This window comes from Prionailurus bengalensis, chromosome C1, assembly GCF_016509475.1.
Source record: "Prionailurus bengalensis isolate Pbe53 chromosome C1, Fcat_Pben_1.1_paternal_pri, whole genome shotgun sequence".
NCBI lineage: Eukaryota > Metazoa > Chordata > Mammalia > Carnivora > Felidae > Prionailurus > Prionailurus bengalensis.
In genome coordinates, this window is record NC_057345.1 from 55,703,378 (window position 1) to 55,822,774 (window position 119,397).

At 37.4% G+C, this 119,397-nt stretch overlaps 1 protein-coding gene, 1 non-coding gene and 1 pseudogene across 2 annotated transcripts; 2 read left to right on the forward strand and 1 right to left on the reverse strand.

Moving 5' to 3' along the window:
* The first annotated feature begins 18,073 nt into the window (after positions 1-18,073).
* On the forward strand, positions 18,074-82,071 carry IL23R (interleukin 23 receptor). Its single transcript, XM_043573344.1, has 11 exons — positions 18,074-18,193; positions 26,297-26,399; positions 28,984-29,280; positions 36,106-36,229; positions 49,261-49,421; positions 54,469-54,614; positions 60,388-60,544; positions 73,696-73,785; positions 76,440-76,545; positions 77,487-77,577; positions 81,120-82,071. The coding sequence occupies exons 1-11, from the start codon at positions 18,074-18,076 to the stop codon at positions 81,771-81,773; spliced, it is 2,049 nt and encodes a 682-aa protein (XP_043429279.1). The 3' UTR covers positions 81,774-82,071.
* On the forward strand, positions 45,671-45,773 carry LOC122482308. The gene has a single exon (XR_006297102.1). It is a non-coding gene; the product is annotated as a U6 spliceosomal RNA (small nuclear RNA).
* On the reverse strand, positions 57,921-58,270 carry LOC122481889 (annotated as a pseudogene).
* Positions 82,072-119,397: the final 37,326 nt, after the last annotated feature.

The window sequence follows — 119,397 nt, forward strand, 5'->3', positions numbered from 1 at the left end:
TATCAGGCTCTGTGCTGACAGTTCAGAGCCTGGAGTCTGCTTCAGATTCTGTGTCTCCCCCCTCTCTCTGCTCCTCTCCCACTCATGCTCTGTCTCTCAAAAACAATAAACATTAAAAAAAAAAATAAACAAAGCGTTCTACGATCTTATTTGCATCGTCCCAAAAGCAGACCAAGCAAAGACAAAGATTTCAGTACAAGGAATTTACTTAGCAAGTAATCCCAGGAAGTGTGATGAGGTAGTGAAGCAAGGGAAGAAGAAAATTTAATATGTTAATGAGTAGGTCACTGCTGCTGGCAACTGGGGCTCAGTTCCCCTGGGTAGCAATGAGAGCTGTTGGAATTGATGTAGAACACACAACAGAATTGTCCCTTATATGGGTGAGGAAGCTAGGGTGTTTATCTGTAACACTCATCCCTCATTGAATGATGGTTATTCTGTGTCATTATGTCCCTGGCACTTCCACCCTGCCCACAAATGGGCTGAGCTCACTTTTGAGACCACAGATGACTGAAATAAGATGTCTTTGGAATATAAAGGAATTCTCCATGAAGCTGCAGGTGACCTTTAGGAGTAGACTGAAGGAATATATAGGCAGGACATCAACAGAATTGACCATGGGGACCAATAAATAATATCATGTGTGTCTGTGCATGTGTGTACCTTCTATAAATAAAACACAGTTTCAGAAGATAAGTAGATTCAATAGAATAAAATGAAGAGAAAAATTATATTCTCTTACTTATATACATCTTCCTACCTCTTGGTGGCAGTTTACCAAAGTTTAGATGGAAGGAAGGAAGGGAGGAAGGGAGGAAGGGAGGAAGGGAGGAAGGGAGGAAGGAAGGGAAACAAAGTCTTGAAATGACACTGAATATCTCATAATAATGGCCCCAAAACAACTTCCCCAGAATATGCCCTTTTCCAGTTGGAGATTAAGCTACTGTTAACTATATTGTAAGAGTGCTTCCCTTCGCCCCCTAGCCCTGACCATTTTTATACCTATTATAGTCATGAAATTACTATTACAGTGCAGTGAAACTGTTGAATTAATACTTAAACCACTTTCTTACTTTGTATATCTCTTTACTCTTTACTGCTACTTAAGGCCTGATTTGTCTCTCTTTATATTGGCATTTTTTATAGAAACAAAAATATCTTTCTTTTCAGTAAGAGAGGAGCTGTTTTCCTAACCAAAATGCTGATCAAAAATTATTATAAATGCTGATAATTATAACCATTTTTCTGTATTCATTTCTTGTGTTATATTCATATTTCTTCTTACACTACCTAACAATGATGAATTAAAAACTCTATTAAGTACACTTAATCATAAGCTTGTATAAGGAGCACCTGGTTGGCTCAGTCGGTTAAGCATCTGACTCTTGTTTTCTGCTCAGATCATGATCTCACAAGTTTGTGAGATCAAGCCCAGAATCTGGCTCCCTCTGCTTCTCTTTCTCTCAGAATAAACATTTTTTAAAAAGCTTGTATAAAATAACATCATTATCTTTGAACTAAATGTAAAATTAAACATTGATAAATTATTATTAATGCTAAGAGGATTGATAAGCTCTCAAAAAAATAAAAAAATAAAAGGATTGATATGCTCTCAAACTCCCTTTTCTACTTCCTTTTGGTTTCCTCCTACTGATTAGATTGTTTCTACTGTGGGCTCTTCTTTCTCTCCTCATTTTAAAAAAATTATTTTAATGTTTATTTATTTTTGACAGAGAAAGAGAGACATGATACAAGCAGCTGAGGGGCAGAGAGAGAGGGAGACACAGATCCAAAGTAGGCTCCAGGCTCTGAGCTGTCAACACAGAGCCTGATGTAGGGCTCAAACCCACGAACTGTGAGATCATGACCTGAGCCGAAGTCAGACGCTTAACCAACTGAGCCACCTAGGCACACCACTGTCTCCTCATTTTTTAAATGTTGGTATTATCCAGGGTTTTATCTTCAAACTTCTATTTTCCTTCAACCTAGTCACCGCCCCTAAGCAATCTCACCCATATCTAAAGTGTTTCACCTCCTCCCACTTACTGACAATTCCTAGACTTATATTCCCAGCCCCAACTCTCTCTGAAGCTCTAGTTTTATTTTTGTGATTACCTATTAAACATCTCCACTGGAGGTCCCATCATTGAGAGTGACATATTAAAATCATTTTAATGTGAATAATAATATTACTAATTGAGTTCTTACCTTGTCCCAGGCACTGAGTCTTTTATGTGTGTCACCTTTTTAATACTCAAAACAAGTAAGTGCTATTGTTCAGATCATTTTACAAATGAAGAACAGAGACTTGTCCATAGATACATGGCTAGCAAGTAGAGGAAGTGGGATTTAAACTCAGGCAGTATGTTTTCAGAGCCCATACAACTAATCCACACTGTTAGTGATAATAGCACCAAATATCCATATGTGTCTAACAGTTTTCCCACCTGCCTTGCAATTAGGTTGGGGCCATCTATCTAGTTCTGGCCAATGAAATGTGAATGCAAGTAATGTATGTTTCTTCCAGGCCATGGCACTTAAAAAATGGTGTTCCTCTCGATCTCTTTGTTCCTCAGCTATGGCAACCTTAGAGGCCATGAATTCCAGATGGCATAGCTACATGATGGAAGAGATTCCATATGACTAAGGATAAAACTTCTGTGGTAAGCTCTGAAAATTTCTGGATTTGTTATGAGCACAGTGTATCCTAGCCTGTCCTGACTGATACAGGCAATATGCCAATAAATTCCTCCCTCTCCTTTACTCTCCACATCCACCCAATCAGCAAATCTCATTCCTCCCTAATTCTTCTTCCTCTCTGTTCTTTCCACACTGCCAGAGACTAAGTCCTCATTGTCTCTCTAGCTGGGACAGCCTCTAAGTAACCGATCTTCTTGCACCCATCCTTAGCCATCTCCCATGCATATTCCACTGTGCAGCCAGAGTGACCCTTCTAAAATAATATTATATTAATTCCCTGTTCTCACTTGAAATTTTTAAATGGTTTCCCATTCCCCAGCAGATAATATCCTAATTCCACAGCATGGGCTCTAGGATGCTTGAAAAACCTGATTAACACTTACCTCACTGGCCACTCCCCTCAGGCTCATATTCATCCCATTCAGGTTCTCAAAGGTACCTTATTCTGCTTTTCTAATATGCTGCTCCTCCTGGTAATGTCTCTCCTATGCATCTTTAGAAATACAACTTAGTTGTTGCATTTTAGGAAGAAATCCTCCCTGACACTTTGTTCCATCTCCTCTTTTCTGTGTTCCCAGGACCCACTCTTTTCTAGACCTTATGCACTGCATGTAGCTCTTTATTCCCATGTCAGAATTCATTTCACTGTCAGACTCATGTTAATATCTTCATTACCATGCACAGGGACTGGCACATATTAGATAACTGAATATCTGTTGAATGAATTAATGAATACACGAACGAGTGAATAATATTTGTAGCTATTATATTTGCCACATAACTTGTAGGGAAAGCAGGATCATTTAAAAAGGCACAAAACTACATTCTCTGGCTGAGGTAGCCAGTTTGCTGAAACAGCCCCCAGTGAACCATGCCTCCCAGTACTCATATCTTAGGTAAACCATTCCCATATTGAGTGGACTGGCCCTGTGGTCACTCTTAGTCAACAGAATGTGGAAAAAGTAGCACTGTGCAATTTATAAGAATGGGCTTAAAATATCTACAGTTGCTAATTTCTTTGCTTTGGAGACTCCCCTTTGGAAACCAGGCAACATGCTTTCAGCAGCCCAAGCCATGGAGAAGACACAAGGAGGAAAACTGAGGCACTCTGGTCAACAGTCCCAGCTGATTTCCCAAATGCTAGCCAGTGCAAGCTATGAGCCCCATGCATGACCCATTTTCATATTCCAGACCCATTGAGCCAAGATGACGACATGTCCCGTCAACATCATGTAGGACAGAAGAACCTCTCAGCCCAGTCAACAGCTTTGCTCCTATTCTGGCTTAATGTGATCATGTCTTCTATGCACATGATGACAAAAGTGACAATTCTGCTGCCTTCCAAGTCTTTGCCTCACCAGACTGGTTATCAGTGCCTGCCAATGTCTTTGCTAATGCTGCTGGTACTTGATGTTGAGAGTGTAGATGTCTACACTGGGATGTGGCCTCAGGTCACTACAGAAGTTTTGTCATGAATGCTGCTGACTTCTTGTACTTCAGTGTCCCACAAAGATCACTGTACAATGGCTCTTCTGATTGACTCACATTTTAAATGTACCCCTTTCATCCTAGGACTCAGGCTTGAATCTATGGGGGCTTGGCCAAAAACCAATCTGACTGATAGACAGAAATTGTGCTGCATTCATAATCATTTATCCTCCTTTACCTTGGCCATTGTCCTTAAGCCATAGTTCTGTGCCATGAAATTCCATTCCCTGGGATTGAAGTATTTCCAAAGAGGCACCAAGGTCCATCATGTAAACAGATCCAAGGATACGAGCGTCACCAGACATCAGAGATGTCCAGAGAAGGCTGAAACCAAGAGGTTCAGCATGCCCAGATTCTAGGGAATTAAGACTGAAGACATTTAATGTTTTTTGTTTATTTATTTAATCAGTGCAGAGTACCTCTCTTCACCTCAACTTCATTTACTAACAGCTACCCTTCTGCTTAGAGAAACGGCCCTTCCTTCTTTCTGATTAGCTGTGGTTGGACTTTCAATTATAGTAGAGGGATACTAGGCCACAGGGATAGGAACACAAAATGTTCTGGTCAATGATACTTCATTTCTCTAGGAAAAAGGATTATTCTAAAGGATGAGTAATGACCCAATGATAGGGCAATCAGAATCCTTCTTTGAGATTTTTTTCAGGAAGACACTCCTTCATTCTTGAGGTATAGAATAAAGTTGTAATCTGAGCCTCTCTGTGGACAATACTTGGAAAGAACAAAGTCTAGAAGAATTAAGCAGATGAGAGATGAATGGTATAAAAAAGAATGAGTCCTGATCATGTCAAGCTAGAAGTTTCTCTCCTTGAGATACCTGAAGTGACCTGCTCCTCACAAAAATTCCATTAATTCTATAATATGCCCCATTATTTTGTCATTAATTCTCATTTTTTTATGTAGGTAATTTGGGTTGGATTTCTATCAGGCATAGTAAAAAAAATTCTGACTATTGAAAATACAAGCATGCCAAAATGGTAAAAATATCTTTTTTTGTTTTAAATGATCTGTCTTACATTCATAATGGGAAAATGGGGAAAATGACTTAAAGTAAAAAGAGCTGAAGTTGCACATATTTAGAGTTATATAATTAGAAATCAATGTGCTTGTGTAACTTGTGGTTGCAATGATCCAATATGGTTAACAATTGTTCAAGAAAAGGAAATTAGATTTTCGGAGTTTTTTGTAATGGGAAAAATTTATGGAAAATATATGCTTTGTTGGAATAAAATGACAGTTTTAAAACTTACTCAGCTTTACTATTTTCTCTTGCAACTCCAATTTGAAATTTTTGTTTTAAAAAAAAAGAATGTCTCTATAATTTTGCTGACCAGAAAATATGAGATATATAATATGAAGTAATGAAACTCTTTGAAAATTCTTTACTACTGAATAGTACTATGCTCTGGATTTAATAAAGTTTTCTATTGATTTTAGAGTAAAACATGAACAAAGATTTAATTCTAGCAAATTGGATCATTCTTTTTTTTAACAACTGATCAGTATTAACTGAAGAAAGATATCTCAGCAAAATATAAAGGTTCTTATAAATAAGGCCATATGAAATGTGTAAAGTATAAAGGTGTCTAAAAAAGGCAAATTACTTAAATTCATTAGCCAAGATTTACTTTGTTAAATGAGAAAGTAAAAATTTGTACTATAAGTTGCCTTTTTAAATGTGTTTATAAGTGTGAACTCTTTGATTTCCCAATACTGGAAAGAAAAGGAGGCAGCATGCTAGTTAGTGTCTTTCTCTTATAGACAAAGAGATTAAATGAGGGCATGACCTACTCCTAAAAAAGCAGCAATTGGAAAAAGAGATACTAATTTGGAATCCTCAAGGACACTTTCTTTGGAGCTTAACTAAGAGACTTTATAGACAAAATGACATTGTCTCAGTTAAATACAGCTTTTATTGTTTCTCCTTTGAGATTCTATCTGTTAGATTCTTAGTACAGTACTTGTTACATCATGAGACTACTTCTCTTCCAATTGCTCTGTAAAATTTGGGGATTGACAATATTTACTACTTGGTTTTACTACATTTGTACCTATGTAATAATACCATATTGGATACCTATTGTTTGCCCAACATCCCATCTTTCTCTGAGAGCTGTTTCTCACATTTACCCCCTATGGTGGATTGAATTATTCAGTTTCATCCTTCCCTATCTGCTGCATCCCACTCTGACTATAGCTTCACTTTGGCCAGAAAGTGTTTCCCGGCCCTTATTGTCTAGCCATGGGATATACATTGACTGATGGCTTGTGGGTGAGGGTAGAAGTGTTAAGACGGTTCTGAGTCTAAACTTCAGAGGACTTCCACAAGCCCTGGCTAGCTTACTGTCCCCGGGGAGGTTGACCAATGTGTGGAATACCATGGTCACCACAGACCGAAGTAGAGCTGCACCAGCCAATCTGCACATCATAGAAATAATTGACAGTTGTTTTAAACCACTAGTTTGGGATGTTTGTTATACAGCATTAAAGTGATAATAGCTAGCTGATATACCTGTCACCCTACTCCATTCACTCCCCATCATATGGTTCCCACAGGACTTACCAAGTTATTATAAGATCTGACTCCTTGTAATATCTTCTTACAAGATCCTATCAACAGTTGGTCCAGAGGCTGACTGGGCTACTTAGAGTTCTTCTCAATGCTTTGAATTCGGAAGGAAAACATCAGGCACACTTTCTATGGCAGAAAGTCTAAGATGTAAACCTTGGGAGTTATCAGCCTGTAGAGAAAGCATACTTGTAATGAGAAAGGAAATGAGTCAGGAGGCAGAGAGCGACACCTAGAGGCTGTTTAGAGTCTCTGGTTGCAGTTCTTGTTAAGGCTCTGCTGCTTCCTTACCCTTTCTTAGGTTCTCTGAACCAATAAATTCTCCTTTGTTTCACTAAGCTAATTTGGTTGGGTTTAATTACAATCAAATGAGTATCAGCACATAAACATTTTTGTTTTTCTTTATTGTGGTAAAAAACATATAACATAAAATTTACCATCTTAACCATTTTTAAGTGTAGTACCTAACAAATTAGAGTGCAGTAGTGTTAGGATGTGCACATTGTTCTAGATCTCTAGAACATTTTTGTCTTGTGAAACTGAAATGCTACATACATGGAACAATGATTCCTCTTTTCCATCTCCTCTCTATCCCTGCCACTACCATTCTACTTTTGGTTTCTATAAGCTTAACTACCTTAGATATCGCATATAAGTGGAATCATTCAGTATGTCTTTTTGGGACCAGCTTATTTCATTTAGAATAATGTCCTCAAAGTTCAATCAAGTTGTAACACCTGACAGAATTTCCTTCTTTTTAGGCTGAAAAATGCCCCCATTACATGTATATACCACATTTTTCTTATTCATTGATCCATTGATGGACATTTAGATTGATTCTACCTATTGGCTATTGTGAATAATGCTGCGATGAACATAGGTATGCAAATATACACTTATTTTCTTAATGGAGTCAAGCTAATAATTATTTGTGCAATCTCTGCTTACCTACTTTGGAAGGAAAAAAAATTAAAGAAATAGGATGACAATAACAGTAGTCTGGGGACATGACCACCCACCAGTGAAACATACTCCTGAGCTTTCCCACCCGAAGGCCTTTGCTCATACTGTATCTTCTACCTGTCAATATCCAATTCTACCCATACTTTAGGGGCTATCTTAAATGCTGTGTCCTCTATGGTACTTCTAAAATGCAGCCAATGAAGAATCACTTTCTTTAGCACAAACCTTCATAAGGTGTTTCTGCCTCACTATGTCTCTTATCACATTTTACTTATCTCATTCTCCATTATTCTGTTTAAATCTTTCTGAAGGAAAAGAGCAACTTATTTACATTATCTATATTTTCCAAATTATCCTTTCAAGTGATAATAGGCACTGAATAAATATTTGTGAAATTGAGTGGTTCCCCATCCAAACCCTGGAGTTAAAAACTAGATCCCTTTTTTTGTACGAGTAAACCCATATTTATTCTAATCTACCTACTTTATACTGGAAGTTCACATGTCAATCATTACCCATCATTTGACTGAAATTAAAACCCTAAGTTAGAATTTAATGAATGACTGAATCACCTGGTTTTTTAAAGGTCAAAATAGTTGTTGCCAAAAGGCCAACATGTTGAATGTCATCATCCCTATTAAGGTTAAGGTCTATTTTAGCTTCAAGATTCTTTAGCTTTCTTTGTGATATAGGCAGGTAATTATTTTCCCAATCATAAATAAATGAATTTTCTGGTAACCATCTTACGGATACTTGGTAGAAAATTTGCCTTGGTTTATTTTTCTTGATATCTTTGCATAGGAATATTCTGGGCACAGTCCTTTTCAATCTCTAGTTTATATCTACTTTCTTGAATCTCAGTCATGTTAGTGGCTTTAAGTTCCATCTATGTGCAGATGACACTCAAAATCTTATATCTTAACTGTCTCTCTCTCTGAATTTTAGACTGGTGTGACCAACTGCCCACTGACCATCTCTGTCTGGATGCAAAATGGGGACTCTAAACTGATAATGTCCCAAAACAAATGCCTAATTCCCTTCCCCATTCCTCTGCAAAATATTTTCCTCTTCAAGTTTTACCTCATATCAATTAGTGGCTACTTTACCCAACCTTTCTAGTTGCTTTTTTCTCCCATACTTACAACACTGTTTATTTTAATATTTGTTTCCTGTTCTATGTAACATACATAACTTAAAAACACACCCATACACATTTCCTACAAGCTGCACCTTCATAATGAGAACCCATAAACATACAATGTCTATTTCCCTTCCTGTGGTTGGGTCTACTGTTCTTGCTTTCTTTTCTTGTTTCTTGTTTCTTGGAGTCAAATCATCATCATTCTGCTACGTAAAACCCTCCAATGACTTCTCATCTCAATCATCAGAAGAGCCCAGAGCCCTGTGGAGCCTTATGCTATGGCCCATCCCCCCTCACTGCAGTTATTTCTGACTTCATTTCCTTCTGTTTTCATCTCTCACTGTTGTCCCTCTTGCTTACCTTGCTCCTCCCACACTGGCCTCCTTCCTGGCCCTCAAAAGCACCCCAGAGCTTCTTTTTTCTCCCCTCTCCCCTGTCCCCAACTGTTCTTTCTGCCTGAATCACACTTCTTCAAATTACCTCTGCAGCAATTCCCTCATTTCTACTAGATCTTTGCTCAAATGATACATTCCAGCAAGATCTTTGAGCACATTGACCTCTGTCTGCCTTTCCTACTTAAATTCACCAAACGTTATCATCATCTAAAACTATACTTTTCTTATTTATTTTACTTGTTACCTGTCTCCTTACACTTGAATATAAGTAAGCTCCATGAGGACTAGATTTTCTTTTCTGTTTTGTTTACCGCTTTATTTTCAGTAGAATAGTTACTAGAACATAGGAAAAAATAAATATCTCTTCAACAAATGAATGTAAGGTCAGAACAAATATGTGTAGAACAAAATGATAAAGAATCATTTTTCTTTCCCTTGAATTATACCTATCAATGCATATAGAAGGCAAGAATGATTCCACAGTATATTTTACATTGTTTAATAAAAAACACTCTCATTCAGTTATTTTAAAGTATATCTGTGGGTAGAATGGCAGAGAAAATATGCTAGCCAAAGTATAGCAGTTTTAAAAAAAGGTTTTTTGGTTCTCTAAAAAAATTCAGTTTGCTATAGGGGATACACATAACAAGTTTATTTAATGCAGTGTGTATATTTCTGGTGATAAATGAGTAATTTTAGAGTGTGCACAGATAACCATTTACACTTAATATCAATGTGTTTATTTTTTTTTAATTTTTTTTCAACGTTTATTTATTTTTGGGACAGAGAGAGACAGAGCATGAATGGGGGAGGGGCAGAGAGAGAGGGAGACACAGAATCAGAAACAGGCTCCAGGCTCTGAGCCATCAGCCCAGAGCCTGACGCGGGGCTCGAACTCCTGAACCGCGAGATCGTGACCTGGCTGAAGTCGGACGCTTAACCGACTGCGCCACCCAGGCGCCCCATCAATGTGTTTATTTTAATATGTATTAGAAAAAATAAAACCAGAATATCAGAACTGTGATTTTTCTGGACATTACTTTTTTGGATAAGGCTAAAGCAAGTAGAAGTGTGGTAATCTGAATACTACATGAATCACAGAAGGGGGCTTCAGGTCTGCCCATGATTGCTGTGAATCTCCATGACTGAATTTTCTCCTGGAACTGTTCATGGAATGTATAACCTCAATGATGTTGTTCACTAGTATGTTTTATTACATACTGAATTTTCAAGCCCATTCTTGAATTCTTCTTAGCACTAAATTGAAATGTTACTTTAATCCATCCATGTCATTGTGAATGGCAAGATTTCATTCTTTTTGGTTGCTGAGTAATATTCCATTGTGTGTGTGTGTGTGTGTGTGTGTGTGTACACACACATCTTTATCCATTCATTAGTTGATGGACATTTGGGATCTTCCCATAATTTAGCTATTATTGATAATGATGCTACAAACATCGGGTGCATGTGCCCCTTCAAATCAGTATTTTTGTATGCTTTGGGTAAATACCTAGTAGTGCAATTGCTGGGTTGTAAGGTAGTTCTATGTGTGGAATTTAAGAAACAAAACAGATGACCATATGGGAAGGAAAAAAAAAGGAGGGAAACAAACCCTAACGGACTCTTAACTATAGAGAACAAATTGAGGGTTGGTGGAGAGAAGAGAGTGGGGGATGGGCTAGATGAGTGATGGGTATTAAGGAGAGCACTTATTTTGATGAGCACTGAGTATTATATGTAAGTGATGAATCACTAAATTCTACACCTGAAACCAATGTTACAATATATTTTAACTAACTAGAATTTAAATAAAAACTTGAAAAAGAAAAAAAATGAAATGTCACTTTGAGAAGCTGATAACTGGAGCATTAAAGTGGTTGCTCTGAAAGCATAATCTAGTTACTGTTTGGATGCACCAGCAAAGCAAACAAACACAAAAAACCTTGAGCACCTACTTGCAAAGTGAAGATAAGTATTTAAATGATGCTTTTCAAATGTTAACTGTATCATCCAAAGTCCTCTTGTCAGATTTTTCCTTTCAGGGAGATGAACAGAGGCAATGAAACCACTGAAAATCCTTAGATTTCATGTAGCTGGGTCCTCACTCTTTCATTTGAGTTGACAGGACTCTAAATCTTACTGGAGGAAACTTTAAATTTCAAAACTGTTTTCATGGATGGATTTGAACATTAAAATATCTTATCAATATCTTTGCTAATTTGAATAGCCTAAAGTCAGCCTTACAATGCAAGCCTCCATTAGAAATATATGGAAAGGCTGGGGCACCTGAGTGGCTCAGTCGGTTGAATGTCCGACGTCGGCTCAGGTCACGTTCTCACAGTTCGTGAGTTTGAGCCCCGCGTCAGGCTCTGTGCTGACAGCTTAGAGCCTGGAGCCTGCTTCTGATTCTGTGTCTCCCTTTCTCTGCCCCTTCCCCACTCATACTCTGTCTCCCTCTGTCTCTCAAAGATGCATAAACGTTAAAAAAAAAAAGAATTATATGCAAAGGCCAAGTGAAGGAGGGGTGTGCTTCTGCAAAACAGAGTGATGAATGTGTGCCTTGATCATGCTCAGTTCCATTGTTCTCTATCTGAAAAATTCTCTAAAAATATCTTGAACATCATGAAAGAATTCATAAATATTTTTCCCACCAATGGACAGTGAAAACTTTTTTTCTTCTAATAATGTTTTTTAAAATGATATAAATCTTCCATCAAAGCCAACATTAATAATAATAATAATTAATGATAGTAAGTTTCATTGTTAATAATTATTATTATAGCAACAAGCACCTATATTAAGAAAAAGAATAGATCACAAGTAAACAACCTAACTACATTTCAAGAAACTATAAAGAGAAGAACAAACTAAACACAAAGTTAGCAGAAGGAAAGAAATAACAAAGATCAAAGCAGAAGTAAATGAAGCAGAGACCAGAAAAACAATATAAAAGATCAAAAGTGAAACAAAGATCTGATTTTTAAAAAGATAAACAAAAATGGCAAACCTTTATCTAGACAAATAAAAAAGAAATGCAAATAAATGAAATCAGAAATGAAAGAGGAAACATTTTAACTGATACTGCAGAAATACAAAGGATCATGAAATTCTACTATGAACAGTTATATGCCAACAAATTAAATAATCTAGAAAAAACAGATAAGTTCCTAGAAACATACAACCTACCAGGGCTAAATCATGAAGAAATAGAAAATATGAATGACCTATAAGTAACAAGGAGGTTGAATCAGTAATCTAAAATCTTCTAACCAAGGGAAGTCCAGGACAAGATGGCTTCACTTGTGAATTCTACCAAACCTCTAAACAATTAATGCTGATCTTTCTCAAACTCTTCCAAAAAAGTGGAAAAAATTCATTTTATGAAGGCAGCATTATCATGATAACAAAGCCAGACAAGGACACAAGAAAAGAAAATTACAGGCCAATATCCCTAATGAACAGAGATGTACAAATCCTCAACAAAAAGCTAGCAAACTGAATTAAACTGCACATTAAAAAAATCATACACCATAATCAAGTGGGGCTTATCCTTGGAATGCAAAAATGGTTCAACACACACAAATTAATAAATGTGATACAGAATAAAGAATAAAAATCATATAATCATCTCAATATATGTAGAAAAAGCATTTGACAAAATTCAACATTCTTTCATGATAAAAACTCTCAACAAATTAGGTACAGAATAAATGTATCTCAACATAATAAAATCCACATGTAACAATCCCACAGGTAATATCATTTTCAACAATGAAAAGCTTTTCCTCTAAGATCGGGAACAAGACAAGGATGCCCATTCTTGTCACTTCTATTCAACAAGTCAGATCAATTGGGCAAGAAAAAGAAATCAAAGGTATCCACAGTGGAAAAGAAGAAGTAAAGTTGTCTCTGCAGATGACATGATATTATATATAGAAAACCTTAAAAGTGCCACCAAAAAATAATTAGAACTAACAAATTCAGTACACTTTTAGAGTACAAAATCAATATATAAAAATCAGTTGCATTTTATGTAGTAAAGTATCTAAAAGAGAAATTAAGGAAGATAATTCCATTTATAATAACATCAAAGACAATAAAATACTTAGGAATGAATTTAACCAAGAAGGTGAAAGATCTGTACACTAAAAACTAGAAGACACTGATAAAAGAAATTGAAGAAGTTTCAAACAAATGGAAAGATATCCTGTGTTCTTGGCTTAGAAGAATTAATATTGCAAAAATGTCCATACCGCCTGAAGCAATTTACAGAATCAGTGCAATCCCTATCAAACTTCCAATGGCATTTTTCACAGAAATAGAAAAAAAATCATAAACTTTTTATGGGACCACAGAGTACCACATAGGCAAAACAGTCTTGAGAAAGAACAAAGCTGAGGTCATCACACTTCCTGATTTCAAACTATATTATAAAGTTATAGTAATCAAAACTATATGGTACAGGCATTAAAAACAGATATACAGATCAATGGAACAGAATAAAGAGCCCAGAAATAAACCCACGCACATATTAATCTTTGACAAAGGTGCCAAGAACACACAATGGGAAAAGAATAGTCTCTAATAAATGGTGCTGGGGAAACTGGATATCTACATGCAAAAGAATGAAATTGGACCCCTATCTTGCACATTCACAAAAACTAACTTGAAATGAATTAAAGACTTAAATTTAAGACCCCAAACTCTAAAATTCCTGAAAGAAAACAGGGAAACAGCTCCTTGACCTTGATTTTGGCAAAGATTTTTTGGATATAATACCAAAATGCAAGCAACAAAAGCAAAAGTAAGCAAGTGGGGCTATATCAAACTGCAGAAAAGCTTCTGCACAGCAAAGAAAACAATCAACAAATGGAAAGGCAACCTATAGAATGGGAGAAAATATTTGCAAACCATACACTTGATAAGACTTAGTATCTAAAATATATAAGGAACTCCTACAACTCAATAGCAGAAAAACAAATAATCTGATTAAAAATTGGAGGAACTGAATAGATATTCTTCCAGAAAAGATATACAAATGGGCAGCAGGTACATGAAAAGGCACTCAACGTCACTAATCATCAAGGAAATGCAACTCAAACCCAAAATGAGATATCACCTCACACCTATTAGAAAGGCTTTTATAAAAAGACAACAGATAACAAATGTTGGCAAGGATCTGGAGAAAAGGGATCCCTTATATACCATTAGTGGGAATGTAAAATAGGGCAGTCATTATGGAAAGCATTATGAAGTATCCTCAAAAATTAAAAATTGAACTACAACATAATCCAGCAATCCTACTCCTGGGTATATATCCAGAGGAAATCACTATCTTGGAAAGATACTTACACATCCATGTTTATTGCAGCATTATATACCATAGGTAAGGTATGGAAACAAGCTAAGTGTCTGACAAGGTGAATAAAGAAGATATGATGCATACGTGTGCACCCACACACACACTGGAATATTATTCAGCAATGAGAAAGAAGGAAATTCTGTCCTTTGCCACGTGGATGAATCTAGAGAACATTATGCTAAATGAAATAAGCCAGAAAAAGAAAGACTAATACTGTATTGTATCATTTATGTGGGGAATCCAAAAAGTAGTCAGCCTCTACTACAAAGCTGTAATCATCAAGACAGCATGGTATTGGCACCAAAACAGACACATAGACCAATGGAATAGAATAGAAACCCCAGAACTAGACCCACAAACGTATGGCCAACTCATCTTTGACAAAGCAGGAAAGAACATCCAATGGAAAAAAGACAGCCTCTTTAACAAATGGTGCTGGGAGAACTGGACAGCAACATGCAGAAGGTTGAAACTAGACCACTTTCTCACACCATTCACAAAAATAAACTCAAAATGGATAAAGGACCTAAATGTGAGACAGGAAACCATCAAAACCTTAGAGGAGAAAGCAGGAAAAGACCTCTCTGACCTCAGCCGTAGCAATCTCTTACTCGACACATCCCCAAAGGCAAGGGAATTAAAAGCAAAAGTGAATTACTGGGACCTTATGAAGATAAAAAGCTTCTGCACAGCAAAGGAAACAACCAACAAAACTAAAAGGCAACCAACGGAATGGGAAAAGATATTCGCAAATGACATATCGGACAAAGGGCTAGTATCCAAAATCTATAAAGAGTTCACCAAACTCCACACCCGAAAAACAAATAACCCAGTGAAGAAATGGGCAGAAAACATGAATAGACACTTCTCTAAAGAAGACATCCGGATGGCCAACAGGCACATGAAAAGATGTTCAGCGTCGCTCCTTATCAGGGAAATACAAATCAAAACCACACTCAGGTATCACCTCACGCCAGTCAGAGTGGCCAAAATGAACAAATCAGGAGACTATAGATGCTGGAGAGGATGTGGAGAAACGGGAACCCTCTTGCACTGTTGGTGGGAATGCAAATTGGTGCAGCCGCTCTGGAAAGCGGTGTGGAGGTTCCTCAGAAAATTAAAAATAGACCTACCCTATGACCCAGCAATAGCACTGCTAGGAATTTATCCAAGGGATACAGGAGCACTGATGCATAGGGCCACTTGTACCCCAATGTTCATAGCAGCACTCTCAACAATAGCCAAATTATGGAAAGAGCCTAAATGTCCATCAACTGATGAATGGATAAAGAAATTGTGGTTTATATACACAATGGAATATTACGTGGCAATGAGAAAAAATGAAATATGGCCTTTTGTAGCAACGTGGATGGAACTGGAGAGTGTGATGCTAAGTGAAATAAGCCATACAGAGAAAGACAGATACCATATGGTTTCACTCTTATGTGGATCCTGAGAAACTTACCAGGAACCCATGGGGGAGGGGAAGGAAAAAAAAAAAAAAAAAAGAGGTTAGAATGGGAGAGAGCCAAAGCATAAGAGACTGTTAAAAACTGAGAACAAACTGAGGGTTGATGGGGGGTGGGAGGGAGGAGAGGGTGGGTGATGGGTATTGAGGAGGGCACCTTTTGGGATGGGCACTGGGTGTTGTATGGAAACCAATTTGTCAATAAATTTCAGAAAAAAAAAATAAATAAATAAATAAAATTTAAACATTAAAAAAAAAAAAAAGTAGTCAAACTCATAGAAACAGAGAGTAAAATAGTAGTTGCCAAGGACTGTGGGGTGGAGGAAATGGGGAGATATTAAAGGGTGCAAACTTTTAGTTATAAGATGAACAAGTTCTGAGGATTTAATGTACAGCATGGTGATTCAAGTTAATAATAATGTACTATACACTTGAAATTTGCTAAGAGAGTAGATCTGAAGTGTTCTCACCAAAAAAAAAAAAAAAAAAAAAAAGTATGTGAGGTTATGGATGTGTTAACTTGATTTGCGTAATCATTTAATACACACACACACACACACACACACACATATATATGTATACACAAATCATCATGTTATACACCTGAAATATATATAATTTTATTTGTCAATTTTACTTCAATTTAAAAAATTATTATTATTATTATTGCATTTTTCATTGGTATTCTTTTCTTTGAATCATTAAGGGCTTAAGGTCCAAGTCTTAAGGTATAGAAGAATTGATTTTTCCTCTATGGGAAGAAAAACTGTCCTCATTCCTGCCCCTTATAGTTAAATTTGCATAAATTAAATATGTACATCAGCAGACATATCAATAATTCCCTCCAACTGTCTCATATTTCAGAGTTGACTAGGAAGGAAACTCCCCTTTATATCCCTTCATTTAAACTTTTCCTTGTCATTATTGTGTTTAGTATTTTTTCAATGTTTTAAAATTATCATATATAACATATCCTAAAAACAGAGAGTTATAGAAAAGCAAAAGGAAGAAAAAAAAAACTTGATAATTGGATAATCAAAAAAACCACTATTGAGATTTTGATGTATTTTTTCCACCATGGTTTTGATTGGCTTGTATAGTTGAGCTCTAGTGCAGTGGTCTTCCAAATATTTTCCTTAAATACTCTTAAAAGAAGCTTTTAAAATTATGTACCCACTTGTATATTTTTAATTAACATCTAAAATGTTAAACATAAGTCTAAGTAAGTTTATTTCTTTTTAAATAAACAATAGAAATTATTAAACATTTTAGATGGTGAAGTAAGTTCAACTAAGCTGTAATAGGAACAAACATGCCATGAACTACCTTATGGAATAAAGTACATTAAGTCTGAACAAAATCAAGTAAAACTTTAACCATGAGTTTTATCCAATGTGTCTAGAAAAAATATGACAGTCCATCAAAAATTTCATTTACATTCAAGAAAATAACCATAAGTCCTCCATATTGCTTCTGATGCCTGGTAGTCAGACTATTCCAAAAGAGATCCAAATATCCCCAAATTGGCTAAAATTCAGAGTATCTCAACATGAGCTGAAATACAAGTATTTTGGTAAGCTTCACAGGCAAAGGCTAGAGAAGCCTTAAGTATTTAAAGCCCCTGACTAATTATCCATAGAGGTCTCCCTGAAACCAGTATTTACATTTATCTGTTTGTTTGATTCACTGCAGCTATTTATTCCCAGGGTAATTCAGCATGCTGAGATTTGGCATGGAGGGATACCATTCTTTATGAAATGAGAGGATGACTACTGTGAACCCAGGCTCATTCTCAGAGGAATCAAATTTAGGAAAGGGTACGTAATGGAAATTGAGACTCTGGAAAATGACCCCCTTAAAAGTATATATGCAATCTAAAAGCTTGAGATGTGCACTGGAAGTTTTAAAATCATCTCCACTTCTTAGCATTCTTAAGTCTCTAACACACTCATAAGGAAGTAAGGTAAAGATGACCTTTAATGCACACCTCACAGGAAATAGCAATGATTCAGCCTGTAGCACCCATTCCTCCAACACAGCTCAGTGTGCTATCAGGTGCTTGATGCTGAGAAGAATCAGGCAGCTGCAGGTAGGTACCATCCTCTGGATGAGTCATAAGATTTATGGTATTCGTTTCTCTTCAAAGAGTCTACATATCTCTTTATGAATAATGGGGTTATTAATTCAGTGGTTGAGAAAATTAATAAAATGACACCTCATTTATCTGGCATATGTGAATAATGAGCTCTTCCAGGTAAGACTACCCTCAAGATAATTAAAGCATAACTTCAAGGCCTTGAAGTTAGAAAAATAAGTTCGATATTTTTTATTAAAAGCTTTCTGAAATGAATAACACTTTCTGTTACCTTCTTAAAGACTGTAGAACTAAATTTGTACTTTTCATAATTACTCAGACTTGTGAGTGTTGAAAAGTAGGGCAGGCTGAGACAGTGAGGTGGACCCCACTGGTGAAGCAAAGTGGATGTGGTATGGTACACTTCCATTGGAGGATGATGGGGCAGCAGGAAAGGCAGTTGAAAGAGTTATGCTGATACCATAAAATCAAGTTCAGAAGCAAAGGTGTGAGATCAAACTTGAGGGACCAGGCAAGAATTTGAGCCCGAGTCCTTGACTCACATCAGGTAAACTTTATCCTACAGGAGCTGGCGTTCAGGCCTGAAGCTTGCAAAAATTTATTCTTTTGCATTTTAATTTTTAAATTCTGTCTTCTTTCCCACTTAAGGATCCTCGAAAGCTATTAACATCTTCTCTGCAGCCATAGCCTCAAGTACAGTGTATGCTGGTACCTAGAAGACACTCAAGAATATGCAGCCTCTTCACTGGGCCTATAACAACAGAAAGACAGGATGTCACAATAAATTAGCAAAATAAGTCTTCACTTCATATAGTCTACAGTATACTGGAAAGTACAGAAGAGTTCTTTATCCTAGGATCAAGCTCCTTAATATGGTATATACAGAAATACCTTCAGGCCATAAAGGGTGGCTCACTGCATATGACCATCTGCAATCACAGTGGGCTTTTCTGCTCTCATCCTCAATTTTCGGGCACCCATCCATGCAGCTGCCTCTCTCTTGGTTCTTTAAAGAAGAAATTGGGAGGAGGAAGCCACTTCCCTAGTCAAACATCTGTTAAACAATTAGACTTTTATTCTACAAAGAATTGGGGAGTTATTTCAAAGCTGTGGTTTGCTTTAGGAAAAACAAAAAAAGCCATCCTCTCTTGCCCCTTTTTGTGTTGCTTTTCTAAAGGCCCTCTTCTGTCATTTTGGTTCCATTTGTGCCTATCCAGGAAGGAGGGTGGATATGTGTCTTGTCCCAGTCGGGGAGTGAGAAGGGATCCTTTTCACCCTTTACCTATTGTAGTACAGTAAGCCCTCTCAAATGGGGGCATTTATTTTACACCCAGGTGTAGAGAGGACTGGGCTGTACCACTGCATCCTACATACCAAGAATTGGGTAGATATGTACAAAGATCTTCCCTTGAGCATACTCATATATCAGGGGACATGCTCTGGCTCTCATGGGCTGCTTCAAAAACCATCTCACCCAACCACCTACCATTTTCCACACCTTTCCATAATATTGATTTATTCCTTAAGTACAGAAGTGCTAGATCACCATACAACATCTTAAGCCTCCCAAATCAAGTCTACCTAATGGGATTTGCATATTTAGTCATACCTCCAAGGGAATGTCTCAGGAGCTTTACACACTGTAATATTCAGTCACTCACCCCTACTAAAGCTACCACAAAGAAATGCAGTCATCTAAGGAAAAATAGTGTACCCTCTATGCAAGCACAAACTCAGGACAAGTTTCCTACTCCCTTTCTCTAACCAGATTACCAGCCCTAAACCAGGCCTATTCAAATCGCTGGGGCTGCTATATCACTTCCCCATATACAGGTGGTAGGTTTTCCATCTCTATTCAGAGTCAAGAGTCACTAGGTTCCCATTTCAGGGGTCAACAGTTTACTCCTTGTTCTGCTCATTCCCACCCACATATGGCATCTGGGTCCTGAGGCAAGATAGAGCCCTCTAGCCTGCTCCCCAATGGGTAGACCAGTGTTGTAGGCAATAGCAATTCCCGGTCTTGACCCAGCTATACATCTTAAACTGGGAGATCCTAACTAATCTACTTCGAGGAGTTCCTTCTAGTAGCCAGTTAGTTTATGACAATGTGTGTTGCCTATGGACAGGGAAAATGGAGACATTTTCAATCCACAACAGGCAGGTAAATTTACAGAAAGGCACAATTATGTAAGCACTATAGTTCTAACCGTTTCCTTCTGTTCTACCTTTAAGTTCCCTAGGGAGAATTTTTTTTTAAGTTGGAAAAAAATCTAAAATGCTGCATTATGATGTATTTGCCTTGATGATGTGCTAACTCACAATATACTTACTAATTTAATATGGTATGTTTTCAGGATATGCATTTTATACTCAATCACTCTTTTCATTCCCCTCAGCCAACAAACGTTCCAAACTTTTACCAAATACCAGAGAAAACTTAAAATAGTGTGACTTTTAGGAAACAAACCACGTTTATTACTTATATACCTATAAGAGAGTGATAATATATCTTCCAAAATGGAATAATTTTGAAAATAAAATGGAATGTTATATATAATTACCCTGGGACAAGTGTAAATTAGACTGTCCTGGTATACCCAAATAGCAACCCTGCCTGTAGAGAAAAAGCCAAGACAATGGTCTTCATGCTTTCTGATTAGCAAATGAAGTCAAACCACTTACATATGGGATTTTATATAGTTGATCTTCATCGTTCCCTTATTCCAAATTTGGGAATTCATTTGCCAACTAAAATTTACTTGTAACCCCCAAATCAATACTTGCAGCATTTTTCAGTAATTTGCAGACATGTGCAGAGTGGTGAAAAATTTGAGTCACCCAATGTACAAGTCCCTAGCTAAGAAACTTGTTTCAAATCTCATACTGTAAACAAGTGTCCTTTTGGAGATCTGTTTAGTGCCACATTTTTTCCCATTTTGTACTTTCCGTTTGCGATTTCACTGTTTAAAATGGCTCCCAATTTTAAACACTGGCTGGTGTTTCTGAGCACAAGAAGGTTGCAATGTATATTACAAAGAAACTCCATGTGTTGGTGAGCTTTGTTCAGGCGTGAGTTATGATGTTATTGGCCCTGAGTTCAGTGTTAATGGAATCAGCAATATAGATTAAGTAAGGTGTCTTTAAACGGAAACACACATACAATAAGATTATGTATTAATCTGTTGATGAAAATGTAAGCAGGGAAAAACAAATGAAACATTAAAATAATTAATTGGGGTGGCGTAGTCGGTTAAGCGTCCGACTTCAGCCAGGTCACGATCTCGCGGTCCGTGAGTTCGAGCCCCGCATCAGGCTCTGGGCTGATGGCTTGGAGCCTGGAGCCTGTTTCCAATTCTGTGTCTCCCTCTCTCTCTGCCCCTTCCCCGTTCATGCTCTGTCTCTCTCTGTCCCAAAAATAAATAAAAAACGTTGAAAAAAAATTTAAAAAAAATAATAATAATTAATTGGGGAGCACCCAGGTGGCTCAGTCAGTTGAGGGTCCAACTCTTGATTTCAGCTCAGGTCATAACCCCAGGGTCATGGGATTGAGCACCACGTTGGGCTTCCTGCTAAGCATGTAGCCTGCTTGAGATTCTTTCTCTCTCTCTCTCTCTCTCTCTCTCACCCCCCCCAACTTATTCTCTCTCTCACTCTCTGAAATAAAGAAAAAGAAAAATATTTTTAAAAAAGAAAATAAAATAATTAATGAATCAGACTTAATCAAAATTAAAAGTTTCTGTTCTCAAATGACATTGGTAAGAAAATGAAAAGGTAGGGGCGCCTGGGTGGCGCAGTCGGTTAAGCGTCCGACTTCAGCCAGGTCACGATCTCGCGGTCCGTGAGTTCGAGCCCCGCGTCGGGCTCTGGGCTGATGGCTCAGAGCCTGGAGCCTGTTTCCGATTCTGTGTCTCCCTCTCTCTCTGCCCCTCCCCCGTTCATGCTCTGTCTCTCTCTGTCCCAAAAATAAATAAACGTTGAAAAAAAAAAAATTAAAAAAAAAAAAAAAAAAAAAGAAAATGAAAAGGTAAGAGACAGACCAGGACAAAATATTTGTACAATGTATATGTGATAAAGGACTGGTTTCCAAACATATAAAGAACTCTCAAAACTCAATAATAAGAAAAACAACAAACTAACGAAATGGATAAAAGATGTGACTGGACTGTTCACCAAAGAAGAGGCACCACCACCAACCCCCATTCTAAACAATAAATAAATCTTCATTTGCACAGAGCTCCCCATCAGTAGCATCTTCACTGTCCAAATTCCTGAAAGATTAGCCAATATCCTCTTTTTTATTTTTTATTCTAACTCATTTTAGTCTCCTTTCTACCTCCATTTCTTCTCTAAAACTCTTCTCAGGGAAGACTATTGTCAAATCCAACATTTCCTTTTAGTTCTTATCATATTTAATCTCTGACCATTGGACACGGGCCACACACTCCTTGTATCTCTTCTTCTTGTCCTTTGGTCAAGATTTCTTGGTTCTGTCCACCTGCTTCCTTCCCTTATGATTCTAGATGTGCTAAGTTTTCTTATTCTAATCTCAGTTTTAAAACTGCTGACATGCTGAAATCTTCCAAATTTAGATCTTCAGCTCAAACTTCTCTCCCAAGTTTACCAGTGTCTACGATGGCCTCTAGACAGTTTTCTCTGAATATGTTGTAAGCTCCTCCAAATCAACATGACCAGAATCAAACTCATCACTTCCCTATCACTCCTTTTGTGTGCTCAGTTAATGCCCTTATCTACTGGGTCAGCAAAAATCACCACGAGAGTCATTCTTCATGCTCCTGATTTCTTAGCTCCCAACAAGTGTTGTTTACTGCACAACTGCAGGGGTCGCCATTTTGTCCAATCTACCTCCACATAGCTCCCAATGATGTTTCTTCCTCTGAGTTCTTGCTGCCATTGCTTTGCTTTGTGCCCTCACCAGCTTCTGATTTTCAATAACTTAAATGGGCTCTTTATCTTCATTCAATGCTCCACACAATAATTAGAATTACCTTTTTTTTACATTTTTTTTAACGTTTATTTTTTGAGACACAGAGACGGAGCACGAGCTGGGAGGGGCAGAGAGACAGGGAGTCACAGAATCTGAAGAAGGCTCCAGGCTCTGAGCTGTCAGCAGAGAGCCTGTCACGGGGCTCTAACTCACAAACCACAAGATTAATACCTGAGCCGAAGTGGGACACTTAACCTACTGAGCCACCCAGGCGCCCCTAGAATTATCTCTTTAAAATCCAATCTGATTATGTTATTTCTCTGCTTACCAATCTTAGCTATCTCTGACTGACTTCAAGACAAAGGTTAAACCACTCAGCAGGAATACAAAACCCAGTAATCACATTCTGCCACTGGCCTTAATTTTCTAGCTCAAATCCTATTCCCTTCAACTAGCTTGTCCCAAAACATCTCTATTACTTGCACATTCTATTCTCATATGTGAAATGTTTTCCCACACCCTTTCCTTCACAGCTTGGCAAATTGTTCCTAATCATTGACATCCAGTTGACAGTCCTTTCTTTTGTGTGGTCTTCAAAGATACTCATTCTTATATTCCAATAATTCTCAACCCTGACTGCTCATTATAATCACTAATCACATGGTGGGGAGGTGTAAAAATATTGATGCCCAGCCTTCACCCACAGACATTCTAATCTTCCCTGTCTAAAATAAATCTGAGCATAGAAATGTTTTGAATGTTTCCCCAGAGTATTATATTATGCTAGGTACCAAAGATATAAAAATTTAAAAGGCAGGATGGAGTTTCTGGCTTCAAGAAATTCATTGAAACAAGTAACTGTCATTTACAATAAAAAGGAATACACAGAGTGAAAAGATACTCAAGTAGAAGCAACCAAGGACATGGGAGGAAAAAGCATGCCAAGAAAAGCCCTTGGTGAGGACTTCTATAAATGTACCAAATATTTGGTAATTTTTTATTTGCCTGTAGAATCCTGTGATAGTTCAAAACAACTGATCTACCATTTAATCACTTTAAACAATACAACAAAAGAGCTGTTCAGTAATTAATCACCATCATATCCTTAATACCCAGAACAATGGCTGACACATATTAGATACCCAAAAATGTTTGTTAAATAAATGAATGGTCAATGGTAGCATTTAAACTTTCTTAAGAAACTGGTTTATAATAAATATCAATGTTAATTGCAAATTAAAGCTAAGCATCGTATTTTTGGTGTCAAAGATTCTGACAGATAGAACCGAGACAGATCATTTTAAATTAAGCTGAGAAAAAAAAGTACTGACAAAGCAGTTCACTTTCAGTAATCTGGGTTTTCCCAAATAGTGACATTAGAGCCAGTCATTTTGAATTGGACAGTTTGAGTTCAAGAGTCTGAAATGTAGGTCAGGGCTTTGCTGACATTTCCATTTGCCTCACTGCTGAAAATCTGAAGTGATTTTTGACAGACAGTGGGGAAAGAGGACATGATGCAGGCAACAAGGTAGCAGCCTGGCTCTGAAGTGGAATTATGTGCTTCAAACAAGTTGAAAGGTAAACAAACCATGATCATCCAAATGCTTAAAAACAGCTATATTTTCTATGGAAATACATAGCACAGGTTGTTTTTCTCTTTCTTTTCTTTAAAAACATTTTTAATATTTATTTTTGAGAGAGAGAGAGAGAGAGAGAGAGAGAGAGAGAATGAGCTGGAGAGGGGCAGAGAGAAAGGGAGACATAGAATCTGAAGCAGACTCCAGGTTCTGAGCTATCAGCACCAGAGCCCTACGTGGGGCTCCAACCCACGAACTGAGAGATCATGAACTGAGCTGAAGTCGGACGCTAACCAACTGAGCCACTTAGGTGACCCTCTTTCTTTCTTTTTTAATGTTTACTTATTTTTGAGAGAAAGAGAGCACACACGAGAACACGAATGGGGGAGAAGCAGAAAGAGAGGGAGAAAGAGAATCCCCAAGCAGGCTCCTTGCTGTCAGCAAAGAACCAATGTGGGGCTCAATCCTAGATCATGACTTGAGCTGAAAGCAAGAGTCAGATACTTAACTGATTGAGCCACCCAGGGGCTCCGGTTGTTTTTTCTTGTAAGTTCTTGCGATATTTTATAGAGTGGTTACAGATGAAAGTTTATACTCAAATGTTGTCTGATACTATATCACTTTAAACAATTATTGTTGTATATATTCTATTGGGGTGAGTAGTTAACTTCTAACCAGGAACATTTTAGATTTTGTTTTGCTTATTATTTATAAAGAGAAGACCTCATATTGCTAGCAAATTATGAAAGGTGTTCCTATATTCATGGGGGTCATGGGGACCCCAGGTTTTAAGAATGTTATCAGATATTTTATGCTATATGATGAGTCATGATTTTGTTTTGCTGTCTTATATGAAAGGCTCAGGTTTTATTAAACATAAATATAACTGAATAATGTTGGTTATTAAATAATAATGTAAAGTAACATTTAAATAAAAATGTAAGTAACTGAGTAAATAATGCAACTAGTCATAAACTAATGGTAATATTGTTTGGAATTTATATAATGTGTGTCTTTTGAGCTGTCTACAGAGGAAAGGAATTTTATATAAATTTAATTGGTGATAGCACATATACCTTTGTCTCACTTCATCTTTCTTCATTTTGAATGCCTTTTTCTGGAACTTCTGAACTTTTTGGCTTTTCCTAAGTTTAACTCATCAAAGACTGATATTTCTGGAACTTCTAAGGCATAGAAATCTGGCCAGGAGTGAGAGCAGAGATTTCTGATGAGAGAGACTAGATTAGAAGAAAGTGTATTTTATTAAGGGTCAAAATGTCCTAGTAAGGTAAATCATAGTGACTTTTGAAGGGTATAAAAGACCATTCTTTTACTTTACTTTTCCATCTGTAACATACCTCCTTACATACCACTGGCTTTTCTTTGCCCTGTTTCCCTCCTCCCTTCCTTTCTCCCTTCCCTTCTTTTCTTCCTTCCTTCCCTCCTCCTTTCTTTTCTTCCTATTGAAATGTTCTCATCAAAGGCAATAATAACTGTTAGGAAAAAATGTAATGCCTTTATTATGGTTATTTTATTAAAATATTATAATTTAAAACTTTTTCATATTTTTTCTAGAGGGCAACAAAGAGCTATTTCCTGCTTTCAGGCATGAATCAGGTCACAATTCAATGGGATGTGGTAATAGCTATTTACATATTCTTCAACTGGTGTCATGGAGGTATAGTATTTTTAGTACCTATTGCTTTCTTTTATTTAAAAATATGTTGAGTGGTTATTGTTTTCAAGGCACTATTCTAGGGTCTCTGAAGAACCAAAAATTAGATTGGGAAAAACTATATGCACATAAATATTATATGGAATGAAATAAAAGAGTCCAACCGCCCCCCTAATGGCAGAATTCCTTTCCCTAATAAACAAACCTCTAACTCATATATGCACATTTCTATGAATAAGCATATTATTCTGAGTTGGTGTGTTCTATCTTTGAACTGTTACAATTGTTATATGATAATCCATCAAACATTTGAATTTAATTCAACTCCACAATTTATTTGTTGACAGGCACTATGTGTCAGGCACTGGGCTAACTAAGCCTTTTATTTCTCACAACTTCATGCAATGGTATTGGCTATTATTATTCCTATCTTATAATTCACACAAACATCTGGCATTATTACAGATACAAGCATAAGCAGCTTTGAGGAATCCAGGAAGGGGATTGTCAGAAATTCAGGCATAATAGCCTTGACATCTGAGAGTTTTTACTGGGGACTTGGTGTCCTGGGCAGGGGATAGAAATTCATTTGGTGGGAGACAAGCAACACTAAGGTAGGGTTCTAAACCTGGAAGGAAGCTTTGCAAACCATGCAAATTACTCAGAATAGTGACAAAAGCAACAATGTCTTCTGTAGGCTGGAACACAACTATATTGGTAGTTATACCAATATATTGATATATACCTCTATATATTGATATAGAGGTAGCCTTGTCATCAGAACTAGAACCCCTCCAGCAGGATTATCAGACACTGCCAGAATCAGGCCAACCACTATCCAAGATTTAGGAGATTGAAATATGCAAACGATAAGTAGGACTTCTGTTGATACATTCAAGTAATTAATAGAGTGTAGAGAAATAAGTCAGGCTCCTCTGACATGGCATTAGAGACCCTAGAGCTGTCCATTAGATATTATTTTATATATTTTGTTCAATCTATGAATAATTTTAATATCATCCAAACTACATTTTTTCCAAATTTTCTATTAACATGGTATGTTCCCCTTTTCAATAGCTCTGCTGAAATAATAATAATAAAGTTTAACATTCCTCTGACCAATCTACTAACCCCATTAAAAAGAGACATTAACATATAACTTATTCTTACATAATCTATGTTGACTCTCACTGATTACAGATTTTTTTTTTTTTAGGTACTGAAAATCATGGACTTACTAATTCATTCCTGAATGTAGCAAGCTCGGTGGTCCAAAGTTTCTGGGGTTATTCTTTATTCTGTTTTTGAAAACCAACATTTGTCCAAATCTGAAGTCTTCTGATATTTTTTACATTTTCTGTGTATTCTCAAACACTACTCACAGCAATTTCATGATAGTATTCACATATTTTTTTAAGGTGCTGGAGATGTAGTTTGTCTAAACCTGAATTGTTGACCTTATTTAAAGTAGTTAGATGTTTCCTTAAAACTTCCTTTTCTTATCTTTGGCTTCAATTTCCCATTAATAGTGATGGAATTATTTTTATCACTATTTTTAACATTTAAATATTTCCAATTTATACCTAAATGTTCGTTATGTAAATGGAAATATTCAATTACATTTATATTATGCAAGTTAATTCTTTAAGCATTGTAGTCCATAGCTAAGGACCTTTTAAAATCAAATAATTACCTTGATAAGATTGGTAAGATTCTAGGATGTTTTAATGCAAGTATTTCCACAAAAAGACAATAATAAATTTTCCTTAATGTGAGTTTAATTTAACTGATACTGCATTGCACTGTCATTTGAGTTTATGAAAATGACTTTTAATTATTGCTTGGGGTTATAAAAGTAATACATTCACTATATAATTTTTAAAACACAGAAATATGCAAGTAAAAATGAAAAAAGTAGACTAACACACACAGATTATCATTGTTAAAATCTTAGTGTATTTCTCCTCATTCACTCTATTTACTTCTGGTACTAAACCTATTATTAAGTGTGTTGTTTTGCAAGTTACTTTTTACCAAAATACATTCTGGACATTTTCCTATATTATTCCTATATATTAAATTAATGATGAATTTTAAGTGGTTATCAAGCAATAGATTTTTGTCATTATAAGAGTATGGTTTTACTCATTAAACTCAAAATTTTGTGATAAAAGTAGCCGTTATCTACAGAAGAATGACAGATTGATGGAGTGCCTAGAGAATGGGGTTTGGATTCTGCAATGCCAGGTGTTATTTCTAATCTTACCTTTGAAAAATGCCATAGCCTCATAATGTGTCAGTTCTCTACTTTAAATAAGGAGAGCTAATTATATTTGCTCTTTAGACAGAGTAGCTTAAAGGCAGACTCCAGTTTTGTATCCTGTTACTGAGCGTCCACAGAAGCCTGCTAAAAGTACATTATAATAAACTAATCAATGGAAAGATACAGTTGGTCCTAAACTTTTTTCCAATGGAAATCATTTAATTAATAGGAAAAGAATAAAATTTAAATGCAACAGCATATTCATCTGACTCTCTTGCTTTAATGTTTTACATGGAATTTTTTATTTTATCTATTTGTTTCCAGGAATTACAAATATAAACTGCTCTGGCCACATGTGGGTAGAACCAGCCACAGTTTTTAAGATGGGTATGAATGTCTCTATATATTGCCAAGCAGAAATTAAGAACTGCCAACCAAAGAAACTTTATTTTTATAAAAATGGCATCAAAGAAAGATTTCGAATCACAAGAATTAATAAAACAACAGCTCGGCTTTGGTATAACAACTTTCTGGAGCCACATGCCTCTATGTACTGCACTGCTGAATGTCCTGGATATTTTCAAGAGACATTGATATGTGGAAAAGACATTTCTTCTGGATGTAAGTGTTGGGGTGCATTCAAAATTCAAATGAAAGCTAATCTAGCAATTAACTAGTCTAAAATCTTGTCTAAAAATAGAGGCTAATTAATATAGTTTATTTCTTGTACTAGTTTAATATAAGAATTGCAAACTGAAATGTTTCTGGGGGCCAGGTTAGTGAAATAAAGGAGTTAAGGAGGCTGGTGAGATCCGTGCAGAGAGAAAAGCACATAGAGGTCTACTGGGGAATAGCCACTGCCCAGCTCCATCATTTATAAGGATCTGGTTTTCCTAAATCTTTTTTTTTTTAATGTCTATTTATTTTTGAGAGAGAAAGACAGACCATGATCAGGGAAGGGGCAGAGAGAGAGGGAGACACAGAATTTGAGGCAGGCTCCAGGCTCTGAACTGTCAGCACAGAGCCTGATGTGGGGCTCGAACTCACAAATGGCGAGATCATGACCTGAGCTGAAATAGGACCCTTACCCGACTGAACCACCCAGGTGCCCCTGAATCTTTGACTCTTTAAGGGAAGACAGACATGTGAATCTTCAGTGTGAACTCTACACTTCTACATGCTCCAGCAACTTTCAATGTTGCTGATGTATTCAAAAAACAAATTTTCAACACCAGCCTGTCCAAACACAGCATACATGAGGGGCAGCATCCTCAGATTTTTAAGTATTGCTCTTTTCATCTGCTTTACACTTATGTTTTTTGTTACTTGCTTTCCAAAATAATAGCCTCAACCTTGAAGCAGATTCCATAAAAAAAATTCTGAGACTAAGATTTACAAAACAAAAGCAGTTGCAAAACTAGCTTTGTGTGCCTGCTATACTCACCAGCTGTGTGACCTTGGGCAAGTTAACCAGTCTGAGCCTTGATTCCATGTCTGTAAAATAAGGCTAATTATTCTGGCTGTGGTAAGCAGCAAATTTTAATAAACTACTTAAAAGCATGTTATACATTTTAAAGTGCAACACCATTGTGCAGTGTGGAGTCTTTGTCATGCTCCCTTCCCCACACTTTTGAGAATCAAATCTGAGTTTTTATTTTTCCTCATCTCCAGATTTTAACTTGCAAGAGCAAGACCACCTGGTGTTCACGACTTGCACCTAGAGTGGACAGCTAGGATACAAGAGGCTTCCTTGTTCTGAATAAGGCCATTGTCCTACTTAACTCTGGGCACCTGATCTTGCACGATTTTCAAAAGAAAGAAGAGCTATGGAAGGTAGTAGAGGTGAACTGAGGAAGGAAAATACTAAGTTTTTTGGGGGTCAAACAATAAAGCTAGCAAACTCACACCTTAAATTGATAACACACTAAACATGCCCTAAATTATGGGAATTGAAGCCACAGGCAGACATCTTATCTGATATCTGAGGGCACCTTAGCTTGTCCACATCCTCAGGAAACATAAACAACACTTAATGCTTAAATATTTTACTATTTATCCTTTGGGGGTGTTGGTGGGGTGTTGAGAGAAGATACAATTTCTTTGGAGGGAAAATAAGCAATTTTCACAGTGATGGGGAAAGGTTAGCTTTTAATTTGAGCCAGAGGAAGAAAGGAGACAAAAGAAGTATGGCTTCCTTCTGTGGGTTCCAGTTTGGGTGACATATTGCCCCCAACAGCTCTGCCCCCAAACACAACCACCAGGCCACGTTTAGGGCCAGGGAATGGCCTGTGCCCCCTTCTAGGACAACATCATAGAAGAATTTAGATTCTCTGCCGCTGGCTGCTTAAAAAGAACATCACTCTTTCCATTTATTTACTTTGTGAGTTGTAACTTCTTACACAGACCTCTGGTTATGAGTGTGAAATTGTAACTGCCAGGTAAGAATTTACTCTAACTCTAGACCCAAGAACCCCTGGGTTCTTGAGCTCTGCATTCTTAGCAAACAAAACTTCCTATTTAAGTAGGTCAAAAAAGGTTTCTGAGGGTTTTTGTGGTACTCTAGAAATTACATTGCTTTCACTGGGTTACTTTGATCACAGAGTATTTGTCCTGTGAGCTTTACTATGTTAACTTACCATCACTGTTTTGAACAAAATGATTACATGTATTTTTTTAGACTAGAAACAAGTCATAAAAGAGAGAGAAAATAAATGAGTCAGTGCTTTTCCTGAAAAGAAATCCAAATATATTTAAAAGCTTCTGTACTTTAATATGTAATTTGTGAAATGTAAACATTATCACAATTTCTATTTTTAGCCATAATTTTAAACACTTTCTAGAATTCATCTATGATTAAATGCACACATATTGCGGGAAGTTTATCAGATTCACACCAATCATGAGATAAAATACTGTAAGATGTCTTTATTCATTTAAAAATACCACATTAAAAAAACATACATGGAACAGTCTGTTTCCACTTAATCATTTATTTAAAAGTTTAAATGTCTTTGACTTCTTTCAATTTTAACCATCTTTTTTTTTTTTTTAGATTATTTATATATTGAGAGAGAGAACAAACAGGGAAGGGGTAGATAGGAAGAGAGAGAGAGAGGGATAAAGAGAATCCCAAGCAAGCTCCATGGTGTCAGCACAGAGCCCTGTCAGAGTGGAGCCTGACTCGGGGTTTGATCTCACAAACCATAAGGTCATGACCTGAGCCAAAATCAAGAGCTCCCCAAATTTTAACCATCTTTGATCTCTACTTATTGGGATGAAAGCAGAGTTCTTATCCAACAAAAGTCCCTGAATATTTGTCTTTAACGTTGCTATCTAGTATCATTATTACAGGCACAATTAGGCTGACCTGTGCTCTCCTTGGGTAAGGAATTACAGAGTGATCTTTGCCAGAAGCATTGTGCCTCTGTTCACTGTAAATTCTTCTCATTATCATTTTATTAATCAAGCCAATCAAATTATGAGATAGCTTTACTGAGTGGTTGCTCTGCGCCAAAAATGTGTTAAATGGTAGAAATTCAAAGAAAAGGGACTCTGCCTTTAAGAAACTCTCAGTAGAAAATGATCGTTGGCTAGACTCTGAATTCACGAGAAATCCGGCCTGTGATTAATAAGTGCTCCAATAATAGGGGAGGGATGGGATTGCTAGGAAAAAGCAAAAACATAAGCCTCATACTTAAATGAGGGGGTTTTTACCCTTGACATTGGATAAAGGGGCAATGAGATTAATAATAACCCCATCTTATTCTCATAACCATAATCATACTCCCATCTTTACATAGCTTCATATTAACAAATATTCTGTTTATTTGCATATGTGTATATAAACTATTTGATATTTTGCAAAGTTAATTAACCACTAGACATTTACAAACCTGAGCACTCACTTCATATAGAATGCTGTGGAATAACAACCCAAAAGACCGACCGTTGTTTTTTATGATGGCCAAATCAATGATACTCTCTGGCTCATGTCTCAGGAGGAAAAATAACTTCAGCACAAATCACTGTAATCAGTGCAGGACCACAACCCAATCCATGTCCAAAATGACTTAAATTTACCCCCTTTATGACTCAAATAAAAAAATTTCTTTTCCCCTACTTGGAGTCCAGTTTGTCCCCATTGTAATTCAATGCTACAACTCACCAAAATGTTCTAAAGAACTTTAGTATGTTCTTACTGCTTGAAATAGTTTTTTAATTGTAAAATCAAATTTCATACAACGTAGAAAGTTTTTAAAAATTTAGACCAGCACAAAGGAAATACCCATCATCTCTATAATCCCATAATTTCACTACTAGCAATCCCTCTTTAGTAATTTGAAATAGATCTTTCAAGCTTCAGTCTCTCTGTCTCTTCCCATCTCTCCCCCTCTCTCTCTGCCTCTGTCTCCCTCTTCCAATCCCTCTCTCTCTGTCTATGCCTTTCTGTCTCTCTCACTACAGTGTTTCACAGCCTGCATTTTTCACTTTATCATATGGCAAGAATTTACTTAAACATATTTCTAGTGCTTTCCAGAGGCCAGATATTTAAACTATCTTCTACAACTTTGTTTTTCAATGTATTTTAGGAGTTTATTATAGTTTATTTAACCCTATTTTGGGGTATTAGGTTGTCTCCAACTTATTATTATAAACAATACTTTAAGAGGCACACACTCTTGGCCAAATATTTTTGTGTATCTTTGAACATTTCATTAAGGATGCATTCCTAGATGTAAAATTGCTGGGTTGCAAGATATTGCTCTTGATTTTAAAGATAGTAATATGTAAAGTGCTCTCCATAAAGGTTGTACCAGTTTGTACTCCCACCAACAGGAGTGTTAGAGGATTTCCCTGAAGTCCATTCCAACACTGTGGATTACCATTTTTTCAAAATCCTTGCCAATTTTATAGGTCTAAATGATATCTATTATTGTTTCAATTTGTAATGAGGAAAACTTTTTCATATATTTATTTTTTGATTTTACAAGTAATATTCTTAGTAGATGATGTGCAGGTGAAGTGTAAGTATATATTTGTATGTAGGATAAATATTTGGCTATAACTTCAGGTGCATAGATGTCCATATTTTTATTCTTCCTGAGCCCCCATTCTTCCATTTTTCTTGTCATTTGCTGAGTAGTCAAGTTTTGCAAGCAGTATTGTGAGTGTAGGGACAAGCCGAGAGAGCCACACCTGAAAAGTGACTACATGATAAACACTCCGTATTTCCATACTTCTTTTTTTGATCTTGACCTTGGTCATTTATTGTTGGATGATGTAACTGAAAATTGCAGATTTCATTCTATAGTTGTTGGGGTTTCAGAGACTTCAGAGACCATTAGGGCTCCAATAATGTCATTGGAATTCTCATCTTTTCCTATCTCTTCATGGATTTTTTTCCCCCGTGTTGTCTTAATTCTTTTTTTTTTTTAAGATTGTTTTTCTCCTAATTTTTATTTATTTTTGAGAGGGAGAGGGAGAGAGAGAGAAAGAGAGAGAGAGAGAGAGAGAGAGAGAGAGAGAGAGAGAGAGAGAGAATCCTAAGCAGGCCCTGTCCTGTCAGTGCAGAGCCTGATGCAGGGGTTTGAATTCACAAACTGTGAGATCAAGAGCCTGTCACTTAACTGACTGAGCCTCCCAGACACCCCTATGGTGTCTTCATTCTTAAATCCAAGATGGCCACCAGTGGCTCATGGCTCGCATGTTACTCAGAGACAGCAATTTCTAGGGGTAAGAAAATACCTCTTACAATGGCTCTCCAAAAAGCCCCTTGGAGAATGCTGATTGGTTCATCTTAAATCATGTGTTCATTCCAAAGGGACTCTTTAGTCAGCCTCAGTCAAGGATACACTTGTAGGTAAAGCCTAGTGAATAACAGCCCTTGAGGCAGGAGTGGAGTGGGGATGAGGTTGGGAGCGAGGAGGATTTCAGTTCTCAAAAGGTAAAGAAGCTAACAGATAAAAACTAAACAACATTCTCCATATTATGGTTACTTAGAAAAAGAGCTAAAGGGGATGCAGGGAGGAAGAGAATGTTGAAATAGAATTCTGTGAATACCAAAAAAATTTTAATTATTTTAGAGAAAGCACATGAGTGGGTGAGATGGGCAGAGGGAGACAGAATCTTTTTTTTTTTAAGTGTTTATTTATTTTTGATAGAGAGAGATTCAGAGTGTGAGTGGGGGAGGGGCAGAGAGAGAGGGAGACACAGATTTGGAAGCAGGCTCCAGGCTCTGAACTGTCCGCACAGAGCCTGATGTGGGTCTTAAATACATGAACCGCAAGATCATGACCTGAGCCAAAGTCAGATGCTTAACCCACTGAGCCACCCAGGCATTCCAGGAGAGAGACAGAAACTTAAGCAGCCTCCAGATTCAGCACTCAGCACAGAGCCTGACGTAGTATTTGATTCCACAACCCTGGGATCATGACCTGAACCGAAATCAATAGACAGACACTCAACGGACTGAGCCACCCAGGAGCCCCCCAAAAAACGTTTAGTCATTTTTTATTGTGGTAAAATATACATAATATGAAATATATTTTTTTAACTATTCTTAAGTGTATAGTTCTGAGGCATGAAGTACATTCACACTGTTCTGCAATCACCATCATTTTCCATCACTACCATTCATTTCCAGAACTATTTTCATCTTGCAAAACTGAAACTCTGTACCCATTAAGCAACTCTCATTTTCCCCATCCCCCACCCTGGCAACCATCATTCTACTTCCATCCATGTTGCGGCATGTATCAGAGTTCCCTTCCTTTTTGAGGCTGAGTAATAGTCCATTGTATGTATAAACACTAAACTTTTAAAGTGAGTAGTGGAATAGGTGCCAGAAGAGGAAACAGTCTGATGGGGTGAAAGAAAAAACACTTTTTTGGGATCCTTTCACAAGAGCCAAAGGCAAAGGTTTCAAGGGGATAAGGGACCAAAACAGCAAATGCTGCAGAAGTCAAGTTCAATGGTGATTGCACAGATATTTCGGAATTTGTTAATTAGAAAGTCATTAACGACCTTCACAACAGTGGTTTTGGTGGAATTGTGGGTCTGAATCTTGATTGCCTGGGGTTCAAGAGCAAATGGGAGATGAAGTAAAAGACCAGTATAATATAGGACCCTTAGTTTAGCTGTTAAAAAAAGGAGATAGTGGTAGCTGAGGAGAGAGAATTTGAGGAGTTATTATTATTTTTTTTTTTGATAGGAGAAACTTGATCATATTAGTATCCCCAGAAGAGTGGAGAATATAGTATACAAAGGAGAGTAGCAATGTTTGATGGCAAAGTAGGATGTTAGGTGAGGTGGTAGGGATGGAATGAGGGAAGTATTGAATGCCAGTTGGGCTGGTTTCCTAAATAAAATGGGAAGTTTATCAGCTAGCTACTTTATAAAGAACTTTACGTTTGTATGGTGGCTCCTAAGTGATACATTTTGTTGCAGATCCACCAGATGTTCCTGACAAGGTAACCTGTGTCATTTATGAATATTCAGGCAACATGACTTGTACCTGGAATTCTGGGAAGCCCACCTACATAGACACAATGTATGCGGTGTATGTGAAGAGGTAGGTTCCTTCAACAGTTTAACATGAGCAATTCCATTCCATTCCAATGTTCTGCCTCCAGCAGGGATCCAAAAAATGAGCCTTAAGCATTAAACGTATGCTGATTATCCCCAATTCCCTAATTATCATCAGTGAAGCTACCTGAACGCTTTTTGGGCCATTAATATTTTCACTCTGTGGGACAATGCGTTCTATAATCTTTCTGCCCTTTAATTCATTGGTACGTAACTGGGGTCAGGGACCTGATGCTGATATAGCACAGAATAGTTTTAAAAGGATCTTTGCTTCAACCCCTGCTCTATCCTCATTGTAGGGTTTAGGCAACTTGCTCAACCTCTCCAAATTGCCTTTCTTTATCTTTAAAATGGATCTAAAAAACAGAGCCTAATGCACAGGTTTATTCTAATTATTTAAGTGGAATTTGGCTTTTAAAGCATGCAGCACAGAGCCAGGTCCACCATTAGCACTAAATTCATGGACGCTACTAGTTATTAATAATGATCCCCAAATCTTAAATTTGGTGCCTGTACAGGCCAACCCTCTTTTCTGGTTTGTCCGAGACTAAGGGAGTCTCCAGGACACAGGACTTCGAGTTTTAAAACTGAAGTAATAACTGAGTGAAAGTGCTAATTTTCTACCTGCAGTCCAGGAGGGCTTTGAGGAAATGCTCTTGTTACATGCTTAACAATAGCTGTTACATGCTTAACAATAGCTGTTACATGCTTACCAATAGCCAGATTTTGGGAGCCAAGGTGACTATGCAGCCAAACCTCTTAAGTTTTTATGCTTAAAGATAAATTGTTGATCATAAAAGTTGTACTACTTCGTACTAAATTAAATTTGAATGCTTATTCAGAAATTGCAAAATAGGAAAAGGTTGATATGAAAAAATCCCTTTCCCCTCCCCAATGTACACAGCTGAAATCTTTCTTTGTTACATTTAAACTATATCCATGTATGCTAGTCTGTTTTTGAATCCTCTGCGATTGTTAAAGATGAAAATGAAATTAATTTTTAAAAAGTTATGGGCAAACAGGGTTAAGTTAGTCACCCATCATGTTTCCCATTTTATTCTTTTTTTTAAAGAATGCCTTCAGTGGTGTATTTGAAGTAAACTTTTTTTTGTCTGTTTGTAACTCTCAAAAAAAACTACTTATTTTTTAAAAAGCATTTATTGGGGGAGCGCCTGGGTGGCTCAGTCAGTTAAGCGTCCAACTTCAGCTCAGGTCATGATCTCATGGTTCACAAGTTTGAGCCCCGCATCAGGCTCTGTGCTGACAACTCAGAGCCTAGAGCCTTCTTCAGATTCTGTGTCTCCCTCTCTCTCTGCCCCTCCCCTGCTTGTGTTCTCTCTCTCTCTCTCTCTCTCTCTCTCTCTCTCTCTCTTAAGAACAAACATTAAAAATTTTTTTTAAAAAATAAAATAAAAAGCATTTATGGGACCTTTACTATTTGCTAAATACTGGGTCAAAACTTTATATGTGCTACTTCATTTAGTATCTTACACAACCTTGTGAGGTAAATATGATTATTTTTCCAGTTTTTGTAGACAAAGTAACTGAGCCTCAGTGGGGTTAGGCAATGCGTCCAGAGCCACACAGCTCCAGAGAGGGAGAGGTGGGATTTGAACTTGGGCTGGCCTGACTACCACTGCTGAAGTCGTGTTGGAACCAGATCACAGGGCATATTTGAGAGATGATAACCAGGTCTCATCACAATAGAACAGAATAATCTTCCAATCTTCTCTCTCTCCACGTGTAACATACTCAGAATAATTTTAATTAAGTAAAACATAAAAAGCAGCACTTCTTCATTCAAGAAATTCTATGTAAAAACCAGGCAGATTTTACGAATACATTGCTAAGTCTGGAGTAATGGGCTCCATGCCACAGGCAAGACACTCACTCACACCTGTCATTCTGAGCAGGGGTTAGACAGAGGCAATGTATCAAAAGGATGATGGAAACACTGAGTCACCTTATTTAAAGCATTAGCATTCTATGATTTTAGTATATTCACAGAGTTATGCGACCATCACCACAATTTCAGAACATTTTCTTATGCCAAAAGGAAACCGCGTATCCATTAGCAGTCACTCTATTTCCCTCAACTTTCCCATCCCGAGGGATCCTCTGGGGATTTGCCTACTTTGGACACTTCATATAAAAGGAGTCATACAATACGTGGTCTTTCCATGACTGGCTCTTCCACTTATCATAAGCCTTTCAACATTCATCCGTGGTGTAGCATGTATAAGCACTTCATTCCTTTTTATGACCAAATAATGTTCCATATATGAATATATCACATTGACTTTATCCATTCATTGGTTGATGGACATTTGGGTTATTCCTGCTTTTTGGTTATTATGAGTAATGCTTCCATGATATTCATGTACAAGATTGTGTGTAGACCTAAGTTTTCATTTCTCTTGAGCATACACTTAGGAATAGAATTGAGAGGTCATATGTTAACTCTGTTTAACCTTTTGAGGAACTGCATACTATTTTCTAAAACAACTGCACTATTTTACATTCACTCTGGGAGTGTATGAGGGTTCCAATTTCTCCACATTCTTGTCAACACTTATTATTTTTGTATTGCTTATTGCCAACCTAGTGGATATGGCTTAATTCATTTAAGTCCCACTTACTTGCCCTCTCAGGTTCTTGAGAATAAAATTGCACTATAAATTTGGAACAGGCATACCACAATTTGAGAAGATATATTTGTTGAACAAAAACTTGCCAACCACCACCTAATTTCCTAGTTAGTCTCATAAAAATGTTCTCCAAATATTTTGATTATTATAGATTTCTTTTAAAATCTATTAATGCATTCAGTGATATATGAATCACTTTTTCTGAGAAACACATCTACCTTACAAAGTGAGAAATACCTAGTAATTATGAGTATTGAGATTGTTCTCAATACTCAAGTCGCCATGAAAATACTAAAAATAGATTTATTAAAGATCATGCTTTTAGAGCTATCCACTGGAAAGAACAGGGGCTTTCGAGTTTTACTTTTGATTTCCAGTTCTAAGATTTATCAGTTAGGTGTCTTTTATGATGCAAATATCAGAAAACCTAACTGCAGTGACTTAAACATATGGGGCTTTATTTATATCAAGCCATAGTGGTAGGTATGACAGAGCTGGCATGATTACTTCAATGATATCCCAAAGGCTTTTTCCAACTTTTTCCTCTATAAGTTTTAATGTGTAGGCTTTACTCTCAGAAGCTGCACCCGTAGGCTTCACATCCAAATCCCAGGCAGGAAAAGTGGTGAAGGAAAAAGAACATCTCCACCTATAGACTTCCACTTGGATCTCATTGGCCAGGACTGAGTTACATGTCTACTCTATCTGGATGGGAACCTAGGAGAAGGACATTGTTGATAGAATTTAGTACTGTCATCTAACAATATCTGCCATAATTGCTAGCTGTGTGATCTTAGAAAAGTTATTTAGCTTGGCTGAGCCTTACTTTCCTGTGAAATGAGGATAAGCAATACTGTACTGGGTGTTACAAAATTTATAAGAACACAAACTATAAAAAAAGACTTGCAAAAAGGAAGCACTTAGAAACAACAAAAAGGCAGAGTATTAAGGTGACCCTCAAGGCTGACATACTAGTCTTGTTTGATTTGTTTTAAAATTAAAACCTGACTTATTTGGGTGCGGAGACTAATTAATATAAGTCCACTAAGAAATGGTCATTGGTGGGGTAGGGGCTGGGCACTGGTTGGCTCAGTCAGTTAAGCATCTGTCTCAGGTCATGATCTCACGGTTTGTGAGTTTGAGCCCCACATTAGGCTCCATGCTGTCAGCATGGAGTCTGCTTGAGATTCTCTCTCTGCCCCTCCCCTGCTTGCTCTCTCCTTCTCTCAAAGTAAATAAACATACTTAAAAAAAAAAAAAGATCATTGGGGTGCCTGGGTGTCTCAGTCAGTTAAGTGTCTGACTCGATTCCAGCTCAGGTCCTGATTTCATGGTTTGTGAGACTGAGCCGGGCTCTGCGCTGACCATGTGGAGCCTGCTTGGGATTCTCTCTTTCTCCCTCTCTGCCTCTACCCTACTTTTGCACTTGCACACACTCATGGGCTTTCTCTCTCTCTCTCTCAAAATAAATAAATAAACTTAAAAAATGATCATTTACAAGGTATTATAAACAATAATTTTACTCATTTTCAGGTAACAGTCATTTTAGACAGATGAATATCTAGAAAAAAGCTGTTAAATGTGCTCTGAAAGACTAATTTTTTAGCTGTTGTGCATGTGTCAGTAGGAAACTCACTCATTCATTCAAACTAGAAATGTAATCTCAAAATGGGCAAGAATTTTTGCTTATTTTGTTCACTGCTACATCACTTGAGTCTAGAATGGGGCCTGGCGCATTGTAACTGCTCAGTTGATAGTCACTGAGTGGTTATTCTGATACGTAGACATCGACATTTCCTGCTTTCTCCCATCACAGTCAAGTTAAATAATACTAATACAAAGTCTTACATTTTAGAAAAACTTTTTTCGCCTTTTCTGAAATCCAACAATAAATTACAGCCAAACGCAGACAAACCTAACCCAAATTCTGAATTGGCTGAGTCTAGATTAATAGAATTGTTTCATAGTTTAAAAAGAACATAAAAATGTGAATGATTAGCATAAAAATGAATGTTCTCCTCTAGCAAAATCAAAGAATGAGCTCCTATAAGCACAAACAGGAAAAGGAAATAAACATCCTATCTCACAATTAAAAACACACCAATGAGTTGAAAAAAAAAAAACAGAAGAGAAAGTTAATTTTTCTATCAAAACTGCCTTCCCCCTCACCCCCAGGAAAAAGTTGACTTATAATCAGTTTGTGGTTGAGGTAGTTTAAAAAGGTTATACTAGATCCTGGGTTTTTAGGGTATTTTCCATTTTGGCGGATAGGTAGAGATCAGCATTTGCAAGGTTTCACTTCCAACTCATGTGGTTCTGTATTCCAGTAAAACCACATTTACAGAAGAGGCATTTCACCTCAGCCCATGGACTTGTTCCACTAGTGGCAGAAAGGTGACATTCCCTGTATGGCAGCCTAGGGGCCATCAGGCTTCCATTCATATACCCTCCTCTGCTGTGGTTTGCTGTTTATCAATAAGTGGTGGTAGGAAAAACCAAAAAAGAAGAAACTCTGGTAATAAACATCTACCTACTATTGTCTATTACCCTCAACAGCTTCATGTAAATATGTTCTTTCTTGGAAACTCTTGCAGTGTCCTTGCAATGTCTTCTACTCAATAAATACTTGTTGCATGAAAAAGAATTCATCATGGCCCCTCATTTTATTCCACTCAAGTCAATCTAGCAAAGATTTATTTAGCATTTTGCTTCTTCTTGTTACTATGTTAAACTCTAGAGAGTTTTTGTAGATAGGCACCATCTCTGTGCATGACAAGCTCATGATCTCACTAGAATAACACAAATGATGGAATTTTCAGGCACTATGAAAGACCAGTAGGGCAATTATTTTTTGATAAGATATCATTGTAGACCCCCTAAGATCAATTGCTTATTCTGTCAATTCATAAGGCCTGCCTGTTTTTGCCACCTCTTCTTCTCCATATGCATATTCTTAATAACCAGAAAGAGGTCTTAAGTACGATTCCAAATATTTTTAAGGCTGTGATATTACATTTCTGTCATTCTTTTAGGACTCAATAAGCAGTCATATTTTTAAATCCATTTCCTCACCAATTCTGTATCTGTACTAGCAAAGCTAATTGTGGCTGGGGACAAATGCAAACTTACTGACTGATATGACTATATATTCATGACCACTAATCTCAACTGGGCCCTGACAGCTACCCAGTATCCTACCACATTTCACTGGCCCAGTCACTGCTCCACTAAGCCAGATAATTATTTCATTACTTTTTGTCTCATTTCTGGCTTCCAGAATGTTTTTTCTCTCCTTGTGCTCTGTCGATGACCTGCTTTCTACTTCATTGAGAAAATAGAAGCAATGAGAAATATGATAAGTTCCCCCATCTACTGACGCATTGACCTCCCTATCCATATACTTGGTCTTCCTTTTTACTACTGTGCATGAACTACTGTTTCCCTGAGGCCAACTCTCCACCTCTTGGGCTAGATCTTACCCCTCCTGCCTCCTACTCCCACAATGTTCCTCTCTTTCTTCTGCATCTTACCTTTTCTATCTTTACTGGATCATTCCATTGGCTTGCAGCATCTGCCCTCTTGAAAAATATAACTTTCCCTTGGTCTTTCCCCTCCACTACTCTATTTTTCTGCTCCTCTTTATGGCCAAACTTCTCAAGAATTGTCTGTACTCTTTTTTAAGTTTATTTATTTATTATTTTGAGACAGAAAGTGCAGGAGGGGCAGAGAGAGAATCCAAAGCAGGTTCCCCACTGTCAGCACAGAGCCTGATGCGAGGCTTGAACCTATGGAATGACAAGATCATGACCTGAGCAAAAACCAAGAGTTGACCACTTAACCAACTGAGCCACCCAGGCACCCCAAGAGTTGTATGCACTTTCTGTCTCTTTCTCTCTCATACTTTCTTTAAGCTAGTTTAGTCAAGTTTTCACTTTCCACTGAGACAGGTCTTAACAGTGTCACTAGTGACTTCCCCATTGCCAAATCAAATCGTTTATTCTCAGTCCTTATCTTCCTTATGAGGAGCATTTAATAGCTTTTCACTTCCTTCTTTTAGCTTAGAGGATACTACTCCTTTTTGATTTTCCTCCTACCTTCCTGGATGCTTTCTCTCAGTCTCTTGCTGATGTGTCTTCATTTCCAGTGAAGTAACAAGCCCCCAGAGTTTTATTCCTAGCATCTCCTATTATTTGTATCTACACTCATTACCTAAAAGATATAACACAAATTTATAGTGTAAAACTCCCTAATTTATCTAGTTTGAGTCCAGATATCTCCCCTGTCTGCAGTTACCATATATCTAATATCTTATTCAGCACTTCCTCTTAGACATCCAAAAGGTATCTCAAAGCTAATATTTTCAAAACCCAAACACTCCCAGTTTCCTTTCTCCGTACTTGCATTCCCCTTCTCAGTAAATGGCAACTCCCTCTTCATTCTACTTGGGCCCAAATCACTGGAGTTGTCCTAGATTACTCCCTACCATGCCCTTAACAAAATTAATCAGCCAAACCTATAGGATTTGACTTCTTCTCACTACCCAGTTTGCAACCCCAGGCCAAGCCATATCATCCCTCATCTGACTTAGTACAAGGACTTCCTAACTGGTGCCCTAGCCTCCACCTTTGCCCTCCTAGAGTCATTCACAAGTAGCCTTTTCACATGCACCTCAGATCATGTCACTCCTCTGCTCAAAACCTCCCATTTCAAAGCCAGAGTCCTCCAGAGGCTCTTTGTGACCTTACAGTACCTTCTATATCTCTCCCTCCTCCAGAACTCTCGGATCTCATCTTTAATCCCTTTCTATCTCCTTTACGTACACCAAGCCTCACTGACCTCCTTGCTGTTTTTGAACTGGACAAGTATGATCCTGCCTTACGGCCTTTGTATATCCCTAGAAAGTTCTTCCTCCAGAGAGGAGGAAAATCACCTTCTCAGACAGGCCTTCTGCATCTTCTTTTAAAATAAAAAATCCCCACTCCTGCATCTAGCACTTCCTAACCCCTTTTTGCTTTATTTTTCTTCTGAACATTTATCACCACAGGACATATTATATATTCATTTGTTTCCCCCAGAATGTGTGCTCCATGAAGGTCAGGACTTCATCTGTTTTGTTCATTGTTGTAGTCCCAATCTCCAAGGTAATACTTGGAACATAGTGGATATTAATTAAATATTTGTTGAATGAGTGGTTAACTAAATGGAAAACGCTATTAACCGTTATCACCATAAATTTGCAATGTTTTTTATTGAAAATCTATGAAATACAACTAGGGCTAGGTGCATAGTAAATTTCAGAGAAACATCAATCATGCTGACTCCCTTCAACAAATAATCTGTTATGTAATAAAAACACACCAAAAACAGAAATAGAAATAAGAAATTAAAAAGAAACTTTGTAATATAAGTTTTATGTAAAAATAGTCCCAAAGTATAGTCAGTCACTCATTATTACTAGATTCCTCATCTAAAACAGTGTTCATGGTCTAGGTGCTAATAGGAAGGTAGACTTTAAGCAGAATTAAATTACCTAATAACTATGGTTCATGTTGGTTTAAGAATGTATTTGCATTTTGACTGTGGTCTCAATTTTTGTGGTAAAAGAATTAGCCGCAAACCAATTAAGGACATGCATGTGGTTTTCTCTGACTGGAAAATATTCAAAGATGCCCTACTTGCTACTTACCCATAGTTGCCATTTTCTTATTTTTACATTTGAATTCTTACTGAGCATGAGGTTGGCATACCTTAAAAGCAATTCTCTGTAATTTATTTATATTCTGCCTTATTTCAGAAGAAATATAAAGGAACTATGTAAACACCTCTGAATTTAATGGAATGATTTGATTTCAGCTACAAGTAATATAAAAGACATTTCACTTGTTGAAATATAACAACTTTTAAGGTTTCATTTGTATTCTTTAGAATGTGTAAGTCATGTCACAAATACCTTTTGATTAATAATAATTATCTGTTTCGTAAACCCTTTATTATGCATGAAACCACCTGCTCCATGCTTCCTTATCTCACCAACTCACTTATCTGATTTTACTCATGATAACGATGTTATTCTTCCTATTGCACAGATGAGTAAACTGAAGTACATAGAGGTTAAGTAACTGGCTCGATTCCCACATTTTATCAAGGGGCAGAGCCAGGATTTGAACCTATAGATTTTTTTTTAAAACCCAAGCCCTCTGTTTTTCATCACTATGACATGTCCTTGTCCTCTCGTGGCATTCATAGTAGTTTCCCTGCTGCTGAGAGGAAAGACGCAGCACCGGAAAACATGCACTGAGGGTTAAAAACCTGGGCTGAACTAGGGTAGTTGGTGCCACCTGCATGCTATGGAGACCAGTCACCCCTACCTACGTTTCCCTGTCAGCCTTAGAGAGATTCTTTGACTGCCTGCTGAGATTATCCTGCTCTGGTAGTGATAGGTTTAAAATATAGATATTCTATAATTTTTGTATTATTTTGATTCATAAATGTATTTATTGCTTGGTAGTGTGAGGCTGGTTCCTCTTTTCCTCCCTGGAGTTCTGTGTCTCAGCAAGCATGCCACTCTGGATTCTAACAGATCATAGTGGCTGGCAAGTTATAATCTTGTCTGGGAGAAATTCGGGAGATGTTGAATAGACACACAATGGTAATAGGACATTAAGTGCAGCCTGTAGGGATGAAATGATTGTGAGTCTTAAACTCTTCCTTCCCCACAAATCCTATCAAGCCAGCCTCCCAGGACAGAAAAAAGTTGATGGTATTAAAGAAACCAAGCAGTGCTTGCCTCAGCAACACAAATACTATAATTGGAATAGTGCACAGAAGATGAACATGACCCCTAATCAAGGATGACAAATTTGTGAAGCATTTCTATTTGTTAAATCTAAGAATATAGGATACTTGTCTTTTCACCTGTGTTCAAATTCCAAGGTTATTTCCCTCCAAAGTAGTACATCTATATTAAGTTAGGTTCCACAATGCAATAAAATTAATGTAGGAATCTACAAGTAATACCAAACAGATAATAGAGATAAAGCCTAAACCATGGCCACAGCTATCAAAACAGGAACAAAAGATAAAATAAGAAAATTGGGGCACTTGGGTGGCTCAGTAGGTTAAGCATCCGATTTCACCTCAAGTCATGATCTCTCAGTTTGTAAGTTCGATCCCCACATCGGGCTCTCTGCTGTCAGCGAGGAGTCTGCTTTGGATCCTCTGTCAGCACCCCCATCCCCACTCCACTGCCCCTCTCCTGCTTGTGCACTCTTTCTCCCTCAAAAATAAACATTTTAAATAAGAAAGGAATAGTTAAATAAATGCTTCACCTTATTTGGTTGAAGGGTAACAGAGAAAAAGTTGTTAAAAATGGCAAACTGAGGACATCAGAAAGGCAACCTGCTGTTGACAACAATGAAGATACCAGCAAAAAGTGCTGATGTGCATGGAAAGATAATTCAGTTATACATATGCTATAGTTCTGTCTTAGGCAGATATCCAAATGCATCTCCCAGTGAGACTGCAGATATTCAGTAGCTGTGCACATGAAATAGTAATAGAAACCAAGGTGAGTGAGCTGAGGAAAAAGGCAAGCACCAAGAGGGTCAAGAGTTGACCCTCCCTGTGGTGGGGTTAGAGGAGTATGGAGAGCAATCCAAGTGGAGGGTTGGAGGAGAAAAGATGGCACTAAGCAGGTGTAAGAAAAAGATGTAGGTAGGCTCTCTCACCCAGAAGACAGAGTCCAGGTAGCCAAGGGAAGTTAAGAATTACAAGTAATCAAGAGGGACAGGGGCTACAAAGAGGATCCAGGACTTCACCTTGGAAAGGATGCCATTTTAGAAGAGTAGTTTCAGGGTGCCTGGGTGGATCAGTCAGTTGAGCCTCCAACTCTTGATTTTGGCTTAGGTTATGATCTAATGGTAGTAAGATTGAGCCCCAGGATGGGCTCTGCGCTGGGCATGGAGCCTGCTTGGGATTCTTTCTCCCTCTCTCTCTACCCCTCTCCCACTTGCACTCTCTTTCTCTAAAAAATAAAAAAGAAAAAAAAAAAAGAAGATTAGTTTCATGGGAAAACTGAAGGCATAAGACACAAAAAAAGGCTTAAAGAACAAGTGGAAATGGTAACTTGGATGTAGCTGCCAGAGATGTAGAAAATATGACTGAGAAGCTTAAGAAAAGGACATAAAAGGAGTTGGTAGTTCAGGGTTCAAAAAATGTAAACTTAGTGAAGTCTAGTGAAAACACTTTCATGTTATGAATAGATCCAGCTATAGATAATGGTGTGTAAGTGTCTGAGGTGGCTCAGTGTTTATCTCTGCAGATTTTCCTCATGAGTTCTAAACCGAGAGAAACCAAAAAGCCAGCAGGTGAAAATAGAAATATAATAATAGTTGTGTTTAAATATTTAAAAATATATATTTAAATATTTAAATAACTTTAAATGTTTAAAATATTTTATAATATTTATTACAAATGAAGCTTGTTAATGGAGAGCATGGTTTTGGTATGTAGCAATAGTAAACTTTCTAACATTGGTCTTCCCAGACTTACTGCTCTTGCCCTCAATCACAGCTGGTATTAGACAGCTGCACATCCCCACTTGGAGACCAACTCCTCTAAATCTTACAGCTTATCAGAGAAGACCAATAAAGGTCATTTCTGTGGTCTTCTGACTCCCAAGGGAAAACAAGAGAGAGGAAGGGACTGAGATGCATGTGGCCAGTTCTTCATGAGTAGAATCATGCTCACCTTCAAGAGGGATGAGTGAGCAAGGGAGGGACGAGATAGAACCAGGGAGGTTTAAGGACAGTCTCTCCTCACAGAAACAAGAAAAGAAAGGAATAAACATTTCTCAGTACTCCCACCACCACTTACCCCCTAAAAATATAGTGGAGTAGAAATTTTTAACTGATTAAGTAATCTGTCTGCCCAACACGGAGCTCCAACTCATGACCCCCAGATTAAGAGTGGCATGCTCTACCGCCTGCACCAGCTAGGAGCCCCGGAAAGTTTTAACAGATATAAAAAAGAGGCTCAAACTTGCTGACAGAAGCCAGTGAAGATTAATAAAATTTAGAATTTTAGCCTTAACAAATAATATTTGAAATTTCACCTTAGTGAAATTTAACTTTTTTATTAAATTGGCTGATTAGAGATTGTCACACATCCAATTATAAAAACTTAGATAAACATAATTTGAAGTGATGATTCAATAGCCCTATCTCTTGGGGCACCTGAGTGGCTCAGTTTGGTTAAACGTCCAACTCTTGATTTTGGGCTCCGGTCATGATTCCAGGGTTGTGGGGTTAAGTCCCACATTGGGCTCCATGCTGAGCGTAGAGCCTGCTTAAGATTCTCTCTCTCCCCTCCTCTGCCCTCTCCCCTGCTTGTACTTGCTCTCTTTCTCTCATATAAAAATTGAAAAAAAACAAAAAACAAAAAACCCTCTATCTCTCCAAATTCAGTTCTACCCTCTATCTTCTCCATCCCTTTTAGCAGCAAATGACCTCCTTTATAGTTAAGTGATGGGCCACCAGATCCAGTCAGTTCTGTTTTCAAAATCCACAGGAAGTCTTTCTGATCTGGTCTGCTCTACTTCAAGTTACTGCTTGCAAATTCATGCTCCAGCGTATGAACTTGCTGAACTTTCTGGAAAATGACACACCATTTCATTTATTTGTTTTGGAACATGCTGGGGTTTTTTCTGCCTGGAAGTCTGGTCTTTCCCTACCCCATCCAGATCTTAATCCTATCTTGACCCTTCATGCCATTCTTACCCGACTCTAGATCTGGTAGAAATGTCTGACTCAAAGCCCCATTACTGATCTCCTATGCAATGCTCCCTCCTAGAGGGTGTTCATTTATTTCAAGCTCTGTCCAGAGTCGACTTGCGCAGAAGGCACAGTAGGCACAGTGCCCAGGGCTCATGATACTTTCAGGAGTCCATGAAAATGTTTAATTTCATTTAATATCAGAAGAAAAAAAATAAACCTTAGGTCAAAGAAAATGTCTTAATATGTAACGTTAATATATTTGCTTTTATATTGACAGTTGTAAACCATAATCTACATGAACATATATATGTATCTCTGTAAAGATACACATATCCACACATATATATGCTTTTTTTTTTCTTGATGGAAGAATGGGTCCATGAAGGCAAAAGGGCTTAATATCCATGAGAGTCACAGTGTGGCCCTGGGTAGCCTTGAATCTATTTTTAAAAATTTTTCAAAATGAAATCAATTTTAATTGATTTTTAAGTAAATGTATTCTGAAAGCAGGCTAAAAAAGTAGCATCAAAAAATTGAGGAGTAACTAATTCAAACCAACATAACCAGTTATCATAATCTTTTTTTTTTTTTTTAAGTTTAGAGACAGAAGAAGAGCAACAATATCTTTCGTCAAGTTATATTAACATCTCAACTGATTCATTGCAAGGTGGCAAGAAATATTTGGTTTGGGTCCAAGCTGCAAATGCATTGGGCACAGAGAAGTCAAAACAACTGCAAATTAATCTGGATGATATAGGTAAAGAATGAGAAGTAGTATGTCTTTATGAATAAACAGCTAATTTGTGTTGACCTAGTCAAATGAAGTCAAGATGTGAAAGGTGTTCCCCTGAAGTTCCTGCAGATCATGATATGGAAAACAAGAATTACTCATAATGAACCAACCCAACACAACACAAAGATAAGTACTGCTACCATTTTGTTGTATATCCTTCCAGTCTTATTTCTACATTGGTGCATGTGGTTTTACACATATTTATTGAAAACTTCTTATATTCAAGCATTGTTTTAAGAGCTAGGGAGAATAAGATAAGCAAGGTATCCACTGCCTTATGTATCTTACAATCTACCAGGGAAGATGGAAAGAAACAAGGATTATAATAAACTGTGATGAGTCTTATGTTGTGAGTACAACATACCAAAGAATTCTGCTGTATACACTATTTGGAAGTTATAGGTTTTTTAAGTTTAAAAAAAAACATAAAAAATGGTGAATTATGTAAACATCTCTATATTTACCAGCCAGATTTTACAAATGTTAGCATTTTTTGCTTCAGATATTTTAGGCCTTGCTTTTTAAAACTTATAATATAAAATAAACATTCTCTTGATTTAATCTACAATATTATTTTTAATGTATGTCTTTAGTCCCTTATTGTTGGAGATTTAGGTTGTTTTCAAATTTTCACCATTATAAACTTTACTGCCATGAACAACCTTTTGGATAAATATTTTCAAAGTAGTTTTTTGCATTTTCCTTAAGATAAAGTCCAAAAAGTAATTGCCCCTGAGCTTTTTACAGCTACATCCCAGTCCTGAAGTCAAAATTTAGCCAAAGAGCACCAAGTGAATCACCCTCTATTTGGACATCCTAATGCCAGTTATTTCTGTTTTTATTAAGGATGCTTTCAGTAAGCTAACATCTATGGAGCACTTTTTTTCAGTGCTAACTACTTTTACATAAACTACCTTATTTAACCCTCATAACAACCCTATTTTGTAGAAGAGATTATGGTTTCTATTTGAGGGAACCAACGCTAGGTGGCATCAAAATTTGAGACTATGGAGCTAGGGAGCTCTAATTCCAATATCCTCAATTTCTATCTTCAGTCTTCATTTAAATGCACATTGTTATGTGTCAGACAACTTTCCTGCTGATTAATGATCTGGGGGATGTGACATCTTCTCTTGGGGTACAACATGGATATTCTTTGGGGATCACTGGGGTCTTTTACTGGAACTAATATATCAACTTCTCAATTCCTGTCTCAACTAAACTTAACTATCCCAACTAACAGGATTGGTCTAAAAGTCTGTCCTTAATGCTCTGAATATTGGATTTGAAAACAAACACTGCTGATGATGGTGATGTATTCCACTGTATTATATATTCGTGGAGTTATAGTTCTCTTGACCACGATGTACACATTTTTGTAAATTTATAGTTTGAGGTAGGCTGCCATAATATGCCCCCCCCCTTTTTTTGTAATATGCTCTTTTTTTAAAACAGGTTCCCCTCAGTGGATTAATGATGTTTAAAGGCTATCATGTATTGTATCATTTTGGCAATATCATTTTTTAGAACTAAATTATTATCAGTAGCATTACAGTTATTATTATCACTGTGAGCTGATGATCTTACTATCTTCACATCCATTTATTAAATGCCTACAATGTTCCAGACAATTAACATGCAAATCACACTTAATTCTGGAAACAATCATACATGGTACTACTGTGCCCATTTTACAAATGAAGAAAGAGATAAAACAATTTGCTCAAGTTCACATAACTAGTAAGGAGGAGAGCCAGATATCATCTCGCTGACTTGCAGTAGTTAATCACTGCCTCACCTCCCATAAAGGGAAAATCGCATCTGGCAGCCACCTCCAAATCGAATTCCCACACCGTGAACCAGGGAGTCTCTTGTATGGGATTGTTATTCTGCCCCCTTTAAAAAAGAAATCTCAAAACAGACTCTTAAAAATCAGGTAGAAAATACAGGTTGACTGTGTAGGAGGCTCCACCCAACAAAGCCACCAGATAATTAATGGATGAGCTATGCTCACTTGTGACACTTTAAGAATGAGGCACTGCAAGTTAGATAAATGAAACTTTCTATGAAACTGAGGACAGAGGGCTCTCCTGAGAACAATTTTCACATAACAGCTATGGGGTTGGGCTTTAATTAAGTTAGGGAGGCTGTGCTGAAAGGCAGAGTTAATAGTGCAGTAACACTGTGCCAAAGTGGCATGTGAGAGGGATACTTCAACTTCTCCTGTAGAGAAATAAATGCCAGTACAGAAAGTGCAGTGCCTTCCGGCTGCCATTTTTTAAAATTTATTTATTTATTTTTAGAGAATGCGTATGAGCAGGGGAGAGGCAGAGGGGGGGTGGAGAGAGAATCCCAAGCAGGTTCTGCACTGTGAGCACAGAGACCGACACAGGGCTTGATCCCCGAAATCAAGAGTTGGACACTTAACCAACTGAGCCACCCAGGCACTCCCTGGCTGCCATTTTAACATTAATTCTCACATAGGTAAATTTTTTACCTTTTTGAAAATAAAATAACCATTCTGAAAATTAATTCTTGTATAGGTAAATATATGTTGGAAAGATACTAAACAACTACAAATCTGGTTATTTCAATATAAGTTGAAACTAAACACATGGCATGTAGATGGATTTGACAGTTTTTAAAAATGTAAGATCTGATGGGAATGTTTGAAACCTAAGCAATGAGAGCAAACATTCAACTTTGAATGGTGTACCAAAGTACATATTCAAGTACTTATTATATAACAGGTTTATTTGAAAAAATATGAGATCATTCAAACCTAAAGGTTTAGCCCTCTATCGCATTGACCTGCCCTGTGCTAATGATGGGGTTTTTGGAGTGTGGAGATTCGGAGCTGATGGCCAAGAAAAAATTCTTGAAGACGTCTTTGGTGCAAAAAGTTGATCTTTATTAAAGCACGGGGATGAGACCTGTGGTCACAAAGAGCTGCACTGGGGTTGTAAAGAGTGACTGCTTATATACTGTGGAGTTGAGGGAGATAAAGTCATGAGGAAGTTTCTAAAAGGGATTTCCATGTGATAGGACTCAGATGACTGGAGGCCTAGCTACTGTCAAGCTAGGGTTATTTTTCCCTCTACCCAAGCATTATCATTAAAATGGTAGGGAGTTCCTAGAGATTAGGCTATTGATAAGATTGCCTTTTTGTAATTTACTAAGATATTTGTAAACTGATGGAGACTAGCAATTTAACCACTTGTTTGCTGTCCTTTCCTTTGTTCTTAGGCAGCCAAGAGTGCCTGAGGAATATCATACATATCCCACCTTGGGGGAGGGGGAGGGTTATTGTTAGCTTTGCCCTCAGCTTGCCTTATGCCCCCACATCACTAAGACTATCTTAAATCTGACTTGCTGTTCTATGTACATTTCTCATAGGACTAAAGACTTTTTCTTCCTCCCCACAGTATTTCTTTCTGCAGAAGGGTCTCCCAATGCTTGTGCTACTAAACTAATGACAGGCCAGACTCAGAGATGGGAGATAAGAGTGGGCGGGTAATTTAGCCTGAGAGTGCTTTAAATGGTCCCAAGTGGTCTCAGAGCCCTGGGAATCATTTCCCTGACTACAGAACCTATGAATACTGATATTTATTACAAGAAGTTTACACTAGCAAAAGGAAATCAACTGTGAAATTCAGATGATAAAATCTTTAATTAGACTCCTTTTGCTACTACTTCTTTCCTATGCTAGCTTTAGCCCAAGGATTATAAGACTGTCCTACTAAACATCAAATATTTAATTTTTATATTTCTCTATAAATCACACATCTGGGTATATAATTTTATTTTTTTATTTTTTTTTTAAATTTTTTTTTTTTTAACGTTTATTTGTTTTTGAGACAGAGAGAGACAGAGCATGAACGGGGGAGGGTCAGAGAGAGAGGGAGACACAGAATCTGAAACAGGCTCCAGGCTCTGAGCCATCAGCACAGAGCCCGACGCGGGGCTGGAACTCACGGACCATGAGATCATGACCTGAGCCGAAGTCGGACGCTCAACCGACTGAGCCACCCAGGCGCCCCAATATAATTTTAGATAATAAGTCATTAATAATAAAACAGTTATATTCCCAAAGAATAATTTATACGCCTAGGATAAATGAAAAGGAAACTAATCATAGAGAGTACTAAGCTACAATAATGGTCCTTAAAAACACACATACAAGGCTATTCAGTTCTTTGTTAAATAATTCGTCTAACAAAGTCATAGGTTTTCATTGTTCTGTTGTGCATATAGGAGAAATGAGAAGTACCAATGATTTTATTCTGTTCAGACACAGCAAGCATATAAGAATTAATACAGTTTAGAAATACAGAGATTCCAGTTACACCACTACTCTTAGTACAACAAAACAACTAGTAAGATAATCCATCAGAATGTTAGTTTCCTTTTGGAAGTTATTATCACAGAACATGACGATAATTGGTAAAGTCTTAGAGTCTTGTGAGACTTGCTTTGTTCAAATCATAGTTTCAATTATGGATTTATTTTAATAGAGAACAAACTAAATTAGCAATAGATTTAATTAAGATAATAAAAATATTATTGTGAAAGGTATCAATTTAATGTCTTATCAAATCAGATTCCCCTGATCTAAATTTAGAATGCAAAACTTCATTTTCCCCTAAATAGATGCAGGAAGAAAGAGATACCTTCTTTATCTCTTTTTTACTCTTTTTGTTAATAAGGCCAGGCTTCGGAATTTCATTAGTTTAGGATTATAAGGGAATAGGGGGTGGAGGAAAGGTGGACTACAAAAGTGCCATTTAAAAGAAATGGGAAACAGGTTAAATGGAATTTCATTTAACAGCAGCAGTTTTCTCTTACATAATAGGTTAAAAAAGAAAAATATCATTACTTATTAATTAGATCATGACATTGTTTTTTTAGTACTTTGAGTTTTAACATGTCTATATATGGATATAAAGATTATGGTTTCTCCCTAGGCAAGTTTTAAACTGCTGGGTTTTTATTTATTATTATTTTTTTTTAGTGATACCTTCTGCATCCATCATTTCCAGGGCTGAGGACATAAATACAACAGTACCCAAGACCGTGATTCACTGGAATAGTCAAACAACAATAGAAAAGGTTTCCTGTGAAATGAGATACAAGTCTAAAACAAACCAAACTTGGAAGGTAAGCTAACTTTCACTGTGCTTTAGCATGTAAGTAAATGAAAGAAAAGCTAACCCACAATGGACTTATGATGATCTACTTTACATGTTTTTATCTGTTTGATATTCAAACCACTATAGTTTGCTGGGTTTTTAAAAAGTAATCCCGATGCCCAATACGGGCTTGAACTCATGGCCCCAAGATTAAGAGTCATGTGTTCTACCCACTGGCACCCCTCAAACCACTCTAGTTTTAATATTTGTTACCATATGCTTTCAGAATGGAGAGATGTTTCCTGAAAATGTCCTCTTACCTTTATAAGTTGCTAAATAGACAAATGTCCAACTAAGAGAGATGCATCTGTTTGGCTCCTTGTAATTCAGTGACTCCTAGAGTAAAATTTACATCAGTGATGATGAATATAAAATGTAAGGTTTCCATGCTGAAATTTAATAAGCATCTAGGGTAACAACTGTTGAAAAAGAAAAACTTCAGATTTATGGGTGTCTCCTTTTAAATGAAAAATGCAACTCTAAATGGAAGATTTGTTACTACAATAGGCCTCAGTCTTATGTGAGCCTAAGGTAAAAAGTGAATATCTAAACAAACTAACCATCCTTAAATACCAATGGTAAGTTACCAACTGACTTAGGAGAGGCATAGGTACAAGGTTCGTTAATGAAATCACATGACATGACAGCACCTGTGAACATTATAATAAAAACTCAGTAATTTGAACAATGGGAGAACACTAGTATGACTGAGGGAAATTTTCCAATTTTGGTGTATTTGAAAAGAAATGCCATTTCATATTTTCAAGTACAACAAACTTCATTTAGTCAAAATAATTAAGGCATAGAGTCTCTGGCTTTGCATAATTAAGAGTTATGTATCATGCATGAATTTATCTGCTGTCAGGGAGTAAATGATATGTATTTGGTGATTAGCATGACTCCAAAGCCTCCTATTGTTTCATTATCCTGAACATCAGCTTTGCTGTAGAGCAATGTGTTTAAAGAGTGTCAAGAAGATGAGGGTAAAACTATACTGATTTTATGACATAATTTAAAGACTGTTCTCTAAAATAAATTCATGACACCAACTTGTTTATTTACCCCTGTTCATTTAAGTCAGAAATGTGATCTGAACTTTACAATTGTTTAGATTACACTTACATGTGAATCTGTGCATCGTTTGGTCAATTACCAAGTGAAGATCCTGCTGGACTTGTTGACTAAATAACTGTGACATTTGTGTACATAGCAACCCTATGCTTAAAGCCTGGGACAAGCAGGATACAAACAAAACACAACTCCACAGTCAATCCTTTTGCAAATGTGGAATTTAGGTAAATTTGAAAACCCAAATGAAATCCTTAGATTAGTCTTAGATTTTGAGTCAATAGGATTTTATTCCAATAGGACACCTGGTGCCCTTTGTTTAGTGTCCCGGTCATAGGATGATACTGATAATACAAAACTCCTTTATTTGGCATAATTAGGAGAGATTATAGGCTAGAAGAAGGTTTAGAAAATAGAAAGTAATTCTACCATCAATATCTCTGAACAGATTTTCAGAAACCAAGTGTTTTCTGGTTGAAATTCTTGTTCTCTGCTCCCCCTGCTGGTGCTACTCTACCATTGTGAGACTTGGTAACTCAGAAGCAGGCGGAAATGAAGGAGCTGAAAGAATATTTGTTATCTCATATAACCTTCATAACCATCCTTTGGGTTAGGCAAATATCTGCTCCGTTATAGAAATAAGGATGTAGAACTCGAAAGACGTCAAGCCAGGTTTTTCAAACTTACACTGCTAGGACTCTTTTAGACTCTATATCACTTTGGGCACCCAAAAAATATTTGAAAAATGAAAGAACAGCTTTCTATCCAAAGCCTGTATCCTATCCCTTCTATCATGCTCCCTCTGAATATAACCACTCACACAGAAAAAGATGAATTACCATTTCTATCCAGATGACCCAAGTCCAGTCAGAAAGAGCCAGAATAAGGCTTTTATTCTCAACTTTTGCTACATCATCAATTTATCTGGATCATGCATAAAGTGTGTCTTTGCCTCTTTGTAGGGAGATAGGAAGTCAGAGGCAAGAAGAGGAGGAGATACAAAGGACTACAGATTTGATCTTCCACCTCATCTCTGCCTCCAGGAGATATTACTTGAAGGAGGTTCTTTATTTCTTTAAAAAAATTTTTTTTAATGTTTTTATTTATTTTTGAGACAGAGAGAGACAGAGCATGAGCAGGGGAGGGGCAGAGAGAGGGGGAGACACAGAATCCAAAGCAGGCTCCAGGGTCTTAGCTGTCAGCACAGAGCCCAATGTGGGGCTCAAACTCATGGACTGTGAGATCATGACCTGAGCTGAAGTCGGACACTCAACCAACTGAGCCACCCAGGTGCCCCAGGAGGTTCTTTATTTCAAAGTGACAGGCAGCTATGCAGGAAAGCCATGTGACTAAGAGCACAGGCTCTAGAATTCAAAGCCTGGTTCTGCCACTCTCTAGTTATGCAACCTTGGGCAAGTTCGTTATCTTCTCTGTGCCTCATTATTCCCATACCTAAAGTAGGAATAAGACAAGCCCCTACCTCATATGGTTGTGGGGATGATCAGTGTAAGAAGCTAGCCTAGATCCTGGAATAGAGTTCAAGTTCAGTAAATGCTGGCTGTTGCTACTTTTCATCTTAACTTCCAGGAGAACCATGCAACAAGTTTGGTAGAGCAAAAGAAGACCCCCTGAAAAATCAAAATTAGAGAACTGAGGTTGCTTTTCATCCCCTTTTAGCTAAGTTATTTAGACTATGAAGTATCAAAGGGAACTAGCCAATCCTTCAGGTGATCCTACAAGGCTAACACCATGTGGAGAATATTTATCTATTTATTGGTTATCTTCATGGACTATCTCTTTGGCACCTCAAACTTGTGTTATAAATTGAGCTCACAACCTTTGTCAGCAATCCTTGCCCACTTCTGTGTACTCTATCTCAGGAGCATTACCATGTTGTATATCTATTTACCTGTTTACACCTCTATTTCCCTGTCCTTTAACTACAAGCCCCTGGAAGGCAGGATGTTCCATAATAATTTCTTGTACCTCCATTGATTTTTACAATGTGTAATTCATGTAGATAACATTTTGAAACATTAGCTATTAATATTGTTTGCCTTTAGTAGGTGCCCAACAATAGTGACAGTAAGGCAGGGAGGTCTTTGCTATAAGTTCAAGTAAATGGATTAATAGTGACTCATTTCTCTAATTAAGCTAGACTAGGGTATTGTTATTTTTTTAACATAACCTCAAGATTTTACTGTCTTCATAATAAGACAAAATGTGAAACACAGGACGGGATTACTTGTCCCTTTCTCTTATTATCCCCTCCTCGTTCAAAATGCTTGCATCTCTTGATAGTCAGAATTGTCTTAGATCTGCTGTTGGGATCAACACATTCAAGTCTCAGCACAACCTTCTTTGTAGTTTTTAGCCTTTCCCCCCAAAATCAGCTCTATCTGCCCACCAGAGCATAGCCACTTTACTTCCTGTCATAACACTGCTTCCCCTGGGCATCAGAGAATTCTTGCCCTTCTTGTACTGTGCCACTTTGTGGGGTTGGTGCTTGCTAAGCTTCTTACAAAAAATTCAGTGGGTGTCAGAAACATTCACCATGTTTTTAAGAGCACTATTAGCATGGAAAGTGGCAAACTTTTATTCAAGGGCCAGACAGTAAACATTTCAGCCTTTGCAGGCCATAAGGTCTCTGACCCAACTACTCAGCTTTGCATTTGTAGTGTGAAAGCAGCCATAGACAATATACAAATGAATGGGCATGATAAAACTTTAATTTTGGACACTGAAATTTGAATTTCATGTAATTTCCATGCATAACAAAATATTCTTTGGATTTTCTTATAACCATTTAAAAATGTAAAAACCATTCTTAGCTCATGGAGCCCATAAAACCAAGCATTCATTCTTTTCCAGGGAAGGCTAATAGAACAGTAGACAGATAGCAAAGGGTCAAACCCTTGACCTTGAATTTCAAAAGTGTAAATGTGGGGCACCTGGATGGCTCAGTGGGTTGAGTGTGGGACTCTTTTGATTTCAGCTCCGGTCATGATCTCACAGTTGTGAGTTCGAGCCCTGTATCGAACTCTGCACTGACAGCGTGTAGCCTGCCTGGGATTCTCTCTTCCTCTCTCTCTGCCCCTCCCTTGCTCACATGCACTCATGTGTGCCAGCGTATGCACTAAACAAACAATTTCTAAAAAAAAAAGTGTAAATGCTGCTATAAGGCAGAAGACTTAGAAGAACATGTGATTAGTCAGAACTAAGTTTCTCAATCATCACCCCACTCCCTCTCCCACCAAACACTAGGCAAAGATTAACTGGGCAGCAAAACAAGGAAGTTGGAGGGAGGAGGGAATTAGGAAGAGGAACCAAAAGAGTTTAGACAGTGGTCGGTCACCAAAAAGGGCCACTTCACCCACGGCCTTGTCCCAGGTAGGGAGTTGGAGGGAGTGGGGATTAGAGAACTGAATAGGTTGGAGACTCTCCTTCCCTCCACCCAATAATGCTCCCAGAAATTTAATGTAACCCTAAGAGGTACCTTACATTGATAGAGGTCAAGTTTGCATGCCCCCCACTTTCAGAATTGAGGCCCTAAATAGAAATGAACTGCTATAAGAAATAAAGTCCTATTTCTTGCACTTGAGATCAAACCCTCTACATAGGCACTCAATTAGGTCTACCTCTCTCAGTGTTTGTTTTAGCCTATGAAAATATCTTGAGGCATCATCTTGTGCTCACAAGACTCGAAGCAGTCACCTGGCTTGCCTCTGCCTCATGGCAGAAACAAGTCTCTTAACAGTTCTGTAAAATTCTTCCATTTTAGAATTCTGGCTGTGCTTTAGTGTATTTCTCTACTTTACAGGGACTTATCTATAAACGTAATGGCAAGAGACATACTAGAGAATAACAACTCCCTTCCAAGAGAAACAAATAGAAGCAAAGTGCATTTGAAAGTCAAACTTTTGCCACAAGTAAAATCTTTCCTGGATCCCAGGAGACCCCCAAATGTTCTGCCAATCATATTTACACAGCAGTAAATTCCAAGGGCCAAGAGTAGAGACACAGCTTATAGAAACTCTGAATGATACTTTATATGAAGCATGACAGATCCCAAGCAGATATTTTCATGAATTTTACATTTTCAGTACATTAAAGGTTTTAAAGATTTATGTTAAGATTGGGTTTTCATGGAAGAATCTCTTAGGAAGGTTGGTAGCTTGCTCGCTTTCTTTCTCTCTTTCTCTCTTTCTTTCTTTCTTTTTTAAACCTTGACATTTTCAACTTCCTCTTTCATGAGTATTTGGTAACTCTTTCCTCCTAGTTATTGCCTAAATGCATTTCTAGACACATTTTATGGTTACCTTTCAATCATGCTTCACTTTTTCCAGTCAATCCACTTATCAGAACATACTGAAGGTATGTAAATGCCTTGGTTTCTCTCTCCCAGCTGAACTAGGTTGTTAGGGGGGTCATTTTTCATTATGTTTTATAGCAGGTCATAGTGCCCCCGAAAATGATTTGTAAGTTTAGACCTCATGTCTTTGATTATTTATGGTCATGTTTTATATAAAGTGCCCTATTCTTCTTTGTTTTCCCAGGGCCTAGAAGCGTGCCTGGAACATAATAGGTGTTCCATACATGTCTGCCTAAATGGAATAATTATTTGTTTTAAAAGCACACTGTATTGTTTCATTGTTGTTATTCATTCATTTTAGGTTAAAGAATTTGACACCAATTTTACATATGAGCAACAGTCAGAATTCTACTTGGAACCAAACACTAAGTATATATTTCAAGTGAGATGCCAAGAAACAGGTAAAAGGTACTGGCAGTCCTGGAGTTCACCCTTTTTTCATAAAACAACTGAAACAGGTGAGTGTGTTTATATATTTAATCTCTTAGGCTTTTCTTTTGACCTCTGTCTCTTTTAAATATATTTATACTTTTTCTTCTTGACTTGTATCAAATTGACAAAACTATTGTATGGCAGGTGGTGACATTGAAATTGTCATTTTGCTTTGATTTTGTTAAGGCTGACTGTAATTTAGGTAATGGTTCTCAAACATTCTTGGACATAAAAGCCAATTAAAACCACCTAGTATGCATGTTCACTGTCCCTGCTCCCAGAGGCTCTGTGTTCACAGGTCTAAGGTACTAGGGGTGGGGGGTGCTCAAGAGTCAGCATTTCTTATAAGCAGCCTGGGATATCCTGAGGCATATAATGATCTAAGATCATTTTTTGAAACACATTATTAATAATTATGTTAAACTCAAACAACAACAACAACAAAAACAAACTTCTTACGCTGTTGGTGGGAATGCAGACTGGTGCAACCACTTTGGAAAACGGTATGGAAGTTCCTCAAAAAGTTAAAAATAGAACTACCCTATGGCCCAGCAATTGCACTACTAGGTATTTATCCAAGGATACAGGTGTGCTGTTTCGAAGGGACACATGCACCCCCATGTTTATAGCAGCACTATCAACAATAGCCCAAGTATGGAAAGAGCCCAAATGTCCATTGAGGGATAAATGGATAAAGAAGATGTGTTATATATATACAATGGAGTATTACTCAGTGATCAAAAAGAATGAAGTCTTCCATGTGCAACAACATGGATGGGTCTAGAGGGTATTATGCTAAGCAAAATCAGCCAATCAGAGAAAGACAATTATCATATGACTTTACCCATATGAGGAATTTAAGATACAAAACAGATAAACATAAGGGAAGGGAAGCAAAAATAATATAAAAACAAGGAGGGAGACAAAACATAGGAGACTCTTAAATACAGAAAACAAACTGAGGGTTGCTGGAGGGGTTGTGGAGGGGGGATGGGCTAAATGGGTAAGGGCATTAGGGAGGACACTTGTTGGGATGAGCACTGGGTATTATACGTAAGGGATGAATCACTGGAATCTACTTCTGAAATTGTTATAGCACTATATGCTAACTAACTTGGATGTAAATTAAAAAATAAACAAGTAAATTAAAAAAAAAAGATCTGGTGTATACACACACCACATACATATACACACAGTGAGATATTACTCAGCCATCAAAAAGAATGAAATCTTGCCATTTGCAACAAAATGAATGGAGCTAGAGTGTATTATGCTAAGTGAAATAAGTCAGAGAAAGAAAAATACTATATGATTTCAGTCATATGTGGAATTTAAGAAACAAAACAGATGAACGTACGGGAAGGGGAAAAAATAGAGAGACAAGGAAAAAAACTATAAGAGACTCTTAACAATAGAGGACAAACCAAGGGTGGACAGAGGGAGGTGGGTGGGGGATAGGCTAAATGGGTGATCGATATTAAGGAGGACAATTGTTATAAGGAGCATTAGGTATTATATGTAAGTGATGAGTCACTAAATTCTACTCTTGAAACAAATATTACACTATATTTTAACTAACTAGAATTTAAATAAAAATTTGAAAAGAAAAAATGGATTAAAGACCTAAATGTAAGACAGGAAACCATTAAAGTCCTAAAAGAAAACTTTGGCAGAAAGCTCTTGGACATCAGCTTTCACTATATTTTTTTGGATCTGCCTATTCAGGAAAAATAGAATATTAGCTATAAAAAAGCACAAAATCTTACCATTCACTACAACATGAATGTACTTAGGGAGTATTAAGTAAGTCAGAGAAAAAGAAATACCATATGATTTTACCTATATGTGGAACCTAATAAATCAACAACAAAAAAAGAGACATACTCATAAATACAAAAAGCAAATCGGTGGTTGCCAGAGGGGCCGGTGAAATATGTAAAGGAAATTAAGAGATACAAACTTCCAATTAAAAAGGCAACTGCACTTGGGGCACCTGAGTGGCTCAGTCGGTTACGCGTCCAACTTGGGCTCAGGTCGTGATCTCACAGTTCGTGGGTTCCAGACCCAGGTCTTGCTCTGTGCTGACAGCTCGGAGCCTGGAGCCTGCTTTAGATTCTGTCACCCTCTGTGTGCCCCTCCCCGGCTTGCACTCTGTCTCTTGCTCTGTCTCCAAAATAAATAAACATTTAGAAAAAAAAAAAAAGTAACTACACTTAAAAAAAAAAAAAGAGTTACATTAAACTCTTTAGGCCACTCTGATGAAATATATTTTAAGAGAGACACAAATCAAATCATATCAATAAATATTGATTACCTACTGTATGCAAAGCAATCATAAAGTTAAAATACTTAAACATGGGATTATTTAATTATCAGCATGATCTAGCTGACCTATTGTTTATCTTTAGATATATTCCTGCTCTTAATATTATTAGTTTAATTTTCTATCCATTACATGTCATTCAATAAAATCTTGGCCAAATAGGCTTCAATAGTAAGCAAAGTGAATCTATTACAATTATCTTAATACTCCATAATGACCACCATTAACCTCAAGATGTCTCCCTATTGTAGGTAGCTTATACCCAGACTGAATTTTTTCTTTTCAGAGCACTTAATTATAATCACAGGATTGTTAATACCATCTTTATTATAATAGAGGAGTTGGAACTGAGTTTTATGTTTTCAAAGCACTTTGGCAGACATTATAAATGTTGATTGCTGCCAAATAAGCAGAGGGAGAGAAATGGCAGACTAGCTAAACAGTTCTTTTGGCGCCCCCTAATGCCCAAATCTTAGAAATGCATTACCAAGGGAATAATTTGCAATGCAAGGGGATAATTTGAGTATCCGTTCTTTTTAAAAAGTTGGTTATTAATTTAATATTTTCTTTCTTACGTTTATATTGTTAAAAGTTCTTAGTACTTTAGGTGGCATCTTATAATAGTCAGAATTTAGTTGATAGCTCAATTTTTTTAATGAAATTTAGAAATGTCTAGCAAGATTATTCAAACTGATAACTAACATTTACTTACCATTTGCAAAGTACTACTATGTATAAGCTTGCTTGATCTTTACACCAGCCATATTTAGTAGTCTATTGGCACCATTTTACAAATGAGAAAACTGAGGCATGACTTGCTAAATAGCACATTGCTAGTGGCTGATAGCACCTAAACTAGAACAGAAGTTCATCGATTTCTTCCTTTAACCAGTTATATCAAAGTGGAGGAGCAGCTTACTAAAGTATTCTACAAGTATAGGACCACAAATGTTCTCCTTTAAAGCCAAAGGTCTTAAACATCAGATGGAAGAAAATAGAAACCACAGCAACCCTACAATAAGTATAAATGTAAAGTCTTGGTTTCCTAAGTGGGCAGTGGGGGGGGGGGGAGCACTTAAAAGGCAAAACTGCTTTTTAGAATTAAATATCCTTGAAAATTTGCATCTATCCAATTTAATACGTTAGCAGAGGAACCATAATTTTTCTTCTGGTACAAATTTCTTCCAAGACACATTAAATGACAAACAGTGAATATGAGTTAGGAAAGTGCTAATATTAAATGTTTTGGAAAATTTCTTTTTTTTTTTTTTTTTTTTGGTTTGCAAAAGCAATGCAAATTTATTGCAATATACAACCTAGGAATAACTGCTGTTTATATTTTAATGAATTTAACGCCAGTTTTTTCTTATGCACATATGTTTTATTACTGAAGTATAATTAACATACAATGATATATTAGTTTTAGGAGTGCAGCACTGATTCAATAATTCTGTACAGGATTCAGTGTTCACCACAATAAGTATAGTCACCATCTGTCATCATACAATGTTATTACATTATATACTATATTCCCTATGCTATACTTTTCATCTCCATGACTTATTTATTTTATAACTGGAAGTCTGTACCTCTTAATTCCTTTATCTCTTTCATCCACCCACCTCCCCTCTGGCAACCACCAGTTCTTTGTATTTAAGAGGCTTTGTTTGTTTATTTGTTTTATTTTTTATATTCTATATAAGTGAAATCATATGATATCTGTCCTTCCATGTCATTTTTCTTAATAAGTGGTGTTGTGGTATATTGTTTCATATCGTGATTTTCTTAGTTTACCTTGTTGAGTTAAAAGAAACTATTTAATGGCCACACAATGTATGGATGCACTATAATACATTTAATCATTTCCCTATTGCAACACTCTCTAGGTTATTTATTTTTTCCATTGTCAATAAACTTCTTAGAATAACTTTTTATATAAACTCTCCTTATGTATTTAGATTTTATTGGATCTAAGCTTAAGCACATTTTAAGATGTGTGATGCAAGTTGCCAAATTGCTTTTTAATAAATCTTTAATATTAATTGTTTTTTAAAAAGATATCTAAGAAAGGACATTCATTTAGTGATTCATGAAATATTCAATTAGCCTCTACCGTGCACCAGGCACTTGCTATGTACTAGCAGAATCTCAGTAAAGAAAGGAGACAAAGATCTCTGAATTTTAGAAAAGACAGTCAATAAAAACAATGATAAAAATATAAATTACATAGCACTATAAATATTTTATCTGCTTGTAAGAATCAAACCTCACAACTGAAGTTTGAATTGCTTCACAATCGAAAATATTAAAAGATACAGTTTCTATAATACTTTAGTTAACCAACTTGTTTGATAATGAGGCTTTTTGGCCAGCCAATTTTTCCCAGTAATTAAAGGTTTACTTATTTATGAAGAAAGACAGCCCAGCCAATAATGATCCCTCCATGCAGAAATTTGCTGTTTTACTCTCTAAATTCCGCATGTGTATATCACTGAATTGATTTATCTCAAAGCAATGTGTTTTCAAAATTATGCCTAGATAGTACTGCAGATCATGCAGTGGATATGGCTTATCCTTCAGACCCCAGCATCCTCCTGTATCACTTTTCTTGGTCTTTAAAAACCTAGTCCAAAAAACCCCAAACAAACCCATTTAATGTAAGAGTTAAATTATTCATTAGACTTATTCTCTTTTCCTTCCTTAGAGTATTTGGACTTTAATAGAAAAAAAGTCTTATACTAAAAAAAAAAAAAAAATCAACCTCAGAATATAATATTAGACTTTACCAAACACACAGGAGAAGTTTCTCTAGATTAGAAACTCATATTTTTCTACCTGGTATACATAATGTATACAAATAATATGAAATACTAATATATAATATATATTATATATTATATAGTATAATTTATATTATATATTATAAAATATATGTTATACATAATACATAAGTTATATATAAAATATATAAATATAAATAATATAAATAAATAATAGCTAACATTTATTGGATGTGTTGGGTATGTGGGAAGCATTTTGCATATGAATTGTCCTTTACTTATCACTAAAGCCCTATAAAATTATTATTCCAATCATACAGAAGAAGGAAATGAGGCTCAGGGAGATTAAGCAGTTTTGTTAAATGTTATAAAGCTGGGAACAGTAAAGCCAGGGCAGAACACATACTGTAAGTTTCTAGCACTGTAACTCTACCGGTCTCCTTCCTAAGACACCTAAGAGGGCCTTGTGTCAGCCTCCCCTCAGCCACCTAACCAAACCCTCCTCTACACATTAGCTAATAATAAAAGGATGCCAGCAAAAGTTCACTTTTAATGTAATGTTTGTTATGAAAATGCAACTACATGAGAAAGGAGGGACCCACTGATGCTATCAGCTAATTGTATATTGGCCTGAATACAAGATGTGGAAGCAGGTTTGGGTTATGGTAATGAAAATATAACTATAGGACTCCAGGGACCAAGAGAATAAAGAATAGGATGGGGCAGTCTGAGATGAAGACAAAGTATAGGTGAAAAGGTGTCTCTGTTAAAGACAGGACCACTACAGGGCAGTTCATAATGTGTTTTTCCAGCTGGTCCTGGTCCAGTAAAGTGTCTGGAAAACAGTGCTTCTTGAGTGGAGTCTGTGGACCATCTGCATTAGAAATGCTTGGGTACTAGTTTAAAATGCAAATTGCTGAGCCTCTAGCCAAGTGAAACTTCTGCAGTAAAGTGTAAGAACCACTGCTCTAGAGGTTAGACACACCCTTTAAGAGGGAGAAGTGTCATGAAAAATGGCATAGGGTGTGGGCAGGAAATGTGGACAGGAAGGGGGAGACCAAATTGCCCAAGCCATTGCCTTAGTAATAGGGGTTTGAGGGGGTCAGAAAAGGGTGGGTACATGAGAATTTCAGGACATTATCTACAGTACTATCTGGACATCTCTGCTTCTTCCTGACCACCGCTTCGCTTCATGAGTTGCTTAGCACCCTAGCCCCACCTTGGCAGCCTAGGATCCCCAGAAGCACAGGATGTAGAATTGTTGTGCCTCTGCCTAGCCCCTGCCCTGCCTCTGGATATGAGGCTTCAGCTGAGGCTCTGAGAACCACTGAGGGCTGCTGAAGCTGAAGCTTCTAGACCACCAACCTGCAAAGTCACTGTAAAAATTCCTGGGGTTTTTAAGCAGTACAGAAAGAGCCCCAAAGGAGAAAAGATAATTTGTGAGTATAGAAAACCAACACTAAAAATGTGAAAGTCAGTTCCCTAAATTCCATACTACTGATATACAAAAAGGTGAAAAGATGACTGCTAAGCAGAGTGTTGTTCTACTCTGCTGCAAACCAATCTCTTCGCAATGAAGGAAAGGCATAGGCTCTATAATCCCTTTAATGACAAGTCAGAGGCCTGAGGGAAGGGCAGTCACATTTCATAACGATTAATTAACTTGCTTGAATTGCTACCTGAAGTAGGAAGGTTTCCCAGAGAAATCATATTCTTTTTTTTGACAATTCTCCAGAGGAAGGCAAGTATGAGCAAGATATTAAATCACATTGTGTTTTGTTCTCACAAAACAGCATTGGTTGTTCCATTACCAATGACTCCTTAAAAATTCTCGTTAACTTTTCAGAATTTTTAGGGACTACAAGAGAAAAAAAGAAAACTAATGTTACATCAATGGAACTAAATATAAGTGATATTAAATAGAACACAGATTAGAAGCTACTACACAGAACTGTACTTTTCAAAAATTGCATTATTTGTATTTAGGGGTTTCTGATTCATTCATACTGAGATGGATTATAAATGTGTACATTTATGGTTACTAAACAGGTTTAAACAGACAGTGTTCCCTGAAATACTAATCAGTTTAGACTCTTAATATGGATTTATTTAATCTTCTTCATGTCTTATCCCTAATAAAGAACCAGAGTTCTGTAGAATAAAAAAAAAATGCATAAGAGCTTTATAAACTCTGAGGTTCACAATATCCACTAATAAAGAATACAGATTATGCTTTTCTATGAGGAAGTAATAACCTTCAGTATTAGTTTCTTATTGCTCTTTAAACAAGTTATTACAAACTTTAGCCAAATACTATGTGGCTTAAAACAATACACATTTATTATTTTTTAATTCTGGAGGTGAAAAATCCAAAATCAGTATCACTGGGGCTAATGTCAAGATATCAGCAAGGCCATGTTCTTTCTGGAGGCTCTAGGAGAGAATTAGTTTCATTGCCTTTTCCAGACTTTAGAGGCCACCTACGTTTGTTGGCTTGTGGCCCCACCTTTCATCTTCAAAGCCAGAAGCATAGCATCTTCCAATCTCTTTCTCTTTGACTCTGACCCTACTGCCTTCTTGTAAGGACTCCTGTGATTTCATTGTACCCATCGCTATAATCTAGGATAATTTCCCCATCTCAAATCCCTTTTGCTATATAAATTAATCTATTCAAAGTTTCCAGGAATTGGGACATGTACACTTTTGGGGGGTAGGGAAGTCACTATTTGTCCTACCACATTTCCTCACCTAGCTACCCCACCACCTATTATTGCAATTTTTACTAGTCATTGTGATTTGGTGCCAGCAAAAGCAATCAAATAAATTCTCTCAAGCAGAAATATTAGAAAGATAGCTAGAAATCAGTAGGCAAACAGTCACAAGTAGGATACAAAGGAGAGTAGAAGCCAGAACCACAGCCAAAATTGTAGTCCGGAAGACTCTGGTGAGGACCCCATAGCTGGCACTGTGGTCACTAACACTGCCTGTCTTTTGCCCTGCCTGGACTCCCCGTGGTGCTACTGTTACCAGACCTTGCATATAGCTGCTGCTATAAATAATTTCCTGGAACTGAGTAGTGTGCCAGTGGAGAGAGGAAAGCATCTGTTCAGGTAGGTTTAGGTCATCTGCTTATAGCTACTTGCTGGCAATGGGGAGAGGGAATCTTTGTTCCATTGAGGCTTCCACAGTGGGAAGCCTTTCCTCCTTCTTACCTGTTCTAGGATGCCCACAAGGAAATATGTCCTGGTGCTGAGCAAATAAAAAGTGGTAAATGTCTACTAGACTATTTAGACTCAGGAATAGGCACATGCTATGCTTGGGAGCAAAGTGGTACTTTTGAAAAATCTTAAACTACTGAGTAAGACTCAGAAGCTGCCCATTCCTGCATATAAGGTTTTGTTACACTTTGACATCAGATCCATGGCTCTGTGTATTCTATGTGACTTAGGAAAATTCCCTGAGTTGGCTGCTGCTTTTCACTTTTTCCTCTTCTTCATCTTTTTCTTTAACCATATGATCACCATACATATATTTCTCACTTTCTCCTCCCTCTACATACCAAGTACTTAGAGTTTAGGAATATTAGCATGAAGATAATCCTGTGGATACGTCTAGGCATACCTTCCTATTCTTACTACACAAGGATGACATTGTAACTCATAAAATGATTCATCATTTGACTTGTTTTTCCAGATGTGGTAACGAGTTTGTTCTGACATATCACTTTCCCTGCCCTGGGCTTCTGGTGCCTATTCAATAGGTCTGGCCATCATCTTCTGCTTTGACGACTGACTGGGAATAGTGTCAAATCTTTACCTTTAGCCCAATAATGTTGAATTCCAACCCTAGAACTAAAATGGCCTGGGAAGACAGCACATAAACACCATGGAACATCTAAGATTGTTAGAAGAAGGAGATTAGAGAGAACACAAAAGGAGATGTTTATGTTAAGAAAAACCATTTGAAAAACATACCCTTGGTCTCTTTTAATAGGTCTCCTCTTGTATCTAGAGCCTACTGAAAAAAAAAAAAGTCTATAAACGTCCCTGTGTCAGCTCTGGTCAAAACCTTTAAGATGTAGGCGTTGGGTAGTGTGGCTTTGACACCATGATTGGCAAAGGCAAAAGTAAATAAAGAAGACTTATAAATGTCCATACTTATTCATCGATTACTATTAATCTATTAGTAATTCCACTAATAGAAATCTAGACTTAGTAAATAAGCAGAGATATGGAAAAAAGATTTATGTATAATGATATTTATCCAAAAACTAATTATAATAATAAGAATTTTGAAACAATCTCAAAGCCCAATAATAGCAATAGCTAATGCTTATTAAGGTTTTAATTAGTGTAAAGCATAGTACCAAGTACTTGATATGAACTATCCCATTAGACCTCAGGGGTGAAGTACTATGTTATTATCCAGTTTTACAAATGAAGAAACTGGTCAGAGAGGGGTTCAGCAACTTACCCAGAGCCATGAAACTCCCGGAGCCAGGATTTGAATTGAGTTTTGTCTGAATCCAAAGACGGTGTTTGAAACCACCAAGCTATACAGTTTCTCAATAGGGGGATGATTGAATACCGTACAAACATGATGAAATATTAAATTGCTATGACAGTTTTGAACAGTTTTTAATAAAATGAGGAAATGTTCATGACACAATATTGAAAGAAAAGAAAAAACAAGACACGATATTTAGATCATAAAGAGAATGATCTCCACTAGGGTACAGATATACACAAAAGACTGTTAAAAAATACATTAAAAAAGTGATTGCTTCTAGTTTGTGAACAAGTATAAAATTGCACTTTCTTCTCCATACTCTTTTATACTTTTCAAGCACCCTACAATTAGCATGCCTTGCTTGTATAATCAAAGAAAATAGCTGGCTTTCAGATGGAAGTTACTGTAGGATGGAAGATTCTAGGGTCAGTGCTAAGTGGGTCAGCCCAACCACAGCCCATTGTGGTATGGGATGGAGTCCTACAAGGCCAGGCAGTTCTCATACACTGTGGCCAGCCCCTGGAGGAGCAGTGGCTAGGTCTCAGCATGGGAGCAGCTGTTTGCAGGACCAACTCACCTGCCCCACCCAGAGCCATCCTGCTGCAGAAGTGAGGTTCTTAATTAACGGAGCCAGTGACCAGCACAGACCACATGTCAGGACTGGATGGGAATTTTCACTCTTTGACCTCTACCTAGGTGACTTTGGGCAAGTCATCTATCCTTTTTACGCCTCTGTGTCCTATCCATGAAACGAGGACAACAGTATTTTCTAACTGATTTGGTTGTTGTAAGGATTAAATGACAGAAAACATGTTAAAGTCTAGTATATTACCTTGATCATAATCAGTACTCAGTGAGTGGTCACTTAAAAAGAATAATAAAACACACTAGGCAGACATAGAGGGAAAAGACTGAGGAGTCAAATTTCGTATCATCCCTCAGAAACAGATAAAATACATTATTACTAAAACCAAGAACTTTTGAGATTTGATGCAAATAGTCTAGCATCTGATGGGCCACAGAATGTAGTTATGTGCTTCAAGTTCTTTTCCAAGAATAGGAAACTACATTTTTTTGCTTAAAACTACTCTAAACTCCCTCTAATTTTCATTTAAACACACTGTCTTCAGCAAGACTAATTCTAAAGCCCAATACCAGTGTGTATAAGCTATATAAAAACTCTTACCAAATTAGAGATAAAGTGAGTTTCTGAGTATACCCAGGTATGTGTGGTGAGAAAAACAAGCAGAGACAGAATTGTCTCATTATGGACCTAGCACCACAGGTATTAAATTAATAATGAAAATATCATGAGATTTTTCTAGCACATTTGGTAATACGCTGATGATTAGAGCTGATAGAAACAATGTTTTTCAGTTATAAAGGTTCTGTGTGTGTGTACATCATTCTGTGTTTGTGAACCCTTTTCTGTGTTAAATGCCTGGAAATTATTTGAAATACTTGAAATACTACTGGCAAAGGATCAAGGGGATAGGATTAGGGATGGTTATTTTTCTCTCTCTTTTATTCTTCCTCTTAATTTTTTTTTCTCTATTAAGGTTACTGCTCTCATACTGATTAATATTAAGTACAATTTAAAAAGAAATGACCCAGCCACTTGGTGTCAGTATACCATGAAGAATATAGTCTAGAATGGATGGCTTCATTTCAGTCCTGTGCTTAAACATTTTGTCATTGGCTTGATTTCTTCTCTGACAATCTTATTTATAAATCGTCTCACTTCAGGTATTTGATTCCTTGTGAAATTACCCTCTGATAATTATTTTAAATGTCATTTTAAATGACTTTAATCTAATTTAAATGAATGCATCCAGTTGATTCGCAACTCTGATAACAAAAAGGCCCTAAAGGATGATTGTGTTTATTCTATTAGGGCTAATAAAGCCCTAGTTAGATATAAACATTATTTTTATGTGATACAAATTAATAACTGAAGTTTCATTGCTAAATAACTACCTGTAGTTTATACAGAATTAAATTAACCTGCATTAAAAGCCAACAGCACCACATATTACTTTTAAATAAAAATGCTACTTTTAAAATAATGTAAGTGAAAACAAAAATAATCTAGCAACATATGCTACAAACCCGTGATCTTGCCAAATTGAAAATTGTGTTACATCTTAATGTAATATTTTTAGTCTTAAAATTTCAAAATAATGTAGATGCAGAGTCCTGCTTGGGCTCCCTGGGAATGAACATAGCCTACAAAATACTAGTTTCGATAAATAAACCTGGCTGGTGACCACTGGGGCATAACCTTTCTCCCTCGGAGTCTGATGGAACCACATACTTGGGAACAAAAGAGACTTAGTGAAGCACTGAGAAACCAGAAAGAATTTCTGATTTGTTACAATTCACTGTTGCAACATTTTCCTCTTGCTATAGAGAAGACAGAATAAAAACACAGAAAAGTACTTTTGGCTCTTCTGATGTTTTCATCTTCTAGAATTCACTACCCATTGTTCTTAGAAAACTACTGAGCCTGTACCTGCACCCAGATTGACCTTTTTCAAAAATTTCCAAAGGCCATAGGAACCTTTTTATTGAAACTCCATGATATTTTTTCTCAAAGAGAGTTGTCTGGGCCACATAGCTTGTTATACAAGCCTGTGATATCACGGTGGCAGTTAAGCCTGCCTCAAGTTGTGATTTCTCCCAGGCCCCACAAGTAATTCCTCAAAAGGAAGAATTTGAACACTGAAATCAGAATAATTGAATACATAGGGCTTGAGGCACCCTTGGGAATCCAGGGCTTAGAACCATTTTCAGGAATGTCTTCTGTCAGTTAGCAGAATAGTGTCCTTGAAGTCACCTCTGGCAGCTTTTAATTGTCAGGAGAAAGGAGCCAGGTAAGAAAGCTCCAGGACTCCTTTGAGTCCAGACTGAAAGCAGGTTAGCTGCCAAGGCTGTTCACCACACCCTGGTCAGAAGCTCTCATTAGCCGTGACCTGACAGTCTTTATGACTAGACAGGGATGGCCAGGATCTTTGCCAGTGGGAAAGGAGCAGAGGGAAGTCATTAATAGCATTCCACCCCTGTGTTATAACCTCAAAGTGTCTGCTAATCAAAAATGAGCTTCTTACATGGAGCCAAGATAGTGTTCACCAACAGCATCTCAAAGATTGTGCAAAGGCAAAAGTGACACATCTTGGAGGCTCTTAAGGAAACTTAAAATTTATTGCATCATCTTTGGAAGGAATCAAGGAGAGACCAGTTATTGTGTTTTTTGTTTTTTGTTTTTGTCAGTGAATTAAATAAAGCTCCTTGGTATTTTTTGCCTAGAAGCCTCATGAAATTAGAGGATATACCTTGAGGTTTTATAAACTCAAGTTAGTTTTCATTGTCCTTTCAGTGTTTAGGATCTGACCAATTAAAAGGAGGGAAAAAGACACACATACTGAAAAGCTTTTGTTTTTATTCCACTTACAAGCCTATTAAAGTTTACTTTAATCATCTCCAAACAAGTGAAAATGGGTAATTCAGAAACTGAATAACCTGAATGCAACTGTAAGAAGTTCACTCTGTTTTCTTTTTGTTTAAGTCCCCCAGGTCACACTGAAATCATTCCAACATGATACTCAGAATTCTGGGCTTCTAATTGCTTCCATCTTTAAAGGACACGTTACCGCTGGTAAGAAAATACTACTTAGGTTTTTTGAGTAGTCTTTACCAATCATTCATTTGAACGCTTCAACTGAAAAATCATGTGCCAGGCATAAATTTCTTGCGAATAAGATATGCCATGAGCTTTCTGTATGGAAATTATCAATAAAGATCCAGGTAAAACTGAATTTAAGCAATGGTTTAGGTGGACTTTGCCAGCTTCTGCTATGGGTTGGATACATTTTCATTTCAATAGGTGCTGGGGCTCAAGACCCCAAAACTCCTAAAACAACAACAACAACAACAACATAATTTGAGTGTCTACCATGTGGTAGTTAGTTGTATACATTTGTTCAGTTTTCAAAACAACCAGGTAAGGTAAGTGTTATGTATCTATTTTACAGATGGGAAAACTGGAGCTCAGAGAGGCTGAGGAACTTGTCCAGGTTCACTATAAGTGACAGATCAAAATTCAAATCCTGTTTTTCAAATCCTGAAGCCTTTACTCTTTCTTTTGTACAAACTAGCTCCTGTTTTGTTAGTGTGATTCAACATTTTCCATTGATGAGCTTACCTAAATGTTTTAGGCATTAAAAAATTATGCCATCAGGTATGTGTAATGGACAAATATAACTCTAAATAGAAATTTCAAATTAAAAAACTTTAGGCATAACTATTTCCCCACTGACCACTGGTAAACCACTTATCTCCCTGCATAGAAATCTGGCAGGAATAAGGGCACCTGGGTGGCTCAGTCAGTTAAGCCTCTGACTTTGGCTCAGGTCATGATCTCATAGTTTGTGAGTTTGAGCCCTGCGTCAGACTCTGTGCTGACAGCTCAGAGCCTGGAGCCTGTTTTGGATTCTGTGTCTCCCTCCCTCCCTCTCTGCCCCTCCCCTGCTCACTCTGTCTCTCAACAAATGAATAAATATTTTTTAAAAATTAAAAAAAGAAGAAATCTGGCAGGTATAGTACCAGAATTTTTGCAGGTTACATTGACAGTCTTTGGACTTCCATTCATTTGTTTCACAAATATTCATTAAGTAACTACTGTGTGCCAGGCACTGTACTGGATGGGAAATCAGCAGTGAAAAAAATGAACAAAGCCCCTGTCTTCATGGAGCTTCCATTTTAGACAGTTGAGGAGAAAAACAAAGAGGAAAACAACAAGAAAAGAGTCAGGTGGCAGTTAAGTCTTGTAAAGAAACATGAAGCAAGGTGAGGCCACTCTGAATTTAAACATGCAAATCAATAAGCCAAGTGTTTTGGCTCAGTACATATCCTTAATTACAGATGCCTCCCCAGGCCTGCCCCTTGATATTTCTGTGGGAACTGGGGAGGTCAGGAGCTCATGGCGGCCCTATTAAGATAGGTGTTATAGTCTCTATTTTCCAGAAGAAGAAATTTGAGTTTCAGCAGGCTCATAATTATGCCATGAGGTTACAGAGCTGGTAAGGGCAGAGTCCAATTTGAACCCAGGTATCTCCAGTTGTCTCTTGATCACTCTGCTCTATCGTTAGACCCCTATGCCTGGCTGCCTGGCCCCATGTTATTAGGGGATTCTCTAGTCTTTCCCAGGCACTAACCCCCAAGGGTATGTGGCACCTACTACCTCCCATTAGTTGTGTGAAATCTTCAGCAATAGAATTCTAGTCCTAGGAAAACATTAATACCATATCCCCCTAGCTCTGGAGCAAGCTAAGCTACACTGGCCCAACCCCTGAACACCAGTTGGTTTAAGGACAGGGGCCAGATAGCCTGGAGACCCCTAAGCGTATGGCAGGTGCAGCTGGAAAATAACGAGGGCAGGGCCAGTGAAGTGTGTGCCACATGGTAAGTATCTGATAAATATTTGCCAAATGGAGTGAGGAAGTGGGGAAGGAGAGTGGAAAGGAGGCCAAAAACCCATCATCACTCAGAACAAACTCCACTGTGGCAGACAAGTCTCAATTACAGTCTGTATTTGAAAATTGAAAATAGGATTTTTTTTCATGTACTAGGGAGAAAATGTGATGAGCCTAGTAGGTAACATGTGTTGAATATATCATATTAATTATTTAAGGATTTTGGGTGATTAAGCTTCAAAATGTAAGGAAAGCATTGCTTTTATAATAAAATATGAGTGCAAGATATATATCAATTTGCATTTCTTATATATTGTTTTAGGTTGTTTCTGTTTCTCAGCAGAAAAAAACTCATGAACAATAAATTTTGAAGAATGGTGACAAGTTGCACATTAACTTCTTTCTTGCTCAAAATTTTAAAAAGAAAACCCAAAAAACCTCAGCTGTGATTGTGGCTACCTTTAGGCTCTGTTACCAGCAACTGGGAATTATTACTTGTGTCAGACAAAACAAATGAGATTCATCATTAAACCCTTTTATATAAAATATGCATGCACAAGCTCAGAAAAATGTCTAATGCTGACCACAATTGCCAGAGATGCACTTCTAGAAACCCATTGGTACCAGATACATGCAGCCCAATTTTCTCAAATAAAAGATATTGTGCAGTTTGGAAGGGCTGTCACTGTACACACAGCCTAAGGGAAAGGTTAATTTTGTTCTCCCCTTCCTTTTTTTCCTTTGAGATCAATGACTTTTGCTTGGCACAGAGAGAACAATGATTCAGACATCACATGGACACTAATGCTTAGCTAAAATTATTTTTCTCTCCTTTCAGACAACAGGCAACAAGACATTGGATTTTTATTGGGAATGATCTTCTTTGCTGTCATGTTGTCGATTCTTTCTTTGATTGGGATATTTAACAGATCTCTCCGAACTGGGTATGTTTTTGTAGAATTTCTGTTTTCTAATTTATACCAAACCTAGTCAATTCAGTTATTTACTAGGAAAACCCATCAACATTTTTAATCGGAGAAAGACAAAAATAAAATGAGCAGTGTTTAATGATTACCGACCCATGCCAAACTCTTTACACATGCCATTGGTTTAATCCTCACAATGACCCTGCTGGAAACCCGAAGGTCTATTTTACAGATCATTTCCTTTAGGCTTCCAGAGGTTACGTGGTCAGCCCAAGGTCACTGAGCACTAACCCAGGAGCCCAGAACCTGCTGATATCACAAGTCATGTTTTCTCCTTCACTACACAGCCTGTTCACAGTGCCCTCAAGTTTATCTACAGTGCCTGGATTCTTTTTTTCTTTCTTTCTTTTTTTTTTTTTCAAATGTTTATTTTGAGAGAAAGAGAGAGAGGGAGAGAGAGAGAGGGAGAACATGAGTGGGGGAGGAGCAGAGAGAGAGGGAGAGAGAGAGAGTCCCCAGCAGGCCCTGCCCTGCCAGTGCAGAGCCCAACACAGGGTTCAATCCCAGGCACCGTGAGACCATGACCTGAGACTTATCCAAGAGTCAGACACTCAACTGGCTGAGCCACCTAGGCACCCCTGCTTTGCCATATTTAACGTGCGTACAGTTTTACTTCAGGGTGGCTCTCCCACTTACCTTGAATCTAGTGTGAGTGTTTCAAAATGTTCTGCCTCATTAGAGAAAAGCAGAGCAATAGAGAGAGGAGGAAAATCTGAAAAGACATTGAAGCAACTTCCCACTTAACTTTCTAAAGTAAGAGATGGAAATCTGCATCAGGAAGTTTAATCTTTATTATGCATTCCCCTCCCATTCCAGTTGATTTCCTCATCTCCTATGTGATTGCCTGAATCAATCCTAAAGTAAAATGCTTCTTCTAATGTGTGATATTTGTTTCCTAGAATTAAAAGAAGAATCTTATTGCTAATACCAAAGTGGCTTCATGAAGATATTCCTAATATAGAAAACAGTAGTATCGTAAAAATGCTACAGGTAACCAAACACCATCAAATAAAAACTAAGTGGCGGCTAAGACCAAAAGAGTAATCCAACAATTAGAGTAGAATTTCTGTTCAAATAAATAAATGTGTGTACATTTTAGCATAATTGTATAAACACATGTCAAAACAGAATTATACATATTTCAAATTATACTTAAGAGAGATAAGGGAATAAAGTTAAGGGAAGGAAAGAGAGAAGGAAGAAAGAAACAATGCTATTCAAAAGAGAAAAGCAAAGAGGAAGCTTGTGGGCCAAGTGTCAGTCACGTGATGGCCAAAAGCTGATGGCTGACTTCAGCGACAGGAGGAGTGCAGAAAAACTCAACAAAATGAGGCTTAAAGACACAAAGGAGCTTCTGTTTTACATGAGCCTGGAGAAGCAGGTGAGATCTGCTTTACTGCTGAAGCTCAATGGATTTGAGAAAATAAATATGAGAGGAAAATAAATATGGTGGTCTCCCGGGGGCGAGGCCAAGTTTCCATCTCAAAAAGAATAGAAGGGTGTGCTGGGAAGACCCTGAGGTAATAGGGGACTATGCTAATTATGGAGGAGCTGCTGATTCTGGAGAAGGGGAAAGGTTCTGCTATATGTGCTCCTTCTATTTTCTGGCATCCCGGTTTCATCATTAAGGGGCTCCAAACCCAGTAAATGGGACAGACACATCATCCAAGCACGGCCTTGCAGTGATATAAGTACAATGACAGAAATGAAACGAAACATGATGGGGGTATAGAGGAAGCATACGAAAGATGAGAAGGAGTCACTTAGGAGAAACAAAACATTCAAAACAGAGAGGGCAGCATGAGCAAAAGCACAGAGGTGAGAAACACATGTTTCAATGAAGTGTCGCTTTATTGAAAGGCTTGATGTGAAGAGTGGGTGGTGTACTGCAGGAATGGTGAGTAGGATCAGATCATAGAACTCACACTTCATTCTGTTGACAAGGATGCTCAAACTTGTTTAAAAAATTTAATTTTAGCTTAGAAACCTTTTGTTCAAAAGATGTGAGGAAAACAAGAATTTATAAAACAAATAAAAGTGGCTTTGTTTGGAGCTCTGATGAGCCCATTAATCAACTCCTTACCCAACCCCAGAGATGTCCTTAAGATAGTAGTTCTCAGCCTTGGTGGCATATTGGAATCCTGATGTCTGGGCCACATTCCAAGATCTCTTGGGGAGGGAGGGCATGGGGAGACCTAGGCATCAGTATTGTCGAAAGCTTCCACAGTGATTCCACTATGCATCTGAGGTTGAGAACACTGTTAGGGATTGAAAACTACTGCTAAAGACAATGAGGAATCACTAAGAGCTTTTCCACTGGAATAGACAAGGTCCTAGTAGAGAGGCAGAGGAGGAGGGTCAGAGAATGAGCATCATGTGGTGTGAGCAAAGTGTCAAGAAGCAAGGAACCATGGGGCTGACTACTTTTTAGAGGATATATAACATAAAAAGTGAAATGAGTCCATGGAATTTGATGAGAGGGAGGTCACTGGTGGGTTGAGAAGTGATTAGTAAGTGAGGAAGTGGAGGCTGAGAATGAAGACATTCTTCTAAAGGGAAGTAGAGAAAGGGGCTATGCTGACATATGGTCAGCTCTCACATCTCGTACAATGAATGAACAACAGTAGCCTCAGAGGGACATGAGTCAGAAGTGTGTTTATACTAAATTAGTTAGGCTTAAGAGGGACTACTACAGAGAAAGAGGGAATATCGATCCAACAAGACTATAAAGAAGAGGGGAGGGGATGCTCTAAAGGGATGAGGTGAAAAGGTTCACTTTGGGCTGAAGGAGGGATTCCTGTCTCTGTATATTTGAAGGAGAGAAAGGGTTTGCAGGTGGCTGAGTTTGAAGGCTATAGTGTTACCTGCTAATAGTTAAGGGGTGATCTAGAACAACTAAACCCACACATATAATGAAGTACATAGGTAACAAGTCACTGAAGGACAAGCATATATCCACCACACTACAGACAATAAATACTATAATCTTAATATTCTTTCCACCTGGTAGTTCTATCTTGTTCCCCCACTAATTATTATCCTAGGGAATTAGGGATTTTCTGTGACTCAGAGAACTGTCCTTGACCTTGTTGTGGTCAGATCCTCTTCTTCCTTTATCATCCTCACTCTGGAATGGTCTTCCACACTGTTGCTCCTCTGTGTCCTTTACTGTGGTCTGACTCCCACCCATTTCACTCAGTTGCCAGCCTGAAGTGCAGAAAATGCCTCCTTCTTTGGAACACAGCTACCTTGTATTCTTCATTTCTTATAGCATGTCTAGTTTCTTTGACTTCATCTGACTTTTGACTACATGTTTGCCCTTTCCAACCCAAACCTGGTAAGCTCCCTAAGGAGGTTGAGCCTGAAGAAAATTTGAATGACATTTCATGCTGCTTTGTTCAAGGTCTTCTTTTTTGCCAAACTTCCTGCCCATTCTGGGCTCCTGGTATTAGAAGCAAACCTTCAGATGAAGTTTTGTTTTCTGCCGACAGACTAAAAGGTGGTATTTTGGTCAGCTCAGACTACTATGACAGAATAACATAGACTGGGTGGCTTAAACAACAAACATTTATTTCTTGCAGTCCTGGAGGCTGGTTAAGTCCAAGATTAGGATACTAGCAGGTTGAATTCCTGGTGAGATCTCCCTTACAGATGGTCAGCATCTTGCTGTATCCTCTCATGGCAGAAGGAGAGATCACAGTCTCATGTATCTTCTTATAAGGGCACTAATTATATTCACGAGAGTTCCACCCTCATGACCTAATTACCCGCCAAAGGTCTCACCTCTTAATATCATCACACTGGAGATTAGGGCTTCAACATATGAATTTTGGAGGGACACAAACATCTCAGTCCATAGCAACTGGCTATAATTTTATAATTTTATAACTGGCTATATTTTTTGGATGGGAGTTATTTGCCTTGGGAAGTCAGCCATCAGCTGCAAGGCCTCAAGTCATTTTCTCACCCAGAAGAGTCATCAGGCTTTTATATCAATAAAAACCTTCTTCACTGATCCACCTGTTCATGTCTGAATTGTATAGCTTTATACAATTATACCCCTTTATAACCCCAGCACAAAATATTTATTACTACTTTATTCAAAAATCAGAAACAAAACAGGATTCTTCTACCTTCCTTTCTTTTATTTAAGCAATGAGATATTTTCTTGTAGTAAGGCTCCGTGATATTAAGAAATATTCCAACACATTAAACTTCCAAACTTTAAAAGGCACTGAAATAATATGCAAGACACATCATTCTCTTTAAAAATTTTAAGCTAAGACATGTGCTTAAAACAGCAATTATCTCTATTATTCCTTTCCTTCAGTCTCCTCATGGGAGAATTTAATAAAGATCTGGAATTGAGCAGGATAACAAAAGGAGGAAATTGTATGGGAAAAGAAACAATATCAGAAGAGGGAGGGGAAAAGCAAAGCCAAGGGAAAGCAGAATTCCAGTTCTTCTTTAATTACCCAGTTAGCCCCTTTAAATGTCTTTTGTAAAATTAAACAAAAAATCTTTCTTCCTAGGAAAAAAGTGAATTTACAGATAATAATTCCAGTGAACAGGTCCTATATGTTGATCCAGTGGTTACAGAGATAGAAATCTTTCTCCCAGAAGAACACAAACCCACAGACTATAAGATGGAAAAGAATACAGAATCCCTGGAGACCAGAGATGGCCTGCAAAAGTCACTACTCACCAACACTACAGTTGTATATATTCCTGGCCTCAGCCCTGGGTATAAACCCCAGATTTCAACTTTTCTCACTGGGGGAAACCATCTCAGCAAAAATGATGAAACAGCTTCCTCAACTCTCAAACCACCAGCTGATTCCATAGACCTGGGGAAAAATGCCATGTTTAAAAAATATCCTAATTTTGCTTTCCCTGTCTCAAGCATGAATTCACTAAGCAACACACTATTTCTTGAAGAATTAAGCCTTATTCTGAATCAAGGAGAATGCAGTCCTCTGGACATGCAAAACTCAGTAGAGGGAGAAACTACCATGCTTTTGGAAAATGTTTCACCCAATGAAACTCTTCCAGAACAGACTCTGTTGCCTGATGAATTCGTCTCCTGTTTGGGGATCATGAATGAGGAGTTGCCATCCATTAATTCTTATTTTCCACAAAATATTTTGGAAAACCACTTCAATACCATTTCACTCTTGGAAAAGTAGAGCTGCATAGTCAAAGTTAATATGGGAAAGCTGTCTTGCAATCTAAAGTTGGATATCCTCCTCAATATAAATTTAATTCTGCCCTATTTTTCAAAATTAGAGAATTAAGATCCAAAGATGGAACATACTTCATACTCACAAAAGAAGCACCAATATTAGGTACACCTTCAAAAAGTATCAACTAAATCCTTTTTATTTTCCTCATTGTAAGGCACAGAACGGATCTCTCCATTACAAGAAGGTTAAATAATAGAAGATATGTGGCAGTGAAATAAATGTTGAAAATACTTCTTAAAAATTGAGATGTTAATGTTTGTTTGCAAGGGAGAAGAAAGTTTAATTTTCATTTTATGGCTTAAAATTTTCTTGAGTAGATAAAAACATAGTCCTCAACAACAAGATAGAAACAAGAATAGAAACAGAGAAGAAATTAATTAGCATGTTTGTTGTATTGTTTCTACTACTTTCCATTCAGGTAGTAGGGATTTGATCTTTCCTTATTTTGATTTTGGACTAATCAGGTTATAAAACAATGAAGTGAGGACATCATGAAACTGCTGTCTTCATTCAAGTTAAGAGTGATGCATTATTGTCCTGTGGTGTAGTTGGTATGTTAATTACACTCTGATACAACTGAAATAGCAGATGCAATATCAGCAAGGTGTAATTATTTCTTTTCTGATCAACTATGCATTAGATGATGTTGAAATTTGGGGATTCAGAGCAAACGGTCAAGAAAGAATTCTGAAACATCTTTGGTGCAAAAAGGTGGTTTTATTAAAGCACAGGGACAGGACCCGTGGGCAGAAAGAGCTGCACTGCAGTTGTGATGGGTGACTGATTGTATACCTTCAAGTTGGGAGGGGGTTAGGGATAGGGTAAGTCTCTAAGGAATTTTGGAAGCAAGGTTTCCAGGACCTTGAGGGAGCTAGCTCTTGTTGGGAAAAGGTCATTTATTACTGTCTAGTAAAATCTCGGTCATGAGACCCTTCAGATGTATATTAGTGGGCCATATGCCTGGAGGATGACTGCTAATGTATATCTAGGGGAGATGGAGATAAAGGAAGTTTCCAAAGGAATTTCTGTATGTTTGAAGTAAACTCATAGGATCCTGGAAGTCGGGATAACATTAAGCTAAGATTGCCTTTTGCCCTTAGCAAAATATTAACACCTAGGCTGTTGAGTTCCTAGAGGAAGGTCACTCTGCCTATCTCAAGGACTTGTCAATGGGCTGTGTTATAAGAAAATTTAACTATTTTCTTTTGCCTTTGTTCCCCACATAATTAGATATATGTCAGCAAAATATTGTTAAAACAGATATTTGCCCAAATCTGGGATGGCAATATTTGCCAAACATGCCATCGTCCCATATCCATATCTCCTGCAGACATCCTAACTGAGCACCACACACCTTTCTGCTAAGCCCTAAGGTGACCTCAGAATCCTCTCAATACAGTGCTTCTAATGGTTACACTCAATAAGGTATGGGACTAGAGATGACCTTTATCTGACAACCAGGTCAATACTGAAAGATAGGTGATCTTAAAATACGAGATGTATGTTTTCAGCTGAGAGATGGTACTCAGCAGACTTCTCTATTCTGATTAATTTTTATGGTCCAGGGAAAAAATTTTCTAATGAGCAGAATACTTTGAAAATAGGGTAGATTACCCACTGAATTTCTCTTTTCTAATCAGTTTCAACAGTAATATTTTATTATTCAGATTAGTTTATTACAACAAATTTGAGCAGTTAATCAAAAAAGGACCTACTGTGTGTTTAGCACATGGACAACCTATTTCATTTTTTTTTTAGCTTTTTTTCTTTTCAAAATAAAAAAACAAACAAACCTAAAAGCAGTTTTATTGTCATTATGCGCCCCCATGAGGAAGATGACCACATACCCTGGTTTATTCTGATTTATGGTCTGTTGCCCCAGTGCTAATTATGACCAGTGTACCCTTTCACTCTTAGAAGCATCCCATTTGGATGATAAATCATATGGCCATTCTATCTATGAAAACTATTTAATGTCCAGCATATAAGCCATTTGTCACAATTCACTTCTTTTTTTGCATTGACAATCTTTCTTATTTTATTTAGTATCATTTATTAAAGCCATTTTGCTCCAAAATGGAACATTACTATTCACACTGTAAAAAACCTATCCCTTGCTATGAATTTCTTTTTTGTTTATCCTAAAATATGTATATATTTGTTGTACTTTACATATTCTGAAAGGAGCATGTTTTAAACCATTAATGAAATGCTAATATTAAATTTCTTGACTTGTAACTGACCATATGCCTTTCCTTTATTCTTCTTTGAAGGGAGACTATAATGAAGAAAAAAGGCAGGTAGTATTTGGGATAGAGATAACAAAAAACTGAGACAAATCCCTGATGTTTACCAATATGATAAAGACATCTGTTAACATATGATGAGTATTTTCATAGTGTATTTCAGTATAATTGTAATGGTCTCACATCAAAAAAGCTTTTGTCAAGCTGAAAGGATTGCAGCATTATTTGATCTGTGTATGCTTCCATTTCAGTGAGTGTCTCCTTTAGAACTTCTTGTCCCCTGGAGTGTGAAGGAGCCTGTTTTCTCTTTCCAGGGTGTCTTTTCCACACCCACATCACTATTCAGCACAGAGAAGATACTTCTAGTTCCATCTTTGCCTGAAGATACTTCTAGTTCCATCTTTGCCTTTAGTCATTGTTGGTCCCAATAGACTAAAAACTGAGGCTATACCTATGATGGAGGCAATGTGTCTGCCACTGCCCCAACAAGGAAAATTTTAATGGTTTTATCATAATGCAACCTTGGTAAGTGAGCAAGGGTTTTCTTCCAATGGTGCTTTTATTCAACAAGTATTTACTAAAGTATCGAATGCCCCTACAATGTGCAGGGCACTTTGACCAATACAGACGTTAACAAAACAAGCCAAGTCCCTGCATCCTTGGGACTTATATTCTAGGGGGAAAAAAACCAGACAATATGCCCATCTGCCCAAAACCAGATGCCCTTTGAGGATCTTACATTTTTGGGGAAGAGGATGACAGTAGGGCTGGAGTCTTGGTCTCTTGTACAAGTTGCCCCTAACCCAAAGCCCCACCACCTCCCCTTTCTTAGCCAGAATCTTCTGTAGATTTTGGGGGGCAAGTGTACCTTTTTATCTTTCCATCTAGCCCTTGGGCTTATTATCAACTTTCTTTCTCTGAGTCTACAATGTTAAGTTGTTGCTTCCTAAATGGAGATGCCATGCTTATTAGTATGGGTTAAGGAGGAGGAAGAAGAGAGAAAGAGCCAGAAAAAGTCCCTCAAGATACCATCGGAAGGGAAGAAGGGGAGAGAAATACAAAATAAAGCAGATTAATCCTCAGTGATGCTGAAGCAAGATGGAACACCAGTTCCAGACAATACTAAAGCTGATTAAGGGACATCCAATTTCCCCTGTTCTCGTATCCTCCTCACACCCTACCTCCCTTTTCTTTTCTATTTCTTTTGATATTTATTTATATTTGAGAGAGAGACAGAGAGACAGAGAGACAAAGAGACAGAGAATGACCAGGGGAGAGGCAGAGAGAGAGAGGGAGACACTGAATCTAAAGCAGGCTCCAGGCTCCGAGCTGTCAGCACAGAGCCCAACTTGGGGCTCAAATCCACGAGCTGTAAGAGCATGACCTGAGGTGAAACTGGACACTTAACTGATTGAACCACCCAGGTGTCCTACCTCCCTCCCTTTTCTTATACAGAAACAATAAAGGGGAGGGGTACAGTTTGGGGGTGTTTTCTTGGTTTATGTGTGTATGTGTGTTTTATCATTTTTTTTTAATTAGGAATTTGTCTTTACCAGAGTTAGATATAAAATTGATGATATAAAAAGGCTTATGAGTTTTAGCATGTGGTTCTCATATAGTGTGGGTTGCTGCTTGCCCTCCTGGTTCCATCAGAGGGTTTTCTCACCTTTTTTTCTTTTCTTATATTTCAAGCCATCTTCCCTTTGACACAGAGGCAGCACATGACTTTGGCATAGAGCAGAGGTTTTCAAAAATACACTTTAGCAACTGATCCCCTTTCTCCAGATGAAATCTGTTGCAGAAGCCCAAAATATAAAATAGGTGAAAGCAAATCTGCTAAAACAGAAGATGAAGATCATTCCTGCACCCCCTGCCCCCGAATCTCCTCTACAGCAGCCTATGCATGTGGGATGAAAATCTGAGGCGACATTGTCTCTTCCAGACCTGGCAACCGGGTCCTGGCCCTCCTTGAGAAGCTTGTATCTTGGGGTTGTGCCAAACCCTCCAACTCTGGCCACATGACTGCCAACCCTGGTGAAGGGAACCAGAACTCCCTCAAACCTCCCTACTTCCTCAACAGCTGCAGTAAAAAGGAGCTCTCTCTCAGAGATTCTAATAGAGGCAGTACCATATGTAATATTAACTTGGTTCTTTCCAATTACTTCATCATAAATGTTTGGGTTTTGTTCAAGTGTATGCTTTTTCTGTGATCACTAGGAATAAAATATTGTGTTGTGACATAATGAGATTTTATAAACCCAAAGATTGTCAAATTGTGTTGTGGTTTACCTCTTTACAAAGTAATTATACCAACGACAGGAGGTGATGTTTCAATGCGTAATGTTATCCACTTGGTAGACACTATTGATTTAAAATAAAAGAAGTGATTAAAAACAATTTATGAATTTCTCTTGGGTAAAAGCATGAAACCAATATAAAATAATTGGATTCTGATTGTGTACCACGTTCTTAGAAGCTACAGATAAGGCAATATTACAAGAAACTCCAACAAAGGTTTGATAGAATGTTATTATGTCTCTTTCCCACTGCTAAAATTAGCACCACTAAATCCCAATTAATGTTTCATGTTAAAACTCCTTAGGCATTTTGCTAATTTCACTTTTCAACTTAATTTAGGATAAATTCTCTACATTATATCCAGAATTTCCATCAATTTTGTAAAGGCACATTTCCCTTATGCTTATGTGCAGGAAAACAACTTATTATCAAATTCTCATAAGTAGCATTTAGCAACAAATTAAGAACTTATTCTTAAGTGGTCTATTTTTGTTTGGGGTGATAAAAGGATTCTAGCCTAGCTTCATGAAAAGAAAAAAAAAACTATACTACACAAATATTAGAAACATAGTTCTTTCCTGTGATCATTGGTTAAAAATTCAAGCAAAATAAAATGCTGTTTCTAACCATAAAGGCATACCTAAAATTAGTGACTCTGTCAGAGGACAGGAAGGAAATCATAGTCAAACACTGGAGCCCAAGTGTGAGATACGGAAGTCAATGAACCTGACTGTTTTCTTTCTGTTCATATCCTGCTTGAGAACATTATTACAAGTGAGAGAGAAAGAATACAACAGTGACATTTTTAAAGTTAATTTTTAAGCTACACAGTAACTCATGAAAAAACACGTTAAAGAATCTAATACCAATGTAAATGGAATGAAAAGTGACAGTATCTCTTCACACCTCTGCTTCCCGTGACCCAACCCCTTCATCTAAAGTAGTAACTGTCAATAAGTTAATGTTTTTCTTTCCCATTTTTTTTAACCTAAATGGTTAACATATGGTATTGCTCTGTGACTTGCTATTTTCACTCAGTAATATATGTTGGAAATCTTCATGGGGTGTTATATATAGCTTTATCTTATTCTTTTCAGCAGTTGAATAGTATTCCATAGAATAAGTGTGTTTTAATATATTTTCCTATTCTGCTAATGGAGATTTATATTGTTTCCAGTTTTTTGTTTTGTTTTGTTTTACTATTAAACCCATTCATGTAATAAATCTTTTTCTATAGATCTTTACACACACGTGAGAATTTGTGGGGAGGGATAGATATACAGACACCTAAATGGACGCAGCAAGAATGGGAATTTGAGATACACCAGAGGAGAAAGAGTGGGGAATGTTGGTAGGTGTGTGGAGTAACAAGGTGGTAAGGAAACAGCACTAGAGAAGCTGCAAAGCGTGCATTGCTAGGTAGTGCAGGACCAGTCTGGTCCACCTAGCAAGCAGCACCGACCCTGAATTCCTATCCTGCTTCTGCTTTTGTTTCAATGTTCAGGACTTCCTAGTAAACATGCAAAATTTGATATTCACTGGATACTGAATGATGTGATATTTATCCTAAACGTCTTCTTAAATGAAGTTCAGCACTCATTTTACTTCAAGGAAGAAGGTTTATTTTGTCTTGGTTGCCGAAACTGAAAATCACTTGTATTTCATTAAATGAGGAGATTAGGATTTTAAGAAGCTGCCAGCTGCCATGTATTTGCAGGTTCATTTTTCCTATTTTAGTATTCATTTCACATTCCATTCAAAGTGCTACTTTGGAGATTGCATTTGATTGAATAAGAGGCAGCCTATGCAAAACCCTGTGAGGGACAGGAGGGAGCTTGCTAAAGCCCACAGCAATGCACAGAAGCAATTGTAATCCACAAAAAAAAAAAAAGACAAATCAAGAAGTGCTTTGGAAACACAATATATGATAGATTCAACCTATCTTCATCACTTCAATGAAATGTTCATTTTTTAAAGCCCTCTTTAAAACTCTTGCGGGTTTTTTTTTTCCATGCTGGTTTTTTTTGTTTTGTTTCACTAAGTAGTGGAAATCCTCATTTAGCAAAAAAATTGCAAAAAAAGCACAGAGAACAACAAATATAACTGCTGTTGCAAACAGGTGGACTGAACTCTCTTATCTTCCCTTTAAGAACTCGGGTTGGGGTGCCTGGGTGGCTCAGTCGGTTGGGCGGCTGACTTCAGCTCAGATCATGATCTCGCGGTCCGTGAGTTCGAGCCCCGCGTCGGGCTCTGTGCTGACAGCTCAGAGCCTGGAGCCTGTTTCGGATTCTGTGTCTCCCTCTCTCTGACCCTCCCCCATTCATGCTCTGTCTCTCTCTATCTCAAAAATAAATAAACGTTAAAAAATAAAAATAAAAAAAAAAAAGAACTCGGGTTAAGGTCAAACAATCAGGGTTTTTGAATTTCAAATCTATCACATGCCAACTGTGTGACCTTGGGCAATCACTGGAGTTTTAGGTGTTGTCGCCCCTCCTATTTTCTAGGACAGCGATACTGACCTTGGTGTACCCTGCTAAAAAAGACTTGATGAGTTGACCCTCTCTGCTTCCTGCAACACTTTCTTTCCTCCAAGAATACCACAAGCCCACGACCTCTTTCTCTGACCATTCACTGTCAGCCTCCTCTCCTGGTTTCCCCTAATGTCTCTGTCACATAAATGTTGGACAGCTCAGGCCTTAGTTTCTTCTTTCGTGATCTCATCAATTCTTGCAGCTTTAATTACTATCTACAGGTCATGAAAACACGGACTCCAATGAAACTCCATGAAAACATGAAACTCCAGACTCATTCAAATGTCTACCTGATACATCCATTTGCATGTCCTCATGGCCTGTAATTCCCGTAAGAGATGACCTCCCAAGTCTTCTGTTCTCACAGACATCCCCATCTCAGTAAATAGCATTGCCATTTTTCCAATGCTCACAAGTCTAGGTGTTATTCTTGACTTTGTTTTTGTTCTCACACTTCATGTGCACTTAATCAGGAAATCCTATTCACCCTACCTTCAAAATGTATCCAGAAATTAAATCACTTCTTACCAACTCAACTTGATCACCCTAGTTCAAACCACCATTATCCCTTGCCTGGGTTATTATAAAAGTCTCCTAAGGCCCATCTTCGAAAGCACAGCTTTATGTAACTAGATATTCCTGCTAAAACAACACTTGTCTGTTCAAAACCTGCCAACAGCTTCCTATCCCACAAACAACAGGAGTCTAAGTCACTATGGTGACCTATGAGGCCCTATCTGGTTTATCTCTGTCTGTCCCACTGACCACCTAGTAAGTACTTCAGGGCCTTTGCTGTTGCTATTCCTTCTTCCTGGAATGCTCTTCCCCGAGTCTATTGCATTGCTTACTAACACACTACCTTTAAGCCTTCCCTGATCACTCCATCTAAAATGGCAACCCCTCTCTCCTCCCTCATAATTCCTACTCTCCTCATCTACTTTTCCTTCATTATAGTACTCACCACCATCTAAAATCAAGTATGCCACATATTTCATACATTAATCTCTTCACTGTCACTTCCTACAATGTAAGATCCAGGAGGGCAGGAATTTCATCTGTTTTCTTTCCCCATAAATCTTGTGGTGTGTTGTTTGTTTGTTTGTTTGTTTTAGAGAGAGAGTGTGAGTTTGAGCAGGGGAGAAGGGCGGGGGGGGGTGGGGGTGGGGAGAGAGAGAGAGACAGAGACAGAAAGACAGAAAATCTTAAGCAGCCTCCATTCTTACCATGGAGCCTGATGTGGGGCTCAATCCCATGACTCTGGGATCATGACTTGAGCTGAAATCAAGAGTGGAACACTCAACGAACTGATCCACCGAAGCTCCCCTTTCCCCATAAATCTATAATGCTTAGAACAGTGCCTGCCACATAGTAGGTGCTCAACAAATGTTTGTTAGAAGAAAGAATGAATAATAAACAAAAGCCCAATCTATTAATTTCATCTGCTTCACATGAGAAGGAAATCAAAACGATGTGAAGGCATCCAAGAACTCTCAGACCTCCATGTGTTTTCTGAGGCTCTTCCATAATTCTACTATATTATCACCATCATTGTTGCTTCTCTCTAAACTGCCACTGTGTCATTGATGAGAAGGCAATAACACAAGGTAACATAAGCATTTTTCTTTTCGACTGTGCAGTTTTCTTTTATTCTTTAGGTCATTTCAACATGACAGTTTTTTCAACCACCTTTTTTACTTTTGACCAAAACTTTTATTTCAAAGAGATGCATGGGGCAGAGTTAACAACACCTTAGTGTGCAAACAAGATCTTTCATTTCTTCAGGAGGAAATATCTCTCGCCACCACACTAATTAGATAGCTCTCTGGCTGATAATCTAGGCCAGATAAATTGTGTGATGTATTGAAGAAAATGAACAAACAGGAGTATTCACCTTACAAAACATTAATTAAATAGCTTACTAATAAAAAAAAAACAGCTAAATTCTGAAAGACTGGGCATTCTCCTAGTTGGTAGGAACTTTGGCTTAAGGAAATATCACTAAATTCTACCTGAAATAGTCAAGTAGAGATAATGCATAGAATGTACTTATTCATTATTTGTTGTTGCAAATGCCATCTAATTTTGCTTCAATCTAGAAAACGTTCATCTTCTAAATGAAGCTGTGGTTTGGCTTGGTGATTTGGGCAGGGGCAATTCATACTCTCCTGACTCCTAGTCCAGGGTCCTTTCACAACATACACCAAACTAGCTGTTTAGAAATGGACCAGTGTTCTCACTTACCTAATTATTAGAATCATCTGGAGAACTTAAAAAAAAACCTAAACTGCCAAAGCCTGACCACCACTGCCAGCGACATTGATACTTTTTTTTAAAGGTTCATCAGGGGTATTTCATGCACTTCCAGGGTTGAGAACTATCCACCTAATTGTTCCTCCGTGTGCAAAGAAACTTTTTGCCTTTGTCCATTACCATATAGCAGCAATTCTCCCTCCACCTCTTCTTCTCAGAGACAATAGACGTGCACCTCACTACACCGCATCTACAAAAGTGCTTTCACCCATCCTCTCCTTAGTTCCATGAAACAAAAGAGGTACAACCTTTCTCTGTCAGGCTAATCTCTCTACCTGGCACTGGACTCTTCCCCTCATCTTGTGCCTCTTTAGGGACTCGCTATAGTTATCTGTTTATATATCATATTCATCTTGTTCCCATTTACCAGTTTCTGTGTCATAGTAAACGTGGCAGAGACTTCTAAAAGTCTATTCATTATCCATTCTCACATTCTTACTAACAGAACCTCTCTATTGGTGAAGCAACAATGCATCCCACTAAAAGACACATCCCACTAAAAGACACATTGCCACTAGGTGTGGCCATGTGACTCAGTTCTGTTCAACAAAATACAAATAGAAGCTGTTAGAAGGGTTTCCAGGAAGTTTTTTAAAAGGAGAGGCAGACAAATAGATAAATCTTTTCCCCTCACCCTCCTTCTTTTTCCTTCCGGACTGGAAAACAGACATGATAGCTAGAGCTCTAGCAACCATCTAGAACCATAAGGTTTCCTGGAGATGAAAGCCATGTGCTGAGGATAGTGGAGCAGAAATATGGAAGAAGGCCATGTCCCGGATGATCTTGAGGAGCTATCCTAGAGCACTTATCTCTACTTTTAGATGAGACTAATGCTTTTAAATCATTATTATTGGTGATCCTGCCATCTGTATCTGAATTAATCATAATGGATGAAATAGGCAATCACAAGTTATTTTTTCAAAGAATGGATGGAGTATGCCTCTATGGTGATCATATTGTCTCCCAAGTTCCCCTTTTCTGGGAACACCCCTCCACGTGTTCCTTCAGTGTCATCCTGCTCAGCTGGCTGCAGTTGATGGGTGTGAGGTATCCTCATCCAAAGTGGGCCAAAGGTCTGTTCCAGGACTTGTCTCTGGTCATAACAATTGGGATGGAGGTGCACACCTGACCTAAGCTGGACCCATTAAAGGCTCTCCCTAGGAGTTTTGGAAAAACAGAGACTCTCCAGTGACAGAATTTTAGATGCAAAGTTCAGAAGCTGTTGTCAGTCATGTTCTCCACCACGTGGCCAGAATAAAAGAAGTATGGTCCACAGACATAGAGCAAGAAGAATAAACCAATAAACAGAAAAGGGCAAAGAGGAGAGATGGAATGAGAACCTAAATGCATCTGAATCCCTGTTTTTTTTTTAATGTCTACTTATTTATTTTGCGAGAGAGGGAGAGAGAAAGGCAGAGAGAGAATCCCAAGTAGGCTCCATACGGTCAGCACAGAGCCCAAAGAAGGGCTTGATCTCACGAACCTTGAGATTATGACCTGAGCTGAAATCAAGAGTCAGACACCTAACCAACTGAGCCACCCAGGTGCCCCATGATTCCCTGGTTTAAATTGTTAGTAAGGTTCAATGACCTTCATGACTTATACAGTATACGAGAAACTTTTATCATAGTCTTTTTTTTGCTTAAGCTTTTTAGAGTTGTATTCCCATTATTTATGATTGAGAATCCTATTATCATCCTCTAGAATTAAAAAGAAAAAGAAAAAAGCTTTGTATTTTGCTCCTAGAATCTATATCATTTTCTTTCAATAATGATTAGCAATGATGGTGTTTGTTTTATCCTGTATACTAATTTACCTGATATTGAATAGAAACTACCTCACAAAGATATAATTAATGTTATTTCCAGTAAATTGTTCCTGGAGTTAAATCTCAAGCCATCCTCACTGTGTCTCCCTAAATCAATTTCTTTGCAATCACAGACAGAAGAATTGGTGATAAATGTAATTCAACTTAAAGAAAATACCATAGACTTAAAAAGCCTATGAAGGTCTACTGACCGCATTACCAACTCATTGCAGATTCTATTTGAAAGACTAAAGTTGAAATCAAGTTCTAATGTTTTTATTTTTATAAATGTTTATAATTGTCTTCTTTCCACCTCAACAATTATGCCTGGATAAAGATATTGCACATTCTCTGAGAAAAAGAAAATCGCTTTAAATTACATGACTGAGTTTCAGAATGTGAGTAAAGTGTGGCTAACCAAAATGTTCAAGTGAACCGATGCAAGTTTCCTTTTCTGTGCCTACATAAACAAAAATCTTTTGCACGGAACCATGTTTTATGTGGTATAACATGTAAAAGAGAAAGCACTTTATCTGTGTTTGCACGGGAATCAGGTAACTTTGTCATAAACTGGGGGAGAAATGACTTAAGTGTCACCTCCCACATCTCCTGGTGTGAACAGACTTAAGGGCTATTAGCTGCCATAACCATTAAACACATAAACTTGACAAACTAAATCTCAGTGCACAAATTGGAAAAAAAAAAAGCATCTGCTATGAATGAGTTCTACAAATTCATAGCGGGCTCTTCCCATATATTATTTCACTTCCCAATAACTTTACAGCTGAAGAGACTGAGTCACAGAGATACTGCATCTCTTACCTAGCTTCTGAACATGGGTCACTTCACTCCCACCAGGTGCCTCATTTAGCACTGTGTGCCCTACTCTGAATTCAAGGTAAGGGAGTTGCTGTTTAAATTGCTTCTTTAATATTTCGCATGCAAGGCTGGAATCTTCTTCTTGGTAATAATAATGTGTAAAGCACCAAAAATACAGCAGTTATACCAAGAATATTATAAGCAGCAGGTATGTGTAATAGAAAAATTACAAAATGCACACCTGTAAAATATTTTCAGATCTAAGTCATAATAATCATTTAAAATCTAGACTTGGGGCACCAAACTGTCTCAGTTGGTGAAGCATATGACTCTTGATCTTGGGGTTCCAAGTTCAAGCTCCATCTTGGATATAGAGATTACTTAAAAATAAAACCCAAATTAATTAATTAAAAAAATGAAATCTAGGTCTGACCACCAAATGTATCACATGATCCTGAATTGAGTCCTACACCAAGGGCAAGTAAGAGGAGAGATCTGATATCAAGATTATTATTATAACATTCAACAAAATCTTAATATGAGTGTAGATTATTTTTAGATTGCTGTATCAACGTTAAATTTCCTGCACTTGATACCTGTAACGTGAATACTTAAAAATGTATCTTTATCTATACAAAAGCACTCTGGAGTATAACTAAAAGGTACATAATATATGTAAGCAACCTCTCTTAGATGGCTTAGTAAAATAATTATATCCAACAAGCTTCCGGTTATGGAATGAACAAATCGTGGGAATAAAAGGTACAGAATAGGGAATGTAGTCAATGATGTTGTGATAGCGTTGTATGGTGATACATGTAGCTACACTTGTGGTGAGCACAGCACAATGTACAGAGAAGCTGAATTATTATATTGTATTCCTGAAACTAATGTAACATTCTGGGTCAACTATATTCAGATAATTTTTGTGGGTTTTTTTGGAAGAGAGAAATTGTATCAAGAGAAAAAGCAGAGGGGAAGGAGAAAGGGAGAAAAAGTGACAAAATGTTTTAAAATAATCTGGTAAAAGTTATATAGGAATTCTATATATGTACTGCTTTCATGATTTTTCTGTAAGTTTGAAATTATATCAAAATAATAAGGTTAATTAAAAAGGAACACTAGCTTTAGACCTAGAGTTCTGGGCACAGGCTCAGGTTTCCCATTACCCATGTGAGTGACATCTGTCCTTTCACAACACCTCTCTGGACCATGTAAAACACAAAAGTTCTGTTTTAAATGTGAATTGTCATCCCATTATAGGAAACAGCTCAGCCACTCCCTTACACTGGGTAGTTCTGACTTTTTCACTATTACTAACAGTGCTGCAGCTGCATATACATGGTTCTTTGGGCTCAGGTACAAGCTTATCCTAGAGTTAATCCACATGTATCAACTGGGATAAACTCAAGAGTATAAGACTGAGTGAAAAAAAAAAGCACACTGCAAAAGGATCCATTAATATGACTGCATTTATAAAAATGTTCAGACTTTAAAATATATCATAAAAATATACAAACATACACTGGGTTGATATATGCCAACTTCACCAGGCAGCTTACCTAGAGGGGAGGACAAAGGAAGTGAAAGTAATAGGGATTTAGTTGTGTCTATAATATTTTATTTCTCAGAGACAGAGAGAGAGAGGAGAGAGAGGGAGAGAGGGGGGAGAGGAAAGGAAGGAGGGACAAAGAGAAAGAGAGAGATAGACAGAGGGAGACAGAGTGTAATAAAAGGATTCAGCTAAAGAACTTCTCAGTCCCTTCCAACTCTAATGATCTATATTCAAGTTAGATTTGTTACCTTAACAAACATTATAAACTTTAGTCTCCTTATGAGTGTATGCAGACTTAACATAATTCAATGGGCACATATTGAGAAAATACTTCATTCAAGGCATTGAGCTACCTACCAGGTAGTGAGAGATAAATAAAACTTGGTTTGGAATTCTTTGAAGGAAAAAGGACTCTGACATTGTATTAAATGTTGGTTAATCATTTCCTTGAGATAATGGAACATAAGCTACAACTAAAGGAGAAAATGAATGGAGGTGGGGTGCAGGGGTAGGGCAGGTTTGGTTGGAAAAATGCTTTTAGCCAGTATTCCTGATGTAAAAACAGGAGTTTTTCATTCTCAGCATTGTTGGCTCAGTGAACTGCCCAAGGAAGTTACAGCCCAGAAGGAAAACATGTTATTACACATTGAAATTGGTCTTTCATTAATAGCTACAATGTTCTGAAATAGCAGAAAACATAAGCAAAGAAAAAATATTTCTGATCCAGGACTGATATCACTTAAAGTAAAATGAAGGGGAAATTTGGTAACTACCCACTGAATCTCTGCAACTTGATACACCAAATAGGATAGTTCATGCAAAAAAAAGTACATCTATTGGTGTGTACACACAATTACAGAAAACATATCTCTCCACCTCTGAAAGTCAACTTTTGTGACCTTATGTAGACATGAACAGGAGTTATCCATCAGTCTCTTTTGGTACTAAAGAGCAGAAAACCTGACTCAAATGAACTTACATGAAAATGGGAATTTATTGGATCAAGCAACTAAAAAGTTCAGGGATAGATTTAACTTCAAGTACACTTTGACCCAGGTGCTAAGGCAATGACATCAAGACTCCCCCTATCTCTTAGCTTGCCTTTCTACAATGTTAGTTTTGTTTTCAGGCTTCATGTGGTGGCCACAAGAACTCCAAACTCAGGTCCCTCTACTGCTAGCAGTCCCAGGGAAAAAGAGATGGTCTCAGCTGAGTGGTTACTACATAAATTCCAATAGCGTGTTGGGCATAACATGCATCACATGCTTATCTCTAAACAAATCAACCACTGTTGCCCCAGAATGCAATGTTCTTGCTGACCAGGCTAAGTCACATGTCCACCAGAGAAGTTGCAGGAGAGGGGGGAAGATAAGCTTCACTCTCAGCACATATAGGGGATGAGGTGTTCTCAGGGAACACTTCTCATACCTTAATGTGCATTAAGTTGCCAGGGGAACTTTTAAAATACAGATTTCAATTCAGTAGGTCTAGAGAAGCCCCAGAGAGTCTGCATCTATAACAATCCCAGCCATAGGAAACTCCCAAAGAGCATGCTAAATGGCTATTTTAGGATTGTAACTATAGTTAGTTGCAGGCTGGACCAGCTACATAAACTAAGGGGTCTGTGCAAAATGAAAATGTAGGGCTCCTTATTCAAAAATTATTAAGAATTTCAAGAAGACAGGGGTGCCTGGATGGCCCAGTTGGTTAAGCATTTGACTTCAGCTCAGGCCATGATCTCAAGGTTTTTGAGTTTGAGGCCTGTATCAGGCTCTCTGCTGTCAGTGCAGAGCCTGCTTCTGATCCTCGGTCTCTCTCTCTTTCTCTGCCCCTCCCTTGCGCGCTCTCTCTCTCTCTCTCTCTCTCTCTCTCAAAAGTAAATAAGCATTAAAAAAATAAGAAAAGAAAAGAATTTCAAGAATACAACAGCAGAGCATTAAATTAGCACAGGGATTTTCTCAGTGTGGAGTCTGTGTAACTGCACGGGTCACACATCCATGAAGCCAGCCTTAAATTGCAGACTTCTTTTTCCATGAGTTTGAGGCTAGAGCAAGATTGCTGTGAATAGTAAGGGAAAGGCTGAGGCAGACCTTGTGATCTTCTCTGCTTTTCTCCCAAACAGATGCAGCTTCATCTCAGCACAAATTTCAGATAACTGAAACTACCCTGAAAACCATGTTCCTGAAACCATATTAGCCTGCTTGTCGAACCCACATATCTCAGTCCACCTCTCATTAGCAGAGCCCTGAAATGCTTACACACCTCCTCAGTTGCCACTGAGCTTACTCCCATGTTAGGCTAGTATTCTTGCTGTGTGTCCTGAACGCATCTTACACTTTCATAATCACAGCACTTAGCACATATTATTTCTGTCAACTAGTTTAGTTATCTATCTTCCCTCTTGGACTACAAGTTCAAGGAGGGTAGGTTTAGTGTTTTTCTTCTTTATCTTTGTGACTCCTTTCTCTAGCACAGTGCCTGGGATAATGTTTTATAAATATCTTAACTGGGTCAATACTTTAACACTATTAGATGTTTAGCACTATTAGATGGGTGAGTGGTGGTATCCCTTTGTGGTTTTAATTTCCTTTTCTCTGATGTCTAATGAGGTAGAACAACTTTTCATATATTTCTTGGCCTTATGAATACCTTCTGTATTAGTCGCCTGGGGCTGCCATTACAAAGTACCACATACTGGGTGGCTTAAACAATGGAAATTTATTTTCCCACAATTTTGGAGGCTAGAAGTTCAAGATCAAGATGTCAACAGGGTTGGTTTCTTCTGAGGCCTCTCTCTGATTTGTAGATGTCTGGTTCCCCCTGTTTTTACACAGTCTTCCCCCTGTGTGTCTATGTTCTAATCTCCTCTTCTTATTAGGACACCAGTCATAATGGATTATGGGCCCATCCTAATGGCTTCATTTTAACTTGATTAGTTCATTAAAGACTTTATCTCCAAATACAATCATATTCTGTGGTAACAGAGGTTAAGAATTCTAGATATCAATGGTAGAGCACAATTCACCCCATAACATCCTCATTTGTAGAAATGTCTTTCAAGACTTTTGCCCATTTTTCTTTTGAGTTGTCTGCTGCTGGGAGCTATTTTCCTATCCTGAATTCTGTCCTATTAAACCTCTTTTCTCTCTATGGATTCCAGGTGGATGTATGTTAGACCTTTTTATTTTGTTCTATATGTCCTTTATATCTTTTGTCTCTCCCTGCTTTAGTCTGGATATTTTATTCTGACTTGCATTCCAATTTAAAAATTTTCTCTGTAGCTGCATCTAGTCTAATATTAAATCAATTCATTCAGTTCTTACTTTGTATTTTTCAGTTCTGGAACTTTCATTTGATTTTTATAGCTCTCAGTTCTCAGCCAAAATTCTCCATCTTGTCATTTAATTACTTAAACATATTCTCCTAGTTATTTTAAAATCATGTCTAAGAACTTCAATATTTGGGGGCACCTGGGTGACACAACTGAATTCACCTCAGGTCATGATCTCACAGTTCAAGAGTTTGAGTCCCACATCAGGTGAGCATGAGCCTTGCTTCAAGTAAAACACAAGCCCCAGGTAAACCCTGCCTCTCTCTCTCTCTCCCTCACTCTCTGCCCCTCGTAGTATTCTCTCTCTCTCTCTCTCTCTCTCTCTCTCTGACCCTCACTCACTTGCACCCTCTCTCTCTGAAAAATAAATATAATTAATTAATTAATTAATTTTAAAAAAGTAAAAACTCCAATATTTGTATCTCCTGTGGCTGTGTTTCTATTGTCTTTCTGGTTTGGGTCAATTATTATTTTCATAGGCTTCATTATTTTTTATTGAGTTTTAGACATTGTACATGAAGAATTACAAAGGCAATTTGAGGCTCTGGGTTGACTTTTACTTCTGGTAAGAAGTTTGACCAAAGGTGACTCATCTTAATGCAATCTGAGATTAAAATAATGCAAAGCCAGGCTGTGGTTCTTATGGAGCCTAGTTCCCATTCACATTTACTCCTAGGATGAAGCCCTTCAGAATCTCAAGTGAATGTATGGAGTATTTGCCAGGTAACCTCTGCTGAGCTCAATCTTTCTGTCCCCCCCCCCCCTTCTTTATCCCACTCCTCATGGAGCTTCTCAGTCACCACTTTTGTCAGACATCTCTAAAATAGGAAAGAGAGTTGAAATGCCAAACTCCCATTTCTACTGAGTTCTTTTTCTTCCTAGTCTTGGTCCTGCACCTTCTCATTGTCTTCCCTGGTCTCTTGCCAGATGGGTTTGGATGGGAAAAGAAGTAAAAAGAATCAGCTTTTTGGAAGCTGACTTTCTCAACATGTTCCACTGTCAGGACATACTGACTGGTCTGCTGAGCTGTGCTCCGGTGTCTCATGGAACCACTGCTATTGCCTTAAGAACAAGGAGCCCCAATTTTGGCTTTCTCTAGCTGGCTGGAGTACACACACCTAGGGACAAGTAAGCCTTAAAAAATATGTTCTCCAGGGGTTCCTGGTGGCTCAGTTGGTTAAGTGTCCAACTCTTGATTTTGGCTCAGGTCATGGGTTCAAGCTCCACGTCAGTCTCTTCACTAACAGAGTGGAGCCTGCTTGGGATTCTCTCTCTCTCTCTCTCTCTCTCTGCCCCTTTCCTACTCATGCTCTGTCTCTCTCCCTCAAAATAAATAAACTTAAAAAAAATGTTCCCTACAGAATTACTGCTTTGAAGACATTCATTTTCCATGACACCTCAGCCAAATCTATGTATTTTTTTAAGTTTATTTGAGAGAGAGAGAGCAAGCAGGGGAGGGGCAGAGAAAGAGGGAGGGAATCCCAAGAAGGCTCTGCACTGTCAGCACATAGTCCAACATGGGGCTTGATTCCACGAACTGTGAGATCATGACCTGAGCTAAAATCAAGAACTGGACGTTTAACTGACTGAGGCACCCAGACACCCCTGTATATGTTTTAAAGTAGATAATAAACTTCATCTTGAAGCTAGGTTTTGGATGTAAGCATAGCCAGCAACATGAGCACTCTGTGTGAGCAGCCCAATGTGACAACTCTGCCTAATAGCAGTTTGGAGAGTGACTGTACTAGGTTGAATAGTGTCCCCAAAATTCACGTCAGCCCAGAATCTCAGAATATGACCTTACTGGGGAAAAGGGTCTTTACAGATGTAAATAGTTAAGATAAAGTCATACTGGGTTAGGGTGGGCCCTAAGGCTAATAACTGGTGTCAAAAAGGTCACATGAAGACAGAAACAGAGATTGGATGCTGCCACAGCCATGGAGTGCTGAGGACTGCTGGGAGCCACCAAAAGCTGGGGAAGAGCAAAGAACAGTTCTTTCCTACAGGCTTTGGTCTTTAGAGGCCCACCTTGATTTCAGACTTCTAGCCTCCAGAACTGTGAGAGGATAAATTTCCGTTGTTTAAATCACTGAGTTTGTGGCAATTTGTGACAGCAGCCCTAAGGAACTGGCACAGCGACTAACAACTTTAATCATAAGTTCTCTCATTAGTATTAAATCTGAGACATTGTTTTGATGGTGTGCTCAGGATTTAATTTATAGAGGCGATTGAGTGATGACATGAAGAGGTTAATGCCATTGAGAGAAGCTTTATAACTCACAGTTCCCAAGAGAAGAGGCCTATCAGGCCACTTGGGACCCCATAGGAAAGATTCAGGACTGGTCAGGAGGCAGAAGGAATAAGGGTATAGCATGGCCTAGAGACATTTTTGCGGGGTGTGTGTGTGTGTGTGTGTGTGTGTGTGTGTGTGCGCGCGCGCGCGCGCGCACATAGAAACAAGTTTAGAACTGGGATAGTTGGAATAATTTCAGGGGGCTCTGGGCTACAGGGGTAGTCTTTAGTTGTCTGATACCTGGATATGGGATGGTTTAAGGCAAGAGAAATTCTGACTTGATGAATGGGAATGAGATAAAAGTATATGTTTGGAGATATGGGCTTTGGATTAATTGGTGTTATGGACTAAATGTTTGTCTCCGCCACCTCCCACCCCAATCCATATGTTGAAGCCCTAATCCTCAGTGTGATGGTGTCTGCAGGTGGGGGCTTTGGAAAGTAATTAGATTTAGATTAAGGTGGGACTTTCATGATGGAATGAGTGCTCTCACCAGAAGAGGAAGAGAAAGAGAGATTTCTCTCCACACACATGTACTGAGGAAAGGCCATGTCAGCACACAGTGAGATGATAGCCATAAACAAGCCACGAAGAGAGCTCTCACCAGGACCCAAATCTGCTGACACCTTGATATTAAATTTCCAAACCTCCAGAACCCCGAGAACTAAATGTCTGTTTTTTAAGCCATCTAGCCCTGTGGTATTTTGTTATAGCAGCCTGAGCAGACTAAGACAGTTGGTTTCTAAGTGAAAGGAGTGTTTTTAGGCAAGTTGTTTACTACGTCAGGAATCAGTTACTCTGAGAAGGGCAGTCTCTCCCTGGGTCCTCAAGGCCCCAAATGTCAAAGCATCATAAAATACAGAAAATGAAAAACATGATTAATACAGACAAAGTCCCCACAAGCAGAAGCAGTATAGAGAAGTTGAGAGAAAAGGAGACAGAATCTGAAATTTCTTTTTTTTTTCACAACCAAATTCATTGAAAGAATAACTTACATTTTTTGTTTATTTCTCATTTCCTCACCAACTACAATTTGACTTTTCCCTTACCTAAAATCTAAAAACTTCCTCTTATGTGGACTTCCTTAATGCCAAATTCAATTAATAATTTCATTTATATCACCTTCTGTGTGAATCCTTTCCTTTCCCCCTGCCTTCCACAGGTAGAATTGGTTTCTTTTTCATTGGTGCTCTTTCTGTACCTTACGGAAATTTTTATCAGGCACGTGAAATATTTCATCACACATATTTGCTTATGTATATACTCCCTCTATTAGAATGTAAGCTTCCAAACTCTGAGTTTCTACCCAATTTTTAGAACTGCTTCCATTCTTAATGTTTAGAACCTGACACACACAGTAAGTTTCCAATTAACCTTTTACAAATGACTAAAGATATTCCTTCAGAGCAGAACTTAGCATTTTGGACTGTTCCTTCCCTTCTTAAGCTAGTGCCCCCCCCACCCCTTAGTTTCCATAGCCTCATTTTCTGCCCCTACCTCTTACTGCTTCTTGTCTAACTCATATTCTCACATCCTTTAAAGACTAGTATTCCTAAGGGTCCCAAGAACTTTATAAAATCTCCCCGGATAATTTCATATACTTTCATGTTTTCAATTACCACCTTCATGTTGATGACTTTAATATCTTAAGCCTTGGCTAGATCTCGCTTCAAAGTTTCAGTCCTATAATAGCAAGCTGCCTACTAGGCATCCCCCATCACACCCCCAAAACTGTCTCAAACTCATCATATCCAAGGCTGAACTCATTATCTTCTTTCCAGACCTTGTGCTCAAGTTTCTTTCTTTCATCCTTCCTTCCTTCCTTTCTCTCTTTCTTCCTTCCTTCCTTTCTTTTTTTAAGTAGGCTTCATGCCTGGCATGGAACCCAATGTAGGGCTTGAACTCATGACCCTGAGATCAAAACCTGAGCTGATAAAGAGTCAGATGCTTAACCAAGTGAGCCACCCAGGTACCTGGCCCCTTAGTTTTCTTAATCTCCCAAGCCATCCTAGACTCATTCTTCTCTGTGACATTCTGTAATCTCCTGGTCAAGGTTTAGAGTGTGTTCCTAGTTATTTCTTCTCCTCCGCATCTCTCTGCTCCACTTGTACTCATTCTCTCCTTACTCCAAGTCATTCTCCTCTCTATTTATCTTAAAACTTAGTGACTTAAAAAGAGGATTAGGTCAATGTTTTTAGTCCCTCAATATCCCTCTATATACTTCAGGATAATTACCCTTCCCTAAACATAACATGCCCTTCCTTTATACTCTCCCTGGAAGACCCTTCCCATTTTATCAGGCTGCCAATCTCCTGTCCATGTAATCATTCAATTAACTTTGATGAGTACTTCCCATGTGCAAAACACTGGGCTCTTGTATCCTCCTTCAAAAAGCTTCCCTGATCTGTCTTCCCATTTCACAAGATAGCTATTTTCATAGAATTTATCAGACTCTATTGTGATCACTTACTTGTATGTCTCTTTTTTTCCTCAGCTTTACTGAAGTATAATTGAAAAATAGAATTGTGAGATATTTAAAGTGTTCAACATGCTGATTTAAGTATACATTGTGAAAGAATCCCTCCCACCATCAAGTTAATTAATGCATATATCACCTCACATATTTACCTTTGTGTGTATGTGAGAACATTTAAGTTTACTCTCTAAGCAAATTTCAATACATGCCTCTTATCTCTTTCCTGTGGGGTTTACCATAATGTTCCAACCTAGAGAAGATTTAACAAATTGTTATTAGTGGAATGCATGGCTGAATCTTTCACGGGTCCTCATAAAATACAAATGAGTATCTTCTCAATCTGATTGACCCTACATTTCAGCTCATGTCCCAGCACTCTACCCCATGAATCTTGTTTCACAGAAATTACTCGAAACTTCCCAAGTTCAACCTGTACTTTGACTCCTTATTCTAACCACACTATTCCATCTCCATGGACGGTCTCTCCACACTCTTTGAAACTGCCAAGTTCCTATTCATCCTTCCAGACCCAGCTCAGGTGTTACATCATGTGCAACTCTTTTTTTATCCCTTCAGAATGAGTTATTCTTCTGATTCCCATAACAATGCATATATTCTAAAGTTTACTCTTGCACATATGCTGTGGGTTTTATTAAAATATATACATATGTGTGTGTGTGTGTATACACACATATATATCTTTATATTTGTTTTCTTCACCAAAATGAGAAAAGATGGAGGACATGAAATATCTACATATCTTGGTGTTTCCAGAAATTGACACTATAAACCAAATGAACAGTTGAATGGCTAAACAAATGTTCAAATATGGACTTTAGGATTAAGTAAGATTAAATTGGCAAAAGAGTAATTAGGAATGTAATACAAAGACAATGAAGACCTAGGCTACAATGAAGACTAGACAGTGAACTAGGACACTGGTAGTACTGATAGAAATACTAAGAATATCATGGTGGCAAGGTTGAAAGGATTTGACAACCAAGCAAAAGTTAAGAAGGAGAAAGAAAAAAAGTTAATTGTAAGTCAATTTTATTCAGTTATACACCTTTTGAAAATCTGAAGAAAGCTAAGGGCATTCATTCTTTAAAAAAATGTACATGTGCTCACTCACAAACCTTTTTGCACATTAAATCAGGAAATTCCCTTACTAAACATCCCCATCTCAAGTTCACACACTACTACTTTAAGGTTGTAAGACTGGATGGTTTGGAGGATGGTAACACAATTAACCAACCTATAAATAATGAGAGATAGCTGCTTTAAAGGAGTGGAAGGAATTTGGGTTTTGAGAATACAGAAGACCTTAAGAGTATGCATGGTTTTGACATCGTTGGGGAGACCCTTGGGGGGCATAACATGCATAATTTCTAAGAATGCTGAAGCATATTTGAATCCCGAGGTGCTGCTATATAATAGCAAATCTCTCAGAAGTTAGCCCCGCTGAGCACCTAGCAAATACAACTTAACTTCTTTATACACCTTCCCTAACAAAATGAAAAAGATCAGCTTGTGGAATGGATACATTCAAAAGAAAATCACGACTAATTTAAAGGCCAAATTAAATTCCTTAATGTATATTTATTTGAGAGAGAGAGAGAGAGAGAGAGAGCGAGCACAAGTGGGGAGGCACAGAGAGGGGAAGAGAGAGAATCTCAAGCTGGTTCTGCACTGTCAGCACAGAGCCTAACGTGGGGCTTGATCTCATGGTCTGAGCTGTAATCAAGAGTCAGACGCTTAACCGACTGAGCAACCCAGGTGTCCCAAAGGCTAAATTTAAATTATGAATCTAAAAATTTTCTAAGGAGAGAATTAGTAGATACATTCCTTCATCTTGTATATCAAGGTTTACTGTGTTGAGTTTGAAATGCTAATGAGCCACAGAGCCAAGGATGCTCATTAGATGGTTGAAGTAATTACTGGGGAAAAAAACCCTGAAATTTAGATACTGATTTGAGAGTCATTCCTGCTGAGGAATGAATTTCACATATGAAGTATGAGATTACCAAGTGTGGTAGGTGGCAGGTGGAATTCGACAATAACCCCTGGTTCCTGCTCCCTTGTAGTCACACCTTTGTGTACTCATCTTCCCTTGAGTATGGGTGGAGACTGTGACCTATTTACAACCAATAGAACATGGTAGAGATAAGAGGTTATCACTCCTATAATTATGTTACCTTATATGGCAAATTTGAAAGTATTTTGCAGTTAAGGTCCCTCATCAGGTAACTTTGAGTTAACTAAAAGGGAGATTACCTTGGGGGTGTCTGGGTGGCTCAGCTGGTTCAACACCCAACTCTTGATTTCTGCACTATTAGCGCAGACCCTGCTTGGAATTCTCTGTCTCCCTTTCTGTCCCCCGCCCCTCTCTCTCTCAAAAATATTTTTTTTTTTTAAAACAAGGAAAATTATCTTGGATTGACCTGACCTAATTAAAGAGGGACTAAATCTAATCAAAGAGGGACTGAGGCCCTCCCCGAGTTCAAAGAGATTCTCTCCTGCTAGCCATCCTGAGTTCTATAGCTGCATGGAAATGAATTCAGCCAACAACTCTGTAAGCTCGGAAGAGGACCCCAAGACTCAGATTACATCACAGCCCTGGTCAACACCTTGACTGCAGCCTGTGAGCCCTTGCACAGAGAACCCAGTTGAATTGTACCTAGACTACTAACTCACCAAAACTGTGAGGCAGTAACATCTATTGTTTTAAACTGTTACACTGGTGGCAATTTGTGATACAATGGTAGAATACTAATACACCAAAGGAAGAAGACTACAGAGAGAACCAAAAAGTGACAGGGAAAAGAAATGAAACAATAATCGGTATTAAAGGGGGTGGCTGCCAGGTGGTATCTTAGTTCGGGCTGCTATAACAAGAATATTGAAGACTGGGTGGCTTAAACACTATTTATTTCTCACTATTTTGGAGGCCATAAGTTTGATATTAGGATTCCAGCATGGTCAGATGCTGGTAAGAGTCCTCTTCTTGGTTTCAACATAATGTGAGAAAGTTTGGTCTCTTCAACCCTTTATAAGGATACCAATCCCATCCTGGGGACTCCACTCCATGACCTCATGCAAACCTAATTACTTCCCAAAGGCTCCATCTCCAAATACCATCACATTGGGGATTAAAGCTTCAACATATGAATCTGGGGTAGAAAAACACAAACATTCTGTTCATAGCAAGTGGAGACTTCCAGATAATAATATAGCAGCTGGCACAGGAAGCTATCTCTAACTCCAAAAATACAGAAATTCTGAATATATTTTTTTAATTGTTTAAAATACAGAGCCAAGCCCAAAGCAGGAAAGCACAATCCCACTGGCCAGAAATGAAGTTAGACTAAAAGTAAAAGCATCATCAGGGTAAGAGGTAAAACTTAACAGCTCATAGGTTAAAGAAGATACTTACACACCTTTAGGATTAGAGATTTACTATCTCTAAGGAGAATAAGCAGATAGCCTAAGACTCATGCCTAATGGAAAGCTTGAATAATCCTATGAATGACATAAGGCTGTCCTGTTAGTGAAAATGGGGCAAGGAAAACTCTACCAAACCAATAGATTAAGACAATAAAAACAAGTGAGAGATAGAAGACTTAGAAATGAAGAGACAAAGGTTTCATTATTTTTAGGCAATAAACTATAAAAAAAAAAGATAAACTATGATAGCCAGTGAGTTATTATAGTAAAACTATGATAAAAAGTTATTACAATAATTTATCAAAACAAAATCAGTACAGTGAAGCCATTAATGTCCCTTAGTCAGTCCCAGCAATACCTAATTAGAAAATATAGCCAAAAGACTTCATTTATAATAGCAAGAAACAATAAAGTAAGTTGGAATCAATATAATAAGTAACACCAGACCTTTCTGTAGAAGATTTTAAGTAAAAATTATCTATAAAATAAACATAGCATAGAATTTGAAATTTTAAAATACAGAGAGAATGAAATATTATTTAAAAATTCCCTCCTACCTTTCCCCAACCATTCAATTCCCTTCTCCAGAGGTATCCTAGGCATACACAGGCAAATATATTTTTTTCCTAATTTTTACAAAATAACAGCGTAGTAGAATACTTGGCACCCCACCTTTCTTCACTTATCAATACATCTGGGGAAAACTTCACATCCAGACATATGAAATTGCCTCACTCTTTTGAAGTGGAGCATTGTATTCCATTTACATAATCAATCCTACATAAATGGAAATTGGTACATATAATGCTGTTGTGAAAAATCTCTGTACCTAAATCATTTCCCATAATCTCATGTGCAAGAATATCTCAAGTTAAAATTGCTAGAAGGGGAATTGTTAAGTCAAAGGGTATGCTCATTTAAAATTTTGATAGATAGGCCAAATAGTCCTCCATAAAAGTTGCACTAATTCACATTCCCACCAGCAACGTAGGCCAGTGCCTATTTTCTCCCAATATATTCTTTACCTCAGTGTTAAAAAAATTTTTTTTATGTTTGCCAGTATGACAGATAAAAATGGGCCTCATGCAAATGGCAACCACAAAGGGATACTGCTTCACACACACTAGGGTGGCTATAATCAAGCGGACAGATAAGTTTTGATGAAGAACCCTCATACGGTGCTAATGGAAGAAATTTTAAATGATGCAGTCACCTTAGAAAACGGCTTGGCAGTTTCTCACAAATTTAAACATAGTTACTATTTGACCCAGCAATTTTACCCCTAGGAATATACCCAAGAGAAGTGAAAACATATCCACACAAAAATTGGTACACAAATGCTGACAGCTGCATCATTCCACCAAAAGATAAAAACAACCAGAATGTCCACCAGCTGATGAATGGATAAACAAAATGCAGTAAGTATATCAATACAATAGAATAGTATTAGTCAGCCATAAAAAGGAGTAAAGTAATAACACATGCTACAACACAGATAAACTTTGCAAACATTGTGCTAAGTGAAAGAGGCCAATCACAAAAGACCACATTTGATTCTATTTATATAAAATGTCTAGAATTGGCAAATCTATGGATACAGACAGAAGATAGTTGCCCAGGGTCAGGAGGGATAGAGAGGTTGGAGGGGATGGCCAAAGGTTACAGTGTTTCTTTGTGGGGGATAAAGAAAACAGTCTAAAGTTGATTGTGATGATGGTTGCACAGCTCTGTAAATATACTAAAACCACAGAATTATACACTTTAAATGACTAAATTATATGGTATGAACTGTATCTCAATATATCTCATGTTATAAAAAATGGTCTAAGTGTCGTTTTACTTTGCATTGCTATTACTAAGTGTGAATTCATATATTTGCCTTTCAGATATTTTCTTCGGTGAATTGTCTTTTATATCCATTACTAGTTTTCTATTTTTTTTTTCCTTACCAATTTATAGTTCTTTGTACACTTTAGCTACATGGAGATGCTTCACAAATTAGCAAAAATTAGAAAGTCAGTATGGTAGGCAGAAAAATGCTACCCTCCCCTCCATCTACATTCTAATCCTCAGAACCTGTGAATAGATCAGGTTACGTGGAAAAAGAGAATTAAGGCGGCAGGTGGAATTAAAGTTGTTAATGAGTTGACCTCGAGAGAGGGAGGTTATCTAGGCAGGCCCAATGTAAATCACAAGCATCTTTAAATGTGAAAGAGACAGGCAGAAGAGGGAGTTTCAGAGTGATATGTGAAAAACACTTGACTGGCATTGCCATATTTAAAGAGGGAAGGGAGCCATGAGCCAAGAAAAACAAGTAGACTATAGAAGCTGGGAAAGGCAAGAAAATGGATTCTCCCTTGGAGTCTCCAGAAAAGAACGCAGCCCTGTCAACATATTGGTTTTAGCTCAATAAAACCCATTTTGGACTTTTGATCTCCAGAGCTATAAAAATGTGTGTTAAGTCACCAAGTTTGTAGTAATTTGTTGCAAAGCAACAGGAAAGCAATACAATTGAATAATATAAATCCTGAAAAGAATGAGGAGAAACATATCCTCAAGTGTCCCTCATATGAGTGGCAACCGGTACAGCCAATTTTGGAGAGCAATCTTGTACTAAGTGCTGTTGAAGCGTGTACATCACTATGCCCCAACACTTCTATTTCTGGGTACACACAGAAACATCCACATACATGCACAAGAAAAATATACAAGGATGTTCATTCATCAGAGTGTTATTATTTTTGGTAGCAAGGAGTTGGAGGCAACCTAGAAGACCATCAATACAACTACGGATGTGGAAATGTGGGTTATACGTTTGATGGAATACCATGCAGCAAGCTGAAACAATGAACCAAAGCTACTTGTAACAATATGGATTGATCATAATTTTATTTCTCTTTAAAACATGTTTGTTTATTTTTTATTTAAAAAAAATTAAGTTTATTTATGTTGAGAGAGAGAGAGAGAGAGAGAGAGACAGCAAGCAGGGAGGGGCAGAGAGAGAATCCCAAGCAGGCTCCACACTGTCAACATGGAGTCCGATGCAGGCCTCAAACTCACAAACCATGAGATCATGACTAAGCAGATAGCAAGAGTTGGATGCTTAGCAACTGAGCCACACAGACACCCCTCTTTAAAACATGTTTAAAGAGGATTAAAATTCTCTTTAAAGATGTTTTAGGAGAAAATTTAAAACAGTACAAATTTATAAAATAACATTTTAAAACACGGAAATATTAGATACTTAACACAGATTCGTATGTATATAAATAAACACAAGGAATATGGATCGGAAAGACATGTAAATGAGAGCATCAATGGAATGGGAAGGAAAATAGAACAGGACATAGAGGACAGGTGCAGGGGGCACGGTGAGGGGGGGACACAAAACAGAAGTTAACAGGGCATATTGACTAGTCTCACCAAAAAAAGAAAGAGCCTAAAATCAGAAATAAAAGGGTAGATGTTATAACTGATAACAAAGAAATACAAAGGATCATAAGAGACTACTATGAATAATTATATGCCAAAAATTAGACAACTTAAAAGAAATGGATAAATTCCTTAGAAACATACAACCTACCAACACTCAATCATGAACAAATAGAAAATCTGAATGACTAATTACTAGTAAGGAGATTGAATCAGTAATCAAAACCCTCCCAATAAAGAAAAGTCCAGGACCAGATGGCTTCACTGGTGAATTGTAACAAATACTTAAAGAATGCCAATCTTCAAATTCTTCTGAAAAATAGAAGAGGAAGGAACACAGTCAAATTCATTTTTTGAGGCTAGCCTTACCCTGATACCAAAATGGGACAAGGCTACTAAAAGAAAATTATAGGCCAATATCCCTGATGAATATAGATGTAAAAACTTCTCAAAATATTAGGAAACCAAATACAACAATACATTAAAAGGATCGCAGGCATAATCAAGTTAGATTTATTTCAGGGATACATGGAGGGTTCAACATCTACAAATCAATGAATATGATACACCACATTAACAAAATGAAGGATAAAAATCATGTGATCATATCTTAATAGATTCAGGAAAAACATTTGACAAAATTCAAGACCCATTCATGATTAAAAAAAAAACCTCTCAACAAAGTGGGTATAAAAGGAGCAAACCTCAGCAAAACAAAGGTCATAAATGACAAGCCCACAGCTAACATCATACTCAATGGTGTAAAGCTGGAAGCTATCTTTTAAGATAAAAAAACACAAGAATGCCCACTATCACCACTTTTATTCAACATAGTACTAGAAGTCCTAGCCAGAGCAATTACACAAGAAAAAGACACAAAAGACATCCAAATTGGAAAGGAAGAAGTAAAATTGTCTCTACTTGCAGATGACCTAATATTATATATAACACCCTAAAGTCTCCACCACAAAGCTGTTAGAACTAATTAATTAATTTAGTAAATTTGCAAGATACAAAATCAATACACAAAATTCAGTTAGGTCTCTATACACTATCAGAAAGAAAACAGTCCCATTTACAACTGCATCTAAAAGAATAAAATACCTAGGAATAAATTTAACCAAGACCTATACATTGAAAATTATAACATTGGTGAAAAAAATTCAAAAAGACACAAATAACTGGAAAGATATTCTGTGCACATGGATTGGAAGAATTAATATTATTAAAATGTCCATCCTAACCAAATTAATCTATGGATTCAATGCAATCTCTATCAAAGTTCCAATGGCATTTTTCATAGAAATAGAACAAATAATCTTAAAAATTTTAAATTTATATGGAATCACAAAAGACTCCAAATAGCAAAGCAATCTTGAGAAAGAAGAACAAAGCTGGAGATATCACACTTCCTGATTTCAAACTATATTACAAAGTTATAGTAATCAAACATAAATGGACAGCCACATCCAAAAGAATAAAACAAGACCACTATCTTATACCATGCACAAAAATTAACTCAAAATGGATTAAAGACAAATATAAGACCTGAGACCATAAAATTCCTTGAAGAAAACATAGGCAGTAAGTTCCTTATATTGATCTTGGCGATGATTTTTTGGATTTGATACCCAAAACAAAGGCAATAAAAGCAAAAATAAATAAGTGGGACCATATCAAACTAAAAAGTTCCTGCACAGCAAAGGAAACCATCAAAATAATGAAAAGGCAACCTACTGAATAGGAGAAAATATTTGCAAGTCACATATCTTAAAAGGGGTTAATATCCAAAATATATAAAGAACTTATACAACTCAGTAGCAAAAAACAAAACACAACATCAACAAAACCCAAAGTCTGATAAAAAAAAAAAAAATTGGCAGAGTTGCTGAATAGACATTTTTCCAAAGAAGACAGAGATGTCCAACAGGCACATGAAAATGTATTCAACATCACTAACTATCAAGGACATTCAAATCAAAACCATGGTGAGATATCACTTCACATATGTTATAATGGCTATTGTAAGAAAAAAAAGAAATAACAAGTGTTGGTGAGGACTGGAGAAAAGGGAACCCATGCGCATTATTGGTAGGGATATAAATTCCCATACTATGGAAAATAGTATGGATTTCTTCAAAAAATTAAAAGTAGAACTAACATATGATCCAGTAGTTTTATTTCTGAGTATTTATCTGAAGGAAACAAAGACACTAACTCAAAAAGATATCTGCACCCCATGTTCACTGCAGCATTATTTACAACGGCCAAGATATGGAAGCATCCTAAATGTCTATTGATGGATAAATGGATAAAGAAGTTTGGGTACACACACACATCCCAGGAAATTATTAAGTCACTTGCAACAACATGAATGGACCTTGAGGGCATTATGCTAAGTGAAATAAGTCAGACAGAAAGACATATGATCTCACATACACATGAAATCTAAAAAACCAACCAACGCTGAACTCATAGATACAGAGAACAGATTAATGGTTGCCAGGGGCAGGGAGCAGGTGGTGGAGAAATGGGTGAAAGGGGGTCTAAGGTACAAACTTGCAGTTATAAAATAAATACATACTGGGGATATAATATACAGCATGGTGACTATAGTTAATAATACTTATTGTATATTTGTAAGTTGCTTAGTTAGTAAATCTTAAAATTTCTCATCACAAGAGAAACAAATTTGTACCTATATGTAGTGATGGATATTAACTAGACTTATTGGGATCATTTTGCAATATTTACATATATTTAAGCATTATCTTGCACATCCAAAACTAATATGTAATGTGTCAATTATATCTCAATAAAAAATTACAAACATGCACTTTCCTTTATGCTGAAAGTGTATTTCCAAAAGTGTATCCCATGAAATAGTCACACATGTTCTTAAATACATATATAAACTATGTAAACAATGTTTCTTGCAATATCATGTGGAATAATAGAAAATTACAAATAAAATATCCATTAAAAATGGAAATAGTTGGGGCGCCTGGGTGGCGCAGTCGGTTAAGCGTCCGACTTCAGCCAGGTCACGATCTCGCGGTCCGTGAGTTCGAGCCCCGCGTCAGGCTCTGGGCTGATGGCTCGGAGCCTGGAGCCTGTTTCCAATTCTGTGTCTCCCTCTCTCTCTGCCCCTCCCCGTTCATGCTCTTTCTCTCTCTGTCCCAAAAATAAATAAAAAAACGTTGAAAAAAAAAAATGGAAATAGTTCATGAATTGTGGCCTATTTGTACTATATATGTGATGAAGTTGTTTAAGAAAAGCATGAGGTAGACTTATACACTCTAACGTGGAAAAAACTCCAAGATGCATAATAATTCAAATAAAGGAACAATGAATGCACATCCTATAGTCCCAAATACACTCACACAAATCAAGGTGTATGTTTGTTAATACAATGAACAGAAAGTGGGTGTAGAGATTAGAAATTGTTTAACAGTAGACCCAGGTCAAAGTTGTGTTTGCTTAAAACTTCGCATAAATTGAAAAAATAGAAAGTGTCACTCTCAAAGTATGGTGTAGAAGAACTGATGGAGATTATGAGAGAATCTCAATCTCCCTAAGCCAAATGTTGACAATTGTTGAGTTTGTGATAGAGCTGGGGGAAGAGAGATTGTTCATATTGTTTTCCACACTTTTGTATTCTTGACTCTCAACCAATAAAAATAAAAAGTTATAGTGATGTATTAATTATAAAAAAGGGAAGGGACAGGACTTTAAAAGACAATTGTATGCTGTGTATTCCGTATACTAACAATTATACTCAACACAATTCTATGCATCTAGGGCAGAGTCAGCAAACATTTTCTGTAAAGGACTAGATAGAAAATATTTTAGCCTTTGTAGGTCACATAACATTTACCATTTCTAGGGTTCAGTAAAAGAAATTACTAAATGGGCAAATAAGCCCACTAAATGGGCAAAGAGTCACACTTAATGTGACTCATAAGGAGAAAAATTGGACAATAGAGATAAACCTAGAAATAGCAGAGATAATAGAAATAGAAGACAAAGACTTTACTACTATTATAAATGTAATCAAGGATTTAAAGGAAAAACTGATAAGAGATTTGGAAACATAAAAAATAACCAAATGGAACTTGTAGAACTGATAAATATTTTAACATCTTGTATGAAACTAACTGAATGCATTTAACAGATTTGGCACTGAAGATACAAGAGCAATAAATAAACTTGGGGAACCTGGATGGCTTAGTCACTTAAGCATCTGACTCTTGATTTCAGCTCAGGTCATAATCTCACGGTTTGTGAGAGCAAGCCCTGTGTCAGCACAGAGCCTACTTGGGATTCTCTCTCTCCTCTCTCTCTTCCCCTCTCCCTGCTCGTGCTCTCTCTCTTTCTCTCTCTCAAAAAAAAAAATTTTTTTTTAATAACAATAAACTTGAAGACACAGCAATAGAAACTACCCAAACTAAAGCAAAGAGAGGAAAAAAGCTGGGGGTGGGGGGTGGGGAAGGAGCAGAGCCTCAGTGAACAATATAAAGCACTCTAAAATTGTGTAATTGGAATCTACAAGTGGGGACATTAGACATTAGACATTATTTGAATAAATAATACCTGAAAAGTTTTCCAAAGTCAGCAAAAACTAAAAAAGAAAGAAAGAAAGAAAAGAAAAACACCATGGATCTGACAAATTTAACAAACAGTAAGCAGAATAAATACCAAGGAAACCACATGACAGCACATCAAAATATAATACTGAAAATCAGTGATAAGATTTTGAAGGTGTTGAGAGGAAGAAAGACATTACATACAAGAGAATAAGGTGAGAGTTCCACTGACTTCTCATCAGAAACAATGCAAGCCAGAAGACTGTGGAATATCTTTAATGTGTACGGAAAAGAAAGCTGTCATTTCATACACAGTAAAAAAATTTTCTTCATAAATGAAGGTGAAATAAAAGCATTTTTAGACAAACAAAAGCTGAGAAAATTTGTCACTAACATATCTGTACTACAGGAAATGTTAAAGGAATTTCTTTAGACAAAAATGAAAAGATACCTTGTGGAAACTTTGATCTATACAAAGGAATGAAGGGTTCTGGTAAACACAGCTATGTGGGAAAATGTAGAAAACTTTTGTTTTCTATTTTTAAATTTCTTTTAAAAAGATAAATAGTTAAAACAGAAGTAGTAACAATGTATTGTGGGTTTATATTATATCTGAAAGTAAAATGGACAGTGAAAGAGCACAGAAGATGTGAAGACAGAAGTATATTGTACATTTCTTACATCATATGCTATTTGAAGATACACTGAGATAAATTAATTATACATATTTGTAAAAACTATCAGACATATGAAAAGATGTTTGTAGTGAAGTATGTACAGCTTAAAATGAGATTCCATTTCTCATCTATTGATTGATAAACATTACAGAATATAGACAGCATTCACTGTTACTGATAATGTCGAATGCTGTAGGAGTGTGAATTACTACAGTTAGGATAAAAATCTGGCATAATCCATTAAAGTGGAAAAGCTCATACTCTGATTCAACAAACCACATGTGAGATTCTATTACACACAAATAAAATTTCTGTATATCTGTATATATGCAAAAATATTTGCATATATTCACTTATTTTGGTGAATATCTTGTATTTTTGTTTGGGGGGAAAGTGAAAAAATAAACCCTGAAGATCTGTAAATAAGAGAATCATTAACCAAATCTTAGTACATACACAGTATGGAAAATTGTAGCTATTGAAAACATAATTAGATCAATGATGTGTTATGGAATGTTTATGCCATATGGTAAAGAAAAACAAACCAAAGATAGATGGATAGATGGATGAATAGCATGACTCAATTTTAATTTCCACATAGAGGGGAAAAAAGTCTGTCATGTTTTTACACATCTGTAAAAGCATGAAGAAAAATGGGGAAAGATTCTCACAAAACTATCACTGGGGAAAGAGATTGGAGGGAAGAGGACAAATTATTAAAATCTGATATTACTCTGTTGTGTTTGACTTGCAGGAAAGGACACTTAATTGAGATTCTTTCTGTCCCCATTTTAGCAGAAAGCCTACAGGCCAAAACAAAAATTCTAACACATCACCCAGTGGACACCAGCGCTTCAGACTGGTGTCTTCTGGCATCTCACATGTTTCTCCTTGCCAAAGGGGAGCATTCTCTGTTCCCGTTCCACAAGTTTACATTGTGGGTGGGGTGTGGGGTACAGGTAACACGTGTTTTAGGATTACAGGCAGAGGAGTTATGACCCACTAGGTAGCCACTGCTTCTCACTACCCAGAGGGCTTGGCTCTGAGCTGGATGCAGTGACAGGACAAGATTTGGGCTGTCTCGCTCGAGAAATCAGAGATTATCTTCTATATATGGGAAGCATGGAGCAAAGGTATATTTGGAGCCTCAAATAATGAAATACAGAACAGACTGCTAATGCTCACCAAGCATCCATGTTCCAGAGTGTTCTTCGTTAGGCTTTTATTGAAGAATTCTATAACTAACTAAAGGAACATATGTGTGGTTTTATGTAGAAATATTTGTGAGAAATTTGTCTTTTATGTGAACCATTCTTCTCTTTATAAGAATCTAGAAAACACTTTCTTTTGGGCCACCAAAGTTCTGCCCCTGATGACATGGTTACGAGCCATTATATTATGGAATCTGTGAATCCTATAACTCATATGTCTCTTAGATTTAGCTGCTGAGAATAGCTGAGCCAGATTATGAATCAAATTTATATTGTGTGGGACCCTGTAGCTGTCAGTGTTTTAAATTTGCCTCCTGTCTCACTGTACTCTTTAACCTTTCCTTTCATTTAATAGGGCCTATGGGCAACCTAGAAACCTCTTGAAATTGCACTGCTCTTATCCAAGACATGGCATTTTCCATGTGGTTTATTCATCTGTAAACAACATCTGTGCTTGCTAAATGTCAGTTGTGGAAACGTTACAACTCTGCATTTCAAGAATCTTTGGGGATTACTAATAATCTAAGAATCTTATACTATGGTATTTTATATAAGCCTTTCAACATATGACATTACAGGGGCATCTGGGTGGCTCAGTCGGTTAAGCGTCCGACTTCAGCTCAGGTCATGACCTCATGGTTCATGAGTTCGAGTCCCACGTTGGGCTCTGTGCTGACAGCTCAGAGTCTGGAGCCTGCTTCAGATTCTGTATCTCCCACTCTTTCTGCACCTCCCCCACTCAGAGTCCATCTCTCTCTCTCTCTCTCAAAAATGAATAGACATTAAAAATAAAAAACATATGACATTACAAGTATAGGTAGGAGTTATATCGGTGTCCTTTAAGAGTACTACTTCGGACAAATGAATGAAATTAACAAATGAAAACTTTTAGAAATGAAATTTTTGTGAAGTTGAAGCAGCAAGGATGAATAATTAATCTTAGATTCTGATCTTATTAAAGTAAAAGGTTAAAATATATTGTCAAAACTTCCTTACCAAGCTTAACTGGTGCCAGCATCTATCTGATGCACTAAATCACTGTCTTAATACTTAGTCTGACAAATGACACACAGTTGTCATAGCACAGTGTGTGTTAAATATTTTTAGGACTTTTGGTATCAACAATGAAACAAGATAGACATGTAAATGAGTGGAAAAGTACCAGAAATGGAAACCGAACTAGTATTTCCTAGAAAAGTCTTTGTCACTGTCACTGTGGTTATTCACTTAATTGAGCTTTTGATTTGCAAGTACATTCATCTAGCTACAGCCTTACAGAAGGCCATTTCACACCCATAGACTTAATCATATTAACAGTCATAGGTTGATATTTTGGTTTCTATGTTAGGCTCTTGCTTCATTAGGCATTCTCCACCATCTAGGGCTTATTCTCAGAAACACAGAAGCAAGATTCTTTTTTCCCTCTAACTAGACAGGCAGCTACTAACAGACATGCACCTACTAGGGAAACTCCAAGATACTAAAAGAAGAAGGAGGAAAAGAAAGGAAGAAAGAAAATAAAAAAAACCTCTACAGTCTATCAAATAAATAAGTTAAAACAGAAAAACAAATGGCCTCTATAGAGGGGCAGATTCCATATGGAAGAGTCACTGGCTTGCCAAGAAAAACTACATATAATTTTCCAACTACTTTTCTTTTAACTTGAAAATTTTGAAGATTGAACGCCTATAAATTTTGTTGACCAAAGAGAGTGAGGTCTTTCCAGAACAAGTCAATTCAGCGCAATAAACATTTGTTGAGTACCTCTCATGTGCCACTCATTGTGCCAGGTGCTGGCGATAAATGAAGAAGCGAGACACATGTGGTCCTTGCATTCATGGAGTTTACAATGCAGGGAGGATGCATGAAGGATGAGAGAACTGCTGTTATGAAAAACTATTAGCACAAGTCTTCCCTCCATGTTTAACCCTAATTGAATGACAGAGATGGACTTAGATGATACCTTCTCTAATAATATTTATGTAAGAATGGTCATCTTGTTTATTTGCATCTAGGAAAAAGAAGAGAAAAAGGAAGGCTATTGTTGCCTGCATCTTATTTGTATTCTCATAATTTGTTTTGTTTGCTTAACAATCGGATTCAAGTCCTTTCTCCAATACCTTCATCCATGCTCCTAAAGAAGACGGCTCAGGTGAATTTGGAACACCATCTCATATCTGATTTAGCAATTTTGTAACATGCTGCCATTAGAACATTTTAGATTGTGCACTCAAGGAAAAAGGAGATTAGAAAACACATTGTCAATATATGTTTAGTTGTTTTTTCACTTACTTACAAATTTTGTATACACATAAATACGCATTGCAAATATATATTTACTATATTCAGTAAGATGTACACAAAAATATAAATTAAACTTTAAAATGAAATAAAGAGTAAAATAAAATTTGAAATAGTTTATTAACAAAATAAAAGCCTTTCTTTTCATGAAAAAAAACCACTGAAAAAATAAGCTAATCCATGAATTGTACAAGCTCATTATTAACATTTGGTTACCGTATTTTTATGATCTCTATATTGATTAGTTGTC

Coding starts and splice junctions, on each gene's coding strand:
- IL23R (XM_043573344.1), top strand. CDS start 18,074: ATGACCTTTAATGCACACCTCACAGGAAATAGCAATGATTCAGCCTGT. Junction 18,194..26,296: donor GAAGAATCAGGCAGCTGCAG/GTAGGTACCATC, acceptor TATTTTTTCTAG/AGGGCAACAAAGAGCTATTT. Junction 54,615..60,387: donor AAACAAACCAAACTTGGAAG/GTAAGCTAACTT, acceptor CATTCATTTTAG/GTTAAAGAATTTGACACCAA.